The 141620-nt window shown below is 39.8% G+C and overlaps 2 protein-coding genes across 8 annotated transcripts; both read left to right on the plus strand.

Annotated features, from left to right (window-relative positions):
- Window positions 1-5047: 5047 nt before the first annotated feature.
- Window positions 5048-23006, plus strand: LOC136876420 (uncharacterized). 5 transcript variants are annotated; one of them, XM_067150381.2, is made up of 3 exons: window positions 5048-5158; window positions 16295-16842; window positions 22569-23006. In XM_067150381.2, the coding sequence occupies exons 2-3, from the start codon at window positions 16329-16331 to the stop codon at window positions 22994-22996; spliced, it is 942 nt and encodes a 313-aa protein (XP_067006482.2). In that variant the 5' UTR covers window positions 5048-5158; window positions 16295-16328; the 3' UTR covers window positions 22997-23006. The 5 variants fall into 5 exon arrangements, with proteins under 5 accessions (XP_067006482.2, XP_068084522.1, XP_067006483.2 ...); XM_068228421.1 differs by lacking the exon at window positions 5048-5158 and adding an exon at window positions 5667-5838; XM_067150382.2 differs by lacking the exon at window positions 5048-5158 and adding an exon at window positions 5987-6080.
- A 141-nt stretch (window positions 23007-23147) lies between these two features.
- On the plus strand, window positions 23148-121316 carry LOC136876421 (putative 3-methyladenine DNA glycosylase). Of its 3 annotated transcripts, none has more exons than XM_067150387.2 (3): window positions 23148-23208; window positions 84847-85371; window positions 115833-121316. In XM_067150387.2, the coding sequence occupies exons 2-3, from the start codon at window positions 84870-84872 to the stop codon at window positions 116237-116239; spliced, it is 909 nt and encodes a 302-aa protein (XP_067006488.1). In that variant the 5' UTR covers window positions 23148-23208; window positions 84847-84869; the 3' UTR covers window positions 116240-121316. The 3 variants fall into 3 exon arrangements, with proteins under 3 accessions (XP_067006488.1, XP_067006486.1, XP_067006487.1); XM_067150385.2 differs by lacking the exon at window positions 23148-23208 and adding an exon at window positions 67039-67192; XM_067150386.2 differs by lacking the exon at window positions 23148-23208 and adding an exon at window positions 84122-84684.
- The last annotated feature ends 20304 nt before the right edge of the window (window positions 121317-141620 follow it).

Raw genomic sequence — 141620 nt, forward strand, 5'->3', positions numbered from 1 at the left:
CCGGGCTTGAGACCGGCTCTACAACTAGAGGCGGAGTTAACACCCTAAGGAAGGAAGAATGTTGGGAAATAATCTATACGAATATAGCTACTCGATCGACTATATACTACAGATGGATGAATTAGGGGAGGGTAAGCGCTTACTTAATAATACCTATACGACGTAATTCATGCTCTATTTCAAAAATATCTTCTTTGAACTGTGTGTAACCAGCATCATGATAGGCTCTTAGCAGTTGTAAACGTTTTACGAGTACGTTGGGGTCTTTACAGTATCTTATATCTACATAGGGTAACAGAGGCTTGTTGTGAACTTTGAGTCTATATGCAGACAGTTGATGTGTAGGGACTTGTTTTGATGTACCGGTAATACGTGCTTCAGCAGTAGCGTTTCTAGGTACAAACTTAACTTGTTTCGATAGCGATGAAGCGTTGAAATTTCCTTCTTCTTTACCTTGCATCTCTTCTTGAGATGTTTGCACTGCGACAGAACGTGTAGTAGGCTTAGGAAATGAAGTAAAATCATCAAGCTGTAATGGCAATGAAACATTAAGATTTTCTTCTTCTTCTTCTACTTTCCCTTTACTACTGTTTCGATCAACATCATTATCCTTATTATCATAATCATGATCTTGCCTCTCTTTATCTTGAAGTTTGTGCTTAGTAACAGAACTTGCAGCAGGCCTAGACAACAAGGGAGAATTAAAAATCTCTCGCAGAGGTGTACTTTTTAAACATAAATCAGTGTTCGCTGGAAAATGGTTGAGCTCTTTGTATTTTTTTCCCGATGAAGCTACATTACACGCGGCTTCATGACGTTGAGCGTTGTATGCGTTCTTGAACTCTCTTCTACAATGTTTGCATTGAAAAATTGTCCTACATGATATCTCATGACGTCTCCTGTGATAGCTTCGGGAAAATGCTTTTCCACACTCTTTGCAAATATACCTAGAAATAGGTTTCTCCATGACGGACTTTTATCTTCTGCTAACAGATTCTTCTTTGAATCTACTTGACATTTGTTACTCTCTACCTCGATGATGCGAACAGCTTAGCGATTAACAGTAAACTAACACAAAAACGTATAACCAAGGTAGCAACAGTAAGGTTTAAGCCCATCAAGATGGCAAGAGTGAGGTTAGCGACGATCTGTTGTTGGATTTTAAATTCCGCGCTATAACATGCATAAGGTGGCAGCCTTGAGGTTTACCGCCGTAAAGATGGCAGCAGTGAGGTTAGCGACGCTCTATTGTCCTTCAATGTGAGGTTAGGGTCCGTCAAGAAGACAGCTGTCAGAAAAGCACGTGGCTTGGTTTACTAAACAAGAACACGTGGCAGTGACGTCACGGTCACGTAATCAATCCTTAGCTCTACGTCGTTAAGAGCAGCATTAGGATTAGCTATGTTTAAAAATCTTGGGAACAGAGCAGCAGTATGAATAGCCATGTTTCAAAGCGTGTACACATCACCTATCGACTTTACATGCATCGACCATCGTAATAAACTTCTTCCGCTAGATCGTGCAGCTATCTTAGCATAACCTATACGTATGAACTTACAGTACAAAGAATAGCCATGTTTCAAAGCGTGTACACATCACCTACCGATTTTACATGCATCGACCCTCGTACTAAACTTCTTCCGCTAGATCGTGCTGATACCTTAGCATAACCTATACGCATGACATTAAAGTACAAAGAATCTCGCGCTAGTTAGGTTAAGTTGGTACTACTGAGGTTTAGGCCCGTCAAGATGGCAGTACTGAGGTTGGCGATGCGTTGTTGTCTGTCAAAAAGCACGTGGCTGTCAAAAACACGTAGATTTGTTTACCTCGCGCTAGTTAGGTTAAGTTGGTACCACTGAGGTTTAGGCCCGTCAAGATGGCAGCAGTGAGGTTAGCGATGCGTTGTTGTCGATGACAGCTGTCAAAAAGTACGTGGCTTTGTTTACAAATTCAAATTTCCCGCGGGAGGCGGAGGAGGCCTCTGGGAAGGCCCCTCGGGAGGCGGATGCGGCCTCTGGGAGGGCCCCCCGTGAGGCGGAGGCGGAGGGGGCCTCTGGGAGGGCCTCCCGTGAGGCGGAGGCGGAGGGGCCCCTGGGAGCCCTGAGGCGGAGGCGGCGCCCGAACCATCCAATTATACTACTTATTTAAAAACATTCATTTGCATGGAAATCCGGGCTCTAGTGATAAATAAACGTCTGTTTTGGTACTCATCACGGGCGACTTGATGCGTCGCTCTAGCTAGCTCCTTACCGGCCTTGAAAATCGGGTCCACGCACTGTAATCGGAGTAGTTACACAGCTCGACACGTAGCGCTGGCGGCCGACCTATTTGTGGTAGAAATGCATACTTCTTAATGGAAAATATATTGACTTTGGTTGCCGATTTATCATAATTTAGAGCTATGGAGAATGTTACATGGGTTAATACTGTTAAAATGATTAATTTTAAAGGTTACTTTCGTTGATATTTGCCAAAATGATGTCGTGAAATGAAACTGCGGGGAGATGACTTAGTCCAGCTGACGTTCTGATATTGACTCTGATTGCTGATGTATCTTAATTTAGGGAATAAAATAGTATGTTACATTGACTAATATTGTTAAAATGATTAATCCTAAAGGCTACTTTCATTAATATGTGCCAAAACAACGTCGTGAAATGAAACTGCAAAGGATGGAGTAGTCCAACTGACGTTCCTTAATTGTGAGGAATAATAGCAATCATTTTTATTATCATGGCATTTAGATACATAGGAGAACTTGCCACAATGCTTTTGTCTTCTGAGTTAATATTGAGATTAAGAGTCATTGTTCAATTAGAGTTTTAAAATTCTTCAAGCGCTGCTCTCAGGAAGAGGGCTGGACAAAACATAAAAGTCTTACTTTTTCCATATTCGATGTGTGCATAATATAAATATTTTGACTCAAACATGTTTAAATTTTAATTTCAATATATATATAGTTTCAGATTACATTTCATTCCTACCTTTCACTAGAATATTAAATACCGGGCAAGCTGGCCATGCTAAATTCAGACAATAAATTTTACTTGAAATGCAGTAGGGTGGAACAAGTTGACCGCGCGGCGTGCAGCTGTGAACTGTGAGCTTGCATCCGGGAGATAGTGGGTTCAAACCCCACTGTCGGCAGCTCTGGAGATGGTTTACCGTGGCTTTCCATTTTCACATCAGACTGTACCTTAATTAAGGCCACGGCCGATTCCTTTCCACTGCTAGCCCTTTCCTATTCCACCGGCGTCATAAGACCTATCTGTGTCGGTGCGACGTAAAACAAATAGCGAAAGAAGAAGAAGAATATTGAATAAAAATTCAGTGAGAGAAAAGTATTTTGAGTAAATAAGTTGTAAACTGTTCTCTGCTCGATGATGATGATGCTTGTTGTCTAAAGGGGCCTAACTTCTAGGTCATCGGCCCCATTGCTCAGGTAACAACACTTCATACGTTGGCCTTACCGTCATAGCAGTAGTGATTCTTACTTGTCAATGTTTAAATGTTAAAGTTCAGATTATCTTGAATAAAAATGTGTTGTGTTGCTGTCATATGGCAAAGGATTATTCTATGAAAGAAAATTCATGGGTAAAAATACCTGATTAGCGTAATTAGTGGTCACTCCCGGAGGCCCGGGTTTGAGTCCTGGCCCTGCCACGAAATTTCAAAAGTGGTACGAAGGCTGGAACGGGGTCCACTCAGCCTTGGGAGGTCAACTGTGTAGAGGGTGGTATCGATTCCCACCTCAGACATCCTCGAAGTGGTTTTCCATAGTTTCCCACTTCTCCTCCAAGCAAATGCCGGGATGGTAACGAACTTAAGGCCATGGCTGCTTCCTTCCCTCTTCCTTGACTATACCTTCCAATCTTCCAATCCCCAGCACAAGGCCCCTGTTCAGCATAGAAGTTGCGGCCGCCTGGACGAGGTACTGGTCATCCTTCCCAGTTGTATCCCCGACCCGCAGTCTCACGCTCCAGGATACTACCCTTGAGGTGGTAGAGGTGGGATCGCTCACTGAGTCCGAGAGCAAAGTCAACGCTGGAGGGGTAAACAGAGTAAGAAAAAAAGAAAGAAAGAACGAAGATAAATACCCGACATAGAAACGGAAAACTAAGACGAGAGTGTTACCTGCTTTTAGCCACCCCGTAGTTTTGTCCTGGTCTATAGAAAATTCGTGAAATGATAGTGTCCCTTTGCTTTTTTTCCTCTTCGGAATACAAAAAATGCACACAGCAATATATATTCGAATATTTCCTATCACAGTTAAAGAAAGGCAAATCAACAAACCATTTAAAAACGAATTAGCACATAAATTAAAATCCTTGTTCAGGACGAAGTTACAGCGAGAAATCACTTTGTTCTTGTTTCCATTGAATTTCTGCTCGAAGTACGAAAAGGTACACAAGAATGTCTCAAATTCCAAGATTTGTAATCACAATTTAAAAAATATAATCACCACACTACACAATAAAAAATAAACTCACTAGCGCATAACTATCAGATCTCATTATCAAGCCAACAAGCTCCTCATTGCGAACACATTGCCAACATTTACGACAGCAAAACCAAAAAATAAAACTGGAAATGCGGCAATTTGTGATGTACAGCTTCCTGTCAGTGGGTAGTAGGCCAGCGCTCCAACGGCATTATGGTGAAACTTTCCAATTACAGCTTTATGCTGGGCTTCACAAGCGATTGTCAAGGCCGGTATAAGGAGCGCAGCTAGGTATCCAGTCGGCCGTGGTACTCATTGACATGTTTTTCGTTTCTCCCGCATTTGTCACTCTTTCAGCTTGGCAAACCTCCCCCGCATTGGCACTTCTGTAGGTTGACTTTGACTTCACATTCAAAAAACAAAAAAACAAAAAAACAACGCATATTCACGGACAGCTCTACCCTAATAGGTACTGCACCGAGAAGGTAGGAATATGTCGTCGCACTAATTCTTTTTTTTTTTTAGTTTTTTTTTCGTCCCGCTTGCTTCAACACTGCATAATTTTGTTGGCTACATTGTTTATTTACTTTTCGTAATATTGATGTTGTTTTGTTCAACCATAAGCGCTCATATCATTGTACCGTTTGACATAGGAGTGATTCAATGATGTTCTGCCGAATTATTCGTTGATTGTGATGATAGGTCGTGACTAGTGTAAGTCCAGTGCGTCAATAATTACAGTGACAGAATTATCGAGTACCGGTATAGTGAATAGGCTGGTGGCGTGAACGTTACTGATCCACGAAATATCACTGTAATATTTGTCACAATGTGAAAGGTTATCATTGATTTACTCAAATAAAGTCTCAAATCCCAGGTAGATTAAGAAATACCGTCGTTACTAGCAAGAAATATGAATACGTACTTAGGAGATGTAAACAGGAGTCCATCATGTTGCATATCGCTGCTCGCGCCGTCTTTTGTTTGTTTCTTGAGGTCCAGGGCTGGCACCGATGAATGGAAGTGCCATGTCTGTGAATTCTTATTATCTTTGTGCATTTGTCTAGCGCGGACAGTTCAAAAAGCAAAATGGAGGAGAACAACATTAAGAATGTTATCGCTTTTTTTGACGACGAAAATCACCATGTAATAAGGAGATTACAAGACCTAAATCTCGTGCCGAAGCAACCGGAAAATAGCATGATCCCTGGACCAACAGATATATTACTTTATTAAAGGAACAGCACTATTAGACAATTGACAGTTGAAGTGACACGACACCAAAGCATTACCGTGAGCAAAGACATGACACACGAAAGTGTTGTGTTACACATAAACAAAACACGGAAGCCCTGCGACGCAGAAAAAATTGTATATAGCTGTAAGGCAGTAAAGTATGTATTCTGTAAAATTAAATATTTCCATAATTTCTTAATCTACCTGGGATTTTAGACTTTATTTGAGTAAATCAATGATTACCTTTCATATGTGACAAATATTACAGTGATATTTCGTGGATCAGTAGCGTTCACGTCACCAAGTATTTTATTAAATATATTTTGTTGTGTAAAGTACTGTATCATTTGTGACGAACATTGACGTTCCTTTACGAATCCAATTTGAAAGTATTGTCCAAGTAAGCATGCTCCTTTGTGTTAATTTGGAGATAAAATCACCTACCAGTATTGTACCTTCTTTATAAGTTTCAAGGAAAGAGGTTCATCCTATGGAGGGGAAAAAATAACGTTCAAGGTATATACAATGATTATTGTATAGTAAAAACTTCATATTTTGATAAGTAGGCCTATTTCCTTAGTTGTTGCCTTGCTTAGTTGTATGTGTAGACCTACAACCATACATGAAAGCCTAATTTCAGGCTCACTGTTTAAAATAATTATAATAATAATTATAATAATTAAAATAATTATAACAGGCCATATTCATTTCTCAAGTAGCTTCTTGTATTCCTATTGGCCAATGTAAAGTGGCACGTGATCTCCTTCCCGTGAAAGAAGTTAATCATAATGCGTTACCAACCGCAGCACAATAAAAGCGCAAGTGGCCGCGCTCACGAAACTAGAAGCCTAGGGCCGCTTCGCGGCTTCTAACCATCCAGACCAATGGTCTTGTCCACGGCAAGAATCCTAACTATCCAGACCAATGGTCTTGTCCGCGGCAAGAATCCTAACCGTCCAGACCAATCGTCTTTCCTCACGAAACTAGGGGCCTAACGCCGCTTCGCGGCTTCTAACCGTCCAGACCAATGGTCTTGTCCATGGCAAGAATCCTAACTATCCAGACCAATGGTCTTGTCCGCGGCAAGAATCCAAACCGTCCAGACTAATCGTCTTTCCTCACAAAACTAGGGGCCTAACGCCGCTTCGCGGCTTCTAACCGTCCAGACCAATTGTCTTGTCCACGGCAAGAATCCTAACTATCCAGACCAATGGTCTTGTCCACGGCAAGAAGCAAGAATCCTAACTATCCAGACCAATGGTCTTGTCGACGGCAAGAATCCTAACCATCCAGACCAATCGTCTTCCGTCCAGAGGCAAGAATCTAATAATCACCACCACCAGCTAGCGAAGCAAGCATAGTTCCTAAGTACAGAGGTTGGCAGCACGAGCACTGCTAGAAAACATCCTTTCCGAGTCACTTTCACCTTCAGAAATTGATCATCATCATCATCATCATCTTCCTTCCAAGTATTGGGCCATGTGACCCGTTACAGTCTTGCATTTTACTTTTTGCAAGACTTGAAAGCAGTCAAATGTCCTTCCGACGGGTTGCTAGCCTGAAGGAAGTAAGACCATTGGTGGGGCTGCCACCTCTCAGCTAATGGACTAGCTGAAATCACGGCATTTCCTCCATAATGGATGTAACGGTTATACCGCCGTGACTCTGTCAACAGGGCCATGTGGCCCGTTGCGGTCTTGCATTTTCTTTCCATCGCTTCATTGGACGTCCTATAGATCTCTGTCCTCTTGGCTGATAGCGTAGGATCTCCTCTGGTAGTCTTCCAGATTCCATCCTTTGAACATGACGTTTCCAGTTTTCTTGGTAATCATAGATGTAATTGATTACTGATTTCACATTCAGTCCCTTAAGCACATCTTCATTTCTTATACGATCCCATTTCATATAGCCTGCTGTTCTGCGCATGAATGTCATTTCACGTGCTGTAATTCTGGAAATGTCTTGAGTTCTTATTGTCCATGCCTCACTGCCGTAGCAAAGGGTTGGTCTGGCTAAAGTGTTATAAAGACGTAAGCGAGTGTGTTTCTGGACAAGAGATGGCTTCATGATATGATTTATGATTCCTGTTGTTCTGGTAAATTTGTTTATTTTTGCAGAGATATCAATTTCCCCTTGGTAAGATAAATTGTATCCCAGATAATTGAATTCGTTGACTCTTTCCAAAATTTTATTATCTAAACTGATTTTACTCGGGATAGGGTCCTTCCCCTTAAAGGCCATTATTTTGCTCTTTTGTGGTGAAATGATCATGTCGAATTTTGAAGAGACTTTCTGGAGATTAAATACTGACCACTGAAGATCATCTTCTGATGATGCTACCAATGCAACATCATCAGCAAAGAGTATGGCATCTAAATGTGTGAGATATCTGCTGACTGGGATTGATCCATGCCTTTCATGCCTCCATTCCTGTATTATGTTGTTCATATAGATTATGAACAACAAAGGAGAAAGTCCACAACCTTGTCTCACACCTCTGCTGATCGGTTTCCATTCTGTCTGATGATTACCTAACTTTATTGCAATAAGGTTGTCACTGTACATGTTGTATATGTTATCTATTAACTGTTGTGGGACATTATCTTCTGCTAAGATATTAAGAAGTCTGTTCCTGTTAACTAGATCAAAGGCTTTCTTAAAATCAACAAATGCTATGTGAGTTTCCAAGTTAAATTCCCTGCGTTTTTCGACTAAGATTTTCAAGGTAAAGTTAGCATCAGCACGAGCGCCCCTTTCGAAATCCATGTTGTTCATTTCCAATCGCATTTTCATAATACCTGAATAATTTTTCTCTGACAATATTTTAGTAAATTTTGTAACCTGAGTTGAGTATACTTATCCCTCTGTAATTTCCACAATCTTTCACACTGTCCTTCTTATGAAGAGGAATAACTATAGCTTTTTGCCAATTCTCTGGTGATCTGTTGCCATTCCAAATTAAATTGATGAATTTGAGAAATCTTTGCTTGAAGATGTCACTGGAATACTTGAATCATTCTGCATTTATTGAATCTTCTCCAGATGCTTTTCCAAGTTTTTTGAGTATTAGCTCCAGTTCTTCGAGTGTAATGGTATCCGAAGACTTGTTAAGAGATGTTGGCAGAAGAAATGGCTCAATATTTGAACCTCTCCAAAGGTTCCAGAAATAAACGAGCCACTCCGTTAGAGGTATTGCATTAATGCGTATGTCTTCTTTTACATCATTATTTAGTTTCTTGAGTATTTTATAGGTCTGTGGTTGTGGTCTTGTTATATCAGTCTCCAGTTGTGAAACAAAGTTTTCCCAACTCTTTCTGTGCTTTTTCCGCACTTCCCTTTTTGCTATTGCTCTCTTGTGGTGATACTCTATTTTATCTTCTAATTTGCCAGTTGACAAAAAAAATTTATAAGCATTTCTTTTGTCTGAAATAACCTTTTCAATCTCTTCATCCCAGATTCTTAAACCCTTTTTCCTCTGCCATTTTTTCTTAACTCCCAAACTCTCAAAAGCAGACTGCTTTAAAATTTAACACAAATTAGACCACTCCATTTCCACGTTGTCACTAACTGGTGTCATCTGTGTAAGTTCATTAAGTCTGTTCTGGTACAGCCATTTTATACTGGGGTCTCTTAATAGGTTAACCTTGTAAGAAGTTTTAATTTCTTGTGTTGTTTGTGTGTTTCTTTTATACCATCTAGGCCTCAGACGAATAGGTGCTACTAATAGATAGTGATCAGTTTCCAATTCAGGGCCTCGATAGACTCTTGTATCCAAGACTAAATCTGCCAATTTACCATTACAAATTATATAATCTATAATTGATTTCTGATTTCGTGCAGACCACGTATACTTGTGGGTGTCCTTGTGTGGGAACATTGTGTTCATAATCTTTAACTGATTGAAGACAGTGAAATCTATTAATTTCGTTCCATTGTTATTACGGGTTGTTTCTCCATGGATTCCGATGTGATTCTGAATTTTCTCATTACCAACTCTGGCATTGAAGTCTCCCAGTAATAGTAGCATATCTTGTTTGTTAATTTTATTGACTATCTTTTGCAGATCATTATAGAACCCATCACTTTCGTTTGAATTGCCCTCCACTGGAGCGTATACCCCTATAACTGTAAGATAACCCCTGAATAGTTTTAGTCTTAATTGGATAATCCTTTCATTCCAAAAAGTGTAGTTATCAATTGTTGATCTTAATCTTTTGTGTACCATGAGCAGTACACCCGCCTGTGCTCTAGTATCTCTGTCAACCCCACTGTAAAACTGTAAATAATTTACTGTCTCTTTTGATCCCTGAAGCTTTCTTTTTGTTTCTGAAATGGCTGCAATTAAAATGTCTTTTTTTGCGAGAATGTCGTCCAGCTGGTCATCTTTGTGTGAGATACCTTGTACATTCCAGGTAGCACATCTAAAAGTATTTTTCTTCTTCCAATCTTTGTCCATTTCACTGTCCTTTTCAATGCCAGGAGAGGTTATGCATTCCACATAAAGTTAATTTTAGATAATATACAGAACAATAACAAATAGGTTAATATGCCAAGTTCTTCATGATATAGATAAAATACATATAAAGTGTATAAAATATCATAATTTTAAAATATTCACCGTATAAGGAAACTTCAATCTTCAAAGAATATAAAAGACTTGTTTATAATAACTATAGCAACTGTCACTAATCCTTCACAGCACCATAATTTTCATATTTTCCAAAAAAACTACTATAAAATTCAGGACACCAGTAAGTGTATATTACAAAGATGACTTTTAAGTTTCATAACAACAGCATCAAATCTATATCAATTCAGAAAAAATTGATAATGCTTTATAAATACAACCATATGAAATTCACATCACTATAGTGTGTGAAGAATTTTCCAATTGTTTCTCAGCACTTAACTGTACATGTTTCACATAAAAATTTCTGCAAGTCAAATTTGTAGCCGTTGTAACTAGGCCTATCACATATTTTCATAATATGTTGACAACAGTGGCTAGAGCCCACCATCATCTGTTGTTGACCGTTCATGAATAATGACAGTCACTTTAAGAAGTAGTTTACCGAGCAAGTGGCGGTTTGAGCACATCGCTATCAGCTTGCATTCGGGAGGTAATGGGTTCGAACCCCACTGTCAGCAGCCGTGAAGATAGTTTTCTGTAGTTTCCCATTTTCACACCAGGCAAATGCTGGGTCTATACCTTAATTAACACCATGGATGCTTCCTTCCTACTCTTAGCCCTTCTCTATCCTATTGTCACCATAAGACCTATCTGTGCCAGAGTGACATAAAGCAAATAGTAAAAACAATTGGTTTTATTAATTTAATAAATCACCTTTGAAGATTTTGGTGACAATATCAATTATTTATTTAGCATATGGCAAACTGTACAGAAACGTACAAAAGTAATTGTGTAACACATACAAATAAAAACTAATACGATCATCTTCTTGCTGGACCAAAATGTGGCACAGTCAAATGAGAGAGCAAACACACTTGGCACAGCACAGGAGCAGTACAGTTGTGACTGTAGCTTTCCTCATTTTCAATACAATATCGATTGGAACATAGTATTATAAAAAAGACACTATAGGCTAATCACAAGAAAAACTTTCTTTTTCAAAAATCTGTTTGATTTATACTGCACTGGATAATAACTGACGTGGTTTTATTTTCCTATATTTACACTTCCAAAGAAAACTGACACATTAGCATTTTTCTGTTACAAGGTAGCGTACAGTTACTAAAAAAAAGAAGACAAAGAATGAGCGCATAGTATTTTATGTTCCTAGCACTCAATATTTTATCAGATTTAATTGTATAAAAATGTAATTCACCTCCCATGTCATTTCACGTCATCTCTCTGCTGATAGCCAGAAACATATCATTTATTTATCATTTTAACCATTATGGTTTATTTTGGTCCATACTGACTTTTATATAACAATCTTAAAACTGAAAAGTTACTGGTAATGTTATGTGTCTGCCTTATCAGTACTAATAAAAAAGATTTAATCCATATTAATTAATCTGTACATGTTTCGAGAATCATATCGTCATTGCCGGGACAAAACCTCCTATGTGATAATATTTTTGGAGATATACTGACCCGCAACACATACATTATTAAGAGCAAGAATGCTTTGACAATGTTCACACAATATCGCACCTTAGATGACAGAACCTTACCGGCCAAAGTTATAAGCTAAAATATTTCACATAGGAGGTTTTGTCCCGGCAGCGACTATATTCATTCTCGAAACATGTACAGATTAATTAATATGGATTAAATCTTTTTTATTAGTACTGATAAGGCAGACACATAACATTACCAGTAACTTTTCAGTTTTAAGATTGTTATATAAAAGTCAGTATGGACCAAATTTTACCAAATAATCTGCTGACTTGATTCAATTACGACAGTTACATATACTGTCAAATAAGTTATAAGTTAAAAATACAAGAATTGTCAATCTTAAGTAAAATCTTAGAAATTATATATTTTTTTAAATCTATTCTTAAAATATTCTGAATACTCTATATAATGTCTCTAGAAGCCATGTGTGCATCGAAAACTTAAATCTAAAAATTTATATTACTGCTCCTTTTGTACTCCTTGTCTGTTGAAATACCTCCCAAAGTAGTTAACAACGTTTGAGTTGGGTTGTAATTAAGCTCTCCATTACACTATAAAACAAAAAAGAAAATCCAAATCTTATTTGCAAGGTAACATGAAAAGATCTTTGAAGATTAAAATTTAGTTAATAAATAGGCTTACTGTGGATGTCCATGTTTCTACTGTAAGACATTACCTGAAAGACGAGGGTCTGCATGCTCACTGACCATGCAAGAAGCCCTTAATTAATTCGTCTAACAGAAGGAAGAGACCTGCTTTTGCAAAAGAGCATCTCAGCTGCATATTTTATGACTGATCCAAGGTACCATATTATGGAGTGATTAAAGTAAGTTTAATTCAGTATCTTCAGATGGAATTCAATACATTCGTCGCCCTACAGCTGAAAGATTGAATCCACACTACCAGTTTCCTACCATTAAACATAGAGGAGGCCCATTAGTGCATTCAGAGAGTATCATGAATGGTCGTAGCAATAGTGGGCATAACCCTAAGATAGTTGAGACCGCAGAATAGAGATGGATGCTCCGCACAGGGCAATAATCCTTTGTTATTAGTTGAGGAGAGTGCCAGTAGGCCTATGCTCCATGCAGGGTGATGCTCCTTTGTTGTTAGTTGACGAGAGTGCCAATAGGAGCATAGGTGCTACCAACTGTTGACTTTCTTCGCATCACTGCTTTTATGCATGTGGCATAAGGGATTAGATTTTGTTTACAGCTTTTCTTTATTGATTTGTGGACATCCTCACTAGGACCATCCTGCATAATGGGGACTCTCTTTCATGTCAGTCGTTGGCCCACATTGGACAGCTCGTTGATTTTTTTAAATTGATTTGTGCACGTCCTGACTAGTGACAAAAAGAACATTTGTCTAATACATCTGGGGTGTTTAGCAGAAAGCTCCTTGAAGAGCGTGAGGCCCAGCTCTCTTTCGCAACAGCCATTGGCGCATTTGTGGTTAGATCTGATTTTTTTTAAGTATCTGGGTACCGGGCGAGTTGGCCGTGCGGTTAGGGGGGTGCAGCTGTGAGCTTGCATCCGGGAGATAGTGGGTTCAAACCCCACTGTTGACAGCCGTGAAGATGGTTTTCTGAGGTTTCCCATTTCCATACCAGGCATGTGCACCTTAAGTAAGACCACAGCTGATTCCTCCCCACTCTTAGGCCTTTCCTATCACATCATCGCCATATGATCTACCTGTGTCGGTACGACATAAAGCAAGTTGTAAAAAATTAGAATCGGGGAGTGAAGTTGGCTATTTTGTCTGACTGCATTGAATTCTGAGGGCGACACCATGCTTCATAAAATGCATCCAAGGGTTGTGGGTAATGACAGACAATTTTTTTGTATTTGGTTATAAAAGTGAGTTTTTCCTGAGGGCGGGATGGTGGGATTTCAGCATCAGCAATGAACATATTTCTCCTCAACAAGCGTTTTAAGGTAACATATTTTTACTTTTTTTGCTAGGGGCTCTACGTCACACCAACACAGATAGGTCTTATGGCGACGATGGGATAGGAAAGGCCTAGGAGATGGAAGGAGTCAAGTGTTACATGCGGGTCTCTATCCTCCTGTAGGGATTTTTTGGACAATAATGCTTTACCTTATGCTAGATGACGCATGTCACACAAATGGCTTTTTCAGCATGAACATGATTCTAAATATCACTCTAAATGTATGCAAAAGTACCTTCAGCAGAAAAAAATCAACATGTTAAAACAAAGGTATGGACCAACTGACAAGACTTCTTGAACACTTTGCGATGTGGATGGGAGAGTATTGCTTAAGACAACATGTGATGCCTTATTCAGTTTGTGCCTGCATTATGTGCTGATGTGATAAACACAAAGAGCTATACAAGCAAATATTAGATATTGTAGGAAAAACACAGTAGGCCTGCTTATTTGTTTATTATTTCTACAGAACAGTTTAAGGTCTTAACTGTCAAACACTTTTGAACTTTTGATATACAGAGGGTACATTATTATTTAATGTTCAACTTATTATTCGTAGAACTTGTTATTTGTTGGCAATGTAAGCTATATTCTGTGCTGTTTATAGTATAGGCCTACTGTATATTGTATAGAATTCCAGACAATACTCAGAATAAAATCATGTACAAAAATGGTTTTGTCAAAACACTTTTGAGTGCTACTGTATTCATTTCTGTACTTCTGTGGGTGGGTGCAAGACAATACATCCATGGTGTCTCGTGCATGTCATAAGAGGCAACTAAAAGGGATAACCTTACTAGGCCTCTTAGCTTGAGAGAGTGGGTTGATGGCCATGTGTCCCCTAGTAAAGTCTGACATTGCTTCCACTTACTTGTGCTAGGCTCTTCACTCTCAACTTTCCTGCCCAACTTCCCTTGTTTTGTAATATCTGAAGCCATCTCTTTTCAGTTTCGACTCAGTTCATTTATAACTGTTAGGTTCTTCAATCTGCCAAACTAACTTTGAGTAAATACATTTATAAACTACCACGTAGTTTATAGATTGAAGAGCCTAACAGTTATAAATTGACTTCCCTTGTTCAACTTTTGTTCTCTTCTGCCCCCAATAGTATTAGGTTTCCAAGGCCTTGGAAGTCTTCCATTTTCTTGACCCTTCCCTTTCTTTTACCAATACCTTCATTCTTCGAAGGGTTGGAGCTTTTCCTTTTTCACTTCTGATTGGTGTTAAGAGGGGATGGTTCCCTGGTTGTACTTCCCCTTAAAATAGTCTTCACTATCATATCGTGTTGATTTCTGTTGCTTATTAGCATGTACACTACATTGCCATTAATGACTGTACACCCCCTGAAAGGAAAGGAGACTGATCCTGTATATACTCAAACCTAGTGTGAGCCTATATAAGGCTGTGAGCTCTCGATGCAACTGGTAACTAGCCACTGTGGTCAAAACAGACTTACGATGATAGCTCGGTGAGGCTGAAATTGGCATGTGTATCAATGTCTACAGTACGGTAATGATTCAACCATTTGATCTGTAAGATTTCTAGCAAGTTTCAGATACCATGTTTGACAGTGAGTGATATAGTGGTAAAATAGAAATACCAGGTAGTTATAAAACCCCTAGCTCAACCAGGGAAGTCGAACTAGTTAACAAATACGGACCATCAATGGCTTCGACATATGGTGAGGTCAAACCGCCAAGCTTCGTTTGAAACCTTGGCCACAAGCTTTCAGTTGCCATCTGGAAGTGATGCTAGTACTTGTACCATTCATAAGGAGGTGCTGACTCTTGGATTCCACGTGCGAGCTGCGGCACATAAACCAAGGATCACTAAACTGATCGCTCGTTGTTGATTACAGTGGTACAAAACACATCACCTTTGGACTGTAGAACAATAGAAGAGCATCATGTGGAGTGATGAATCATGTCCAATGAATGTTTATGCACCTGATAAATGCTAGGCGAGTGTTACTTAGTCCACTGGTTTTGGTAACTCTAACCATGAAAGCCAATGCCTTTTAGGCAATGTTGGACAATTCAATGCCACCCCACCACCACCATCACCACCACCACCTCTTTAGCAACAATTTGGAACTGACCCTTTTTATTTTCAGGATGACAATGCAATATTTCATTGAGCAAAGGCCATAACCAAGGACAGTACTGGTAGTGGTTTGTCAAAATGTGATTGAATGAAATCAAATGACCAGTCCAAAGCCCTGATCTAAATCCAATTGATCATCCCTGGGATGAGTTTCAATGCCATTTGACAACCAGACCAGACTGCCCCAAAACAGCATAAAACCGCTTACTATGTTGCAGGAGGAATGGAAGAAAATAACAGCAGACATCGCCTGAAACTTATTGGACAATCTTCGTAGAAGGGTAGATGCTGTGGTAGTGGCGAAGGATGGACCTATTTCATACTTAGACCATAGCAACTCCAGCTAAACCAGTACTTACTGGTGTCCAGTCATTTGTGGAAATGTAGTGTAATTTAGTTTAATCTTTGTTTTCAGGTTTGAAGTGTTCTCCGGCATTCTCATTCAAGTCATGAAGAGGAAGAACAAAACAGAAAGTTCAAGCTTGTCACTTGTCAGTGAATATTTCCCAGCCACCAAGGCGACTAAAATACTAGGACATGACAGTGGTGAGAAACAGGAAGATGATGTGGTGTCCGTTGATCCTAACGCTATGTGGGCCTTGACTGCTGGACCCAAACAGGCTCAGCTCATCATGGCAGCAGAGTTGGAAGGCCAGACACTGAACGGAAATAAGGTTCCTTCCGTTGGTTTGAACAGACTGCCATCCTCTTTCTATGATGTTCCGTGTGAAGTACTTGCCAGAGCCTTGCTTGGTAAAGTGCTAGTGCGTCGTTTGGATGACGGAAGATTGATCAAAGGGAGGATTGTGGAGACAGAATGTTACTTGGGAGGGGAAGATAAGGCTTCTCATTCATATAATGGGAAGGTTACTTCACGGAATACACCAATGTTTATGAAGCCTGGAACAATATATGTGTATTTCACCTATGGAATGTACTATTGCTTCAATATATCAAGTAGGGGTAAGTTGATACTTGAAAATATTTACTGTTCATTACAAATGATAGAAATCAAAGAGAAATGTTGTTTAATGGCAGATCCATTAATTCATTTCATTAATCTTCTGGTATTATGAAACAGTGCTGCTTGATCATTCAGCAGTTGGCAGATTGTCCAAATTGGGGCATATAAGAAGGTGGTCTTGATCCATTACTGTGTGTGGCTGTTTGTGTATTGTTCAGCAATAATTATCATTGAGAACACTATGATGGAGGCATGCAGTGAGAAGCTAAGGCCTCTATTAAGTCAAGAATTTGCAACAGTTTCCATTCTGGGTTTGTTTATATTCATCTCTGAATGAATTTAGTGTTTTACCCCCATTTATTACTGGCATAGGTGATAACACCTAAATAGAATTTCTTTTGTGGTTTATCTCTTAAGAGTTCCAAAGTTAGATGGTGTTTGCTTTATTGGAAATGTAATTCCTTTCTTTGCTTGCAGTTCAGCTGTTTCATTTCCATTTTTCTCTTACTGACAGAGAGCCCCAAGAACTCTATGGTCATCCCATGTCTGCTGAGAACTTTTTATCATCTTTTGCTCTTTTAATGTTAGAGATGTTACCTTATTTACTGTACTTGAGAATATCGTTTGAATAGCACATTTGTAACCCCACAAGGAAGTAAGCCTTTCTGGCGACCAATAGCCTGAGAAATACTGAAGCTGTGGGAGTGCCACTGCTATTGCTTAAATTTCCCCATGATTACTAGTTGTATTGTTTCCAACTAAAATTTAGAGACTAGTTCAGTGAAGATGCTTTCTCCTGCCTTTTTATATGCATTTTATAGCGATCCAAGTGATGTATTCTCAGGTCCTTGTCAGGAGAATGTTTATTTATAATAGCTAGTCTTCACTGTTATTGTATAATAGGTGGAGTATAATATTTCTTTTGTCTGGCTCCTTGATGAATGGTCATTGTCGATGACTTTGATCCAGAGGATGCTGGGTTCAATTCCCGGCTGGGTCAGGGATTTTAATAGCATCTGATTAATTCCTTTAGTTTTGGGGACTGAATGTTGTGTTCTTCCCAACACTCTTGTCTTCATACACACATATAACACTACACTACCAACCATCACAGAAACACATAATAGTGAATACATCCACATTGGGTTGGCTTCAAGAAGGGCATACGGCCATAAGACAAAGCCAATTCCACACATGCGACATAGATTGCACCCATGACCCCATCAGGGTGTGGGAAAAGCTGTGGAAAAAGAAGAATAATAATATTCCTTTATTTTAGATAACAAGGAAATATAAGTTTGGTATATCTGATAATCAATAGGTGTGATGTCCAGCTCCTTGGCTGATGGCACTCTAGTGCTCGTCGGTTCATAGGGCCCCAGGTTCGATTCCTGGCCAGGTCGGGGATTTTAACCTTAAATGGTTAATACCATTGGCCCGGAAACTGGGTGTCTGTACCATCCCCAACATTTCTGCAAATCACACACCACATACTACACTTCCCTCCACTACAATAACACGCAGTATCCTATGCATGGCAGAAGCTGCCCACCCTCGTAGGAGGGTCTGCCTTACAAAGACTGCACGCACATGGCATTTAATCAAAATACTGTACATGCACAATGTAGTTGCGGCATTATTATTATAAATATTCCGAATGCAGAAGTGCCAACTGTTACGGATTTCCCCTCACAATTACGGCATTGCGCTCAAGGGGGAAATTATTACGGAAAAGCGACATTATCACAAAAAAATTATTTCTATGGGAAATAAAGGGAAGAAAAAATTAATCGTTTCGAGCATTACTGCTCAACCCTCCACGTTTCAATGCTTTTGAGTTGGCAACGATACTACAAGCGTCACTTCCTTTTGCTTCCCGTGAGCATTGTGAAATTAATTGTGAATGAAGGAGCTCTATTCTGCTCTTCTCCACTATAAAATGTAATGTTTTATTATTGCAGTATTAAGTGGATCTGACAGTATCTCTCCCACAGACAGAGTTTTCAGTGTTAATAGGAAGAAACAGAAGGACTTCAGGGCTACATTAAGCACATCTACACAGGAATCGCTTATTGTTCAGAAGATGAAAATGTCGTCACAGGTGGAAGGATGCTTCAAGAAAACCCACACTGAAAAGCAGCTGCTGGGTGCGAAACAAGCTACAAGCAATGTTTTACGACAGAAGTAACTGGCAATATGCAAATTGTATTATGTAATATGATACACTTTAGAATAGATTGCTGTCGGGGAGGGCAAAGTGGGTGTCATTATCGAGAAGCGAGGAGGATGCTTTGGATATGGCTCGAAAATTTTCTGAGGAGGCGGGGGATTGCTGAATGCGAATGTGAAAGAAGCAATTATTCTGGATTTCAGTTACAAAATTTGCTCTTGCATAATTTACAACAGGATAAAAACACTCTGGAACCACAATTTGAAAAATACCAAGGAGGATTTTGCCCATACAGAAGCTGCCCAGACCAAATTCTCAGCCTAAAACTAATAATAGAATATTACAGTTTATCTCTTTCACAGATTTCAAAAATGCATTTGACAGCATCCTTAGACCCACACTTTTAAAAATCTCCAGATCATACGGTCTTCAACTTAATTCATAAAAAATCATCAAACTAACTTTTTTTTTTTTTTGCTAGTTGCTTTACGTCGCACTGACACAGATAGGTCTTATGGCGACGATGGGACAGGAAAGGCTAGGAGTGGGAAGGAAGCGGCTGTGGCCTTAATTAAGCTACAGCCCCAGCATTTGCCTGGCGTGAAAATGGGAAACCACGGGAAACCATTTTCAGGGCTGCCGACAGTGGGGTTCGAACCTACTATCTCCCGAATACTGGATACTGGCCGCACTTAAGCGACTGCAGCTATCGAGCTCGGTCAAACTAACTTTAACCAACACGAATTCCAAGCTAAAGTTCAGAGGAGAAGTGCTAAAACCTTGTACAATAAAAACTGGCCTCAGACAAGATTAAGGATTATCTCTACTCCTTTTCAATATGGCTCTCGATTACATCATGAAACTTTGGCAAAAGGAAACCCGACCTAAAATCAAAATTGGAGAAAAACCCTCAATAAGAACAAACTGCCCTTGACTTGGAAGAAGTTTGTGTCCAGATAACCAGTCTTTAAAAGTTTGCCATAAAAATACAGTAGGATTATAATATTTTTGAGAAAACTGAGATCATGCCTATGAAACCCCCGAGTGTTTTATAAATAATTTTAAAAAGAACATAGTTACAGTAATGAGAAAGAAACATGGATAACTAGAACTAAGAAAGTGAAGAAAAGCCCTGCCTGTAGTAAGATGACTAAAATGGGCCCCAGGGGTTCTGAACTTTGAAGCATGGGTTGGCGACCACGGGGCCATTAGCTGAGTCCTGGTATTGCTTCCACTTAGTTGTGCAAGGCTCCTCACTTTCAACTATCCAATCCTGTCCGACCTTACTTGGTCAGCTCTTGTTCTTTTCTGACCCCGACGCTATTAGGTTTGCGAGGGCTAGGGAGTCTTTAATTTTCACGCCCTTGCCTTTCTTTGGCCGATGCCTTCATCGAAGTGTCGGATCCCTTCCATATTTTCTCTCTGATTAGTGTTAAATAGAGGATGGTTGCCTAGTTGTACTTCCTCTTAAAACAATAATCACCACCACATCTAACCTGGTCAATGCATAATAAGAAATATCTGTCAATAGCCACTAAAATCCAACACTATAAAAGTGTAACTCTTCCAGAAGCCACTTACGCTTGTAAAACCCTGTTCCAAATGAAAAACAAACAAAGAACTTATTGGCCCCTCAAAACTGAAAGAAGAATTATCAGAACTTATAAATAAAAAGTATCAGGTCAAAGGAGTCTGGAGAATCCTTCTAATGAAATTGTCTATCGAGAGATTGACCCAAACACCAGCACAATGAAGAAAAGAGTCTCTTCTTTCTTTCACATCTTGCTACGGCCAGGAAACCAGGTTTTGCAACAACTAGTAATGAGAAATCTTGGAAAGAATTTAGGAGGACAATGGATCCACGAAATTTAGCAAAATCTCAAAGCAGTTGGACTTGATATAGTAGATGCAGAGAAAATAAATAAAATGAACGCCCTTCTCACAAATTTTGAGCAGAAATGATGCATAGAAGGGTTGTAGCAATTTCAGACAAATTGAGAAAATCAGAACAAATGCAAAAGTACTGTGCAGATTACAAGAACCTAACTGTACACCCTTGAAAGAGAAAGTGAACTTCGAACTACTCATGTGGTCCAATGCGGCTAATAAAGTTATTTTGTTATTGCATTTAGGCAAATTTCACTATTCTTGTCAGGCAGAGAGTTTTCTGCAACTTGCATACTGCTCACCAGTCTGCATTTTCCTCTTTCGAGTGGACTGTTTTAAGTTCACCTATATTTTGGATACTCTTTTTACCCTTTTGACATCTTGTGGATCTGTGGTATAAAATAGAAAGCAATAATGTTACCATTCTTACCTCTAGTACCACACATGCCTGTCTGCTATAGAAATTTTAACCTTCACTATACTGTACACTCTTATACTCTTACACTCTTTGGTATTATCAAACAATTCCTCTGGCACAACAGCCAGCTTGTTAGCCATGTTATTTTGTCTGTGAGTTAGCAAGTGTGACACATCTCCAGTCAGACAAATGGGCATTTGTGCTGTAGACTGATTGTGATATGATATGGCAAATCAGAGAATAAATACAAAATCCTTGCTCCTTGAACTTCTCTGTTATTTAGTATCTGTACTTCCTCGTAGAAACTTCCTTTTTCTTCTCTGAATCTGTCTTGAGACAGATGGATCTGTACTTCCTCGTAGAAACTTTCCTTTTCTTCTCTGAATCTGTCTTGAGACAGGTGCATCTTGTTTCAGTTGTCCATAGCTTCTCCCTTGTTTGACATCTGTTAACATTCCAAACCTTCTTCTTCCTCTTTCACTTCGATCTATTTTCCCTCCATCACCTTCTGATGAAGACAATTTCTACGTAATATGTGACCCAACCAGGATATTTTCCTCTTCCTTATCGTTTTCATCAGGTGTCTCTTCTCTCCTACTCTTCCTAGCACTTTATTGGTCCACTTCACTTTTTCCATTCCTCTCCACGATTATATTTCAAACTTTTCTAAATTGTTTGTTTCTTTCTTCACGTCCATTTTTTAGCTCCATATGACACCACACTCCACACAAAACACTTTCCGAACCTCTTTCTTAAGTCAGTAGGGATTGCCTTAGATACTAAAAGCCCTCTCATCGTTCTGAAAGCTTATTTTCCCATAGATATTCTGCTTCTTACTTCTTCTGTACAGCTTCCAATCCATGTTAACAAACTTCCCAAATATCTGAATGACTTTACTTGTTCAAATTTCCTTTCCTCTAGTGTTATATTAACAGCAATTTCCTCCTTTCCTATTCTCATCACCTTAGTCTTCCCAACGTTGATCTTCATTCCAAACTCTTTGCCAACTCTCTCAGTATTTTCCAACATGACTTACAGATCTTTTCCTGATTCCACTAATCATCATTCATAAAAGGCTATTGAAATTTAATGTAATTTTTTTTTGTATCATGATTAAAATATTTTGTATAGATGTTTTCATATTTTGTAGGCCTTGCCACTTGGAGAGTGACAAGTAACCTTTAATTCATAAGAATCGGTAATGAATTGCATTTTTTATTGTTCATGATTAATGCAGTATGAACTCCTAGGTGATGGAGCTGCAGTATTAGTGCGGGCATTGGAACCTCTGGAGGGAATAGACTACATGTATGAGCAGAGAACAACTATGAAGAAGACGAATTTAAATACACCAGCTTCTGACCAGAGCAGCAAGCCAAAGTGGAAATTACATGAGCTTTGTAATGGTCCTTCAAAACTATGCCGTTGTCTAAATATCAGTACAAACCTCTGTAACAAGCGAGATCTAAGTGTATGGGATGGTCTTTGGATTGAGTCTGACAATATTGGTGAAAGTGTGAGTCCTCATCTGATCATCACAAGCACAAGGATTGGAATTGATTCTGCAGGTTTAGAATGGGCATCTAAACCATTACGTTTTTATCTCTTCGGGTACAAGTCAGTGAGTCGGTTGGATAAAAAAGCAGAACAGCTACTACATGATTCTTGCATGCAATAAAGAGGAAATTTGGACTTGTGTTGCATGTCATAAAATATAGTAGTATCCTTGACTGTAATGGTAATCTAAAGCATAAATATTTGTCTTACCTGTGTGTAATGGTTCTACTGCAGTTTCCTAACAACAATTTTCCTGGAGTATGTTCCTCATTATTTTGCCAAAAGATGCTGAGGAGAAACTGGTTAAGCCTGAATTTAGAAGTGGTTTTTAAGGTAAGACTTGAGCATGTGTGTGAATTTATTGATACAGAGAAAAGTCTCATGTTTTTCTTGGTGCTCGTAGGAGTTTATTGGCAAGAACTACTTGAGAATTAATGCAATATATATCAAAATATATAGGTCCTAATACAATGTAATGATTTAACCCCTCCACAGCAGGAACTATCATATTATAAATCTAGACTACCAGGGAAAACGTGTATAAGTCAGAAAATTACTTGTACTCTTCTCCCTTAGACATATATATTTATATGTTTACTTGTACTGTTAGGACCAAATGAAATACTGTACATATAGTTCATTTCTGACTTATACTACTTAGACCAAAGATTGAAATTGCTTCCAGGACATACACTATGGATTTATCTTATTTTGAACATTTTCTGACTTATACTCATTTTCCTGGCAGCCGAGATTCCCTATGAAGTAAATCCAAGGAGAAGGTGTAGCATGTATAAGAGACTATCAAATGTAGATGTGCAAAAAATGCTAGGTTGATCTACACTGAGGTTGTTTTTAAAATTCCATGAGTCATATGATAAAATTTTCTCGTCACTGATAAAGTTGTAACTTTTTTCTTTTTTTACAACTGGTTTTACGTTGCACCAACAGAGTTAGCTCTTATGGTGACGATGGGATAGGAAAGGGTTAGGAGTTGGAAGGAAGCGGCCATGGCCTTATTTTAAGGTACAGCCCCAGCATTTGCCTGGTGTGAAAATGGGAAATCACAGAAAACCAGGACTGCCGACAGTTGGGTTTGAACCCTCTCTCTCCCGAATTCAAGATCAAAGCTGCGCACCCCTAATCGCATGGCCAATGTGCTGGGGGGTAACTGTTTGGATACTAAATGAATACAAAATGCAGTAAATACAATATAATCATTATATTCCACCGAGGAACTCCCAATGTTACATCGATGCAACATTATGTATCATGAAAATTACAGAGGGCAGTGATATATACTTGGGGACAAAACTTGATGACCTTGCCTCACACCACTACTCTCTGGCGGCAGCCCAGTATTTATTAGCGGCTTATAGGATTTAGTACGTCTACTGTAGCCGGAGTTGCCAAATCGTCAACCTCATTAGCACCAAAGGAGCCTGAACAAAAATAAAACATTTTTATGGACTTCATTATTTGTCATTTTGATGTAACCTGAGTTATTTATTAAATTACAGTATTTTTATGTTACTACTAGCAAATGTACCCATGCTTTGCTATGGTATTCTACACTGTATACAGATATTGAAGTAAATTTCTGTACATGCAGTGAATAAGATTTTTTCAAATTCCATGGCTCTTAGCGTTATGAAGAAACAGCAGGGGGGGGGGCTGTTCCCATACGTTGTTTCCAATGTAAAGTGCGAGTTGTGGAGTTGTGATGATAATGGCAGGCTCACTTGCCTACTGCCATTCACAATTGAGTATGTAAGTTTTCATTATAATGGGAGGCCGCATTACCTACTGCACGGTCACAATCGATTTGGGGAGTTTTCGTTACAATGGCAGGCATCCTTTCCTACTTCCAGCTAGATTACAGTTGAGAAGTTTTTATTATAATAGCAGGCACCTTCCCTACTGCCAGTCAAAATTGAGTTATTGACAGGCCCCTTTTCTTAACGACAGTCACACCAAGTTGGTGAGTTTCCATTATAATAGCAAGGCCACTATGCCTAATGCCAGTCACATTTTAGATGGGTAAATTTGTTTATAATGGCGGGCACACTTGCCTACTCCCAAACACAATCGGTTAGGGGAGTTTTGAACAAAATTGCATGCTCCCTTGACTTCTGCCAGTCAAGTCGAGAAGGGAATTATTAATTACAACGGTAGTCCCTCCTTACTAATGCTAGTTACAAAAGAGTTGGAGAAGGATCCTATTCCTACTGCCAGCCAAAGTCGATTTGGAGAGTAATGATTACAATAGCAGATGTCCCCCTGCTGAGCGTCACTTTCAATGTAAAATATTAATTATAATGGCAAACACGTTGTAATTACACTCAAAGTGTTGAAGGTACAGTCAAGTGAACAGTAAGGGATAAATATCTTGTATAATTTTTAAATATCCAGTCAAGTGTAATTCAAATTTAATGCCTAGTTTCTTTCAGTTGTAATGTCATAATTTTATATTCTCATCTGTTTTATCGCAGCAAGTCTTACTATTTTTAGACATAATTTAAAGAATATATTTTGTTCAACATCAAATTAATTTATCGTTTTATTTCAGTGGTAGAATTAGTTAACCTCAAATTTAATGGGGAAATAAAACAACAATCTCCTTTTCGTAGAATCTATATTTTATGCTGTCTAAGTAAGCTTATTACCCTACACCCTAGAGATATTCAAGACTCTCATTCTATTATTGCTGCATTGAGTTGTAGCTAGCACCCATCAAATATTGTATGTGTAAGTAATCAGGTAAGAACTAAGTGTGAGTACGTTTGAATATTTTATTTCATGAATATGTTAATACTAGCTGTAGTACTCGACGTAGCCCGGATCGTTTTTGAATGTTTGCCTGAGATTTGTACTACTCTTTAGTTATGTGTGAAGTGATTTTTTTAAATAGAATTCCTTTATGAGACGTCGATTTTATGATATATAATGGGTAGTTTTAGAGTTATTTACATGCATTTGATTTCAAGTTTTAGATTATTTAATTCGCGAGTAAAATTGTGTCGTTGTGGAAGCTCAAATTGACTAGGAAGTATTTGATCCTTTCAAAAAAATAATAAGTGACAACTATATGTATTTACCCGTCACATTATAGATATGATGTACACAATTTCAGATGTCCTTGAGACTCGCAAATGAACCTTGCGACCCCAAAATCGGTGGAAGTGATAGAATCTCGGTCATTTTAGACTATTTACTTTTAAGTCCCTCTCACTGGAGGCTGAACATGGACTTAAACGGCATCCAGAGCGTCAATTCATCTCAGCAACATATAAGCAATGAATTCGACATTCATCATCATCATCATCATCATCAGTGTTCTGTCATATGGCAGGTCTTCACATTGTAGCTCTCCACGCAATCCTGTCTATTGCCACCCTCTTTGTTTCCTCATACTTGTATTCTATCCTGATATTGTCCAGCATCTGACATCATCTCCGTCCTCTTTGTCTTATTCCATTTACCGTTCCTTCTATAGCATTAATATCGCTTATATTCCATTATATTTACTTGCCATTCACTACCATTCCACAACACCAGCGGAGGTTGGGATGTTTCATCTACATAGTTTCTTTTTTCCGATGGTAAGTCATACGAGGACAGTTTAAAAAGTTCTCGGAATCACCGCTAGATGGTAGTGCTAGAGCAACGAGGTTCCCGCGGAATAATCACACATCCTTTGTGTGTGAACACATGGCGCGTCAGTGCTCTAGCTGCAGGAGTGTGGTAATGACGACTCTTTGTTGTTGTTCCCGCGTAGTGATTTGTGACAATGGAAAAAACTGAGATTCGAGCATTGATTAAATACTTTGTAAAGAAAGGTATGAAAGCAAAGGAAATTCATGCCGACTTTCAGAACACACTGGGGGACTCTGCTCCTTCATTTTCAACTGTTGCTAAGTGGACCAGCGAGTTTAAATTTGGTCGGGAGAGCTTGGATGATGATCCGCGTAGTGGACGGCCAAAAAGTGTTACGACCCCAGAATTTATCGCAAAAGTGCATAAAATGGTCATGGAGGATCGTCAACTGAAAGAGCGGGAGATTGCTGAAGCTGTAGGGATGTCTTCTAAAGGGGTATATTATATTTTAACCGAAGAATTGGGTATGAAAAAATTATCCGCAAGATGTGTGCCGCGGCTCTTGACATTGGACAATAAACGCACCAGAGTGGAAATGTTCGAACAAAGGCTGGCCCGTTTTCAGTGCAACCAACAAGATTTTTTGCGCCGGTTTGTGACTACAGATGAAACTTGGGTCCACTACTATACCCCAGAGACAAAACAGCAGTCAAAGCAGTGGAAACATGCTGATTCACCACCACCAAAGAAAGCAAAGGCAGTGCGTTCGGCCGGAAAGGTCATGGCCTCAGTTTTCTGGGATGCAAAAGGCATTCTGCTAATAGATTATCTTCCTACTGGCCAAACAATTACGGGGCAATACTATGCAAACCTCCTAGACCAACTACAGGAAAAGATACGCGAAACAAGGCCTGGTTTGGCAAGGAAAAAGGTTATCTTTCATCAAGACAACGCTCCGCTGCACACAAGTGTTATTGCCATGGCAAAACTTCATGAACCCGGGTACGAATTGTTGCCACATCCACCTGATTTGGCACCATCAGACTTTCGTCTATTCCCCAAGCTGAAAATTTTCCTGGGTGGACGGAGATTTTCTACAAGGAAATAACTGACAGCCGAATTGGAGAGGTGTTTTGCAGGCCTGGAGGAATCTCATTTTCGAGATGTGATCAAGGCTTTGGAACATCGCTGGACCAAATGCATTAGTCTACAGGGAGACTATGTTGAAAAATAAAAGCAGTTCCACCGAGGTAAGATACTTGATTCTAGTACATTCCGAGAACTTTTCAAAGCACCTACGTATATGTGTACCAAGTTCCGTTGAGAGCTATTCTGGAACATATCACATACACATCCATAATCTTTGTTATTTTTACATTAATTTTCAGCCCTTCCCAAAATCCAGATTGATTGCGGTTGGAATATGACTTAATCATCCACAGTGTCATAACAGTAAGTTATGTGTATACCAATTTTGTACGAGGGCTGTGCTGGGAGAAACACACATACATTCGTAATTTGGGTCATTTTGGACATTTTCTTTTCCACCCCTTTTCATCTCCATGCAGATGGGGGCTGAACATGGACTTCAACGACATCCTAATTGTCATTATTCACCTCAGCGATGCCAAAAACTATGGACTGTACATCAATATTTATCGTTGTCTATTATATTTTTATATTTCCCCGCCCTTTCTGTAATTCACGCCTACTCCTAGGGTTGCTAGGGGTATCTTATCCCCATAGTATTTTTTTACCAAGCGATTTGGCCGTGCGGTTCGGGGCGCGTGGCTGTGAGCTTGCAACTGGGAGATGGTGGGTTCGAGCTCCACTGTCGGCAGCCCTGAAAATGATTTTCCGTGGTTTCCCATTTTCACACCAGGCAAATGCTGGGACTGTACCTTAATAAAGACCACGGCCCATTCCTTCACACACGTAGGCCTTTCCTATACCATCGTCGCCAAAAGACTTATCTGTGTCGGTGTGACGTAAAGCAAGTTGTAACAAAAATATTCCAGATAGTGACATGAGTACCAAGTATGGTTGAGAGTTTGCTATAACATACACACCTACGTCCTTAAACTCGGTCATACTAGGCGAACTGGCCGTGCGGTTAGGGGCGCACAGCTGTGAGCTTCAATCCGGGAGATAGCGGGTTCGAACCCCACTGTCGGCAGCCCTGAAGATGGCTTTCCGTGGTTTCCCCATTTTCACACCAGGGAAATGCTGGGGCTGTACCTTAATTAAGGTCACGGCCGTTTCTTTCCCATTCCTAGGCCTTTTCTCTCCCATCGTCGCCATAAGACCTACCTGTGACGGTGCAACATAAAGCGAATAACAAAAAAAAAAAAAAATGCAGAATGTCACAGTTCATCTCAGTGTCCCCAAAAACTACAGATTCGACACAAATATATATATATATAAACCAAACCAAACCCCATGGCACTGCAGCCCTTGAAGGGCCTTGGCCTACCAAGCGACCGCTGCTCAGCCCGAAGGCCTGCAGATTACGAGGTGTCGTGTGGTCAGCAGGACGAATCCTCTCGACCGTTATTCTTGGCTTTCTAGACCGGGACCGCTATCTCACCGTCAGATAACTCCTCAATTCTAGTCACGTAGGCTGAGTGGACCTCGAACCAGCCCTCAGGTCCAGGTAAAAATCCCTGACCTGGCCGGGAATCGAACCCGGGGCCTCCGGGTGAGAGGCAGGCACGCTACCCCTACACCACGGGGCCGGCATATATATATATTTCACCCCCTCTCTTAGTGGCTCTAGGAGTGTCTTACTGCAAACAGTACTTCTTCCAGATAGTAACTCATACCAGTTTTGGTTGATACGTACGCTGGAACGTACATACGTCCATTATCTCGGTTATTTTGGACAAATCTTCTTTTTTAACTTTCTGAACCCCTATGCCAAAGGGGCTTAACTTGGACTGTAAAAAAATTCTGAGTGTCACTATTAATCACAGCGACCCCGAAAAATGTGGGATTCGACACAATGTCCGATTTTTATCTCACCCCTCTAGGGTGCTAGAGGTTTCTTAACCCCACGTGCTAGTCTCCTGGTAGTAAGTCATATGTGTACCAAGTTTGGTAGAAATCACTCCAGTAGTCCTGAAAAGTATGGTTCGAGACTAATATCGGTAGTTTTAGTTATATTTATATTTCACCCCATTCCCTGGGGTTTCTAGGGGTGTATTGCCCCAACAGCATTTTTCACAGATAGTAAGTAATATTTGTACCAAATTTACTTGACAGCTACGCTGGAAAATGCACACATACATCCATAATCTCGGTCATTTTGGTAAATTTATTTTTTCACCATTTCTCACCCCTATACCAAAGGGGTATAAACTTGGACTTTAAAATCTGAAGTGTCACTATTCATCCCAGTGACCTATTAAACTTTGGATTTGACACACTTTTCGATTACTTTTGTATCTCACTCGCCACTCTCACCCCACCACACAGAGGGATGAACTTGGGCTTATAAAACACCCGGAGTGTCACTCTTCATCTCAGCGACCCTGCAAACTATGGATTCGACACTATTTTTGATTATTTTTGTATTACACTACCCCTTAATCCCACATCCCGAAGGGCGCTGAACTTGGACATTAAAAAATCCAGAGTGTCACTATTAATCTCGGCGACCCCGAAAACTATGGATTCGACATTATTTTCAATTATTTTTGTATCTCATCCCCCATTGCGCCCCAACACTAAGGGATAAAAAAATCCGGAGTGTCACTGTTCATCTCAGCGATGCCGAAAACTATGGATTCGACACTATTTTCGATTAGTTCTATATTTCACTCACCCCTACCACTAAGGGGACTGAACTTGCACTTAAAAAAATTCTGGAGTGTCACTATTCATCTCAGTGACCCTGAGATCTATGGATTCGACACTGTGTGTTCGATTACTTTTATATCTAACTCCCTCAAATAAGGCTTAACTTTTACTTTAAAAAATCTGGAGTGTTGCTATTCATCTCAGTGACCCCATTTTTATATCCCCCCACCCCGATACCTACCCATGTACAATGACATTTTTATATAGGGTAGATGGATTACATAGACTCGCCTTTGCTAGTTGGTAACCCCCAGTTGCTATTCGTTAGGAGAGGGTGATAACTCCTGTCGTTCTACTGTTGATATTCTATATTTTTCCCAGTTTCTTAAATATTGTACACATCTAATACACAGCTACATTCTTCAAACTGGGCAGACCAATCAAAGTTGGTCCTATGACTTGAAAGTACATCTCGATCACGGAATGTTGGATTGCAATTTCCAAATAACAGGCATAAGAATGAATCTCTTATCAAGAAAGGTCCTTTATAAAACATGGCAGCGTGTTCCCATCATCCTCTATACAGCATTTATAATCGGATTACACGATTCATTCATTCATTATTTATTTATTTCAATTCCAATGAGCCTGCAGGCTCATTCATAGGAATTGTACAGGACATTACATACTGGCGGGCACTTATATACACAAACTATATTTTGATATGTAAGATTATTAGTAAACAGTTGAGCACATAAACACATTCAATATATTGTGCCCTACTGCACTTTAAAGTTCCGTCCAGGCGAAAGCCGGTCTCGAACCCAGAGTACAGTAGTGAAAGAACTCTCACAGACGTGAGCTGGTGCACATAGTCTTACCTGAACACAGTCCTCTTCATTCAGCCGGTAAGCGCTCTTCTCAGGAATAACATGGGTATAACGGGGCAACATAAAGATAAAAACACTAGGACATGTGCCTACTCAGGTAGGAATTCGCTACATCAAATAAAATAAAATATCGGACAGAAAACATCGCTGCATTCAAAGTTTAACAAATAGGGATTTATTACACAAAATTGAATTATTTACAAATGAAAGAGCTTTTCAATATGATAGGGTAAAATGATGCTGAGCCGATGACAACCAGTTCACTGCCTTCACGAAACAGCTGTACTGCAACAAGCATGTTACAATAGTGTAAGTAACGAAGTATAGAAAGATGGATATCTGCTTAACTACTCATAAACAGTGATTCCCATAAAATTTACAATGCCTCGCGCCGTCGAACTCCGGTGCAAACAAAAATCACCACAAAATTTACAATGACCTGACTCGGTCACGAATCCTAGTCCCATGACGTGTAAGGCGTCAAAGATACCTATGCAAACAATATAAAAGGACACAATCAACATATACATGGGTGTCAGTATAAAACGGGTCAGTGTTAAAATTTTACGTAAAACAAATAGGACATAAAAAAAAAGATCTCTCCCTGCTTTCAAAACATGAAGGTCGTTTCTTCCCCCCTGGCACACTTGACAAACTGCAGACGACAATAACCAACTCACAAGCCTGTGACGTCAAGCTCAACGACCTCCACCCTCACCACTTCACTTGCGGCAGCCCCTAATTTATGAGCTCAAATGGGCGACAGGCTAAATTCTCGCCTTTCAAAAGAACACCTCACGTAATCAGCTGCTAAAGCCCTCTTTTAAATATACCTGGGCTATCTGCCCTCGTCTCAATATCTCCAGCAATCTCGCTAATCTTACTTATGCCTTTCATGGGCTAAATCCTGGTGCTACAAAAACACTAATCATTAAGCGATCGTCACATGGCCATACTAGGCATTTCCAAAATATATTCAATAAACTCTCAATTGTTGGGCTCTCTCATGTCAACTGCAAATCTTACTTCTGCCTCTCATGGGCTCAAATCTCTTAAATATTCGGACTCGCTCGCTCTATCAGTGAATCTAGGTGAATTACTGGTCACGTCTTGGTCACAACTATACACATCTACGTCTGCAGAAACAAATGCCTAAATGCGATCTAATAAAAGTACCTATCGGTTAGACTAACCTCCTATGAGCAAATGAGTTCGATCAGACCCTTACAAATACACGTACGTTATAATGACACAATTAAAATGAAATATGAACACGCTAACACGACTCTACAAATAACATCTACCTTAAAGTACGGGGTTCGAGTTTGAGGCCTAGCTCCAAATTACAAGGAAAATTTTCCTACCACAACAAATCTGTGGACTGACGGCCCCCAAATTCCTATCTAAATTTAAATGACATGCTTGAAACAGAATTGGAAAGCTCTGACCTTATTTATCGGGACATAACGGATTTTTGCATGTTGTAGATTTGCTGTTTTTATGACCTTCTGTTGGAGAATTTTTTGTTTGTGTTGTATATATATTTTGTATCATAGTGCTGTGCTGACGGTTACCCTATGTTTGAATGACATGATATTAGATTGAGGTAGCCAATTTAGGCTTTGAAAGTTCGAGAGTTTAGCAGTAGGAACATTTTGATAAATTAGAAAGTGTAGGAAATTTATAGTATTTGAAATTTAATCGAGGACATACGGAGCGGTTTTTCCCGCCGGACTTTATGACAAGTGAGTTGAATGTCGGTAGACATAGGAGAGGTGCTGAGGCAACTCAGCGAGCAGATGAAAGAACAATTTGTGGCGCTTAAAGAGGAACTTAGGGAGGATATAGGTGAACGTTTGAACGAACAAGTGATTAGGAATAGTGAGCTATTGGTTCAGAACGGTGAGCGTTTGAACGACCAAGTCAGTGCACAATTTAAAGAGCAGGAAATTAGGAACTCGGAGCAAGTGACGGGACTTAAAGAACACTTAACCGAGCAACTTACGGAAAAATTCGCGGAGTCCGAAGAAAGGGTGACCGAACAATTAGTATTCACCGAAACACGGGTAGCTAACCAAATAACTGAGCTAAAGGAACACACTAGCATTCGTTTGGAGCAATTGGCCTCTGAAAATGAAGCGACTAGGGAAACCATAGCAGAATTAGATACCAAAATAGAGAATGTACGGCTGTGCTGTGTCACCACGACCGAGAAGTTGAGTCAGCGGATGGAAGAAAAAGATAAGGAGACCCAGTCCGAACTAGGAACATTTAGAGAAAACCTGGGGGCATTAGTAGTCCGTATGGACTATACTCAAGAAGAACTAGTCAAAATAGAAGAAAAACTAGAGGCTAGGACTCAAGAAGTGGTAGACAAATATGAAAGGACGACCGAGAAAAATAAGGCTAAAATTGCTGGACTCGAATTGGATTTACAACAAACTAGGAAGGAAATCAGCGCGGAGGTCCAGGGTTTGAAAAAGTGCCGTGAGCAGGAACAACGGACAACTGAGAAACGTATACTAGGGTTAGAACATGAAATGGAGAATATGCGTGATAAGTTGGATCAATTAAAAATTGAGGAAGACAACGGAGTAAAGAAGCGGAAGCTGAGTAGGACTCATAGCCCGATGGAACGCCAGTATGGAGATGACAGCCTGAATGAAAGTCAGGAAGAGGGACATGAGATACTAGGAGAATCATTTAGGGCTAAGCCAAGGATAGGAAATTCAACCCTATTCAGCCAGGACAGTGTTTTCCCGGGTTACCATTGGATGAGGGCACCCGAGGAGAAACCGAAGAAATTTGAGGGGAATGGATAGGTCACGCCCCGTTCATTCCTTAAAGAGTTAGAGACCTACATGGACGAAGGCCAGATACCACCTGAGCGCAGACTACGCACGGCAGAAAAGTATCTTGGAGGGATTGCTGGAGTCTGGTTAAAGGCGTTTGGGCAGTCATTTAAGAATTATGATGAGTTTAAACGGGCATTCCTGAATAAATTCTGGAATCAGGGGCATCAGTTGGCGCTGAGAATGGAGCTCTACGCACGAAGATATGCGAATAGTACTCCCACTAGACTAAGCGAGTTCTTCATTTCCCAATATTTACGTTTGCAAGAGCTAGATCATCAGCCCGAAAAGATGGAAATCGTCACAACCATTATCAGACAGCTGCCTGTAGAGGTGCAGAGGGCTCTTGTCGCGGCAAATGTTACGACGGCGGTGGCCGCGGAAGAAATGCTTAGGCTCTGGGACCAGACGTCTGCACTGCATCAGCCACGTATACGGGCCATAGAGACTGTCCATAATGTGAACGTACAGGCAGAACAGCAGATAGGAGAAAGAAGCCACCGGCACTCAAACGCCTACCCGGAGGGAACGAGATGAAGAAAATCCTAAACCCAGAGGAGATACGAACTGGCGACCTCGAAGATGGAGCAGGTGGCAGGAGGAACCGGACCGATGGAGAGGGCAAGAACGCCGAAGAAATTCATTCGAACAGCGGCGGAATGACGGGCCGTACTGGAGACGAGACGGTGAACGTTACAACCCCAGAAGTAACAGCCAGCGGTGGAATGGGAACCGAGCGAGATATGACAGGCCTAGGGAGAGTTCACTGCGCCCGAGAAATGGTGAGAGACAAGAAGGCGCCTACCACTCGAGAGGAAGAGAATCAGGGGATATGTCAACACGCGACACATGGCAGGAAGCAATCCGAACTCACAGTGCTGCCAACTCTCCTGGAGCTGCGAGCTTGGCATACCAAGAATTTCATAATGGAACCAGGCAGAAGGGTCTCAACCCAAATGCACCCAGCTTTGCCGAGATCGAGAGGGAGAATAAAAAAAACGAGAAATTTAGTGCCAGGAGATAGAATATTTCGCGAGGATGCTGGTTGGATGACTATAGCTATTCATAATTGGGTTATCACTCCTAATGATCTACTAGAGGATCCTAATAAAAGTAACTTGCCCCGACCGAAAGAATTACCTGTAATTTATACGAGAATTCACGATTTAAACGTACGCTGTCTGGCGGACACTGGAGTCACAGTCAGTGTCGTATCACAGGCCTTAGTTTCGGAAATTCAAAGCAGAGTTCGTATCCCGTCCATACCAATTTCAAAGGTCAAAATTAAGGGTATTATACCTGACAAAGTATCGTCCTGTAAGGAGCAGGTACTACTTGACATCCAGATTGGAGATTTACTGGTGTCCCATCCATGTATTGTGCTTCCTAAAATGGAATACAATCTTATATTAGGAGCCGATTTCTTAAGAGAATACGAAGCTGTTATTGACATGGGTACAAACTCTATCCAGTTGAAATTAAATGGTAACCAGGAACGAGTAGAGTTAAACAAGAACCAGGATTACCAACCCGGTGAACGTATTTGGACAATGGACATGCAGACGGAAGAACTTGAGTCAGAAAGGTGGCTACAGGATCACGAAGAAATTATCCCGGAGTTCGAAATTATGGTATCCGAATTGGAAGAACAGCGGGAGAAAGAAAATTTTTTGGAACTATTGCCGAGTAAAATCGAAGAAGCAAAGATTAGTCCGGAAGACAAGTGGGCGAGTTGGTGTTAGTTAAGACACCCACTGTCTCGAACCTTACGGAGAGATACTACCATAAGTTCGCTGAGCTATACACTGGACCGTATAGAATAATTCATAGTTATGAGAATAACTCATACAAGGTACAAAGCTTGGACGCTACTGTGACTAAGGTCTTTAACTCATCAAATCTTAAGCCCTTTTTCCAACCAGGCCAATATCAATTAGACAATCAGGAGGAAGAAGAAGAAGAAGAAGGAGGCGAAGAAGAGGAAGAAGAACGCGAGGAGGAAGACACCGAAGATATTGCCAGAGAGGAGGTTGTCATTCCGGAAGAAGATGAACATGACGTCGAAGAAGAACAACCAGAAGGACCCGATGGTGAAGAAGAAGAAGAAGTAAATATGATATCTCCAGGAAACCAGAAACAGCTATCTGAGCGGCGCGAAGAAACGGAGTGTCAAGACTGCGAGAGTAACCACCGGAGATTTCTAGCTCTGCTTGATGCATATTACCAAGTTAGGAAGGATAGGGAGGCTATCATGGCTGTAACTGAAGATAGTCCCGTGCCATGAAGTTGTGAATATTGACAGCATATATGATTGCAATGAGAAGATGATCTCAGCATTTAGGAAAATAAAATTCTTAGCAAAATTTTATTTTGTCGTTCACGGGGGGCTATGAACCATCCTGTTCATTGGGGCAATTGGATTAATTTTAGTATTGGATATTGGAATCACACAAGGCCACCCACGAAGCCAGGGTATTACAGTAAAGGTCATAAAGAAGTCCAGAAGAAGCGTTCTTGTGTGAAGTGTGTGCGAGCGTCATGATGAGAAATCTCCAGAAACCCATTAAAAGGAGTTATGTCCCAAGCCAAGCCTCTTGATGAAGATTGGGGACGCTTCCCAGATCCCGGCAAAACGTATATGAGGAGGGAAGAAGGAATTAAATTAATATCTTTGGTTACGGAGGAGTTGCATTGGATTTGAGACAAGAATTGCAACCTGTATAATTTCTGCTTTATGTTGATATGCATTAGGGCTGCATTCATTAATGCATTCGTTAATTTGAGCTCATGATATACTTAGTGCGGGAAAAAAAATTTCGCGGGCGCGCGCGGATTGCACGCGACCAAGCGGCTTGATGACGCTATCCGGGATTATAAAATAAGGCCGCCTGGCATATCAGAGTCATTCGTGGACAAGAAGACTGCTTGAACGAGTCGTCATACTGCGTGTCGGTACTGAGAACAACGCTTTGTCTTCGAGCAGCACAGACGAAGAGTACAGCTAGATCTGCGAGGAATTACCCCAGCATCAAGTCAGAACGAGTGTTTGACATCATCATTGCAAAGAAGCCACAACCAGGAGCTGAAGCCAACACGACAACGGGCATCGATCCAGGAACATTGGGAGCACCTGATCAGCACGACATCGAAGGGGACACCTACCAACTACAGAGGGAGCTGTACGAAGACGCCACACAAGCAAGAATGTCTCCAAGTGGTCAACAGTATCTGCTGCCAGCTCCGCAGTCTATCATGATGTGGTAGATCCAGTGGTCCACAGGGATGGCCGCTCCGTTATGTCCCGATAAATAAGGTCAGAGCTTTCCAATTCTGTTTCAAGCATGTCATTTAAATTTAGATAGGAATATGGGGGTTGTCAGTCCGCAGATTTGTTGTGGTAGGAAAATTTTCCTTGTAATTTAGAGGTAGGCCTCAAACTCGAACCCCGTACTTTAAGGTAGATGTTATGTGTAGAGTCCTTGTTAGCGTGTTCATATTTCATTTTGATTGTGTCATTATAACGTACGTGTATTTGTAAGGGTCTGATCGAACTCATTTGGTCATAGGAGGTTAGTCTAACCGATAGGTACTTTTATTAGATTGCATTTAGGCATTTGTTTCTGCAGACGTAGATGTGTATAGTTGTGACCAAGACGTGACCAGTAATTCACCCAGATTCACTGATAGAGCGAGCGAGTCCGAATATTTAAGAGATTTGAGCCCATGAGAGGCAGAAGTAAGATTTGCAGTTGACATGAGAGAGCCCAACAATTGAAAGTTTATTGAATATAGTTTGGAAATGCCTAGTATGGCCACGTGACGATCGCTTAATGATTAGTGTTTTTGTAGCACCAGGATTTAGCCCATGAAAGGCATAAGTAAGATTAGCGAGATTACTGGAGATATTGAGACGAGGGCAGATAGCCCAGGTATATTTAAAAGAGGGCTTTATTAGCTGATTACGTGAGGTGTTCTTTTGAAAGGCGAGAATTTAGCCTGTCGCCCATTTGAGCTCATAAATTAGGGGCTGCCGCAAGTGAAGTGGTGAGGGTGGAGGTCGTTGAGCTTGACGTCACAGGCTTGTGAGTTGGTTATTGTCGTCTGCAGTTTGTCAAGTGTGCCAGGGGGGAAGAAACGACCTTCATGTTTTGAAAGCAGGGAGAGATCTTTTTTTTTATGTCCTATTTGTTTTACGTAAAATTTTAACACTGACCCGTTTTATACTGACACCCATGTATATGTTGATTGTGTCCTTTTATATTGTTTGCATAGGTATCTTTGACGCCTTACACGTCATGGGACTAGGGTTCGTGACCGAGTCAGGTCATTGTAAATTTTGTGGTGATTTTTGTTTGCACCGGGGTTCGACGGCGCGAGGCATTGTAAATTTTATGGGAATCACTGTTTACGAGTAGTTAAGCAGATATCCATCTTTCTATACTTCGTTACTTACACTATTGTAACATGCTTGTTGCAGTACAGCTGTTTCGTGAAGGCAGTGAACTGGTTGTCATCGGCTCAGCATCATTTTACCCTATCATATTGAAAAGCTCTTTCATTTGTAAATAATTCAATTTTGTGTAATAAATCCCTATTTGTTAAACTTTTAATGCAGCGATGTTTTCTGTACGATATTTTATTTTATTTGATTTAGCGAATTCTTACCTGAGTAGGCACATGTCCTAGTGTTTTATCTTTATGTTGCCCCGTTATACCCATGTTATACCTGAGAAGAGCGCTTACCGGCTGAATGAAGAGGACTGTGTTCAGGTAAGACTATGTGCACCAGCTCACGTCTGTGAGAGTTCTTTCACTACTGTACTCTGTGTTCGAGACCGGCTTTCGCCTGGACGGAACTTTAAAGTGCAGTAGGGCACAATATAAAATATGTAGGCCTACATCATCAGTATGAGGATTACAGAGAATCATTTCTGACTGTGTTTACATTTACATAACATGAAAGTTGCAGAGGTATAAGAATAGATTACAGAGTCTTTTAATTTGCATAACATAAGAGTTGCAGCAGTACAAGAATAGATTTCAGATTATTTACAATTACATAACATAAAAGTTGCAGACGTACAAGAATTGATTACAGAGTATTTGCAGTACATACTGTATACATAACACAGAGTTGCAGTGGTACAAGACCAGATTACAGAGTATTTACATTTACATAACATAAAAGTTGCAGAGTTACAAGAATAGTTCCAGACAGTTTGCAAGATTCTTTGGGAGAATGACTTAAATGACAACTGATATTTTGATTTAAACAGCACTGTACCTTTCCCAAAAATAATGCTTGACTCTTTGTTTGAATTTTGCCAAGGTTGGTGCTGTTTTTACCTCCACAGGGATGTTATTAAACAATTGGATTGCAGAGAACTTCAAGCTGTTATACTGTATTTATAAGAACGAACATTGTATAAGGCAAAGTCATTTGCGTGCCTAGTACTATATGGATGGTTGTCAGAATTCAGAGTATATGTAGTGTTGTGGTGTATAAATATGTTTTATTTTATACATGAGTACAGATGTATTGAATTGTGTACCTACTCATGCTTAGGGGTGGTATTTTAGCACTTAGGTATAGATATTTTATTGGCGTTAAGTAGGGAAGATTAAGTATATTTGTAACAGCTCTATTTTGTACTACCATTAGCTCATTCAAGTCAGATTTCTTACAGCGCATCCAAATTACATTTAAATATGCTATAGCGTAAGACCTCCTCTGCGAACCATGTGACCTTGCCGCGGTGGGGAGGATTGCGTGTCCCAGTGATGCAGATAGCCGAGCCGCAGGTGCAACCATATCGGATGGGTATCTGTTGAGAGACCAGACTAACGAATGGTTCATCGAAAGGGGGGTAGCAGCCTTTCGTTAGTTGCAAGGGCGGCAGTCTAGATGATTGACTGATACGGCCTTGTAATAATACTCAACATGGCTTAGCTGTGTTGATACTGCTACACGGCTGAAAGCAACGGGAAACTACAGCCGTAACTACCTCCCGAGGACATGCAGCTCCCTCTGTATGAATGATGTACTGATGATGGCTTCCTCCCGGGTAAAATATTCCGGAGGTAAACTAGTCCCCCATTCGGATCTCCGGGTGGGGACTACACGAGAGGGGGCGATCATCAGGAAGATGGATACTGACATTCTGCGAGTCGGAGCGTGGAATGTTAGAAGTTTGAATCGTTGTGGTAGGTTAGAGAATCTGAAAAGCGAGATGGATAGGCTAAAGTTAGATGCAGTTGGTATAAGTGAAGTACGTTGGCAGGAAGAACAAGATTTTTGGTCGGGCGACTACCGAATTATCAACACAAAATCTAACAGGGGAAATGCAGGAGTTGCTTTAATAATGAATAAGAAAATAGGGCAGCGGGTAAGCTACTATGACCAGCATAGTGAAAGAATTATTGTCGTCAAGATAGACACCAAACCAATGCCCACCACAGTCGTGCAGGTCTATATGCCTACTAGTTCAGCGGATGATGAAGAAATCGAAAGAATATATGAGGAGATAGAAGATTTAATACAATATGTAAAAGGTGACGAGAATCTAATTGTGATGGGAGACTGGAATGCTGTGGTAGGCCAAGGAAGAGAAGGTAGTACAGTAGGAGAATTTGGATTGGGACAAAGGAACGAAAGAGGAAGTCGGTTGGTTGAATTCTGCACTGACCATAATTTAGTCCTTGCCAATACTTGGTTCAAACACCACAAACGACGGCTGTATACGTGGACGAGACCTGGAGACACTGGAAGGTATCAAATAGACTTCATTATGATTAGGCAGAGATTCAGAAACCAGGTGTTGGACTGCAAAACCTTCCCAGGAGCAGACGTGGACTCTGACCACAACTTGTTGGTCATGAAATGCCATCTGAAGTTGAAGAAATTGAAGAAAGGAAAGACTGCAAAAAGATGGGATCTAGACAAGTTGAAAGAAAAGAGTGTGAGGGATTGTTTCAAGGAACATGTTGCAAAAGGACTAAATGAAAATGCTGAAGGAAAGACTATAGAGGAAGAGTGGAGACTCATGAAAAATGAAGTCAGCAGGGCTGCTGAAGAAATGTTAGGAGGGAAGAAAAGATCATATAAGAATCAGTGGATAACTCAGGAGATACTAGACCTGATTGATGAACGACGAAAATACAAGAATGCTAGAAACGAAGAGGACAGAAAAGAATACAGGCGATTAAAGAATCAAATGGATAGAAAGTGCAAGGTAGCTAAGGAAGAATGGCTGAAGGAGAAGTGCAAGGATGTCGAAGGCTGTATGGTCCTGGGAAAGGTAGATGTTGCATACAGGAAAATCAAGGAAAACTTTGGAGAAAGGAAATCTAGGTGTATGAAAATTAAGAGCTCAGATGGAAAGCCACTTCTAGGGAAAGAAGAAAAAGCAGAAAGATGGCAGGAGCATATCCAACAGTTGTATAGAGGTAAAGATGTAGATAATTTGGTTCTAGAACATGAAGAGGCTGTTGATGCTGAAGAAATGGGAGACCCAGTTTTGAGGTCAGAGTTTGACAGAGCTGTGAGTGACCTAAATAGGAACAAGGCACCTGGAATTGATGACATTCCCTCTGAATTACTGGCTGCCTTAGGAGAAACCAGCATAGCAAGGTTATTTCATTTAGTGTGCAAGATGTGTGAGACAGGAGAAGTCCCATCCGATTTTCGGCAGAATGTTGTTATACCTATTTCTAAGAAAGCCGGTGCTGACAGGTGTGAAAACTACCGCACCATTAGTTTAGTATCTCATGCCTGCAAAATTTTAACACGTATTATTTACAGAAGGATGGAAAAACAAGTTGAAGCTGAGTTGGGAGAAGATCAATTTGGCTTCAGAAGAAATGTAGGAACACGTGAAGCAATCCTGACTTTACGTCTGATCTTAGAGGATCGAATCAAGAAGGACAAGCCCACGTACATGGCATTCGTAGATCTAGAAAAGGCATTCGATAATGTTGATTGGACCAAGCTATTTATGATTCTGAAGATGATAAGGATCAGATACCGAGAACGAAGAATTATCTACAATCTGTATAAAAATCAGTCTGCAGTGATAAGAATCGAGGGCTTTGAAAAAGAAGCAGCAATCCAGAAAGGAGTGAGGCAAGGCTGCAGTTTGTCCCCTCTCCTTTTCACTGTTTACATAGAACAGGCAGTAAAGGAAATCAAGGAGAAATCTGGAAAGGGAATCACAGTCCAAGGAGAGGAAATCAAAACCTTGAGATTTGCCGATGATATTGTTATTTTATCTGAGACTGCAGAAGATCTCGAGAAGTTCCTGAATGGTATGGATGAAGTCTTGGGTAAGGAGTACAAGATGAAAATAAATAAGTCCAAAACAAAAGTAATGGAGTGCAGTCGAACGAAGGCAGGTGATGCAGGAAATATTAAATTAGGAAATGAAGTCTTAACGGAAGTAAATGAATATTGTTAATTGAGTAGTAAAATAACTAACGATGGCAGAAGTAAGGAGGACATAAAATGCAGACTAGCACAAGCAAGGAAGAGCTTTCTTAAGAAAATAAATTTGCTCACTTCAAACATTGATATTGGAATTAGAAAGATGTTTTTGAAGACTTTCGTGTGGAGCGTGGCATTGTGTGGAAGGGAAACATGGTCGATAACTAGCTCAGAAAGAACGAGAATAGAAGCTTTTGAAATGTGGTGTTACAGAAGAATGCTGAAGGTGAGATGGATAGATCGAATCACGAATGAAGAGATACTGAATCGAATTGGTGAGAGGAGATCGATTTGGCTAAATTTGACGAGAAGAAGAGATAGAATGATAGGACACATCTTAAGACACCCAGGACTTGTTCAGTTGGTTTTTGAAGGAAGTGTAAGTGGTAAGAACGGTAGGGGTAGACCAAGGTATGAATATGACAAGCAGATTAGAGCAGATGTAGGATGCAATAGTTATGTAGAAATGAAAAGTTTAGCACAGGATAGGGTGGAATGGAGAGCTGCATCAAACCAGTCTATGGACTGATGACTCAAGCAACAACAATAGCGTAAGATGCTGTCGCCTAGAGACAATCTGTCCAGCAAGTCGATTCAATCTTGGTCAATCTTGGTGCGGCTTTGCAATGACATAAAATTACCCATCATATATCGTTCAAACCCCTTCATAATCCCTTTCAGATGTAATAAGAACAAACTTAAAATTTCAGTGAAATCGGTCCAGTAGTTTTTCAGTCTACTAATCTCAAATATACCAACATCCAATTTTATATACATAGATTTGAATATTTCACCCCATTTCCGATCCTGCCCGTATCTGTGTCTTATCGTACAGTTTTCGTTCCCAAACAGTAAGTCATAATATGTTTACCATACCGATTGGGAATGAACTTTGACTTAAATGGCATTCAGAGTGTCACAGCTCATCTCAGCCACCCCAAAGACTATGAATTCGTCACTAATATCGACATTTTCGGATTTTTAAGTTTCACCCCTTCCTTTAGGGGTTTCTTGCCCCTACAGAAATTGTTCCAGATAGTAACTTATATGAGTATCCAATTTGGTTGAGAGCTATGCTGGAACGTACACACATTCACCCGTAATCTCTGTAATTTGCGACATTTTCTCACCTCACCCCCTGTGCCATGGGGACAGAACTTCGAATGTAATTATATATTATATAGAAAATAAAAGCAGAAATAAGTTTTAAGAAACACATCATAATCTTCACATACTGTTGGGTAGGCAACCCGCTGATCACACTTGTCTTGCGGTTTGCTTATCTTCCCCTATTTTCTTTTTCACCCCTTCTCATCCCCAGTGCCGAACCAGCAATCAAATTTCGTTCAAACGACTTCATAACCCCCCTCAGATGTAATAAGAACAAACTGTGAACATTTCGGCGAAATCGGTCCAGTAGTTTTTGAGCCTATTAACGTCAAATATACCAACATCCAATTTTATAGATATAGATTTTATATGTGAGTGGAGAAGTTACAGCTGCTCAGAAATGAAAAAGAAAGGGGCTTCTGTATTGGTTAAGTCCGCAGTAAAAAGGAAATGCACTTTTTACCTTTCCGTAATTTCTGTCTGTGTCTGCCGGTCTGTATGTATGTACACGCATCACGAGAAAACGGCTGAAGATAATTTAATGAAAATCGGCATGTAAAGTCGAGAAATGAGCCACTACAATCTAGGCTATAAGTCATTTTATTCACGCTGAACGAATTGGTTGAGTAGGGGAAGGCCTAAAATTTGTCAATTATTTATGTTAATAGTGGTCCTATCGATAAATTATGCATATCTAAAGTTATAGAGAATTGAATTTCCGATCATTAATGTCTTGTACCTTTTTACAGTACCGGCTATGACAACAGAGATATTCATGAATTTATATTTTTATTGCTAAGTCCATATCAACGCCGACCCACGAGATAATGGGTAAACAGAATTTAGTGAAAATCGGTATATAGGGTCAGAGAATAAGAAACTACAGTCTGAGCTACAAACAGTTTTATTCTCCCTGGATGAAATGGTAGTTTAGGAGAAGGAACCTAAAATTTAATTTTTAAATAACTATGTTATTGGTCCTGTCGAAAAGTACCTACTCTATAAGAAAAGTAATAGAGAATTCAATTCAGGATCATTTATGTTCTATTCAGTTTTACCGTACCAATTATGGTAAGAGAGGTATTTCGGAGTCGGAAAAAACTAAATGTGAGGGCCTACAATATCGAAAGCTCATAGAATTGATCAACAATAACATGAAGTTGACTTGTTTGTTGCGATGTTCTTTGTCTATTATGCTGCCACTGATCTCCGATAGATGGAATTAGTGCTGCGTACCGAGTACAACAGCCTGTCTAAATATTTCCTCTTAAAACTAAAATCACCACCACCTAGATATTTGCGGGAAATAGCAGGGGATTTAGATAACTTTCTTCTCTAGCATACCATTCCTCTGGTCCATACATTTTCTGATACTGCTGGTACGTAACACACTGGTTCATTAGCATTCCAGCTATTCGATCTCTACTCCGACGCGCTGATTGAATTCATCAGTGTGCACAATTAAAGGAATAATGGCAGAGGCTCACTTACGACCTGGTCTAGAATTAAAATTTCGGCCTATTCCAAAATATAGCAACACAATTCACTAAATAACTCATAATTCAACTCTGAAATGAGCCGTTTCTAAGAAAACCTTCCTTTTCACTTTTATTAAATTCTACATTTTATTCCAAATTAGCAGCCAAGAGGGGTTTTCTCCTCTGGCTTGGAGGAAGAACTTGTAGAAGGGCATAGATTTTACCCTGGTATTCTCCATCCGTGCCCTTCAGGAGCGTTTACGGCTCACGGCTGTCTGCGGCCTGGACATTCCAGCTCTGGAACTTTGGACTGTTAGATCGGCAGCGTAGTACTGTTCGTTAAAAGTGAGAAAATGTGTGGTTTTTCATTTCATAGAGTATTTCATATTATATTATTGCTTTTAATCGCGACATTCCCACTGGCATCATTGTAATTACCTACGTTGATTTCAGTTGGGAAAACCACTAAGTCACTCTTTATGAGGATGTAAAAAGGCAGATGGGGAGTGAGAGTCTGCCATTATAATGAACATTCTCCAACTTGATTTTGACTGATGTCAGGCAAGAGGGCCTACCATTGCAATGAAAATTCCCTAACCTAGTCTTCACATAAAAAATACGTTTGGTGCCTTCCCCGTCACGTTTCTAGGGTAACGTTAAGAGCTATGCAATTTAATACAATCTTACTCACAACATGTACGTACACTACCTAACCTAGAATCTGTATACAATGTAGAATTCCGTAACGAAGCAGGGGTTCATCAGCTAATATTCACTAAACTGACAATAACCTCAACAAATAGAGAACAGAACTGCACAACTGGCCACTGATTAACTTACAAAAAGTAAACTAACAACGAAAATATTTTTCAGGAAACGAACAATTCAATTATTACATAAACCAGCAAAAAGTAACACAGCTAAAACTACTGTTGTGAATAGTATCACAAAAGGGACTGAGATTAAGCCAACCCACGTGGCAATAGCATCCTTAAATTTGGGATCTCTATTATCGTTGCCATAGCAATAGATCATTTTCAAGCAGCGTTAGTCAACTTTATCTCGTCAGTGGCGCTAAACGTCAGACTTCAACTCTCGTAGGCCCAACCATAATTAGGATGCGTCCGAACGTAGTTTAAAATTATTATAGTGTATTGTATCTGAACATAGTTTAACATTATTGTAGTGTATTATAGTATCTTATTAGAAATTAGTGTGCTTATTCCATTAATGTGAAATATTTGTGTAGTATAGTATCTGTAATAACTATCTTACTACAATTAATTAGGGTGGACTTAACTGCAGTTTAGAATTGTGCAATTCTTCTGTATTACTTTCGGTTTTCAGTAATTAACAGCAAATTTCATTCTGTTAGGGTGTTGTAGAAAATAATTCGTACAACTTAGTCGTATTGTAGTGTAGTAGTAGCCTATATTGTAATCGGAACGCCCGTATTTTAACTTCAGCGAAGAGCATGAGTTGACGCCAGGGCGTGTACGGTCCATGCTAGGAACTACAGAGAGAAGGGTATTTGAGTAAGTTCTTTTCAAATTAAACTCCTTGTTTATTCAGGTTATACAAAAATATATCTCCTTTTACAGACGTGAAGGATGGATTTTAGAAAGTCCAAGCAGTGGTTGGAAGAGACGCTGTCCCTCGATGTAGGCGGAGGCGATGTCCCACGTTGTCGGACTCCTTCCCCCTCACCATGGATCTCCTCTCAGCACCATGGCATCACGTTATCCCACGGTGGATGATGGATCTTGAAGTACCAGTTTGGTTCGGGATCGAAGACGGATCTTGAAGTACCAGTTTGGTTCGGGATCGAACCCGAGAGTCTGACGCCTGATGATTATTTGCGTGTAACGTGGAATAATTAAGAATTTAATTCCACTGAGATCCCATGAAGGAAGTAAAGAAGTGTATAGGTAACGCACAGAATATCGATGAGATCTGTTACGACACTTCTCTACCGCACTGCACTGAATTATTATTACGCAACGCAGCTCGTAGTATCTGCAAGTTCCACAGTTCTCCATGAAAGGAAGAGATTAACAAAGTTCAACGTAAATAATATGATAGTCATTCGATGTACTTGTTGACGTAACTCAAATTAATAGGGTATCGCACTTTGTAATAAAAAAGAGGATACAGTTCTAAAATGAAACCACGGTCGTTTGATCCACCTGTCGACGTAACTCAAATAGAGCACCACAGTTTGTGATGAAAAAGAGGATTAACACAGTTCACAAAATCTTGAACATATTCCGACACTAAGGCACAGTTTTTGTGAAATACATTCTGTCACTAAGGCACATTCTTACGAAAATAAATTAAAGCACAGTTTTTGCGAAATAAATCATATTACTATTATGTCACAGTTTATACAAGTCAATAATAAATCACAATTATTCGCCTGAAGAAAGAATGTTAATTACTTGAGCATTTCCAGTTCAACACACAAGTCTACTAACAACTCGAGATAGTCTATCACTTCAATTCTCACATAAAATTAGAGTCCAAAATTTTCACCTCCGACACTTAAAATTTTAAAAATGGATACTCGTATTTTTTACCATGACTATCGTCGGCATTCTGCCGAACAGAGCAACGACCTCGAATCGATATCTCCACAGCTGGCTCGCACACCGTGGCAGCTGGGAATACACGCAGATACTGCCTTATGCTAGCTCAACGAGACCCTTTTATATCCGTAGACTGGGCAGTGTGGTTTCAAATTCGACAATCTTCTTCCTTCAAATACTCGGCTATCCCACCGCCGATTATGATTAAATTTGGTATATTGTCCTTTGTTATTAGGGGCTACATGATGATGTGATTTTGATATCACGTTCGGTTCTAGAGATAATGAGATGGAAGGAATGGAATGTTCGATGGCTAGCTCATCTGTCATTGGCTCACTGTCCTGCAGCGATTGACTTGCGTGTCTAGCTGCTATATCCGTCACCCGCGCGCACAGCGGTCCTTTCAAACCGCTCTCTTACAGGTGTTGTTACGAGTTGCGCCCGAAATACTTTGATAGTGAATGTCGCGGCTACATTCCCGTTTCTTTTCCCCCTGCTCACAAAAAAGAACATTGGTACAAGACTTCTTTGACTAGGTTCTTTCAGAGAGATTTTTGAGGTTTGCGGCATTAAATATTCCCTCGACGTCGCCAATCAGTCTTTCCACCTGGTAGGCACCGTTATCTAGTGCAGTAGAAATCCTATATGGTCCTTTAAATATGGGGCAGAATTTTGCATAAATTCTCTGCTCAGGATGGTATACTGCAGGTTTTCTGATCAATACAAGGTTGCCTGAAATTGCGGTATCTTTGTTTCCTCTCATGGATTTGCGCAGCATGTTGCAGTTTTCTGAGTGCATTGGCGATACAGTTTTGCTGACTAACTGATGCATCCTGAGGAATAGGCAAAATCCGGTCCCACAGACTATCAGGAGCGAGGTCTTTGTGTACCCTGATAGGGATGTACTGGATAGACTAGTGAACGGGAGTACGCAGCATAATACAGCTTGCAAAATCTCGCGATTTTACGCATAATGCGTTCAGCTGGGTTGGCTTCTGGATGTTCAATAGAGTTCATTATGTGCCTAATTCCGAAGTCTTCTTGCGCTGCTTGAAACTACGGAAGTAAACTGTGTTCCATGGTCAGTTAACAGGAACTTTGGCTTGCCAATCTCAGAAATGATATTTCGACGAATTCTCCTAAGGATGTTCTGTGCGTTCGCCTTCTGGATGGGTAGCAACATTGTGTACTTGGTGAACACATCGACAGTGATGACGATGTGTAGGTTGCCACGTGATGCCTTGGGCAGGGGCCCATACAGGTTCATTGCGAAAATCTCCCCTGAATCAGAGATCTTGGAAATTCCCTAAATAGCCTGTTATTGGGCTTGGCCCTCCGGCTAATGTCGCAAGTCTTGATAACGTTGCGTACGTCACGTCTCTGGTACTCCCATGTAAATCGTTTCCTGATCATGTTCATGACATAGTCCGTTCCAGCATGTCCGGAGATCGAGTGACAGTGCCACACAACAGCTGTCCAGATCCTGGGTGGAGCATAAATTCTATGTTTGGTTCTGCTTTGATCCAAATACTTATGAAGTAAACCATCATGATAACAATTTTTTTGAGTTGTCCGCGATATACTGGGATACTCGTCATCTAAAGGAATGGAGCCTTTGAAGTAGCGAATGAGTTCATGAGGTAAATATTTGATCGGGCGTAAGAAATCTTCGTCTTGCTCAGTCATGACTTCTATTGGATTGATTGTGATTTCATCTCCAGGATTGCGACTTAGTGCGTCGGAAGGAAGAGTTTTCCTTCCTTGCCTGTGAACAACGGTGATATTAAATTGCTGTATGCCGGGCTGAGTGGCTCAGACGGTTGAGGCGCTGGCTTTCTGATTCCAATGATTCGATCCTGGCTCAGTCCGGTGGTATTTGAAGGTGCTCAAATACGTCAGCCTCGTGTCAGTAGATTTACTGGCACATAAGAGAAACCCTGTGGGACAAAATTCTGGCACCTCGGCGTCACGGAAAACCGTAAATATTACTACAAATTTGCTGTATAAACAGCAACACCAAACTCCACGGCACTTAACACCATCGAAAGGGCTTTGGCCTGCCCAGCGACCGCTGTTCAGCCCGAAGACCTGCAGATTACGAAGGGCCGTGTGGTTAGCACGACGCATCCTCTCGGTCGTTATTCTGGACTTTCGAGACTGAGGCCGCCATCTCACCTTCAGATAGCTCCTCAATTCTAATCACGTAGGTTGAGTGGACCTCGAACCAGCCCTCAGGTCGAGAGAAAAATCCCTGACGTGGCCGGGAATCGAACCCGGGCTCTCCGGGCGAGAGGTAGGCACGCTACGCCTACACTACGGTGCCGGCTGTATAAAGAGCGCTCATCAGGTTATCCTTTCACTACTGATGTCGGATTTCGGGATGAAAGTAAGCGCCTAGTGATCCGTGTAAATGGTCACGGGATACCCAGATACAATCTTCTTCCAATAGAGAAGAGAATGGACGATAACAAGCGCTTGTAGTTCCGTAGTTGTGTAAGATTTTTCATGATACCTCAGCTTACGGGTCATGAAAGATAGAAAGATGCGAATGTCTGGTTCTTCGGGATTTGTTTGAAACAAAGCTGCACCGATCCCTATGCGGCTAGCGTCACATTCAATACAAAATGGTAGTTCAAAGTTGGGATAGGCTAGCTGAACATTGTCTTTTAACGTCTGCTTCGTAGCTATAAATGCCTTCTCGCAGTCTTCAGACCATTTCCATCTATTATTCTTTCTCAACAACTGCTGCAGAGGTGCCACCCTCTCTGTGAAATTAGGGCAGTCCTGAGGAAAGAACTGGCAAAGTCCTAAGAATTGCCTGATGTGTTTCATCTTAGTGGGTTTCGGGAACTCCAAAATACATTGAATTTTTGACGGATTAGTCTTAATTCCTTCCCCACTGATAAGATGGCCTACAAACAAAACTTCAGTCTTAAAAAATGGCTTTTCCTTGCATTAATTTTGAAGTGTTTAGCACGCAGTTCCTCAAGTACTTTGTTGTCATCTTCTATATGTTGTTCCATGGACTCAAACGTGACGTGAATGTCATCTACGTGAATCGTGGTGGTTGCTTTGACTTCATCAGAGAGTTTTTCTAAGGCTCTAACGAGAATTGCACCAGAGTGCTTAATTCCAAAGGGAATACGTAGGTGACACTGTCGAAAAAGAATCCTGTAAACTTTTGATTGGCTTTATCCAACAAGATGTGGAAATAGGATGAAGCCATATCCATCACAAAAAATGTCATGTTGTGAAATTTACTTACATCTCGGAGCAAAGGAGGATGATCGTACTCTAGAATGAGTCTCTCATTTAAGGCCCTCTTATCAGGGCATATGCGTAAGCTACCGTTAGGTTTCCTTAAGATGGCCAAGTGATTGATCTAATGTGTGAGGCATTTCGAAATAATACCATCGCTCTCCATTTGTTTTATTAAAACTCGAACCTCTACTACGTAATTTTCAGGTATCGGGTAAGGCCGTTTGTTCTAGGGTGAAGTGGTTAAATGGTGTTCAAAATCCTTAATGACACCAGATCTATCATCAAAACAACTGGGAATCTTATGAAGATCCCGTGGGTTGCCTCCACCGCTTCTTTACCAAATTCTGCGCTTTCAGCTACACTGGAATATATCGTGAAGTTGTAGTGACCCTCATTAAATTCATTATCGATGATGGACGCTTCCTTTCCCGCAATAAGTTCCACTTCCTAGGGTTTTCCCTCTTCGTGGTTACTTTCTTCACAGGTGGAGCCTCGCTCATCTTGCCGTCGACTATCTCAACTGGGGTATCGAATTTCTGATACTTTACATTTATTTATTTATTTATTTATTTATTTATTTATTTCTATGAGTATATACAGAGTTTTTCTCCACTTGTTAGACCCTATGCTATATGTAATGAGCAAATCAAAACGAGGTAAAAATACGAATACTAACGCAAACTATTTCAACCATGTAAAGAGGAACTGCTACAATTTGGCACTCAGAACAAACGAAATGATACTACTAAACTAATCATAACTAATTATCTATATAAATGTAATCATAACGACCGTGTGTCTGTACATTGACTATTTTGGCGAAATATCCGTACTGTTATACATTTCAGGTGTAATAATGACCACCTTATGAAGATCCCGTGGGTTGCCTCTGCCGCTTCTTTACCAAATTCGGCGCTTTCAGCTACACTGGAATATATCGTGAAGTTGTAGTGACCCTCATTAAATTCATTATCGATGATGGGCGCTTCCTTTTCCACAATGGGTTCCACTTCCTCGGGTTCTCCCTCTTCGTGAATATTTTTTTCACAGGTGGAGCCTCGCCCATCTTGCCTTCGGCTATCTCAATTGGGGTATCGAATTCCCGATACTTTACATTTATTTATTTATTTATTTATTTATATGAGTATATACAGAGTTTTTCTCCATTTGTTAGACCCTGTGTTATATGTAGTGAGCAAATCAAAACCAGGTAAAAATACGAATACTAACGCAAACTATTTCAACCATAAAAAGAGGAACTGCTACAATTTGGCACTCAGAACAAACTAAATGATACTACTAAACTAATCATAACTAATTTTCTATATAAATGTAATCATAACGACAGTGTGTCTGTACATTGACTATTTTGGCGAAATATCCGTACTGTTATACATTTCAGGTGTAATAATGACCACCTTATGAAGATCTCGTGGGTTGCCTCTGCCGCTTTTTTACCAAATTCTGCGCTTTCAGCTACACTGAAATATATCGTGAAGTTGTAGTGACCCTCATTAAATTCATTATCGATGATGGGCGCTTCCTTTTCCACAATGGGTTCCACTTCCTCGGGTTCTCCCTCTTCGTGAATATTTTTTTCACAGGTGGAGCCTCGCCCATCTTGCCTTCGGCTATCTCAATTGGGGTATCGAATTCCCGATACTTTACATTTATTTATTTATTTATTTATATGAGTATATACAGAGTTTTTCTCCATTTGTTAGACCCTGTGCTATATGTAGTGAGCAAATCAAAACCAGGTAAAAATACGAATACTAACGCAAACTATTTCAACCATAAAAAGAGGAACTGCTACAATTTGGCACTCAGAACAAACTAAATGATACTACTAAACTAATCATAACTAATTTTCTATATAAATGTAATCATAACGACAGTGTGTCTGTACATTGACTATTTTGGCGAAATATCCGTACTGTTATACATTTCAGGTGTAATAATGACCACCTTATGAAGATCTCGTGGGTTGCCTCTGCCGCTTTTTTACCAAATTCTGCGCTTTCAGCTACACTGAAATATATCGTGAAGTTGTAGTGACCCTCATTCAATTCATTATCGATGAAGGACGCTTCCTTTTCCACATTGGGTTCCACTTCCTCGGGTTCTCCCTCTTCGTGAATACTTCCTTCACAGGTGGAGCCTCGCCCATCTTGCCTTCGGCTATCTCAACTGGGGTATCGAATCCCTGATACTTCTCATCTATTTATTTATTTAATGTATTTATTTATGTATTTCTATGAGTATATACAGAGTTTTCCTCCACTTGTTAGACTCTGTGCTATATGTAATAGCAAATCAAAACCAGGTAAAAGATATGAATACTAACTCAAACTATTTCAACAATGTAAAGAGGAACTGCTACAATTTGGCCCTCAGAACAAACTAAATGATACTACTAAATTAATCATAACTAATTTTCTATATAAATAAAATCATAACGACCGTGTGTCTGTACATTGACTATTTTGGCGAAATATCCGTACTGTTATCCATTGCAGGTATAATAATGACAATCTGCATCTATTTTAGCTTTGGAATCTGATAGTTTGTTTGACTGTTTGTCTATTTTTCTATAACTTGAAAACTACTGGATATATTTCCACCAAACTTCGTATTCAGAATCCATCTATCCTTGGGTATGCTTTAGGGTAAATATTGTTTCTAAATCCCTGAACTGACTGAGGGTTTATACGAAACCGAAACCGTGATTTTGCACTTCCTCAAAATATACTCAACCAAACTTAATGGAAAGCTACCTGCCTTAATGGAAATTGATTTCTAAGCCTTTTTCCTCATGTACACCATTTCGATACCAGGATTAATAAGGGAAATATCATTAACGGACCGTTTTTCGGTACAAGACCCATCGGACTTAACGCAAGAGCGGATGCGTGTAAAGCGTATTTCTTAAAACGTGAAAACTACTGAAGACATTTGAACCAAACTTTAAATTTAGCACTCACCTGTCCAAGGGTAGGTTTTAAGGTCAATACCATTTCAAATTCCCGAAATGGACTGCGGTTTTATACGGAACCGAAATGGTGATTTTACTCTCCCACAATGTACACAGTACAACACCAACCTGATTGGAAATCTACCAAACTTCATGGAAATCCATTTCTAATTTTTTTCTCATGTGCATTTTTTCGACAGGAGGATTAATGAGGGAGATATCATGAAAGGTCGGTTTCTCAGGCTAAGTCCAACGGACATAGCCCAAAAGGTGTTGTACGTGGAGCAGATTCCTTATCTATATAAATCAAATCGTAACGACCGCGTGTCTTTGCATTGACTATTTTGGCGAATTTGATCCTGTGACATTTATCTTGCGATGGCCAAGGGATCTACCTTTACAGGGTAGATATGTCTGTATATTTCGATTGTTCGCAAATTTTGTGCTTTTTGCACGTATGTTACATTGTCTGATACAATTATAGGAAAGACTAGCTGATGTACCCGTGCTTCGCTACGGGATTCTCAGGAAGACTGGCTTGGTGGTTTTCCTAACTGAATTCAACATGGGTCATTACAAAAACGTCAGTAGGAATGTAGCGATTGAAAGCAATGTTATCATATAAAATACTCGATCAAATGAAAAACTGCACACTTTCTCACTTTCAACGAACAGTACTACGGTGCCGATCTAAGAGTCCAAAGTTCCAGAGCTGGAATAACCAGGTCGCAGACTGCCATGAACACTCCTCTGTCATTATTCCGTTAAATATGCACACTACTCATTCCAACCAGTGCCTCAGAGTAGGGATTGAATAGCTCGAATGCTATGATGAACCAGTGTATTACGTACCAGTAATATCAGAAAATGTATGAACCAGAGGAATGGCATGCTAAAGAAGAAAGTTATCTAACTTCCCAGCTACTTCCCGCCAATATACAGGCAGGCCGTTACACTCGGTACGACCAGGCGAGTTGGCCGAGTGGATAGAGGCGCGCAGCTGTGAACTTGCATCCGGGAGTTAGTGGATTCGAACCCCACTGCCGGTATCCCTGAAGATGGTGTTCCGTGGTTTCCCATTTCACACCAGTCACACCAGACTGTACTTTAATTAAAGCCTAGGCCGCTTCCTTCACACCCCTATTCCTTTCCTATCCCATCGTCGCCATAAGACATACCTGTGTCGGTGCGACGTAAATCAAATTTAAAAAACCTCGGTACGCTGCAGTAATCCTATCTATCGGGGTTGAGTGGAAACAGAAGACAAAAAGCACATCACAACAAACAATGGTCAATGTAATGTTATTGTTGATAAAGTTTATGAGCTTTCTATATTGGGGGCCTTCACATTACTTTTCTTTCGACTCTGTGATATTAGGGCGTCTAACAAAATTATTTATATCGTAGACTGTAGTTACTTATTCTCAGACTTTACATACCTATTTTCACTAAATTCTGTTTACCCATTTCCTAGTGACTCGGCGCTGATATAACTTAGTAACAAAAATATAAATTCATTAAATATCTCTGTGATTATATGCGGTACGGTAACAATGTATAAGACACAAGTGATCGGAAATTTAATAACTACTACTAAATTACGACATAACTAAAATTATGTTAGTTATGTAGTATTTATCGATACCTTCCTACCAGGTATCCCTTGAGAAACTTATTTGAGAAATAAATAAATAACTTATTTGAGAATTACATTTCAGGCCTTCCCCTAAACTACCATTTCACTCAGCGTGAATAAAATAATTTATAGCCTAGATTGTAGTGGTTCATCGCCCGACTTTACAGACAGATTTTCACTAAATTCTCTTCAGCCGTTTTCTCGTGATGCGTGTACGTACACACAGACGGACAGACAGACAGATATTACGGAAAAGTAAAAATACATTTCATTGTTACTGTGGACATGACAGATACAGAAATACCATTCTTTTCAAATTCTGGGCAATGTACAGACAAAACTCTTATTTTATATATAGATTACATTTCAGGCCTTCCCCTAAACTACCATTTCAATCAGAGTGAATAAAATTATTGATGGCCTAGATTATAGCGACTTATTCCCCGACTTTGCATACCAATTTTCGTGAAGATACGACCACTAATATAATAAATATTTGAGAATTAAATTTTAGGCTTTCCCCTAAACTATAAGTTTTCTCAGCGTGAATACAATTATTTATGGCCTAGATTATATCAACTTATTACCCCAACCTTGCATACCGATTTTCATTAAGACACGGCCACTAATAACATGAATACTTGAGAATTAAATTTCAGGCCTTCCCCTAAACTACCATTTCACTCGGCGTGAATAAAATAATTTATAGCCTAGATTGTAGCGGTTCATCACCCGACTTTACATTCCGATTTTCATTAAATTCTCTTCAGCCGTTTTCTCGTGATGCGTGTACATACATACATACATACAGACAGACAGACAGACACAAATTACGGAAAAGAAAAAAATGCATTTCCTTGTTACTGTGGACATGACCGATACAGAAATACCATCATTTTCAAATTCTGAGCAATGTACAGACAAAACTCTTATTTTATATATATAGATAGATTCATGGAATTTGGCACACACATTGACACGACCAAAGGCTATATGTGAACCAAATTTCATGATTCTACCTTCCACATAAATATGTGAAAAATAATGTAAAATATTAAAAATGTACCCAAATTTCACCCCATTCAAATATCGTAACCCAATCGAACTCATAAATATGGAAGATACGAGAAAATGTTTTAAGACCAAACACGTAGAGCGATAAAGGGGATGACAGAGGGTGCAAACCGTTTTTTGATATGATCTATCGTTTAGGAGCAGTAAATCTCGAAATGAAGGTTTGCACTTAAAGATATGCCCATGCTTATCTGTCATCTATATAAATATAATCGTAACGACCGTGTGTCTGTACATTGACTATTAACTAAGGACCAAGGGGGATGTTTTCATTCCCCTTCCCGAAGGGAAGGGGCGGGCCACCTAGAAGGTAACGCCTTCTCTCTGGCCAGGAGATTCGGCGGGTTTGGGGGATTGCTGGAGTTGAAAAAGAGGGACGGAGCTTTGTAATTGTTGAAGGAGTTGGGAGGGGGTCTCGACCTCTCAGCTAAGTATTTATTGATCTTCCAGTGTATATACAGTATTTTACAATATTTTACAATTTACATTTGATTTATACTTTGGGTTATACAAAGGTGTTTGTTCTTGTTCTTCTTCTTCTTCCCTGTCTGATTGTATGTTGTGTTCAGAAGGATATCCTTAACCCCCGGTTTTTTATTTTATTTTTTATTTTATTGGGGGGTTATAAGGATATTTACAATGTGTTCTTAACTTGTTCATTCTGTACAAGGATTTTATAATATTTGACTATTTACAATTATTTACAATTATTTACATGTTCTGAATACATTATCTATACAGAATTATTGAGGTTTTTACAATTATCTACACAGAATTATTTGCAGTATTATGTTGTTTACATTATTACAACTGGTTATTGTGGTTTTTACTGTATATGCTTCTTTACATTATGTACAACTGATTATTGTTGTTCTGCTGTTGTATATTGTTGTTGTACAATCTTCACATATTTGTTGTGTTATACCTCTCATCCTTACGAGCAATGGGGCCTCGTGTTGTTGACATACCCTGCTTCTGTAACAGAATTGATACAAGTTAGTCACATTGCTTGGATATAGTTGATTAGGGGGGGGGGAGCTCGGTGGGGACTCATGGGTTGCTTGATGGCTATAGGTGTGTGGGGGTTCGGGTTTTGGGGAGTTATGGTGATTTGTCTGCTGGATTAGACATCATAGCCTGTTCCTCTATGCATCGCCCCCATCGGGTGGGGGGAGGGATCGGTGGAGGTGATATGGAGTTTGGACGAAGTGGGGGTTGGGGGGAGGGTCTCCGCGGAGTAGTAGTTTGAGGGATGGGTTATCCCGTTCGAGGGCTCGGCGGTAGGATCTGTGGAATTGGGTGAGGACGTAGGTGTCAAGTGGTGGGAAGGGGAATATTTCAAGTAGGTCGGCCGTGGGGTATCGGAAGGGGAGTCGGAGTGCATGGCGGACAGTACGGCGTTCTATGGAAAGTAGGGGTTGGTACAGGTTCGGGTGGGATTTGGCAACGGCTGCCCAGGTGATGAGGCCATAAGTGATTTGGGGTCGGACAAAGGATTTATAGGTAAGCAGGAGCAGTGAGGGTTTAAGGCCCCACCGGGTCCCGGCCAGGCGGCGCACTAACCGAGCTCGGGTGGCGGCCTTGGATTTTAGGTATTGGAAGTGGGGGCGGAACGTGAGATGTTGGTCAAAGAGGATGCCGAGGTATTTGAGGGTGGGTTGGGTTTGGATGGGCGATCTCCGGATCTGGAGTTGGAGGTTGTCCGGGTTACGGGATATACTGGTTTTTCCCCGTCTTCGTCGGAATAGGATGGATTGGGTCTTTTCAGGGTTGAGTTTTAGGTGCCACCGGTCGCACCATGTGAGGAAGGAGTTGAGGTAAGGTTGGACTGCGCGGTTTATAGCTTGGACTGAGTGTAGGGGGGCTAAGATGGCGGTGTCATCTGCGAACTGTAGGAGTTGGATGGGGGGGGGGGAGGTTGGGGGATGTCAGCCACAAATAGGATAAATAGTAGTGGGGAGAGGGGTGAGCCTTGCGGGACGCCTAGTGTGAGGGGAAACGTGGATGATAGTTGGTTCCTGATGGAGATTTGGGTTGAGCGGTTTGTGAGGTAGGAGGAGATGAATCGGACATAGGAGGTGGGGATGGCGAAGTATCTGAGTTTGAAAAGGAGGGCGGGGTGCCAGACGGAGTCGAATGCGAGCTGGAAGTCGAAAGTGATTAATAGGGTGGGGCGTGCTCGGTTGAAGTTGTTGGCAGTTGTTTGGACAAGTCTGAGGAGTTGGTCTTCGGTAGATAGTTTTGGGCGGAATCCGAATTGGGATGTGGGTAGGAGGTGGTGGGATTGTAAATGAGGGTGGAGGCGGCGGACTAGGATTTTGTCTAGGGTTTTTGCTAAAACTGTGATAAGGATGATGGGGCGGTAGGAGCCTAGTTCGGAGGGTGGTTTGCCTGGTTTGGGAAAAAGGAGCATTGTGGTGTGTTTCCAGGGTGTGGGGTAGAACCCAGTGCGGAGGATATAGGTGTATAGGTCAGCCAGTAGGGATAGTAGGTTATGGGGTGCGTGACGGATATGAAGGTACCGGGTTTTGTCTGGTCCTGGAGCGGTGTTCCGGGATTTGGAGAGGACTGATTGAATTTCTGACGGGGAGATAGGTACGTCAAGGGCGTGGTTCGAGAGGGTATGGTTGTTGGAAGGTGTGACATTGACTATTATGGCGGAAATTCCGTACAGTTATCCGTTTCAGGTGTAATAATGACCATCTGTATATTTCTTACCTTTGGTGTCTGTCAGTTTGATTGTATGAGTTCTTATACGGTAACTTGAAAACTACTGAATATATTTCTACCAAACTTGATATTTAGAATCTACCTGTCCTTGAGTAGGTTTTAGGGCCAATATGATTTCTGAATACCTAAATTTATTGGGGGTTGATCGGATACCGAAACCATAATTTTGCACTCCCTCAAAATATGCACATCCGAAATTAATGGAAATCTACAATCCTTAAAGTAAACCATTTCTAAAACTTTTTTCTCATGAGCATTTTTTCGACAGGAGGATAAATAAGTGAGATATCATGAACGGTCGGTTTTGCAGGTTAAGTCCAGCGGACACAGCCCAAAAGGTGTAGTACGTAGAGCAGATTCCTTATCTATCTATATAAATAAAATCGTAAAGACCGTGTGTGTCTGAACATTGACTATTTTGGTGAAATTTTCGTACAGCTACCCGTTTGAGGGGTAATAATAGCCATCTGCATATTGTATGGTGTAGTTTCCTGAAAGTCCTAATTTTTACCCCCCCCCCTCCTCACCCAAAATCCAGATTGCGGCATAATCTGGCAGACGAGTAAGAAAATTTGAATTTGGCAAAATTATACGTTTTATCCTTTAACGGACGGAAAACTTCCAAGATCTTTAAAATTTTCATTTTTTATCCCAGAAGAATATCGAAATTGGAGGCAATTTTAATGATGGTGCAGAACTTCGTTTCGAGGTATTTCCTGGGATAAACGGGAAGTCCTGTCACATAACGGATGGCACAATCTCCGTTTAATTTGGAGTGATCTTCAACCAGGGTCTTATAGGGGCGGCTTTACAGGTGAAGTATTTATTTTTACCAGAATGAATGTTTACAATTTATTTTTCTTATGACATTTGTTGGTTTTACGGAAATAAAATGTTTTTGTATGCGTTTGGAGCACCATAAGCTCGCATCACTTGATGAGAACCAGGGAAACTCACGAAAGCGCCGGCTGTCGGCCACAGTACGGCGCGTGAGATTGAGTGAAGACGAGAGATTCCGCAGCTAGCACTACTTACCCCGCACCGCTTCGCCATGACAACCATGACGTCAGCCGCGTACTTTCCTCATAGCGGAATGTGCAAGTGAAGTTGCCGGGAGATCGGAATATTTCGTCTTCTCTGCGTCATCTTGTGTGAAGTACGAGTACTTACGCATCGTGGTTCATTCGTAGTGTTGTGGTGTTTTATTTAAACATGTATCCTGTTTATGACATAGTGTTTATTTTATTAGAAACACCTTTTCACGTTAGAGAAACGATGATCAGAATGAAGTTCTACGTTTAGGTCGCCCTACTGAATCACTACAAATTTGTGCTACAAAGGAAGTGAAGCATTCCGGCAAATCTTACAATGTTAGTTTCAAACGATTGTGGTTTAAGGGATTTCCATGATTGTGCTCCTCTCCAGCTCTACAGAAGTTGCTTTCTTGGCCCTGCTTGCTTTTTAGCAATAAAAATTACGTTTGTAATAAATAAGGATTTTCAGCTCTTTTGAACATAACACGTTATCGGAATAAAGAAGGATTTTCAGCTCTTTTGAACATATCACGTTCTTTACATAAGCACTCAGCCTCCGCAGAACATATAAAATGCCAGCTAGATTTGAAGACTTTGGAAATAAACCAAAATAAGATCTCGTTGCCTTGAAGGAAAATGCTAGACTGTACATTGTACAGTTCAATGAAAATGTACGTTTAAATAGGCTTTTCCTTCAGTTGGTAGTTGATGCAGTGCTCTATTTAAGTAAGCAAGAACTAGCTTTAACTGGTCATGATGAAACATTAAATTCAATAAATCGTGGTCATTTTAAGGAATTGTTGACGCTGCTAGTGTCATGGAGCCCTGCAGAAATACAAAACCAGGCAAATGCCGGGGCTGTACCTTAATTAAAGCCACGGCCGCTTCCTATCACATCCTAGGCCTTTACTATCCCATCGTCGCCATAAGACCTATCTGTATCGGTGCGACGTAAAGCAAATAGCAAAAAAAAAAAATATATACAAAACCAGTATTCTAAGATAGAAAGTGGCGAATTAAAGAGCATTCAAAATGAGTTAATCATGTGCATTTCAGAATACATCGGTGATTTTGTATGAACAGAATTGACGAGTGCTGATTTTTTTCTGTTCAGGTGGACGATATGACAGATATCACACAGCTGTCTCAGTATTCTGTAATTGTGAGGTTTCTTAATGCTGACGAGGCTATAGTGGAACGTCTCTTAGGTTTCCATTATGCAAGTGCTGACAGATCCTCAGATGCTTTGTTTGCTTTATTGGACAAAATATTGGGACCACTCGATTACGAGCACAAATTAGTAGGACAGTGTTACGATGGTGCTAGCGTGATGTCTGGCAATTTAAATGGACTGCAGAGAAAGATGAAAGAGAAAGCTCCTCTTGCAGTATTTGTATACTGTTTGGCGCACCGATTAAATTTGGTCTTACAACAGAGTTGTAAAACAATACGAAAGTGTCGTATATTTTTTTCATCAATTTCTGTATACCATCCTTTTTCCATCACTCGGCAAAGAGAACTTACTCCATTTCTGCTGTATCGGGGCCAACATTCCAACCGTGACTCCTGTACGCTGGAGCTCGAACTCAAAATAATTGAGTGTAATTGTGGATGACTGGGAAAAGCTGAATGAAGTTTTCGAAAATATAGTTACCAGTGAAAAGTCTGATTCCCAAGAAAGCCGGTGCTGACAGGTGTGAAAACTACCGCACCATTAGTTTAGTATCTCATGCCTGCAAAATTTTAACACGTATTATTTACAGAAGAATGGAAAAACAAGTTGAAGCTGAGTTGGGAGAAGATCAATTTGGCTTCAGAAGAAATGTAGGAACACGTGAAGCAATCCTGACTTTACGTCTGATCTTAGAGGATCGAATCAAGAAGGACAAGCCCACGTACATGGCATTCGTAGATCTAGAAAAGGCATTCGATAATGTTGATTGGACCAAGCTATTTATGATTCTGAAGATGATAGGGATCAGATACCGAGAACGAAGAATTATCTACAATCTGCATAAAAATCAGTCTGCAGTGATAAGAATCGAGGGCTTTGAAAAAGAAGCAGCAATCCAGAAAGGAGTGGGGCAAGGCTGCAGTTTGTCCCCCTCCTTTTCAATGTTTACATAGAACAGGCAGTAAAGGAAATCAAAGAGAAATTTGGAAAGGGAATCACGGTCCAGGGAGAGGAGATCAAAACCTTGAGATTTGCCGATGATATTGTTATTTTATCTGATACTGCAGAAGATCTCGAGAAGTTGCTGAATGGTATGGATGAAGTCATGTGTAAGGAATACAAGATGAAAATAAGTAAGTCCTAAACAAAAGTAATGGAGTGCAGTCGAACGAAGGCAGGTGATGTAGGAAATATTAGATTAGGAAATGAAGTCTTAAAGAAAGTAGATAAATATTGTTACTTGGGTAGTAAAATAACTAACGATGGCAGAAGTAAGGAGGACATAAAATGCAGACTAGCACAAGCAAGGAAGAGCTTTCTTAAGAAAATAAATTTGCTCACTTCAAACATTGATATCGGAATTAGAAAGATGTTTTTGAAGACTTTCGTGTGGAGCGTGGCATTGTATGGAAGTGAAACATGGACGATAACTAGCTCAGAAAGAATGAGAATAGAAGCTTTTGAAATGTGGTGTTACAGAAGAATGCTGAAGGTGAGATGGATAGATCGAATCACGAATGAAGAGACTGAATCGAATTGGTGAGAGGAGATCGATTTGGCTAAATTTGACGAGAAGAAGAGATAGAATGATAGGACACATCTTAAGACACCCAGGACTTGTTCAGTTGGTTTTTGAAGGAAGTGTAAGTGGTAAGAACGGTAGGGGTAGACCAAGGTATGAATATGACAAGCAGATTAGAGCAGATGTAGGATGCAATAGTTACGTAGAAATGAAAAGGTTAGCACAGGATAGGGTGGCATGAAGGGCTGCATCAAACCAGTCTATGGATTGATGACTCAAATAACACAACATTCTAAATTTCATGTCCATACGTTCTCTGAATCAGCCACCTTGTTACCTGTTTAGTGTACAAATAAAGCTTGCACACGAATTCACCCTGGTGAATACGGCACCTTTCCACTCCACACGTAAGGCCTTACTTCCCTTTAAAATTGCCGAACAATTTAAGTACCATATTGTGCCATTTCACTGTTCTCAACAAGATACAACCGAAACAAAAATGGAGTCTCAGTTACCAGAATCACGATATTAAAACGTCAGACACTACTACAAGCCGAAGTAGTTATGTTTTCGTCAAGCGCTAGGTGAAAGAATAAACATAGAGAGCGGTGATAAAAGAATGACGTATGAAGATTGTTAAGAGTTGTTATTAGAAGAAAATTTTAACATTCATTCAATTTGCTTATGAGAAGAAGGACGTCACGGTCGATCGCAAGAGGAAGAAAATATCATTACACCAGAATTCTATTCCTAAGACAGAAAGAAGTCTTCGTACACTGCTATTCTCTGTTGTATTAGAGCGAAATTAAATCGCTTTTTAAAATATCAAAAGATTCCACAGTGATACATCACATCACACACCTAAGATGACGTATTAGCCGATGCCACCAATTCAGAGCGGCTAAAGAACTGTAACATTGACAAGAAGATAGGGAAAAGGAAATATATCAAGACGCACAATCTCCATAATTTGAGTGGAATAATCACCTTTACATACTCCAAACTGTTAGAATATTTCTGAGATCAATTCTTCCAAAAGCAATCTTTATTTATCACAGGCAAATATTAGAAAATAACAGCCATAAGATGACGACACTGCCTAAATTGATGTCTCATTCTGTTCCATTAGATCAAGCTACTACCATGATGCACTAAGAAAATGAAGGCGAGACTGCCCAGATGAAAGCAGCGCAGGATGACGTCGCCGACCCATGAAGACCAGTAACCAGATGAGATGGTCCCAAATGTTCCCAAACACCTAAGGGAAATGCAAGGAACTGTGCCCACATGTCCATCCACCCGGACATGAGACGACTACGGGAAATGCAAAGCAAAGATAAGTTTTCTTTAAGTCAAATATACAAGTAAGAATTTATTCATTCTTTTTGTTAAAGTGCTATTCTTGTTAGTGTCAGTGTGATAAATATATACGAGAAGACGGTTACCAAAGTTAGGTTAAAGGATGTTGGGTATTCATCAAATCTAAACGTCAAATCTATACGTAAGGTATAGTCAACCAGTGATAATAAAGCATCCCTTCGTAATGCTGTCAATGTAATATGAGAGGAGGTTAATTTTTAATCTATTGGTGAATTTCATACGACGTTGAGATAAATGTTAGGCATATCTGAGAACTTATGACACCGAGTATCAGTAGAAATGAGATCGTATGTAGGAAATGCTTACCGTACTATATAGAAGGATGTGGTAATATCTTTTGGAATTATGAAAGGATTGAAACTATGACAGAGTAGTTAAGTTCACGGTCCATGATGACAGTGAGAAATACGTCGAGTTGGAATGAGATAATGCATATACTGTGAAGTGATGTGATATTTATATGAGATGTGAAATGATGGTTCTTTAATATGAATAATGATATGAGGTTATGGTAATTAATGTTGGTGATAGTTATTGTTCTTCGTGAGTATGGTCATAGTTGTGTTGTTAAGGAGAATAATATTCCAAATAACGTACTTTTGAGGTAGATAATGAATATAACATGTCTTCAGTTGACCATTTATACATAGGCCTAAGCCATGAGTAGAATAGGATACGATCTCAATGCCGTCCGTATGTTGATGTTTCTATTAAAGATCACCGAATGATTCGTAATGAGAAGAATGATATTAAATTCGCCTACTTACGTGCATTTCTTCTAATTGCAAGATTTTTCTCATATGTTAGGGAAGCTTTGAAGTTTATTCCAATGCATTACCCGATATCACTAGTAACTTATCTGTACAAATAAGAGTTGTTAGTTGAAAGTGAAGTCTTCTCACAAGGTAGACCACCCAATTACGGTACCGTATATTTTGATGGAATGACGGTCAGATACACCTAATAGCACAGTGTTATGGCACAGATATGTACTTGAATTAATTAATGATCTCGAATTAAGAGAATAATTTGCATAATTTTTTAGATGTGATGTTTGATCATAATATTTTAAGAGTATACATTGATTAAAGGGAGTTGTCGATGCTTATGCAAGAAGATACGCCAAGAAATATGAACATGTTTTGAAAATACGATATCTGTCAAGTGTTTCAAATATTCTGAAGATATTTTCCCAGGTTAATTTGGCTCTATCTGGACACAAATAGTTAGAATCAAGAAAAGCTAACGTATTTCCATGAATTAACGTAAATGAGACGAAAGAAAATAGAATATTTAGATCAAATTTTTCAAGAATTTATTTAGGGAAAAATGTGATTCCAATTCTTAGTTGATTCATTGCCAAATATGAAACTGCGTCCTACATTTTCAATAAAAACTCTCAATCCTCGACAGTGTACATAGTATGTTATGATGTACTTTTTCATTCATTTTTATTAGATGCATCTGATATCTTTATTTAACTTAGATTCTTTCCTTTTCAATTAGATTTTCAGACTAATGTCTTTCAATTAAGATATTTTAAGGTCGTGTTTGTTTTATTTTTAAGCATCCTAACTGGATATTTTATTTCTACTTTAACTTAATATTCCCAAAAATGAACTTCAAGACATATGCATAGTTCAACACTCATTACCTATTATCTCAAATAGAGAATATACTAATCTTTTACTCTGATGGAATTTAATTTATAATAAATGAAGCATGATAAAAGTCAATCTTTCTTTTAATGACTTTTAGAGTAATTGCCTAGTTGTATTTGCTAATGTCTTGGTAATTTCACAATCTACAAGTGGATACTAGCTAGGAATACGAGTAGGAGACGTCCTTCTGCGTAAGTTAGATATTTCCACGAGTATAGATCGGTGTTCTTTTTCTCATTCGGAACCCATAGCCCGTAATCCATGAACGGCGACAGTTAAAACTATATTTGAGCTAGTCTGGATCTTGTGCGTCCTTACCTGGACGCGGGAACGGCGCAATATCGTACAAGCTCCCACATTCCTGGAAGATATTTGACAATATAGTATCACTCCGTCACATATAATACTACAACAGATCCACTAACAGATATGATTCAAATCGAAAACATGGAAGGGACTGTAAACATTATCACGTGCTAACCATGCATTCGAAGCTGAAGTGCCCGCAACATGGCGATGCGCGAAAGTGTTCAATATTCCGCATAGCATCAGCGCGCTCTGTGAGTCTAGATAAGTAATATTAAATTATTTGAGAAAAACACGGGGAGACTAGCAAAACAGAATGGGGGGTTCGGTGAAGGGTCTCAAAAATTGGTGGTCCCCGGTAAAAACGGGTAAGATGCTAATGCTACGACCAATTGATTTTAGAAGAATATTAATCTCGTCAATCCCATTGAAACTCAAGAATCAGATGAGTGCAGACATTTATTATTATTGTTAATACGGTACTCATTTTTATTTATCTTTATGTGATGTCGGATCTTTAGGGAATTTTTAGTAGTATTTCGCGGATCTTGAAAACATTAGTTGGTGGCCATGGTTGGCTGTTGGTGGTGTTGGTTGCACCGTATGGAGGGAAGGTTGACTCTCGAAACACGTGCAGGTGCAACTCTTATCAGCACGAATCACCATTGAAAATTTGTGAAACCGTGCTCTTTGTGTGAAATTTCGCTGGGTGATAACTTCAAACCTATATCAAAGTAGCCGTTATTTAGTAGTACATGTTCTGGGTAAATTTCGAAGTAAGTTTCTCTCGTATGTTGAAGATAGGTGGTACTGGTATGCTCTATTTCCACTGTAATTCATCAGATATACCTTTTTCATGATTTTATACACATCAGTAAATAATATTTTATGGGTTGTAATGATATGCTCGAAATTTGTAATCGACACCTTTCAGACTGCTCCAGGGTGCGAAATCAGAAAAAAATGGGGGGGGGGAGGAGGATCATAGGGTTTGTTTCAGGTAGTACCTGGCGGGGGAGGGGGTATATAATTTCCTTGTAAGTAAATTACCCCCTCCCCCTGAAAAATGTAAATTTAATTTTTTTTGTTTGAAGTCTGTTGTTATATTAAGAATGATGGTCAAAGGAAAATTATTCCCAGGTTTCAGATGGACTTGCCAGAGTGAAACATGAAAAATAGGCTGCATGTGCGGAATTGCCACTGCTGTGTTGTTTTATTGCTCAAGGTCTGTTGTTTTTTTCATGAAAATATGCACAGTAAAAAACACTGATTTCAGTAATATATGTGTTACATTTTCCTCATTTTATAATAAAAGAATCTTCTCTGGGCAATTTTAGTTTGGCGGCGGGGTGGGGGTGGGGCATTGAGTTAAAATCATCGGTGGGGGTAAACCGCCCCCCGCCCCCCCTCGCGATTTCGCACCCTTAACTGCTCCACTTCAAAGTCATTTTGAAGAGGGCTTCCCGACCCATGATTATATGAAGTGAATACATAAAGATATGTTTATTCAGTTTCATAATGATAATTTGTGCCCTTAAATGTGACACTAGGCCAGCCGTAATGTAGATTTGGGGCGACCTATTGTATTTTACAAAGCGGCTAGATCGCTGACCTGTCTCACCATATAACCTAATTTTGCCATTCAAGTACCATCAGTCCATCCATGGGGTGTCATATGTCTTCAGAAGTAGTGTGTTGGTGCTGAAGTTTTACCTACAGAAATTTAAATTTGTCGTGGAGTTTATCAGGGTTGTATTTTGTCCGTCCTATTTAACATCCACTCCGAGACATTAATACCAAATGCACTGCAAATATTTTTGACAGAATACAGCAGAGTTAATGGTGAGCATATCCACAAGTAATATAATGTGGTCGACAATTATCTACTTTCTGACAAGTAAATTTGCAAACATTGCTCAGCATAGTTAATCTCCCTTGCAACAACAGTGGTTTGAAAATTGAGTCTGATATACTAAGAGCACTTTGGATTGGAAGTCTGTGCATCTTTATCTGGCAAAGATACATGTTCCCTCATCTGCTGCAAAACTTAATGGGACAAGAAGAAAGGTCATTTCAATTCACTCAATAGTCTATTGACCATATGTGGTGAAATTCTTGGACTGTGGGTGCCAGTATAAAGTGCTTTCATGAATAGTAAGAGTTAACCTCTTTTAGGTGTGGATATTAATTTATTACTGTTGATCGATCTGCCAATGTCGTAGGCAAAGATAGGCTTATTGGGTTAGACATCATATACCGGTAGATGTGTGCGTATTAATAGGCCTATATTGCCTCATGATTAGTGTGTTACAGTTGGATTCTTAGGAGTTTGTGTATTGGTTATGGATCCAATATAGTTGTGGCTCCAGTGAGCTCACATTCTTGCCAACATCTGCATTATACTCTGCTACTGAATAACATGAAAGTTAATGAAAGATAGGTTAAAGCTACAAAACAATGACCTGGACAAAAGTAGGCCTATTGGTCTGGATAGGTTAGGTCTGGCTAGTGAGAAGACTACTGGACTGGATTGGTTAGGTGCAACTAGTAACAAGACCCTATGGCTGCAGCCAAGCAAAGGGGGTCGGGGGCGTGAGCTCCCAGGTTAGGACCACAAAGCAGCCCCTAGAGTCCTGCTAAAATATGATAAAAGGAGACAATTTAAAACTGCACCATTTCCTTATTTTTAACAACAGGGGCAGCCTTGCAGGGACACTGCATGAGCTTTATCAGAATAGGCAACTTGTTTTCTTGACAGCTGATCGAAACCGGCCAATAGCAACATAGAAATGGCCGTAAATATCAGGTGTATGCAGTCTCCATTTTAATTCTTCTATGTTAGAAAAAATACTTCTAGGAGTGGATCGCTGACAACTATTAAGGCAGGATCTCTCTTCTCTGCTATTTCAGGCATTGTAAAAACATTATTTTCTTATTATTCCAAAATCTGAAACAGCTATCAAAATACCACCTCAAGAGTAACTGATTATAGGTCTGCTTACAGTATATATGCCAAATGAAGCAAAGCATAATGGGTTAGACTTTGTTGAGCTGCATTTACATAGCCATATTTAAATTATTTTACTGTTGGTTGTGGCAGGTGATAATTGGTGACAGTGAAGCACTCTTATGTTGCCTTTGTAGCACCCATACTCAAACCTTATATTTTACACTGTAAGTAGGACAATATTTGATCATTAAATTACCGAGTAAGTGGGTCACGTAGCTATTAGCATGCATTCAGGAGATAGTGGGTTTGAACCCGCTCTGTCAGCAGCCCTGAAAGAATGTTTTCTATATTTCCCACTTTCACACCAGGCAAATGCCGAGGCTGTACCTTAATTAAGGCCATGGTTGCTTCCTTCTCATTCCTAGCCCTCTCCTATTTCATCATTGCCAGAAGACCTATTCTGTTCCTGCATAACTCTGTAGGGATTGTAGAGCAACTGTAGTGGAATCATCATCTCTGTACCTCACATGAAGGATTGGAATTGATATTTTAGAGGCCAATTTTGAGAGAAATTATTGTAGTAAATTAATGAATAAATAGAGCCTCATCCTATGCAATGTATAAATGTGTAAAAATAATTAAGTATTGAAACTTGTATCACCTCAAATTATCCCACCTCAGAGTCCGACTCGTTGGCTGAACGGTCAGCGTCCTGGCCTTCGGTTCAGAGGGTCCCGGGTTCGTTTCCCGGCCAGGTCGGGGATTTTAACCTTAATTGGTTAATTCCAATGGCACGGGGGCTGGGTGTATGTGTTGTCTTCATTGTCATTTCTTTCCTCATAACGCGCAGGTCGCTTATGGCAGTCAAATAGAAAGACCTGCACCTGGCGAGCCGAACCCGTCCTGGGATATCCTGGCACTAAAAGCCATACGACATTTCATCCCACCTCAGATACCTGATATTTTGCCCGGTTGAGTCGACCAGTTCTTACAAATTTATTTCTCCGTCACCATGGGAATTCAGAACATGAAACAGTTTACAAGTTAAAAGCTATTATAAACTATTTTCATTCTTAATGTAGTTAAGTTTCTCTGTGAAAGTGTCAAAAATTTGCAAGGAGGCAGTTGACTCTGGTTTGATCGTAAAATTTAATCTGTTGGGCAATGAAAGGACGCTCGGTAAGAACAAATTATTTGCCTCTATACTTAGGCCTGTAAGTTTCCTAAAAGAAAATAAATTTTTCTTATGTTCAAACCTTGAACAGACATAAATCAAATGTAATTTTAAAAATAAATACAGACTGATGTTATTAAATTACAATGTACAAAAACAAAACAGACTAGTTCACCTATCATCACTTTTGATCAAAAGACCTATTAACTGTATAGAGCGACTACAGTCTTGACTCAGCTAAGCTCGCTTGGACTGTTGGTGCTTTCAGGTCAACATTGGCAAAGTAAGAGAAATGGCAAGCACAGGAAGAACGGTAGTGTTTAGCTTATGATGAGCTACAGGGCAGGACTCTGGCTCGAATGCAGTACCTTAAACCAGTTATAAATTTATGGCAGAGCCAGGAATGAAACCCATGCCATCCAGGCAGAACGCTAATATTTTATCTCCTAGACAAGACAACAAACTCAATTATTTTGAATGTAGGATACGATACTTCCTGCCTTAGAGAAGTTGGGTTGAGTACAAATATAATGGTGACATCTTCACTGGAGACTGCTTTGTCATTCAGCGTTCACTGTGCATGCTTCTGTGAATTAACTAAGTGCCTCCAGAATCCTCTTGTTTGCTACTAGCCCTGTGGCCTACTTTAGTCCTACATCTTTTATTTAATGATTAAAAACCAAGTGTAACTATCAGCACCTTGTTTTCCTTCTGTTTCTCTTACCCTCCACAAGTGAATCCATTATTTTCCTAGGTAACCTGTCCTCCTCCATTTCCTTCACTTGACCCGACTACCGAAGCTGGTTTATGCATATGGCTTCATCCAACAAGTCCTCGTGGGAATCCTTCTGCCATTGTTCCCATCTGTTTGTTCCAGCAATCATTCTCACTACTTTCATATCTATTACTTCCAATACATGAATAATATATCCTGAGCCCACCCAGCTTATAATACAAACACACTATCCCTCATAAAATGGTTGGCGAGGTCCACTGACTGCTCGTCGTCTCCTAGAATGAGGGACCTGGTGCTCAGAAGTTATAGATTACGACAAAGATCAGTCAGGTCCCTGCACTCCGTAAGGATGTGTAGCATAGTCAGATGATAGATGCAAGTATACACCGAGGGGTCTTCTCCCTTCAGTAAGTAAGAGTGCATGGCTATACAGCAAAGTTCATCTCAAAACAGGCTGATGTAATGTTAAATTTGTCCAAGAGCTGACTTCTTTCTTACTAATTGCAAATATAAGGTCACTGCATTGCTGCACCTTGATTCAGTTTCACTTACGATACTACCATCCATGTAAACAGACTCTGGGATGGGTTTAAAGCAATTGTTGAGGAATGTGAAAATAGGTTTGTACCTTTAAAGGTGGTAAGGAATGGTAAAGATCCACTATATTATAACAGAGAAGTAAAGAGACTAAGAAGGAGGTGCAGTTTGGAAAGACATAGAGTTAGAAATGGCTGTGGAAGTAAGGAGAAATTGAAGGAACTTACTAGGAAATTGAATCTAGCAAAGAAGTCAGCTAAGGTAACATGAAGGCAAGCATAATTGGTGGCCTTATAAATTTTAGTGAAAAATGGAAGAGTATGTATAGGTATTTTAAGGCAGAAACAGGTTCCAAGAAGAACATTCCAGGAATCATTAATGAACAAGGGGAGTGTGTATGCGAGGATCTTCAAAAGGCAGAAGTATTCAGTCAGCAATATATAAAGATTGTTGGTTACAAGGATAATGTCCAGATAGAGGAGGTGACTAATACTAAAGAAGTATTAAAATTTACCTATGACAGCAATGACATTTACAGTAAGATACGAAAGTTGAAAACTAGAAAAGCAGCTGGAAATGATAAGGTTTCGGGGGATATACTAAAGACAATGAGTTGGTATATAGTACCAAATCTGAAGTACTTGTATGATTATTGTTTCCATGAAGGAACTTTACCAAATGAATGGAGAGTTGCTATAGTAGCCCCTGTATATAAAGGAAAGGGTGATAGACATAAAGCTGAAAATTACAGGCCAGTCAGTTTGACATGCATTGTATGTAAGCTTTGGGAAAGCATTCTTTCTGATTATATCAGACATGTTTGCAAAATTAATAACTGGTTTGATAGAAGGCAGTTTGGGTTTAGGAAAGGTTATTCCACTGAAGCCCAACTTGTAGGTTTCTAGCAAGATATGTTTGATTCAGGAGGTCAAATGGACTGTATCGCGATTGACCTGTCTAAAGGTGGGTACTCACTAGGAGGCTGCAACATGCAACGCAACGGTTGCTGCAACCATATTTTTCTAATGAGTACGCCTTGAGCTTCGTTGCTGCAACCGTTCGCAGTGAGGTGCGCTGTGATCCATCTGGTTGTCAGTATTCCGGCGAACACAAAGCGGCGCGCAGTGTGTTCGTTGACGTGTTCCAGGCACATTTCGTAGTCAGGACGCGCAGAGGTCATGGAGTGGACTGAGGAATCCTGTTTGAATTTAATAGAATTATATCGCAATTCTACATTATCATGCGACCCTTCAGTGAAGTGCCAAATAATTTCAATATCAATGACGTCTCATAAAAAAATGTTTAATGGAGTGAAATAAAGTTAAATGAACCTTACCTCTATGTGATCTTTTAATTCGCTGATGATTGTTTGACACACTTGTGGTACAAATTTACTTATGACTACCGGGCGAGTTGGCCATGCGGTTAGGGACGTGCAGCTGTGTACTTGCATCCGGGAAATAGTGGGTTCGAACCCCACTGTTGGCAGCCCTGAAGATTGTTTTTCCGTGGTTTCCCCATTTTCACACCAGGCACATGCTGGGGCTGTACCTCAATTAAGGCCACGGCCGTGTTCTTCCCAGTCTTAGCTCTTTCCAATCCCATCGTCGCCATAAGACCTATCTGTGTGGGTGTGACGTAAAGCAAATAGCAAAAAAATTAATACTTATGACTTGCTTGGATATTCTGAAGAGATACTGCAAGCTGATGAAGCTGTCACCGGTGGCTAAAAATCTCAAAGTAAGTGCCAAATTATCTTGAACAGATATAGCTTTTCTAAATTTTGTGTCCCTTGTTTATCTTCTGTTCAACCAAATTTAATAAATACTTGAAATTGGTCGGTGATATACGAGTGAAATTCTTAAAATATCCACTTATTTCTTGCAATTTCAAATCCAGAAGCAAACTGGAATTAGCTTTACCTTTGTAAAAGTCACCTTGCCACCAACGACGGGGATGTTTGTAGTCATCGATTAGGTAATGCAGCAGAATATACACAGCACTATACTATACAGCAGTATACTGGATGATATGGTTCCATGTGTCACAACGAACGCTGCGGAACTACTGGTGATCGCGTTGAGGTTTGACGAACATAAACATTATACAAGGTTGCAGCAACAGTTGCTTCGCATGTTGCAGCCTACTAGTGAGTACCTGCCTTAAGGCATTTGATAGGGTAGATCATGGGAGACTACTGGCAAAAATTAGTGCAATTGGACTTGACAAAAGAGTGACTGAATGGGTGGCTCTGTTTCTAAAAAATAGAACTCAGAGAATTAGAGTAGGTGAAGCTTTATCTGTCCCTGTAATAATTAAGAGGGGAATTCCTCAAGGTAGTATTATTGGACCTTTATGTTTTCTTATGTAAATCAGTGATATGTGTAAAGAAGTGAAATCAGAGATAAGGCTTTTTGCAGATGATGTTATTCTGTACAGAGTAATACATAAGTTACAAGATTGTGAGCAACTGCAAAAGGACCTCGATAATGTTGTGAGATGGACAGTAGGCAATGGTATGATTATAAACGGGGATAAAAGTCAGGTTGTGAGTTTCACAAATAGGAAAAGTCCTCTCAGTTTTAATTATTGCGTTGATGGGGGTAAAAGTTCCCTTTTGGAGATCATTGAAATGAAAATGAAATGTCGTATGGCTTTTAGTGCCGGGATATCCCAGGACGGGTTCGGCTCGCCAGGTGCAGGTCTTTCTATTTGACACCCGTAGGTGACCTGCGCGTCGTGATGAGGATGAAATGATGATGAAGACGACACATACACCCAGTCCCCGTGCCATTGGAATTAACCAATTAAGGTTAAAATCCCCGACCCGGCCGGGAATCGAACCCGGGACCCTCTGAACCGAAGGCCAGTACGCTGACCGTTCAGCCAACGAGTCGGACATTGGAGATCATTGTAAATACAGTACTTAAGGAAAGATCTTCGTTGGAGTAATCACATAAATATGATTGTAAATAAAGGGTACAGATCTCTGCAGATCTATGAGAGTATTTAGGGGTTGTAGTAAGGATGTAAAGGAGAGAGCATATTTGTTGTATGTCCGGCGCTCCCTTCTCGCTCCGCCAGCCAGCTGCACGCGCGCCTGTGTATCATTCTGCTAGCTTCGACGCGCAGCTCTCAGTGCGCGTGCCTGACCATCGAGTGTACTATAAATAGGAGCTCCCGGCCTGCTCACTTGCCCACTTGCCCCGGTGTCCAGCTCCAGAATACACCCTACGTCGAGCACGGAGGCTACTCCTCTTGAAAATGTGCTTCGACCAGGTGGACTGAATTTCTGGCAGTACGAGGTTTCACCTCTGGTCACCGCTCCCTTACCTGTTTCCGCTGCCTATGTTCCGTAATTCTTTTACAAGCCATTTTCATTCCCTAACTTATGCAAGCTCCCTTAGTTTCGCTAGGTGGAATTTCTTCAATCAATTGAACTTGCTTTTTAGGAATTCAGGCACTTCAACAAACAAGGACTCTCATGAACATTTATGTAGTGTGCCAGATAGTTCTCGACTATCAACGTGTCAATTCACAAAGACTATCTTTTCAAGATAGAAGTGTATATAAAGACTGCAAACCTGTACATATTGTATAAAGACAGACTTTTCTCAAGATTCAATATTCCCTTTTGCTTCAAAATAAATCTCAGTTATTTGTGTAAATATCATAAAGTGAAGCAATAAAAGTTGTGTTCTGTAAACTTCAACCTTGGTTACAACACAACTCTATGGCGACGAGGTAAAAAGCACCCACTACAATTCTTCGACCCCAGTTGCCAACTCTATGGCGACGAGGTAAAAAAGCAACAAACTACAATTCATCGGTCCCAGTTGCCAACTCTATAGCGACGAGGTACACACGAAACCAACACTACAATTCAACGGGCCCAGTTGTCAACTCTACGGCGACGTGCTAAACAACAACGACACTCCAACCAGTTCTGACACACAGCTTACCTTACTCTTGCTTGCACGCATCTCGCAATGGCTACTGCGGAACAACTCGCTACGATCTTCCAAGCCTTACAGCAGCAACAACAACAGTTTATGCAACAACAACAGGCAGCATTAATTCAGGCTATTCAAGCTATTTCTGTCTCTACACAGCCATCAGCTATTCCTCCGTTCTCTGCTTTTGATCCGGCTAAGGAAGAATGGTCAGTTTATTTAGCCCGCTTGCAACAGCATTTCATCTGCCATTCTGTCACAGATGATCAACGCCGCCGCGCACTATTTCTTAGTTCGGTTGGCAATGCTACGTGTGAATTACTACGTAAATTAAGTCCAGAAGAACACTTATCTGAGGTACCCTTCACACAGCTCTTGGCCCGTCTCACAGAACACTATGCCAAAGCTCCTCACATAGTGGCTGCTCGCTATAAATTTTTTCAGAGCAGAAAGCAACCCCATCAGACACATACTGAATGGATAACTGAATTGCGTGGTCTAGCTAAACCCTGCCAGTTCATCTGCTCCAAGGACGGTTGTGGTTCATCCTACACTGATTCTCTCATTCGGGACATGCTAATTTTACATACTCCTGAAGACAAAATACGTTTTGACGCTGTCAAGCACAGTAACCCTTCTTTAGAAGACGTCCAGCGTATTGCTACGGTTTATGAGCTTACTACCAAGACTGCCGCAGCCATAGCTTCTCCACACGAAGTTGCACAAGTCTCGCCTCAGGCCCGCAAGTCCTCTGCTACAGTGAACCGTACGGATAAGGCGCTCTCCACCAAGCATTCTCGCCAGGTTCCCTCTCGTAATGCTACACGGAAGCCCAATTCTAAAAGCACCTCGAAACTCCTGCCTTCCTGCCGAGGTTGTTTCAAGCATCATGAACGTCGTGACTGTCGTTTTTTCAAAGCTACTTGTCAACGATGTCATAAACTTGGACACATTCAGACTGTCTGTCAAAGTTCGCCCCGCCCTGCTAAGACTACTGCAGCGCGCCGGAAGCATATACAGCCCCGCCAAGACATGGAAGTTGATCAGATCAATCTTATTCTTCCCACAAAGGATTCTCACAAAATCATCATTCCTCTCTCATTCTCTGATCGATCTGTCGATTTTCAATTAGACACTGGATCACCTGTCTCTATTATTAACCTGACTACCTACCACAACTTAGGTTCACCTGCATGCTCTCCAGCTGACATCCAGCTCGTGACATTTAACAAGAAGAAAATTGACATCAAAGGTCAAATTAAGCTTCAGGCTAGTTATAAAGGAATTCAGAAGGCCATTCCTCTTCTCGTAGTTAACAACTACACTGCATCAAACATTATGGGCATGGATCTATTTAACTTATTTGGTTTCCAGATACATGACAACATTAACGTCGTATCTACATTGCATCCTACTTCTGACGTTACCGCTCTCCTAGCGCAGTTTCCTGAAGTCTTCGACTCTCAGCTCGGAACAGCAAAAGACTATACAGCTCACATACAGCTGAAATCCGGAGCTAAGCCTCGCTTCCTCAAATCACGTCCAGTACCCCTAGCACTTCAAGACCAGGTCACGAAAGAATTAGAAAGATGGATACAAACTGGAATAGTAGTACCAGTTACTTCTAGTCAATGGGCTACTCCACTCGTGGTAATCAAGAAACCTGATGGTAATGTTCGACTTTGTGGCGATTTTCGATCTACAGTCAACGCACAACTTGAAACCGATATCTTTCCTATTCCACGTCCAGAAGACTTATTCCGTCGTCTCTCTGGTGGACAATTCTTCTCTCGAGTTGATCTTAAAGAAGCATATCTCCAGCTACTTTTAGACGAAGAATCTAAGAAATTTCTCACACTCAACACTCCTCTCGGACTGCTCCAGCTCCAGCGGCTCCCATTCGGTGTTTCATCCTCAGCGGCTATTTTTCAGCGCTATTTGGCTCAACTCACCGCCTCAATTCCCGGTTGTGCTAACTACCTTGATGATATTATTGTTACTGGAAAAGATCATCAGGAACATCTAACCAATCTCCGCCTTCTTCTCCAGAAATTGAAAGACAATGGCCTACGAGCGAATCTCGCTAAATGTACCTTCTTTCAGCCTCAAGTTCACTACCTCGGACATATACTTGATAAGAATGGAATCCGTCCTAGTATACAGAATGTCTCCGCGATAGTAAACATGCCAGCACCTCAGAACCTCAAGCAGCTTCAGTCCTTCATAGGCAACGCGAACTATTATAATAAGTTCATTCCACGCTTCGCTACAGTGGCAGCTCCATTAAACGCTCTACGTAAAAAAGGTGTTAAGTTTCAGTGGACTCCGCAATGCCAACAGGCCTGGAAAACAATCAACAACGCCTTAATTCAAGCTATACAACTCACTCATTTTCAGCCCGACAAGATCATCACGCTAGCTACTGACGCTTCAGACTACGGTGTCGGTGCCGTTCTCTCCCAGAAGGATCGTCATGGACAAGAACGCCCCATCGCCTTCGCTTCGAAAACACTTAATGACCATCAACGTCGATACTCACAGATAGAGAAAGAAGCTTTAGCCATCATCTTTGGTATTCGCCGTTTCAATGAATATCTTTATGGCAACCATTTCCTGATCATTACCGATCATAAGCCTATCGTACACTTATTCCATCCTGGTAATAAGATCCCAGAGAATTCCCTCAGAAAGCTTCAAAGATGGTCCATGTTCCTTTCTGATTATTCCTATCAGATTGTATATCGAGCCACATCCCAGCATTGTAATGCTGATGCCCTCTCCCGCTTACCCGTTGGTCCTGATACTGCCTTCGATTCTCAAGAATCTGAATGTCTTCAGTTGGACATAGAACTTGAAGATACTGTATCCAGTTTTCCTATTGATGCTACCTGCATAGCTAAAGCTACGGATAAGGACAGTACACTTGCTACTGTACGTACTTACATCCGCAACGGTTGGCCTCTTCAGAGCACACTTCCTGCCCACCTGGCACCTTATCATCGTATGCAGCATCGTCTCACGACTCGTGCCGGAGTTGTACTACTAGAAGCAGGCACCATCTTCCGAGTGGTTATCCCACTTAGCCTCCAGAAACAAGTTCTCGAATTATTACACCAAAGCCATTGGGGTATCTCCAGAACAAAGCAACTCGCCCGTCAACACTGCTACTGGCCCGGTATTGATGCCGCCATCGAAAAGCTAATACGTCATTGTGAGCAATGTCAAACGAATCAGAACGCCCCGTCTTCTGATCTTGCTTCATGGCCTCCTGCTACTACTCCATGGGAACGAGTTCACATCGATTTCGCAGGTCCTTTCCTCAATTCCATGTGGTTAATAGTCATCGATTCACTGTCAAACTTTCCATATGTAGTGGATATGCATTCGACTACTACAACCGAAGCTACCATTCGTGCTCTCCAGAAAATCTTTACTACAGAAGGTTTACCGCAAGTACTCATTTCGGACAACGGACCTCAATTTACAGCTACTGCTTTTCAGAACTTTTGTACACATAATGGCATTTGTCATATCCTAGCACCACCTTTTCACCCTCAATCTAATGGTGAAGCTGAACGCTTCGTACAAACATTTAAAAGAGGTATGAAGAAAGCTGTCTCTTCAGGCTTAACCAAAGACCAAGCCTTGCTCCAACTCTTAAACAACTACAGAACTCTACCAGGCGCTGATAATATCACTCCTGCACAGAAGCTCCATGGACGACCTCACAGAACTTTACTTTCTCTGTTACAGCCTCTTCCGGCCCAGCATAAGACCTCACCAACGAAGTTCTCCCTCAACGACAAGGTCTACACCAGGACATTCAAATCCAACCCACTCTGGATACCTGGAGTCATCTGCAGATCTTTGGGTCATCGTCTCTACGAGATACAGACTACGGAGAAACGTATCTGCCGCCATCAAGATCAGATACGTCTACGCTACCGCCCCTGTCCAGCTATTGATGCTATTGCTAAACCAGATAAATCTATTGCTGAACGCGCTTTAGATCATTTAATAACAATGGGTTCCTTTCAGGACGAGACAGCGCCACTCCGCCCAGTTCCAGCTCCGGACAATACAACAGAGATATCAGCAGCTCCGCCCCAGCATCGCAGTCGCCGCCAGCGCCGCCGCCGTTTCACGCCGTACCGGCGCATTTAGGAGGGGAGGGTGTTGTATGTCCGGCGCTCCCTTCTCGCTCCGCCAGCCAGCTGCACGCGCGCCTGTGTATCATTCTGCTAGCTTCGACGCGCAGCTCTCAGTGCGCGTGCCTGACCATCGAGTGTACTATAAATAGGAGCTCCCGGCCTGCTCACTTGCCCACTTGCCCCGGTGTCCAGCTCCAGAATACACCCTACGTCGAGCACGGAGGCTACTCCTCTTGAAAATGTGCTTCGACCAGGTGGACTGAATTTCTGGCAGTACGAGGTTTCACCTCTGGTCACCGCTCCCTTACCTGTTTCCGCTGCCTATGTTCCGTAATTCTTTTACAAGCCATTTTCATTCCCTAACTTATGCAAGCTCCCTTAGTTTCGCTAGGTGGAATTTCTTCAATCAATTGAACTTGCTTTTTAGGAATTCAGGCACTTCAACAAACAAGGACTCTCATGAACATTTATGTAGTGTGCCAGATAGTTCTCGACTATCAACGTGTCAATTCACAAAGACTATCTTTTCAAGATAGAAGTGTATATAAAGACTGCAAACCTGTACATATTGTATAAAGACAGACTTTTCTCAAGATTCAATATTCCCTTTTGCTTCAAAATAAATCTCAGTTATTTGTGTAAATATCATAAAGTGAAGCAATAAAAGTTGTGTTCTGTAAACTTCAACCTTGGTTACAACAATATTTGCCTCTGGTGAGACCCCAACTAGAGTATGGTTCCAGTGTATGGGACCCTCACCAGGATTACTTGATTTAGGAACTGGAAAAAATCCAAAGAAAAGCAGCTCGATTTGTTCTGGGCGATTTCCAACAATAGAGTAGCATTACAAAAATGTTGCAAAGTTTGGGTTGGGAAGACTTGGGAGAAAGGAGACAAGTTGCTCGACTAAGTGGTATGTAAATTCTTAGTTCTCATGAAGGGAATTAGATATTTTTTCCACCAATAGAGCATGTCAAAAAAAACAATCAGATGTAAGGCTTTTCAGGCGTTTGCTCTATTAACCAGCGTATTGTCTTAGGTCTGACACTAGACTCATCAGTGGGATGTGTCAGACCCTACCCACTGGCGCTGGGGTGTATGCAGGTGAACTTATCAGAAGCCCATTATAAGAGGCACAGTCTGATAACTGCATATGGGAGATAAATCCCTACAAGGGGGGCAATAATTGCATTGTCTGATAACTGCATACGGGAGATAAATCTCTACAAGGCGGGCAATAATTCCATTGTGGAGATTTATCTCCCATATGCAGTTATCAGACTGTGCCTATTAAATTGGGCTTCTGATAAGTTCACCTGTGTACACCCCAGCATCAGTGGGTTGGGTCTAACACACCCCACTCTGATGAGTCTAGTGTCAGACCTAAGACGAAATGCTTGTTAATAGAGCAAACGCCTGAAAAGCCTTACATCTGATTGTTTTTTTAAGTGGTATGTTCCAAGCTGTCAGTGGAGAGATGGCGTGGGAGGACATCAGTAGACGAATAAGTTTGAGTGGTGTCTTTAAAAGTAGGAAAGATCACAATATGAAGATAAAGTTGGAATTCAAGAGGACAAACTGGGGCAAATATTCATTTATAGGAAGGGGAGTTAGGGATTAAAATAACTTACCAAGGGAGATGTTCAATAAATTTCCAATTTATTTGCAGTCTTTTAAGAAAAGGCTAGGAAAACAACAGACAGGGAATCTGCCACCTGGGCGACCCCTAAATGCAGATCAGGGTCGGTCAGTCGGTTCTGGGAGAATACTCAGCCTAAATATTTATGATCCACTTGTTCCATTTTTGTATTCCCAACCTGACATTCAATCCTCTTAGGTTTCTTTCCTACTTATATCACTTCAGATTCACTGTATCTCTTTTCAAGCTTCAGTATACAGTGTAAGGTTGCAGGCTTTCAGCACGATCTGCCATTAACAGCAAGCTGTCAGCATAGGCCTAACTGCCTACTACATTTCCATCTAACTGGATCTCTCTATGCCAATGTATACCTCTCAGTAAAGACTAGGAAGCGATCGTTAGGGATTCTATCACGAGAGCGACATCCCTAAATGCAGATCCAAGGTGATTGATTGATGATGATCCATGTACCCCTTTAACTACTTTGAACCAAGAACTCGTACCCATAATCCCTCAGAAGTGCTAAAATATTTTCCGTTGTTACTCTGTCATATGCCTTCTCTAGATATGTGAAACATAATCATTACTGTCTATTGCTGAGCATATGCCTGCATGGTTTAGGTCACGTAGCTATCACCTTTCATCGAGAGAGAGTGGTTTCGAAGTCCACTGTCAGCAGCCCTGAAGATGGTTTTTTGTGATTTCGTATTTTCACACCAGGCAAATGCTGGGAGCTGTCCCGTAATTAACGCCACAGTCGCTTCCTTCCCACTCCCAGCCCTTTCCTATCCCATCGTTGCCATAAGACGTTTCTGTGTTGGTGTGACATAAAGCAAATTGTATAACATTTCTGTCTATTCCTCTCATAACATTGTTCAATCACTTCACGCACACTGAAAACCTAGTCCTGACAGTCCACCCCTCTGTGGTATGAAATCACACTGGTTTTTGTCCAACTTCCCCTCCGCCATTGATCGTACCCTCCTTCCCAAAATACCAGTGAACACCTCACCTGCTACACTGATCAGTACAATACCTCAATAGCTGTTGCAATTCTTCTTTATCCCTTGCTTATAGGTAAGTGCAATTACTGCTTTTGAAAAATTAGAATGTACTTTACTCACTTTCTATGTTATTCCTATTACTCTGTGCTGCCATTTCATTCCTGAATTGAATAAAGAAAGATATTCCTTGTGTGGACCTTATCAGTAGTATTTATTTCATTTCATTTATTGTATGGCTTTTGGTGCCAGGAGTGTCCAAAAACATGTTAGGCTTGCCTGGTGCAGGTCTTTCTATTTGACGTCCATGGGCGACTTCCACATCTGGATGTGGGATGATTTAGATAATGAGGTAGGGAGAGGGTGAAACCCAGTGTCGGCACATAGCCTACTCCTGTCGAATAACACCAAGGAGTCTGCTCAAAGCTTTACGTCCCCATCCGATTGGACGAATCACCATCAACAGCGTCATATGCCCTCACTCCATATAAACATTGTGGAGAGGTTTGGAATTAAATCCAGGCTTTAGGCACACATTCTGGGGATTAGATATTGTGTACCATCACCTCTCCTACTCTGCCGGCCAACATTCTGATGGCAATTTTTTTTCGACCAACGGGACTCGAACCGGCTGACGACGGTATCAGACCATATGCACTTGACGTCTTAATGGTCATGGCCACCTGGCAGGCTATTTATGTATTAGATATGAGTGACAAGGATTACTATCACATATATTTATACTGTATACAGGGTGGTTGGAAATAACATGAATCGGGTATATAAGTGTTAGAGGGTTTGTCATGCAGGTAAATAATTTGAAAAAATTAATTTGATATTTCATGCTGTTGTCATTTTATCAGCTGCTCAATTTAGCCAATCAGATTGCTGTGCAGGCAAATTCAGGTGGGTTTTGCGTGGCGATGTTACAAAGACCGCATGCCGCTTAAGACTGGCTTGAGAGCCATTGTGAGAAATTAGCATCAATCACAAACTCACTACGGGTTTCTTTTTATGTCACTGTAGCGTACTTGCTATAGCGCGATCCTATCAGTTTGTAGATTTGCATTCAAATCCCTCCGTTGGTAAAGCTTTTCATGGATTAGTGCTCTGAAGCCAGTCTTAATCCACGTGCATGTCACAAAACCCATTTGAATTCGTCCACGAGATGATCTGATTGGCTAACTTCAATAGCTGATAAAATGACAATGGCACAAGATATCAAATTATTTTAAAAAATTAATCAGTACTATCAACCCTCTAACGCTCACATGCCCGGTTCACGTTGATTCCGAACCGTATATATACCACATCAAAGTATGACTGAAATAAGTCCCAAACCTCTCTACAGCGCTTATGAGGAGCGAGGGCATATGACACTGTTGATGGTATTATTTAGTGCACTGAAATCAGGTTTCACCCTCTCCCTGCATCATCATCATCATCGTCATCATTTCTACCCAACACAACATGCAGTCATAAGTTGGACACAGAAACACATACACTCGTGTAATGATCTTTGCCTCTGAGGCAAGGAATAACTAACTGAATCCCTGAAGTCCTTGCTGGCACTTTTATACCTTTCAGTAAGTGATCGATGTATACTGTGAACAACAAAGGTTAAAGATTTCAGCCTTGGCCAGCGATGATGTAGACAAATAATTAAAGATCACAAAGTGGCCAGTGAACTCATATCAAAATGCCAGGGCATGAAATACATATACAACACAGAGTACGAGTGAAATATCTGCACTTAAACTGTTGTTAATAAGTTGACATAGCCCACACTGGAGGAAGCAATAAATTGTAATAACATGACATAAGTAAGCCTAAAAATGAAGAGCTTTTAATAGTGTTTTCTGTTTCTTTATAGCACAGCGTTGAATATAACTACCGTATATAAATAATATAACTAGAAATAATTTAACTATATTTATGCATGGTTAAGCATAACTGAGTATGACAAGTATTTATATAGTTGGGAGAATTCTAGATTTGGTTCCACCTTTTGGCATACTTAAAAAATATTTTTTTAAATTTTCAGCTACAGTTTAATACTGTTGTGATTATTTTTTTAGCAAGGCCTTCTTATCAATTAAAAAATAGGTGTACCAAGACAGATTCCACATAAGTATACGTTGAGAGTAAGATATATAATAATTACGGAATACAAAGTTTATAGTTAACAGTAATGCAGCATACATAGTGTCACTAAAAGAGGAAAATCTTGAGATAAGTATTTACACCTTGAATTTTAAACACTAAAACCATCAATTTTTGTGTTTCCAGGTGTGTTTGATTATTTCATAACCATGAAGAGGAGAAAGGCAGGTCAAAGTGGTGCTACCAGAAAATCAAAAAGAGTTATGAAAGAAAACGCTGTTCTAAAAAACGAGGAAGAGGAACAGATAGTTGTTAAATCCAAGGCAAACTCCTCTCATAAAAAGAAAGAAGCAAAGAAAACCAGTGAAGAGCAGCTCTTACTAGAATTAGAACAAGACTATTTAACTGTAAATAGAAATCTGAAGCCTTCTGTTGGTCTGCACAGACTGCAGGAGGATTTCTTTGATGTTCCTTGTGAGCAGCTTGCTAAATCTTTGCTTGGTAAAGTGCTAGTTCGTCGCCAGAATGATGGTACTCTTATACGTGGAAGGATTGTGGAGACTGAGTGTTATCCAGGGGGAGAAGATAAAGGCTCGTGTTCTTATCAGGGGAAGATAACGGAGAGAACAAAAGCTGTCTTCATGAAGCCTGGAGTTATGTTTGTTTACTTAACATACGGGATGTACCACTGCTTCAACATATCTAGCCAAGGTTAGTACATGAAAATTAAATCCTTTTGAATTTAAGATCTCATAGTTTTCTGTTAGGGCCTACCTCAAGTGCAGCCACTGTATGATAGCATACAGATGAAAATTTAACTATCCAACTTGGTAACTTCAGTCGTTTAAGTGCGACCAGTATCCAGTATTTGGGAGATAGTGGGTTTGAACCCCACTGTCGGCAGCCCTGAATATGGTTTTCCGTGGTTTCCCATTTTCACAAAAGGCAAAAAGTAAACAACTAAGCAAGAATAAAACTTTTAAAATCTATTGTTAAACAATGGGTCAAATAACATATTATTAATAATAATATTGGGCTGATGACCTTCGATGTTAGGCCCCTTAAAACAACTAGCAGCAGCATAATAATAATATCACATAATTAATTATATATAATATAATGTACCCATTTTGAGTATTTTGCTGGGGCTGTATAGGGTTGCCATATGCCACGGATTTCACAGACAGTCAACGATTTTAGGGTAAATGAAACCGTCCGGGCCAAAAAGGCAATTGTCCGCGATATTTTCTGGATTTTAAGTCAACTTCCGGTAAGTTAAAAAATTGCTGTCAAAGAAGCATCAATATCTCTTTGCCTTCACATTATATAAAATCCAAAGAGAACAGAACAGCTTTCGAGATATCAAAACAGTGGGCAGTCAGTCATCTCTGATAGTATTACAGTACATCCTCTTTGATTTGCGAGATTGAGAGTTGCCGATACAGTGGGCGGTCAGTGGTCTCTGGCAATGAAGAGTATTATCCTCTTTGATTAGCATGTTGAATGTTCGCATGGTTTGTTGTGCTTGCGATTTAGTTGTGTTATATTGTATTAAATAGTTGTTATTATTTGCCTGGTGGTTTGATAATGTCGGCTAGATGAAAGGTTAAGTTCAAGGAGGAATATGCTGAACAGTTTCCAAGTATAAAGCGAGGAAGAACTGAATATGAAGCTTTCTACAAAATTTGCGGGTGAGTAACATTACATTTATACAAAGACCCATTGAAATAGTTTTTAAATTGTTAATTGTGCAGGTGCTACATCGTTGTTTTCCTAGAAAAATTATTCTATTATACGTTTTTCCTCTTCACAGTTCCTACATTTCAATCAGTAATGGAGGTAGACGTGATATTCAAGACCACGTGCAATCGAAAAAGCATAAGACGGCAGTGGGTAATAAAGTAGCTGCAGCAGAAGCTACATTTGCATTTCACTGTGTCAAGCACCATCATTCATACAACTCCAGTTCTTGCACTTCAAAAATTATATCTCAGGTTTTTAGTGACTCGAAAGTTGCAGTAAACTTTTCCAGCGCCAAAACTAAAACAGAAGCCATCGTTAATAATGTGATATCACCGTTCATTAAAGCCAGAACAAGGAACAGTCTATCGAAGGCCAATTATGTTGGTATTAGCACTGATGCTAGCAACCACAAGTATTTGAAAATATTTCCTGTTCTTATGCAGTATTTTGATTATGACAAAGGTGTCCAAAGTAGATTGTTAAATTTAAATAAATGTGACAGTGAGAATTCTAGTACAATAACAGAGTGTGTATACAGTGCCATTTTAGAACATGGGCTTAGTGATAAAATATCTGCTTTTGGTGGAGATAACACAAATACTAACTTCGGGGGTGTTGCGAGAAAAGGAGAAAACAATGTGTGCAAGAAACTTCAGAATAAACTGAATAGGGAAATTTTAGGAGTAGGTTGTCCAGCTCATATTTTGCATAATGCAATTCAGACTGGTACAGATGTCCTCACTCATGATATTGAGAGCATTATCATAAAGGTTTTAAATTAGTTCTCCACATACACTGTTCGTGTAGCATCGCTAAAAGAATGTTCAGAATTTGTTGATGTGACACATAAGGACCTACTTTGATGTGTAAGAACCAGGTGGCTCACCATGTTTCCTGCTCTAGAGAGGTTCATCCACATGTTTAAGGCACTTAAGTCTTACTTTCTTTCACTTGATACGTCTCCTTCCCTTCTCAAGAAATTCTTTTCTGATTCTGATGGTGAAATGTATCTGCTCTTCTTGAATGCACAAATGAATCCTTCCCAGAGGGCAGTTAGCAGTATTGAGAGGCAAGACATATCAGTGAATGAGGTAAGCTTGGAGGTAGAAAATATACTGCAAATTTTGGGAAAGAGAAAATAGTGTGTTTTCGTTACGTCTAAAGTTAAAGAATTAATGTCTGACCTTACACAATATCAGCAGTCTACATTTCTAGGGGAAGTCTCTCTTTTCTATCAAACATTGATTACTTGATAAAAAGCTCTTGTCTGATATTAAACATTTTGACTGGATTTTGCTAAAGACTGTACCTTCATGGGAAAATGTTGAAAAGACATTCAAGTGGTTGCATGGAAACACAAGCTGTAAATTGAATGAGTCCCTTCTCTTTGACTAAGTACTGAAATTACAAGTGTGTTTTGGGTAGGTCAAAGATGAAAGTTTTGAGAATTTGATGTCACATAAGAAATGGGTGTTCTTCATTCATATTTCTTCATATTTCTAGTAAGCAGTATTCAGAGTTGCTGAAAATTGTGGAATTTTATTTCTCCGTTCCCAGTTATAATGGCAATGTACAGTAGAGTGAGTCTTTTTCCCTCATGATTTCTCAATGGACAGAAGAAAGGAATAGGTTAACAGTAAAATCAGTCAATGCAATGGTGCAAATACAGTACAATATGAAAAATGTAAGTTGCAGTGAATTTCATAAACTGATTGAGAACCAGATGAAGTTCATCTGTTCAAGGTTCTGAAAACTACGATTGGTATAAGAGAAGCTTAAATGATGACAATGGAACTTCGTGTACTGAATAATTTGATGCATACTGTATTCTCATTTTTGGTAATAACTGCTTTCTTAATGAAGTAGTCCTTCCTCAACTCTGGATCATTAATTAAATGCACATTTCCCTTAGCTTAGGGGCATGAGGACTCCTTATTCCTCATATTTCCATTTCCTTTCATCAATAACGCTGATCGAAAGTTTTGCCCTGGTTTTGGATTTCGAGATTATGGCAACCCTAGGGCTGTACCCTAATGAAGGCACAGGCACTTCCTTCCCACTCCTAGCCCTATACTATCCCATCGTTGAGAAGATTTATCTATGCCCGGTGCAACGTAAAACAACTTGTAAAAAAGCTTTGTGTTATATTGAAAATAATAATATTGAAAGATCAGGATAAAACTCAAATATATGTTTATATCTTGTATAGGACAGTAATAGCCTTTCTTATTTAAAACTTCTCTCTCTCTATCTCGAGTTCTCATTGTTTTGATTGATTGGTAACAACTTTCCCTTTCTTTCTTGAGCCAGTTATTTCACTTCCTCTTTGTAAGAGTTTCAGCTGGTTGCCTTCTTGATTATGAGGAATGCGAAAACAGGTTTGTACCATTAAGGGTGGTAAGGAATGGTAAAGACCCACCTTATTATAATAGAGAAATAAAGAGACTAAGAAGGAGGTGCAGACTGGAAAGAAATAGTTAGAAATGGCTGTGGAAGTAAGGAGAAATTGAAGGAACTTATAGAGAAATAAAGAGACTAAGAAGGAGGTGCAGACTGGAAAGAAATAAGAGTTAGAAATGGCTGTGGAAGTAAGGAGAAATTGAAGGAACTTACTAGAAAATTGAATCTAGCAAAGAAGGCAGCTAAGGATAACATGATGGCAAGCATAATTGGCAGTCATACGAATTTTAGTGAAAAATGGAAGGGTATGTATAGGTATTTTAAGGCAGAAACAGGTTCCAAGAAGGACATTCCAGGAATAATTAATGAACAAGGGGAGTGTGTATGTGAGGATCTTCAAAAGGCAGAAGTATTCAGTCAGCAGTATGTAAAGATTGTTGGTTACAAGGATAATGTCGAGATAGAGGAGGAGACTAAGGCTAAAGAAGTAATAAAATTTACATATGATAACAATGACATTTACAATAAGATACAAAAGTTGAAAACTAGAAAAGCAGCTGGAATTGATCAGATTTCTGGGGATATACTAAAGACAATGGGTTGGGATATAGTACCATATCTGAAGTACTTATTTGATTATTGTTTGGTCGGAGGAGCTATACCAGATGAATGGAGAGTTGCTATAGTAGCCCCTGTGTATAAAGGGAAGGGTGATAGACATAAAGCTGAAAATTACAGCCCAGTAAGTTTGACATGCATTGTATGTAAGCTTTGGGAAGGCATTCTTTCTGATTATATTAGACATGTTTGTGAAATTAATAACTGGTTCGATAGAAGGCAATTCGGTTTTAGGAAAGGTTATTCCACTGAAGCTCAACTTGTAGGATTGCAGCAAGATATAGCAGATATCTTGGATTCTGGAGGTCAAATGGACTGTATCGCGATTGACCTGTCTAAAGCATTTGATAAGGTGGATCATGGGAGACTACTGGCAAAAATGAGTGCAATTGGACTAGACAAAAGAGTGACTGAATGGGTTGCTATATTTCTAGAAAATAGATCTCAGAGAATAAGGGTAGGTAAAGCTTCATCTGACCCTGTAATAATTAAGAGGGGAATTCCTCAAGGCAGTATTATCGGACCTTTGTTTTCTTATATATATAAATGATATGAGTAAAGGAGTGGAATCGGAGGTAAGGCTTTTTGCGGATGATGTTATTCTCTATAGAGTGATAAATAAGTTACAAGATTGTGAGCAACTGCAACGTGACCTCGAAAATGTTGTGAGATGGACAGCAGGCAATGGTATGTTGATAAACGGGGTTAAAAGTCAGTTAGTGAGTTTCACAAATAGGAAAAGTCCTCTCAGTTTTAATTACTGCGTCGATGGGGTGAAAGTTCCTTTTGGGGATCACTGTAAGTATCTAGGTGTTAATATAAGGAAAGATCTTCATTGGGGTAATCACATAAATGGGATTGTAAATAAAGGGTACAGATCTCTGCACATGGTTATGAGGGTGTTTACGGGTTGTAGTAAGGATGTAAAGGAGAGGGCATATAAGTCTCTGGTAAGACCCCAACTAGAGTATGGTTCCAGTGTATGGGACCCTCACCAGGATTACCTGATTCAAGAACTGGAAAAAATCCAAAGAAAAGCAGCTCGATTTGTTTTGGGTGATTTCCGACAAAAGAGTAGCGTTACAAAAATGTTGCAATGTTTGGGTTGGGAAGAATTGAGAAAAAGAAGAAGAGCTGCTCGACTAAGTGGTACGTTCCGAGCTGTCAGCGGAGAGATGGCGTGGAATGACATTAGTAGACGAATAGGTTTGAATGGCGTTTATAAAAGTAGGAAAGATCACAATATGAAGATAGTTGGAATTCAAGAGGACAAACTGGGGCAAATATTCATTTATAGGAAGGGGAGTTAGGGATTGGAATAACTTACCAAGGGAGATGTTCAATAAATTTCCAATTTCTTTGAAATCATTTAGGAAAAGGCTAGGAAAGCAACAGATAGGGAATCTGCCACCTGGGCGACTGCCCTAAATGCAGATCAGTATTGATTGATGATGATGATGATGATGATATATCAAAGAATGTCAGTCTTGGATGACCACTTCCTCTTCTCCCTTCTGTCCATCCTTCCAATACTGTTAGCAACAGGTTATCTCATCTCAGTAGGTGTCCAACAAGCAAACCTATTTCTTCTTTTTTATTTTTATTGAAAGGATGATCTCTCTCTTACACCCAATGCTCTTAACAAGCTTGTTGTTTGTAATTATATCCTTCCAGTCTGTTTTTAATAGTCATGTGTAGAACCAGTCTCTCCCACAAGTCAACCCTTCGTTCATGTCATAGGAGGTAGGTAATGGCATGAACAGTAGCATGGTGAAGTATCAAGACAATAATAAAGCTTACCTCTTTCATTTTACTGCAGTGGAATCCTCCTGTCTTCTTTATGGGCAAATTCCTCAATAACTGCACCATAGAAGCTGCTTTGATTTTGAAGTCACCACTCAAACTTATTCGTCTATTAATGTCATTCCATGCCATCTCCACTGACAGCTCGGAACTTACCACTTAATACCAGTATAATGGGTCTGTTATTGTTGCTAGCGTTTTGCCCCAGTGTGCTAATTTGGGCTCATCAGTTGGTAAATAGCACACCTACCAAGACGCATGGCTAGTGCCTACTGTGGAGGCCACTGCATAGGCTATTTGAAGCTACCGGCAGTGCCAGTGCACTATGAGAGACTTTATCTCTTTTGCAAAAGTTGAAGCTTGCCAGGCTATCAAATGATATGGATATAGATTCCCTTAGGGAACGTGAATTATTTGTTCCGAGTGAGTAAATTTATAATACCAATATAATGCGTCTTGGGAGGTATGCTATTTACCAACACTCGAGCCCAAATTAGCACACTGGGGTGAAAAGCTGGCAACAGGAATGAGTTAGCCTGAAAATTCATAATGTCCAATAACAGACCCATTATATTGGTATAATAAATTTACTCATTCAGGACAAATAATTCAGGTTCCCTAAGGGAATCTACAGTATATTCATATCATCTGATAGTCTGGCAAGCTTCAACTTTTGCAAAAGAGACTAAGTCTCTCATCGTGCATTGGCACTGCCGGTATCTTCAAATAGCCTACACAGTGGCCTCCACGGTATGCACTAGCCATGCGTCTTTGTAGTTGTGCTATTTACCAACTGACGAGCCCAAATTAGCTCATTGGGGCAAAACGCTGGCAACAGAAATGAGTTAGCCTGAAAATTTATTATGTCCAATAACAGACTCATTATATTGGTATTATAAATTTACTAATTTGGGACAAATAATTCCGGTTCCCTAAAGGAATCTATATCCATAACATACCACTTAGTCGAGCAGCTCATCTCCTTTCTCCAAAGTTTTCCCAGCCCAAACTTTGCAACATTCTTGTAACGCTTCTGAGCCATGCTAAAATGGCATGTTCATAAAAATGATGTTTCCCATATTGCAAAGGGCTTGTATCGGCCTCACCTCGATTGAGTTAAGTGTTTCCATGATTGTACCAGAGAGGGCAGCTCCCTCGGTCATGAGCACGGAAGATCATTCTTTCGGTGAGACTGTTGTTTTATCTCTTTGGAGCGAATCTTTGCATTGTTATGTGTGTGGAATATAAACATGGATCCCACGCAGATTGGAGTGGCGTTTTTATGCCATAAATGGGTTTTTAATAGATTTACACTTGATCCATACTACCATCCTTCTTGTTATTTTGATTATTGATATTACAGGTATGGTTATTCTTGTATTAATATTATTTCTACGGTTCTGTTTTGCCATTCGCCTCTTTTAATGATGGCCGATTGATATGCATCCTTCTGCTCTCCAGCGAGAATGGGCTGTGTGTCTGTTGTTGACGTGATTGTGATGTGTTCATAGCTGGGTCTCTGATGGATTTTATTTACGTGCACTACATTGTAAAGTATTTTACCATCGAATGAATGTACGCCCTGCGTGTCGACGTGAAGATCCATTTGTGCCGTACGAAGTGCGTAAGCTGATGGGTTTATGCATGACCACTGGGTCCCTATTATCCTACTACTAATTGTCTGCACTGTGCACGCTATCTCTGACATGTGAGACCTTTGTTTGTGACCATGAGAGTCATACTATATGAGTTGGTGTTCAACTTATTAACTGGAGCAACTGCTCATATTGTTTGCCTATGCTGGCAATGTCTAAATGTTTGGGTGTGTGTTGGTGAGTGGAAGGAGAGGAAGGATGACGTATCGGTCAGCTCAGTTTATATTTTTGACTTTGTTTCTGAGCCTCATGCTTATTGCCGGTACAGTGATATTTATTTTGCCTTGGTCTCCGTCATGGCCGTTTGCTTGCCCACGAGGCCGCCATGTTTGTTTTCTTATATTCAGGCTATGCACATGCCTGTGTTTCTCTTTGGGTTTGAATATTGTTTCTTTGGTCCAGAGATGTTTCTCACTATGCTATGTTGTGATCTTTCACATTTTATTTTACCTTCTCTGGTTTCTTTTTCTTCTCCTTGCTGTGTGCGAACTTTGATCTGTGGTAATTGTTGAGACAATGTGGAAGTTAAATAGTCGCGTATGTAAAGAATTTTATTAATCTCGCGGAAAGAAGGACCGAGTTGATCCGTGTGGATTGTATTCACATTACCACACGTATCGGTCAGCTCAATTTATATTTTTGACTTTGTTTCTGAGCCTCATGCTTGTTGCCGGTACAGTGATATTTATTTTGCCTTGGTCTCCGTCATGGCCGTTTGCTTGCCCATGAGGCCGCCATGTTTATTTTTTTATATTCAGGCTATGCGCATGCCTGTGTTTCTCTTTGGGTTTGAATATTGTTTCTTTTGTCCAGAGATGTTTCTCACTATGCTATGTTGTGATCTTTCACATTTTATTTTACCTTCTCTGGGTTTTTTCCTTCTCCATGCTGTGCTGGAACTTTGATCTGTGGTAATTGTTGAGACAATGTGGAAGTTAAATAGACGCGTATGTAAAGAATTTTATTAATCTCGTGGAAGGAACGACCGAGTTGATCCGTGTGGATTGTATTCACATTACCACATTATGTAGCGAGATTGCAATTGGGACAGTGAGCCCGTCGTATGAATAATTTAAGCTTGGTGTTTGAAAAGCTGTGCTCAGGCATTAATGTTAGGACTCCAATTGGATGAATTCTGCACATGTACGTATCCTTTCTTTTAATTGCTGGCTTAATTTCTTGTTTCTGTTTTTGAATTTTATTATATCAATAAACCCTCATTTAAATTTAGTTTGAATTTTATTGCTAGTAGCCCTAGTATTGTTCCTGTTCTGCATTGAAATGAGGGTCGTTTCCAGTTCAGGGCTGTGTCTTTGGCCTTTCCTGGTCACGGTCCACGTCTCGAATCTCCTGACGTGTGTGTTTTATGGTGACGTAGATTGTCAGTAAGGGAGGGGGTGTGGCTCACTACTCTTTTGTCAGAAATCACCCAGAACAAATCGAGCTGCTTTTCTGTGGATTTTTCCAGTTCTTGAATCAAGTAATCCTGGCGAGGGTCCCATACACTGGAACCACACCTAAGTTGGGGTCTTACCAGAGACTTATATGCCCTCTCCTTTACATCCTTACTACAACCCCTAAATACCCTCATAACCATGTACAGAGATCTGTAGACTTTATTTACAATCCAGTGTTCTCCCTAGGACCTTTGTAATGGGCGCACCGCCCTGCCATTTTCAGAGACTGCCCGGCTAACATGACCTAGATATGTGCTACCTACATGATATTATTATATATTTGTGTCATTGGATGTTCCAAATTAAAATGTAATTACTGTAAATCTGTTTATTTAATGATAAATATTCATTATTGTCTGCATAATTGCATCATTTATATCAGAGATTAAATGTTTAACTTGACTATCACGTTGTGTTGTGCGTGAGCGGTGTCTGCATTAGTGAGGAATCCCATGCGAGCACTCGATTCTGCAAGATGTCACAAACCCGCATGGCACTCCACAGCAACCGAGTGGTGAGCCCCGGTGTTACATGATTGTGAACGAGCAGTAGAACACTTAGAAGTTCAAATTACTTTGTTGTGTATTTTTCATGAAAAACACTAAAATAGTTCAATTTTGCAATTTTTTTTACCTGTGTGATATTATTGTTAATGCCCTGAGGGAAATAAATTGAAATTTTGTCACATTAATTTTTGACTTAGTATTCTCTGCCCGGCTACTCATTCCTGCCACCCGGCTGACGAAAATTTCTGGGGAAAACACAGCAATCCCATTTATGTGATTACCTCAGTGAAGATCTTTCCTTATATTAACACCTAGGTACTTACAATGATTCCCATAAGGAACTTTCACCCCCATCAACGCAGTAATTAAAACTGAGAGGACTTTTCCTATTTATGAAACTCACAACCTGACTTTTAACCCGTTAATCATCATACCATCGCTTACTGTCCATCTCACATTATCGAGGTCATTTTGCAGTTGCTCACAATCTTATAACTTATTACTCTATACAGAATAACATCATCCGCAAAATGCCTTATCTCTAGTTCCAGTTCTTTACTCATACCGTTTATACATATAAGAATATATAAAGGTCCAATAATACTACTTGAGGAATTCCCCTCTTAATTATTACAGCGTCAGATAAAGCTTCGCCTACTCTAATTCTCTGAGTTCTGTTTTCTAGAAATATATCCACCCATTCAGTCACTCTTTTGTTTAGTCCATTTGGACTAATTTTTGCCAGTAGTCTCCCATGAGCCACCCTATCAAATGCCTAAGACAGGTCAATCGCGATCCTGTCCATTTGACCTCCTGAATCCAACATATCTGCCATATCTTGCTGGAATCCTACAAGTTGAGATTCAGTGGAATAACCTTTCCTAAACCCGAACTGCCTTCTATCAAACCAGTTATTAATTTTGCAAATATGTCTCATATAATCAGAATGAATGCTTTCCCTAAGCTTACATGCAATGCATGTCAAACTGACAGGCCTATAATTTTCATCTTATGTCTATTACCCTTTCCTTTATACACAGGGGTTACTATAGCAACTCTCCATTCATTTGGTATAGCTGCTTCATGCAAACAATAATCAAACAAGTACTTCAGATATGGTAGTATATCCCAACCCATTGTCTTCAGTATATCCCCAGAAATGTTATCAATTCCAGCTGATTTTCTAGTTTTCAAGTTTTGTATCTTATTGTAAATGTCGTTTTATATATATATATATATATGTATGTAGGTATGTATGCAAATGACATATCTCCTCCTAAACCACTGGTGCAATATCAACCAAACTTGGTACACATATAACTTACTATCTTGAGACGAGCACTGTGGGGGTAAGCCATCCCTAGCACCCTTAGGGATGGGGGTTCAGGGGGAGTTACATATAAAATTAATCGAAAATAGTGTCAATTACACAGTTTTCAGTGCCGATGGGATTAATAGTGACAGTTTGAGTTTTTAAAGTCGAAGGTCAGCTCCCCTTTGGGGAGGGGGTGTGCGGGGGGGAGTGATATATAAAAATACTTGAAAATAGTGCTAAATCCATAGTTTACGGGGTCGTTGAGATGATCAGTGACACTCAAGATTTTCTTATCTCTTAGGGCCCTTTCACACGATCCACTGCTTGCCACGCCACTCCACTCCACTCCACCAGAGGTGTGGTAAAAGGCCGGTAGCGTTCACACGAGACACTTCGTGTGGCGCAACCTCCGTCCACTCTCGTCAACAGCAGGCTGCTGTCGACCGGCCTGAAGTGTCTTCCACACTGGGCGACCGGAAGCTCACTCGTCACTGAATCAGATTAGCTCGTTCAGACAGTCAACATATGAGCTACAAGTTCGAAGATTTCGTTTCAAAATGTCGGTTCCATTCATAGATACTGAAAAGTTAATAATAGAAATACAAAATCGGCCTTGTCAGTGGGATTAACGAACGACAGACTCTTCAAATAAAATAAAAGGCTTCAAATGTGGAATGAAGTTTCCCATGAAGGGATTCCACTTTCTGCCGAACTGGACAACTCCAAAGAGAGAGAAGTTGATATCTACAGTAATAGGCTGTATGTGTTATATGTTAACAATTTTCGATATTCCAATTACATGGGTCATTGAAAAATAATTAATCAAGGCTTTTTAGCAGTCTTCATTTCAAAAGAACTGCTTCCAATTAAATTACATAATAACATTTTCTTATTCGGACCGAACACGATAGCCTCAGTCGCTTATGTGCCGCCATTATCCAGTATTCGGGAGATAGTGGGTTCGAACCCAACTGTCGGCAGCCCTGAAGATGGTTTCCGTGGTTTCCCATTTTCAAACCAGGCAAATGCTGGGACTGTACCTTAATTAAGGCCACGGCCCCTTCCTTCCCACTCCTAACCCTTTCCTGTCCCATCGTGGCCATAAGACCTATCTGTGTCGGTGCGACGTACAGCAACTTGTAAAAAAAAAATCTTATTCGTGAGAACTACCAGTTTTATTTACAGAAGGTAGGTGTAGGTAGCAAGGCCATACTGGTAGCTCACTAAATCAGTCGTTCAAACGGTCAGCATTGTGTGCGTCACAAGTTTGAAGTTTTTGTTTCAAAATATCGGCGGAATACATTTTCTCATGTTCGTGCCCTGACGCTGTAAACTTGCTTCAAGGATTGACAACAATTCAAACAAATTCCCACTCATACGAAAGTAATTAAGGAACATTTTTAGATCATTGGTACGTTCATCTAGAAGAACGATGAGTTCCTCGTTCTAGGCGATGGACCCAATGAACCTTAGTACTGTTCTTTCACCTCAACCTTCTTTTCGGAAGAATAAAAATCCCAAGGATAATGTGCGCGTCCATGGACCAGATTCAAACCGAGACGGAAATATGAGGTGGGGACGAGAAGTTGCCGGTAAGTTGACGGAAGTGGACGGCAAGTGTCTGAGAAGTGGAGTGGAGTGGAGTGGCGTGGCGTGGAAAGCAAGTGGACCGTGTGAAAGGAGCCTTAGCAGTTAGGTAGGAGGGAGGTGATATATACAGATAATTGAAAATAATATCAAATGTATAGTTTTTAGGTTCGCTGAGATGAATAGTTACACTCTGGATTTTTTAAAAGTCCAACTTCCACCCCCTTTGGTGTGGGGAGCGAGTGGGGAGTGATACATAAAAACTAATCGAATAATAGTGTTGAATCCATACGTTTTGGGGTTGCTGAGATGAATAGTGACACTCCAAATGTTTTTAAAGTACAAATTTGGCCCCCTTTGGGGTTGGGGGCGTACAAATATTACCTGCTATCTGGAAAAAATACTGTGGGCGAAAGACGCCCCTAGAACCCCCGGGGAAGGTGGTGAAATGTAATGTATATTAATAAATGGAAGTTGGTTTGGAGCAAGCTATACGTATACTGTACTGAATGTATTGGGTAGATCAAATATAAACGGGAATTATTTTTTAAAATTTATTGCATCTACCAAAAGAAAATCACATATATGGAACACTTTTCTACATAGTGACCTGTGTTCGATGCACATTTTCTCTATCGGATTGGTAAATTTTTGATACCGTCCTGATAGAAAGAAGAGGGGCGTGTGCAGAGCCAGTTGTGCACAAACTCTTCTACACTTGCATCATCATTGAACCGCTGTCCTCCTAGGTCTTTTTTGAGTGGTCCAAACATATGCTAGTTGCAGGGCGGTAAATCTGTACTGGAATCCACCTTCTCAATACATACAAAACTGTTGCACATAAATTATATTATAACATTTTTATTTTTATGAAGGTACCGGTTTCGACATGTTTTCAATGTCATCATCAGCCTTTCGTAAAACCAAGCAAGAGAATATATTCACATATAGCAACAATACACACATACTAGGTAAAATTCGTATAATGACACATTTAAAGTAGTTCATATCAAATATCTGAGGATTGCTACGCGTTGGCGGCGTAATAGTCTTGTATTGTTTTGCTACATGAGTTGAGGCACTTTTTGTAAAGATGACATAGCTTACCAGGGAAAATCAAAGGCCCATCATTACATGGGACTTAAAATCAAGGTCGCAAAATTGGGCAAGGATATAGATTTTCTTAAGCAATGTATAATACACAATTTAACACTAAATTTCCTTAAAACTAACATTTAAAAAAAAACATCGGAATAGTCCCCAACATTGGAAGACTCAAATCAAAGTCAACAAAATCTGGCTAAAATGAAATTAAGCTCTTGTACAAGAAGAAATCATTTTTAAACAACCGACTTTACGAGACTCACCTTGAAGCAGCTTGCTTGCTTAACGGCGCTCAATGGAACTTGTTTCAGGCCCAAGTTAATAACAGATTATTTGAGGTCTTATCTAAAAAACAACTTACTCCTGAGAGGAAACTTAATACACTCAAAAATAACTCAGCATATAATCACGACATTGCAAGAGTAACCAAAAAATCCTTGATCCCTACAACTTCATTGATCAGCTTCATCCCCCGGTAGTTAACTTATAAAAAACACAACTAAATGATGAAGAAAACGCAATCCTTGCAAAAGGCCCTAAACACAACTGGCCCAATTTTAATAAAGTTAACATAGCTTCCAACTTAGTCATAGAATCAGAAGTTACCATTAATAAAATGCCTTTAGATTTACAAGAGGAAGTAAGACTAGACGTAAAAAGGAAATTGAGTAAAATATATACCTCCGAAAATAAAATGACAACCCCTAATAATAATAATAATAATAATAATAATAATTCTTTCGTTGAACAGGAAGAGGTCCTTGAGTTTAAAAAAAAAATCAAGGATTATAACCTCATCACTAAAGCGGACAAAGGGAATACGACTGTCATTATGGACAAAGACGAGTACATAAATAAAACAAAAGACTTCTTTAACAATAGTTCCTTTTCTATAGTGAAGAAAGATCCTACCCAGCAAATCCAATGTCGTTTAAAAACAAATTCTAAAAAACTCCTTGTTTCTCTTCACTGATCAGGAAAAAGCAAAACTTTACTACATGAATCCGGGTCTGCCCACTGCAAAAGCATTCCCTAAGATCCACAAGGCCGGTGCCCCCATCTGCCCTATTATTAACTATAGGCCTAGCCCGCTTTATAAACTTTCTCACTTCATTCAGAAATTCTTAAAGAACAACTACAGGTTTTTGTCAAATCTGTAAAAAAAACACTATAGTGCTGATCAAGAAATTAGATAATTTTGAAATACAACCCCATTATTCCGTCCACTCGTTCGACATTACTAATATGTATCCAAGTATTAACACCAAAAAATTAATTCCCATCTTTGAAAGAAATCTGAATACACACAGTTCCCTAAGCAAACTTGAGATCCAAGATTTCATGAAGGTCCTCAAATTAGTAATCAATAATAACTTCTTTATTTTTGACAGCATCATATATCAACAGGATGGACTGGCAATGGGGTCACCAGCTTCGGGGATCTTAGCGGAAATATATCTAGATTTCTTAGAACATACAATAATTGACAACGATGATACTTTTTCTAATATTCTATTTTGGTATAGATACATCGATTATACTTTGGTTATACTAGACGATAGGACTACTAGTGCTACCTCTACTCTTGACAACCTCAACAATATAGATCCAGATATTAAATTCACCCTTGAGTCAGAATCCAACAAACAAATTAACTTTCTAGACCTCATGATAAGCAGGCTCCCATCCTCCCTAACATACAGTATATATAGAAAACCCATACAAACTGCTACAACCATAAGACATGATTCCACACATCCTTGCACACAAAAATGTGCTACTTATAACAGCATGGTCGACTGCGCATTTAAAATACCAATGTCAAAAACAAACTTAAAGAAAGAATTAGACACCATCCATTCCATTCTAAATTCAGTGGATATAAAGACTGTTTCATAGAAAGAATAATAAATAAATTCAAGCATCGACTAAATACGTTAGAAAAAAAACCCCAACCCTATTACATATTTATTTATTTATAAATGTCTTTCTGTACGTGGCGGGGCTCAGGCTATGAAGCCTGACCATATAATTATGCACCTGCATAAACATAATGTACTGAACATTATAATTACTTAAAATTAAAAATAAGTTAATTATAATTTAAAGTTAATGTGAATTGTAAAGCATCATAAAAATCATTTTAACATTTTAAAATTAATTTATAATATTTACTATTATTAGAGCTATATCTAGAAAAATATAAACTATAAAGTTTCTAACCTTACATTGACATTTTATTCATTTAACTTAATAATCTAAAATTTAAGGGTGCTTCTAAGAGTAAATTAATCTGAGTGTAGGTAAAATTTCCAGCACATTCTTCTGAATAGCTTTAGGTTGCTTATGTCTCTAATTTCAGCCTTTACAGTGTCACCAACATCTTTAAGAAACATAATATCAAGATATCCTTTTGTACCAACAATAGGAATGTTGAAATAATACACAACTATAACACAATAAATAAAAATAACACCTCCTTGAGGTCAGGGGTATACCATTTTAATTGCAATAACTGCAATTCCTCGTACATAGGACAGACCAGATGAAACTTCAAAATCATGTCAATGCTATTAAATACAATAGGTTTTCAGCAGTGGGCCAACATATGCATGATGCGAAACATACTTTTACCACCATAGACCAAGACTTGGAGATTCCCAGGACCTTAGGAAAAGGCCCTCTCCTAGATGTCACCGAAAATTGCTTCATACACCTCGATCAGTTTTTCAACCCCAATTTAAACTTAAATGAAATTTTTGAGAAGCCCAAGGTCCTTTACGACTTTCTTATTACGGTTCTTAAAGATGTTAAGTTTACGAGAAAGCGTTCGATCTTCCACGCATTACATAACACCCTACCTTGCTATACGTCCCCACCGCATAGCACTCCAGACCCGCCCCCAACACCTCCCCTGTAGGTGGTTCCTCTCCAAGCCCCTCCCTTCCTTTCCCCCCCTCTCCCAACTACCTCTACCCGCAAACCTGCTCCAGTTGTCAACTCCTCTCCATAGAGTAAGCTTCCTGGCACGCTGCGGCAAAGTGAGTCTCGCACTTTAATTCTCTATACCTTTGCTTCATTTGACTTGCCCTTTATAGAACACCATTAAAATCAGCTCTCTGTTTTGTCTAGGTTTCACGTTCCGCTTGAACTGAGGAACCTCGGTCCTACATATCATCCTAGGACCTACATGTACTTTAAAAACCACCTTTCGACGCGCATAGTACAACTTTAAGATAAGAAGATTATGCCACGAACAGTGCTCAGATTATTCCTCAGTGCTGCATTTCTCTATGAATTAGATCCTTACCAAGATTTTAATGTGTTCATAAAGTTTTATCATACCAAAGCACAACTTTACAAAAAGTGCCTCAACTCATGTACCAAAACAGTACAAGACTATTACGCCGCCAACGTGTAGCAATCCTCAGATATTTTATATGAACTATTTTAAATGTGTCATTATACGAATTTTACCTAGTATGTGTGTATTGTTGCTATATGTGAATTTATTCTCTTGCTTGGTTTTACGAAAGGCTGATGATGACATTGAAAACATGTTGAAACTGGTAACTTCATAATAATAAAAATGGTGTAATATAATTTATGTACAACAGTTTTGTGTGTATTGAAAAGGTGGATTCCATTATATTAAATTACTTTTGTGATTCTCAGTTCAATACGAAACGGCCATGAAGTTTTTAACTTTAGATATCTGTACTGTACTGAGAGTATTCCAGAGGTGTCCAGTAAATTTCCCCCAGTTTTTCTACATTAAAGCGGCAGTATGCGGCCTTGCATTATCATGGTGAACAATGATTTTCGGATTGGTTGCTGGTGTTGCTTGTTGCAATACGCAGCTTTTGCTTCATCCAAACGGTGACAGTAATAGGTTGCATTGATTGTCCTTTGTTCGTGAAGAAAATTCACCAGTAAAACGCCTGCAGACTCCCAGAAAACGGTTGCAAGCACCTTTCCAGCAGATGGGCATATTTTGGCCTTGACCGGACCTGCTTTGTCTCTTCGCCGCCACTCCATGCTTGTTTGCTTTGACTCTGAGGTGTAATGATGCACCCAAGTTTCATCACAAGTCACAGTGCGATGCAAGAAATCCTCTCCTTCTTCCTTGTAGTGGCGCAGGAGTCTCTGACAAACTTCCTGGCGTAAAGATTTTTGTTCCTGGTTGAGGAGACGAGGAACCCACCTGGCAGACAGTTTTCTGAAATGGAGTTGCAGACAATTTTCTGAAATGGAGTTCATCGCGGATGATGGTTTGAACACTTCCGTAACTTAAAAAGAATTTGCAAAATTTTTATTCGCTGATTTTCACCAGTATTGTCACGAATAGCAACAATGTAGTCTGCAGTGATGCTTGTCCGCTGTCTCCTTTCGTGAGGTTCATTTTCCACAGCTTCTCTTCCTTCCACAAATTTTTTACTCCGCTCATACAGTATACTTGAGTCTGCAAAAGTGTTTCTTCACCAAACGTGCGCAGAGCCATCTCAAAATTTTGGAGGGTTTGATGCCCTCTTGTGCAAGAAATTTTATAATGATGCATTGCGCAACAGACATGTGCACCTCTTGCTCACTCATGGCGTACTGAAGCAGCCCAGCTCTCAACCGTCATTCACGCGAGCAAACCCCTTCTCTAGACACCCACACCAACATCCTGGCATATCCCCGCCTCAGAATTATTACTAACAGCAGCGGTACATTCAAATTCCCGTTTATATTTGATCCGCCTTGTACATTATATAAATTAAGGTATAAAAATGAAAATAGATGTGAATTAATGAGGCACTTCCAGGCATCTTAGAAACTTAAAAATCGGTACCAGAGTAGTTGATGACTTCAGAATCCCTAGAAAATTTGTCAAAATTCCCTGAGGCGGCCACATTGGGAGTTTCAAGTTTGGGGCACAGCGTAAGAGTACAGTTGGATAAATATATCCAAAATGATAACCTATAGGTTTCATGGGCTTAAAAGTTTCCTGAAAGACCTAATTGAACTTGTGAGTTCAAGAACGTCCCAACTCCAAGACAACACTTTTTTCAGGAGAGAGAAAAATCTTAAATACTTGAACATGGTTACAGGAATAACATAAAATATGTATTCAAATGATGAAGTAGGGACTTCTCAACATATCTGTTATAGAAGATTGTACTGTTCACTTATTGTTTTGCTGAAAATATTATAAATATTGACTGGAGTTCTTGAAATATATAGGGTAAAAAAAAAATGTAAAAATAAACCAACTTGTTCTTACTTATTTCAAATTATTGTTTACAATAATTGAAGTTATGTCAGTCCTAATCACTATTAGGTGTGTCTGTATTTTCTTTTAAGTTATGGACGAAGGTAACTGTATCTGGTGCTAAGTAAACACAGAGTTTCATTAAGTCATTTAGCTTTTCTGACTTAATAGGTATTAGCTCATCATAACACTTAACAGATTGAGAAGGGAGTTCTGGGTTAACATTGTTATTGAGCAAAGGAGACATGTATGTTGGTGCAATGGAAGACATGCCTTTACTGACACTTATTTCATACTTGTGCAACTGTTGGAATGTGAATGTTTTGTACTCTCTCACCTTAAATTTCTCATTATTTTTGGTTACAGATGTTTTAAAGAATCTTTGTAAGTGATCTGTGAAATTTAGTATCATGTCCCCTTTCATGCTGACAACCTCAAACTTTGTTTCAACAAGTTGCACCCAACCTTCATACATCTCCATCCTTTCTACCTTTCGTTTCATTTTTCAATAATGGCAAATTTCCAGTCACACGGAAGGAAGCTGTGACCGCTTTTTGGTATCTTGTATACAATATTGGTGAATTTACCTGTGAATGCCAGTGTGAACAAGAATCTGATCATTGTGTAATTTTTGTTTGACCCCTGCATCCACCTGAAAAAAAAAAAAAAACAAAAAAAAACTACTTTAGTATTTTTACATCTTTGTTCTAGTAATTTTGGAAATGGTGAAACAAGCATGACAAAACTTCATCAAGACCCTTGCATGCCTCTGTTTCAAGCCACATATACATCACAGCTTTTTTGTTTTACAACTGTATATGCAGAAATTATGTAAGCACAACTGCTGAGAATAGAATTTTCCACCTACTTCCAAACTGAGAAATGGAATATTCTGTTGAATGTCAAAATTCTATATTGGCATGAGCCTGTGATTCTTGCTCAGCTTTTTCAAGTTCTTTGTAAAAGTATTTGCCTTACATTTATGGACTCTTAAATCTGTAGCCAGCTTCTCCCTTATGGTAGAATTTTTCTCATGGTCAACTTTGCATTTCAGAACCGTAATTAAAGTGAGTACGAAAGTAATCAAGATAAAATGCGTAAGTAACCTCACGCTTAAGTTTATGTTCATTACCCCCAGATTTCAGATAAAGAAAGGCATCTGGATAATGTTCTTTGGTGAAAAGGGTATACATTTTTAGAACAATTAGATCACTTGTCAAAAACCTGCATTTACAATGGTTTCTTTTGTAGTGAGAAAAAGTATAAGGAAATCGTTTAATATGTCTATCAATCTTCTGGATGATTTCTTCTGCCTTCTGTCGAAGGCGTGTGTTGTGAGTACCCCGACATATGCTTGACCTGACACTCACGCTTTCTTTTTTATATTTATATCGCAGTTACTTTAGTTTCTTCTTTTTTTTTTACCTCGAATTTTAGATAATCTTCATTACCATTCATTTCAGCACCACCAGTGGACTCCATTTTGTCACATATGTAAACAATGTTCCACCATTGTCCGGTCCCAAGTCCGGAATGGGAAAGGAGGAGGGTTAGCTGGCTTGGCAACCAGCTGTAGAAACAGCTAATGCCGAGTGTCGAGCGGCGGTAAATAACTCGACCCCCATAGGGGTCAACGGCTTCGGGCGGATGAGCCCCTTTGGATGGGGTGATGGTCCCCTCAGTATAGGAAATGACACTGGAACCCATCATCTGTGTCTTTGGCCCAAGAGCAATACGGACGGAGGAACCTTCTTTTTGTGGTTCTCATCGGTCGCGGAGGCGGATGAGGTCATGCCAGACGGACTGGCTGTGAAGGCGCAACTCAATGGTATTTCGAGTCTGCGGCAGTCCGTTGCAGTCGTGGTACTAGAACCTGCATGTCACACTTCATTTATGCCGCAGGGTATAGTTCCGAGATCATAGTGTGTGGGTCACTTCCTTGCAAACTGCGATCCACCTTAAACAAAATCCCGCTTGTGGCACTTTTTTCTGCTGTCACTCCCTTCAACTCAAGTCCAACGGCGATGGGATAAGGATGGTGGAGGCAGGTTTTTGATTGAAATTGGAAGCCTCTAGTTCGGACCTGCACGTTGGCAGCAGCTGTGTGATGGTCGTCTTTCTGAGACCCTGTGACTACTCAGGAATTCGGTCCTGCATCTGTGTTTGGGCAGGCCTATTTAGGATCACCACTGCCCACCCTGAATGGAGAAGGCCCTAGAAAGTGTGGGCTAAACATCAGTAGTCATACTCTCAGCCGGCTGGGTTGAAAAACGAAGATTACAAAAACTTCGATTATAGGAACCTGGAATCTTCGAACCCTACTTGATTTGAAAGATAATAACTGACTTGAGAGAAGAACAGCGCTTGTCACCCATGAGCTTGGACGAATGAACATTGATATTGCTGTCGTAAATGAAACCAGACTGTCCAGCGAAGGTAACACACAGCTCAGGCTACACAATCTTCTGGAAGAGAAAAGATGAGGGAGAACACCGCATTCATGGAGTGGGATTCGCTGAGAAGACCCCATTGGTGAATGAATTTCAGCTAACTCCAACCGTAGTCAGTGAAAGAATTATGACTCTCCGAATCCAACTCTCTGGAGCCAAATCTATGACACTCATCTCTCCATATGCTCCCACCTTGGATGCTGATGTAGAAGCTAATGACCAATTCTACAACTTGCTGAGCACTACCATAACCAAAGTACCACCAAGAGACAAACTCTTACTACTTGGCGATTTCATTGCCAGAGTTGGTAAAGATTAACACACAATAAAGGAGAGTATAAATGATCCACCTTATATCAATACAAATTATGTTATTAATACAAGATTACAACATTTTTATTAGGGACCGGTTTCGATGTCTTTGGACATCATCATCAGCCACAATAGATTAAATGAACAAAGATATATATCTTACAATACAAAATATAAACCATTACTAATAAAATAACATAAAATGGGAGAAATATACAATATGATGGTGTTTAAGAATCATTTTTACAAAATTTACATGTTAGATACTTGATGGCCAAACAATAAAATAGGAGTGAAAAAATATTAACAAATGGTTTAAAAAGACTTTGCCACTGTGTAATGCCTAAAAGATTTGAGCATGGCATAAATAAACAACAGAATTAATGTTAAATGTTGACATCTAAAAGCTGTCGTAAATCGTTGTTCCTCTATAGATAATATGTAACTTGGTAGTGGCCTGTATCATCAGTTTTCATAAGGTAAACATTAAGTTATAAGGTAGTTAAGCAAGTGGATCGTGTTTACAGTATTGACAGAAGTATTTATTATGAAAACCAGAAAGTTCTCGATCCAATGCGGGACCTGAAGTGTAAGAAATACCATTTTTGAATTAAAATAAGTTGATGGAAAAGAGGGCATTATATTAAAAGATTTTTAGGTACAGGACTCACCTTGATGGAAAACGGAGAGGAACTGAAGGCTGGAGCTTACATGGAGCATAGCACAGTGTTAAGGGAGGGAGGGGGAGAGGGGTGATGGAAGGGGCAGAGTCAGGTGGACGTGGTAGGGAAGGATAGTGCGATAATTTGTTACGTAAAATCTGATAGAACCAACTGTTTTCGGGGAGCTTAACAATGTTGAATACTGAAATGAGGACATCAAATAAAATTCTAGGCTTTTCGGAAATGTCATTGAGATTCAGATTTGGATTGAAATATTGATCCAAGTGTACATAGCAGATCTCCATGGTGTCTAACAAGGGGCCTTTGCTCAACGTATCTAAAATTGTTACGTCGTAATCTATACCATTAAATTTATGTTTATAATCATGAATGTGCTGACTTACTGTGGGAAACCTGTTGTATTTGACAGCATTAAGGAGTTCTGCATATCTTATCTTAAAGTTCCTACCTGTTTGTCCAATATAAGAGCAGCGGCAATCGTTGCACTTAAACCTGTAAACACCTGACTTCGTGAAAGGGTTGGATTTGTTAATTAAGTTGGAATTGTGAAAAACATGCATGTTGCTGTTGTTGGTGCAGAAGGCAATGTTAACGTTATGCTTCTTGAATATGTTGGTAACACCGTAAACATTACGGTTAAAGGTGGAAGTCTAAAATAATTTAGGTTTGGGTTTATCTTTTATTGTTTGAGCGGTGCCTGAATTAGTTAATAATATGCTCAATAAAATTCTTATTATAACCGTTAAACCTAGCTATCGCACGTATGATGTTGAGTTCTTTATTCAAGTCTGCTTTCGACATTGGGACCTTGAACGCGCGATCAACTAGGCTATTATATGTAGCACACTTGTGAGAGTAGGGATGTATTGAATCCTGTTTTATTGTTGATGCTCTGTGGGTGGGCTTCCCGTATAATGTCTTTCTGGGCTAGTTACAAACTATTTAAAAATATATATATATATAAAACTTATTTGCTACTTTTGAATAAGACTAGATCAAGTATACTTGCCCAGGACCAGTATTACGAAAAATAACACAGTGTTGGAATGTATTTCCTTATTAGTTTGTATATAATCATTTGTATTGTTCTACACTCTCTTTCATCATTTTTCAACAATATTTTAAAACTTTCATTCCTATTCAACATTGACCATGGCCCAAGGCCATCAATATTGTAATTTTCACGTGTACCTAAATAAAGTTACTCATATAGTGACGGCTTTTTTAAGTGAAGTTTTTTAATGTATTCAGTTTTGTAGTAGATTTTAGATCAATTTTAACCAGGTACCTGATATGGTTTGGAAGTTTTTTAATGTATTCAATTTTGTAGTAGATTTTAGATCATTTTTAACCAGATACCTGATATGGTTTGAGGTAATGATACGGGTGATGATGCCCAATAGGAAAGGGCGAAGCGTACCAATTCTTATTTTAATGAGGATTTAATTCTAACATCTTGGGAATCTTGGCAGAAATTTACCTAGGCAATCTAGAATTTACCAAAAGTTTGAATAACACTAATTTCAATAATATATGCTTTTGGGCTAGGTAAGTTGATGATATTTTTGTCATCTTAAACATTGATTTTGCCAACATGACTTTCACTTCATCAAGTGTTAAAGATTATTTTGAGGAAAAATTGCACCCTTACAATACTTAAAATTATTTTATTCCTTTTCAGAATAGCGTCATGTTTCGTCTGTCTGTAGGAGACATCTTCAGCTAAAGGGCAAAAATAGTAAAGAAACGTATGAATTTCTAAAAACTCGAGACTATTTCTCAAATGACATGTCTACTGTTCTTGAGTTAAAAACGAAGAACTCACGTTAAGATGGCGGCGTGTCCAGGAGTGACGCTGAGTGTTATGCGCAGTATTATTATATTTTTGGTGATAAAGAGTGCAGTGCAATACTCCAAAAGTGCTACAATCGCTTCAGATAACCCTCCTGGATACCTGGAAAACATAATTCTATTGGAAAAACTATTGGTGAGTGAAAAATGTACTCTTAACGGTTTGACGTGGTGCAGTGCTGAAAGTCTGGGGATGGCAGCTATAGGTCGGCCCCGGCGAAGGGACGGGAGCGGTGTTGTCAGACTGCCTGTAGATAATCAGCCACTGCTGTGCTTGGCACTTGCCCTAAGTGGGGACATCGAACTAAACCCGGGTCCACAACAGTGCACAATTTGCGGAAATAGTGGTAGGAGGAACCAATTATTTGTCCACTGTAATAATTGCTCGCTAAAAGGCCATAGAACCTGCGCATAAGTCTCAGTGTCTGAATTCAGAAAAATACAGAATGGTTCCCGTACATGGTTATGCTGGAAGAGTGAAATGCCGCTGTTATCAGACTCGTTCTTTACAGTTACCAGTGATATGCCCAGTGACTTAGAATTATTTATTAAATGTACATATGTAAATAAAAATATATCACTTTTTGCCTTCAATGCGCGCAGTATTATGCGACCTGGACGGTTACAAAATATCCACGCATCGCTTGAAAGCCTTGACCCAACCATCGTATGTGTCAATGAGACGTGGTTGTCCAGCAAAATTAGTGACTCAGAAGTGTTCCCTGACTCGCTGATATTGTTCTGTAAGGACCGATCCCACCGCTCTGCAGGGGGAGTTCTAATTGCAGTCAAGCCAGAATGTAATCCAACTCGAGTTCATCACCTGGAGACAGCAGTCGAAGCACTGTGGGTGGAAGTGACGTGCAACAAACGCAAATTCCTTATTGGATCAATTTATCGCGCCCCTAAGTCGTCGCCGGAAATGAACGATGAACTAATCCTCTCTCTCGAGTGTGTGCAACATGTACAACAAAATTACGATGCCATTTATATTGTCGGTGATTTCAACTTAGAAATTATGTGGTCCAGAAATGCTGCACCTGTTCCAAATAACCCCCTCGTCAATAAATTCCTTTCCGCTTTCTATGATTTATTCCTTCATCAATTAATGTTCGAAGCTATGCGTATTACGCAAACAACATGCTCAACCCTTGATCTTTTCCTAAGTAATATACCACAGTCCGTCCAATCTCTTATTACTATTCCTGGATTCTGTGACCATCAGGCAATTCTCGCAACACTGACCCATATAAAACCATCCCCCAAACTCCATACCAGAACAGTTTATAATTTTTCCCGAACAAACTGGAACGATCTATCCACTTTACTATCCTACCGCCTCCCTATTCTCACCTCAGATTTCACCGGCAGTACTGACATAAACAAGATATGGAACAACTGGAAGAAAATTTTCTTTCATTGCGTAGAAGAAACCACACCAACAGTAAATATAACCAGCAGACGGAAATCTCCATGGATTACCAAGGAGATAGTGCGAGAAATTCGAAGAAGGGACCGCCTGTACCAGAATTGGTAAAGAAATCCAACCGATTATGAGTGGGAGAAATACAGGCTGGCTAGGAACAAGGTTAAACAATCTATCAGAGATTCCTACGATTCTTACATCCACAGTCTCAACACCAACTCCAAGGAACTCTGGGCTCTTCTCAGAAGTAAAGGTTGCAACAGAGCTCCATCTCTATTTAAACATAACGGTATGGCAGTCTCCATACCACAAGAAATTGCAGACACCTTCAACAGGAAATTTAAAAGTAACTTCACCGTACCTACCGAGGAAGAGAACATACTATATTCAAGGACAACATCTACCCCTCTCTTCCCTCTAACCAACCTGTATTTCTCAACGAATGAAGTAAAGGAGAGCCTTCTGAAAACAAGACCTCATGCCGCGACCGGGCCGGACCGAGTGCCAGCAAGAATTCTCAAGAATTGTGCAGTCGCCTTGGCGCCCTCGCTTTGCGCTCTCTTCAACCATTCCATTAATACCGGGTCTGTACCATTGGAGTGGAAAGAAGCCAATGTAGTGCCAGTTTTCAAAGAGGGAGATAAGGAAAACGTAGATGATTACCGCCAAGTTTCTATAACATCAGGGGTCTGTAAATGTATGGAACGTCTAGTTGCTAAATATATGTTGGATTTTCTCAAGGAGAGAAACCTGCTGAACTCAAACCAGCACGGCTTCATTCCGGGAAAATCCTGCACAACACTTCTAACAAAAGTCATTGATGACTTTCTCTTTGGAGCAGACTGATGTCTCACAAATAGACTGTGTGACTCTGGACTGGAGCAAAGCTTTTGACCAGGTGTCACATCAAAGACTTCTGTTAAAACTTAGCAACTACGGCATTCAGGGTAAACTGCTGTCATGGTTGAGGTCATTTTTGGTGGGTCGAACGCAATGTGTTGTGTACGGAGGAGCCAAATCAGACCAAACCACAATTACTTCTGGAGTAATTCAGGACAGTGTGATAGGGCCCCTCCTGTACACGATTTATGCTCTCGACTTACCGGATTGTGTAAATTCGACCATGGCGCAGTATGTCGATGACAGTCATTTACAGAGCCATGAAAAACAGTGATGATATTATAAAATTCCAATCGGATCTGGATAGTATAGCTCTGTGGTGTGAGGTAAATAAAATGTATATAAATATTAAGAAGTGTAAATATATAAGACTAAGCAGAGCTAAACAACCACTCCAGAACCAACCTACTCTATGTGGAATCCAACTGACGACTTCTAACTCCATCAGACTGATCGGTATTCACATTACGGACAATCTGAAATGGAATAAACACGTGGAGGAAGTGAGGTGTAAGGCATACCGGGCGCTAGGTTTCGTCCGTAGATGTCTCTCGGGAGGAAGAAGTAAAGCCCTACGAACGGCTTATATTTCCCTTGTGCAGCCCATACTATTATATGGCCTTCCTTCCTGGCATCCAACTACAACGGAAAATATGAGGAAACTAGAAGGTATCCAGCGACGAGCAGAACGTTTAATTAACAAACACATCCCCTTAAACACAGCCAGGTCATTGCCACCAGTGAACTCGTTATGTACACAAATAGATGTAGCCTTCCTTAGGAAATCCCTGACAGATAACACACACCTCTCCCCTTTCCACCGCCTGCAGCTCAATTACCGCTCTGTTAAAAGAGGCCAAGGAGTTACTCTTGTCCCTCCCTTCGCTAGAACAACCTCATATTTAAATGGGTTTTACTCAAGGGCTGCTCGTACCTGGAACCTTATACCATCTGAGGTAAAGCTACTTCCTCTTCCTCGCTTCCTCCGCGAAGTAAAGAAAATGTATATGTAAATAGAAACCTATATGCAATGTATACAACTTGTATAAATTAGAATTGCAAGAAGGATGGTTGCAAGTACAGGTGTATGTGGGTGAATGTGTATGCGTGCGCGTGAGGGAGTGGTTGTGATTGTGAATGAGTGTGTATACAGGGGTCTGAGTGAGAGTATAAATGGCTGGGTGTTCTTACTCTAATATTTTCAGGATAAATCAAGATAATTATTATTCTAAGGGTACAGTGTTTGTAGTGTAAATATGTAAATTTAAAATTGTCTACACAAGTTTGTATGTAAATATTCAGTAGAGTTTATGTACACATGTGGGGATGGAGGCACTTCCGTGTATGTGGGGCTCGCCCTTTCTCCATCTACCACCCCTAAATTGTACATGTACAATTTAAGGAAAATAAATAATAATAATAATAATAATAATAAAGATGTACACTTCAAGTGACCTGCATACATTAAAATCAAAAACCATTTTTAAAATTATTTTAAGAGACATATTGTTGGATCTTCAGAGAAGACCACAAAGTTAAAATGAGACTGCAAGGTATAAAATTGGTTACATTGTCTTTTAGGTCAGGCATCGTCAGTCGAGAGTGAAATTCCTTTGGAGCCAGTTTGCTCCCCGCTCTCGAGGAATGAGAGCAACTTAGCGAGCAAGTAGGGGAAGTGCATGCCGTAGTACGTACTACAGGCCATTGGCGCAAAGGTATAGCATATCTTTCTGGACAGGTTGCGACACAATACGCATGAACTCATGAGAGGTGACAGTAGTGTGTTTCCGTCTTTACCTTCACACCACATGACGTTCAAACCTAGTCTGTTAATGTTGCATTTACTATGGAAGAGAGTTCAGCACATTATAGGCCATTGATGCCAACAAGTTCTTGGGAAGAAGAGTATTTAATAGTTCAAGAAAATAACACAGCAAAATGTTTAATATGTAATAAAATATTGAATCACATTAAAAACATTAGAATATAAAGAAGTTTTAATGTCACTATATGACTATTTTGAGAGTAGGTTTCACGACATTCAGGCATTAGAAAAGGATCTGCAAGTGTTCGCTATGCCCTTCTCAGTGGATGTGCAAACTGTTAGACGAGAACTGCAGCTAGAACTGATTGACTTACAGTGTGATACTCAAATGAAAGATAGGTTTGCAAACACAAACAGTTTGAATGAAATTTTTGTTCGTTTTCCATGGGAGAGATTTCGTAGATTGTACATATTTAATGCTCATATTGCAAGTATATTCGGATCAACTTATTTTTGTGGACAGATGTTTTCATTAATGAAGATTTGTAAATCTAGACACAGAAGTAGGCTCACCGATGAAAACTTGAAATGTGTCTTGTAACTTGCCAGTATGCAAACGATAGTACTAAACATAATACAATACTATCTAAACGAGCCCAAAGGTCCCGTGAAGGAGGAGTACACCAGTGATATGTTTCAGTTCGCTTGTTTATTACAAAGATTGAAATGTTAATGAGAGTGCAAAGAATATGTTTTTTTTTTTTTTTTTTTGTTATTTGCTTTACGTCGCACCGACACGGATAGGTCTTATGGCGACGATGAGGGAGGAAGGGGCTAGGAGTGGGAAGGAAGCGGCCGTGGCCTTAATTAAGGTACAGCCCCAGCATTTGCCTGGTGTGAAAATGGGAAACCACGGAAAACCATCTTCAGGGCTGCCGACAGTGGGGTTCGAACCCACGATCTCCCGAATACTGGATACTGGCCGCACTTAAGCGACTGCAGCTATCGAGCTCGGTGCAAAGAATATGTACAAATCACATACATTGTATTTTCTTTCAGTAAATGTACGTGTCCCAAAGCTTCAGAGTATTTATTCAGGAAATATTGCACACTCCTGTATATTTCCTCTGGCAATGAATAATTTTCTTGTGCTGTTATACTCTTTAATCTGTGTCCTGTTCGTCTCACATGATCCATGCTCCAAATGATGATGATGATGATGATGATGATTATTATTATTATTATTGCTGTTCTACATATGGTAATATTTCCGAGCGGCAAGTACAGTATGGCCACGGTATGCAACCCGTCTCTCCGTGCTCTCTTGTCACGTGACAAACAACCGGTCCAGAGCAGAGCAAGTAACACCGGCTCCCTAGAGCAACTATGTGATGATGTCTGTTTTAGGTCATACCTTAACAATGCAGTTGCCCGTTCCGTCCTTTGAGGTAGGATGTCTGGTTCCATTTTAAATCCATGGCAGATGATCATCGCTGGTTGTACTGTTTCTCCCTTGTAGAGATCCTCACAGTATTCCTTCCATCTATTTAATGGTTAACAACTATATTGCGAAACTGTGTGCAAATTCCAGGAGACAGGTAAAGTTGTTTTGAAACCAAGAGCGCATTCCAGCAAGGAAGTTGTCTATCACCACTTCTCTTTGTTGTCATTATTATGGATGATGTTATAAAAGCAATGATAATGATGGATCAGACAACAAATGCTTTTGTCACATGACAAGAGAGCACGGAGAGGCGGGTTGCATACCGTGGCCATACTGTACTTGCCGCTCGGAAATATTACCATATGAAGAACAGCAATAATAATAATAATAATAATAATAATAATAATAATAATAATAATAATCATCATCATCATCATCATCATCATTTGGACCATGGATCATGTGAGACGAACAGGACACAGATTAAAGAGTATAACAGCACAAGAAAATGGGGTGAGACAGAAGCAGAAGTACAAGCTAAATTAGATATTTGGCAAAAAAAAAAAAAAAAAAATTGAAAGAATGGGTTTGGCTATCAGCTGAACTAAAATGGTTAGTGGTGAGTCGAAATCCTGAAGCAGTCCACCTGAGAGTGCAAAATGAATTAGTAGATATTATTAATAACTTAACATTGTTTTAATGGGCAGCAAAAGGTACAGCAGCTGTGGAGATGGACAGGACAAACTGGAGGAGACTCGTAAACACCTATATCCGGCTTGCTGGAGTGCAGAACTGATGATGATGTCTTTTCTGAGATAGAACCAAGAAGTTAATTTCCAAAAAGATGAAGTGAAACATTTTAGTATGGTTCCATAATTCTAATCATATTTGTGTTACAGGACCTGGGGCAGCAGTTTTATTACGAGCTGTGGAGCCACTGGATGGAATAGAACACATGCAGCAGGAACGAGCAGCGATGAAGAAAGGAACCAAGAAACCTGAACTGAAAGAGCATGAACTGTGTAATGGACCTGCAAAGCTATGCATATGTTTCAATATCACTAAGAAGGACTGCAACATGAGAGACCTCTGTGTGTGGGACGACATGTGGGTGGAGGCTGATGACCTGAGTAGCAAACTTGAACCTTGTCACATTATCACCAGCACTAGGATTGGCATAGATTATGTTGGTCCCAAATGGGCTTCTTTGCCTTTACGCTTCTACCTGTTTGGGTACAAATCTGTGAGTCGGGTGGATAAAGCAAAAGAAAAAGCTCTTGAAGGAGTGTGCAGAATCCTATCCTGAGTTTTCACTTATCACTTAAATGTAAGCTATGTACTTCTGTCAGATTATGGTTGAAGCAGATGGTATAGGGAAGTGAAGGAACAAAATGTTTATCTTGCTCTCTTCTCTGTTCCTGTACTCTCCAATGTCAGAAGAGTGCCTAAAATGAGGATGTTACATTGTCATTGGTTATAGAACTGAAATGGAAAAAAAGTAGTTAGTGGGACGTAAAACAAATAACATTAATTATTATTATTATTGAAATGGAAAATTTGAACATCATAGATAAAGAGAGATACAATGATCAAGCTTGACTGAGAGTTAATTTCCTCTGTGGATCAGTGGTTTAGTGTCAGTGTCTGGATCCTAAGATCGTGGGTTTAAACCAGGGGGAGATAGTAAGTTTTCACCTTGTGTTGTACAATGTTGGCATGTAAAAGATCGCTGGTGACACAATTTAGTTATTTATCTGACAAAATTACTTAAAACTCAGCCATAGATCGCCTAAACGAGATCCGGGTTATGATACCATCTGGAAGAGTAAAATGGAATATTGAAATTAACGTTCAAGCAGCCTAAATAGCATCAAATTGTAATGCCTGTACACAGTAGCTGAGGTGTTGTTATTATTATTATTATTATTATTATTATTATTATTATTATTATTATTATTATTATTATTATTATTATTGAGATGTGTATAACCCCCGTCATCAAGTAGATTTTGGGATGACTGTTCATAGTTACTCTAGCATGCTACATTCTTGTGTCTAATTTGCACTCTTTATTATTCTGTGTCGGCTGCCTCTCTGTGAGGTTATCAGCTCAGAGGCTGGTTGGATCCTCAAATAATGAGGAAAGCAGTGTTAAACTACCTCGTGCCTCATCTTGCCTAGTATTCCTAATTTTCGTGCCGCCATAGTTTTTTGTGATTTTTCTGTAACTGCATAACCTTAGGTGGTGGTATTTGAGAACTCTTACTGTATTATAATAAGGGTGAGGTTTTATAATTATTTACAGTATGTACTTCTGTGTGATATCAAAGATGGATTTAAGTATGAGAATCTTTGTTAACTTATAATTATTTCAGTAGTAGTTTCAGAGACACCAGTTGAAGTCAATAGATTGTTATCCTCTTCGGGGAAGGTCTGATAATAATCTTGTCATTTTGTTCATAAAAATAACAAAAATCATTGCCCCTGGAGGGTATTTGAATGTTGTTTGAATCATCAATAATAACAGTATGGCCTCAGCTCTCTTGTGCAGGCATTTTGATTTGATGCCTCTTAGGCTGCCTGCATGCAATTTTGATGTTGCTGTTTACTCTACCAAATGGCAGAGAAACCAAAACACCGTTGGGTGACCTATGTATGAAACACAAAATGTGTTACCATAGATCTTTTACATGCCAATGTTGTATAACATGGTTTGCCAGATGGACTATTTTCCACCCTTCAGAAATCTGACTACTTCTGCTGGATTTGGACCTACTGTCTTGGAATCTGCAAGCTGACACTGTACCGCTGATCCATGGAGGCAACTCCGAGTCATTAGACTATGGACTAGTTTGATGCATCTCTGTATATCACCGTATGCTGTGCTAACCTCTTCATCTCTTCATCTCTCTACCTCTATGCTAATCTGCTTTCCCCACGCTTTCCTCAAAAGCCAACTGAACAAGTCATACGTGTCTCAGCATGTGTACTTGGTCTTGTGTCTGTTCATATTTCTCCTAATCATTCTCCTCTCATCGACTTGATCCAATATTTCTTCATTCAAGATCCAGTCTGCCTATTTTACCTTTACGATCATCATATTTCAAAGGCTTCTACTTGCTTTATCTCTACTCAAATTGCTGTCAATATGTAACATTAATACAGTGCCATGCCCCACACAAACTTGTTCATAAACATTTTTCTGCCGGGCTGAGTGGCTCAGACGGTTAAGGCGCTGGCCTTCTAACCCCAACTTGGCAGGTTCGATCCTGGCTCTGTCTGGTGGTATTTGAAGGGGTTCAAATACGACAGCCTCGTGTCGGTAGATTTACTGGCACATAAAAGAACTGCGGGACTAAATTCCGGCACCTTGGCATCTCCGAAGACCATAAAAGTAGTTAGTGGGAGTAAAGCAAATAACATTATTATTATTATTATTATTATTAAACATTTTTCTAATATAGATGTCTCTGTGATTGGCCATTTTCTTTTTCTTAAGAAGAACCTTCCTCGCTTGGACTAATTTGCATTTTATGTCCTCCTTACTTCTGCCATCATTAGTTATGATTACCTAATGATATTTCCTGCATCATTTTACTTCATTTTATTTAGTTTTAACTTCTTTAAGACTATGTCAGTATCATTGAGTCATTTTTGTAGTTCTTGCAGATTCAGATAATACATTATTATCTTCAAATCCTAGAGTTTTGATTTCCTTTCCTTGGTGATTTGTTTTCCAAATTTCTTTTTTGATAGCCTTCACTGCGTGCTCGTATCATTTACCAAATGAAGTTCAAAAGGAAGCAACCTGGTTACTAGTCTTGATGACACCTTTGGCTGAAGTGAATATTTTACTAAAAGTTTGTCACAATATTGTCCTGTGCTAGTCACTAGTCATGAAATATGACTAAACCTCTATGAATTCAAGGTAAGGAGGTACCTTTCACATGGCATAGGAACCTTGTGGATATGACTTCATTCCTCAAAGCACACTGCATTTTTACTAATATCTGAGCTACCAAGCCGATATTCAGTCAGACTCCACCACCTGATTGACCTCTCTTGGAGCATTCATTTTCCAAACTAGTTGTTAACAGGATCTTAATTTTCATTTTTGATAATCTTTTTAAGCTCTTCATTTTATTTTATAAATGACAAGACTAATTTTAGTTTTGAGAACATAACAGTTTTAAAAATTACCAAAAGTAATATGGTTCCATAACTATCAGTGATTCTCTACATTTAGCCTAGATGCTGAGTTCAAAGAAACATTCACATTAATTTTCAAATTTTCCTGGGGCTGATGATCTCATAATTTAGTTCCTTACAACAGCAATCACCACCATCTGCTTCTGCTACATGTGCTATATTTCTAGCAGAGCAAGCAACATTGGCAGGCACTAACTACTGGTTATGTTGTGAAATACTAAAATTCTGTTGTTATTAATTGACCATGGATCATTGATTTGATGTATATATCAAAATTTCTTGTTCGGTTGTTGACATAACCTGTTTGTTCAAATTGTAATGTTTGACTGGTATGACTGTTTATATAAATGTGTACCTGTCAAGCATTTTCTTTACTATTTTCCTCCCTCAGAACAGAGAGTAGGCAACTAGCATACGATGGGTTACAAATTCAATTTTCACGCTCTGTCTTTGACTGCTCTTTTATCGTAATGCAACATAATCTAAATTATGTTAGGATGTTGTGTAAATTCTCATATATAGTAGATACCAAATTATTGATATTTTAAAAATATTTATTTTAATGGTCAGCAAATGGCAACTTTTAACATGCTATTTGAAGAAAAGAGTTCATAAAATTTGTGAGAAGGAACATAAGTACAAAAAAAATATGAATGCAGAAATACTGTGTATTGAAGGCATTTGCTGCTAATATGTAAGATCATTCCTTTTTTTAATAAAATGTCCTTAAGCAAGTTATGAAGAATTTTAATTGATGAAGCATCATCCTTATTTAGGTCATCTATTTAATGAGAGCTTGGCGCCTGTGGAAAGACTTCCCTAACCCACACACTCACAATACCTTCGTTGAAGTCCGCCGCCACGCGAGGTTTATGGTCAGAAGAGACTACAAAACACACGTAGACACTGTCACTGAAAACGTCTGCAGCAATCCCAAGCGCTACTGGAGTCTCATCAACACATGGAGAAGGACTGAGCGGATTCCTGTCAGCGTGAACCACAACGATGCAACAGCAGACGGCGCCGATCGCAATGAGCTATTCAACAGGTATTTTTTCTCCAACTTCTCCCCTCCCTTACGCAACCAACCGCTCCCACCCGTAGGTACAGTTTCAAACAGAACCCTATCAAGCATAACTACCACACCAAGTGAAGTTCATAACCTTCTTCTAACTCTTTGTACCAACAAAGTTACCGGTCCCAACACTGATTTTATGTAACTATAGGTCCTCGTTTCCTAAAAAATACTGCCAGCACCTTTTGCGTCCCTCTCTCTAAATTATTTAATAGATGTTTAGCCACGGGCTATTTTCCTATTACCTGGAAACAGGCAAATATTGTTCCACTTCTCAAATCAGGCAACAAATTTAATGTTCCATCTTACCGACCAATTTCTATTCTCCCCACTCTATTCTTTATATTTGAAAAAATTGTACACCAGCATCTCCTCGCATTCACTTTGCCCTATATCTCAACCAAGCAGCATGGTTTTCTACCAGGTGGCTCTTGTCTAACAAACCTGGCCACTCTGCATAGCTTTGCATCACATGCCATTGCAGCTAAATCACAGCTGGATATCTGCTACGTAGACATTTGAAAAGCTTTTGATTCTGTAGACCAGACTCTGTTGCTCCATAAACTCTCCAAACAATTTAATATACATGGCAGAGAGTGGTAATATCAGGCACTTCATTCGTGGTTACCGTCATCTCCGGTGTCGCACAAGGCAGTACTCTTGGTGCCTTGCTGCTTTCTTTGTTTATGGACAATCTGCCATCCGAACTCAACGAAACAGCGAATACCCTACTTTTTGCTGACGACTGCAAGATATTTAGGGAGATCAGGAATCCAGCAGATGCAGCTCTGTACAGTCCTCGCTTAACGCCTTCTCGAACTGGTGCCGTACTTGGAAACTTATCCCCAATCCACAAAAATGCAGCCACATGACCATACGTAAATCTCCTCTACCGACATCATATTACCTCAAATAAGAATTAAGTAAAAACTTTTCCACCTGATCGATACTTTTATTATTTAACCTTAGGCTAAATTATGTCATTAAAAACTGCAGTACGTGTTTCAATTGCTTGGCAATCATCATCAGCTGCTTATCTTATAGCTTAGGTGAAAGAACATAAAACATTTGATAATTAAAATTTGTTGGTAAAGGACACTTAATGGTGAGGGAGGGCGGGGGGGATGGGGATGTTAAAATTAGATATACAAATTAAAAAACTATTTCTAAACTAAAACTTCCTAAACTTCCTTCTATGGCACTACATTCGTTCTTCATTAGTTTCAGCTGTGTTTCACTCAATGCACAGTTCACTTGTCTTGATTATGTGTTGTCCTTCATTTTTCTAGATCATTCTTATTGTCCGCTAGAAGAATTTATGCTAACTATGGTCGAATTTGTTCAGTATTTCCAATATCAGATTACCTACTCGACAAGCCCATCACTGTAGTTACATAACAGCGTGACTTAAGTGTAATATTCGATACAAAATTACAATTTAAGACCCACATAGAAACATATACAGCCAAGGCTATGAAATTACTAGGCATTCTCTACCGCTTCACAGAAATTTCTGACCCCATTGCTCTTCGTCACTTCTTCCTCATGATCATTCAACCTCTCTTAAACTACTGCTCACCGAGCTCGATAGCTGCAGTCACTTAAGTACGGCCAGTATCCAGTATTCGGGAGATAGTAGGTTCGAACCCCACTATCGGCAGCCCTGAAAATGGTTTTCCGTGGTTTCCCATTTTCACACCAGGCAAATGCTGCGGCTGTACCTTAATTAAGGCCACGGCCGCTTCCTTTCCACTCCTAGCCCTTTCCTGTCCTATCGTCGCCATAAGACTTATCTGTGTCGGCGCGATGTAAAGCAACTAGCAAAAAAAAAAATTACTGCTCTCCGATTTGGATAACAGCCTCCCCCTCTAATACTAACCAGTTAGACAGAGCAGTGTCCTTTTTGCCACTATTGTAAGGAACAGAAACCCCAATGTAAATATGTCACAGCTGCACATCAGGCGACAGGTAGCCGACCTGAGTTTCCTCCACAGGATTTTAAATGGGCATTACCGCTCGGAACATCTTGTCTCACTCTTCTCTCTTCATGTTCCTTCCCGCTCCACCAGAACCAAAGACCTGCTCTACATTCCCCACAATCAGCACTCGATACTTCAACGATCTTTCCTAATCCGCCTCCCAACATCCTTAACAATATTAATAGGAGACAAGAGCTTGATATATCATCAAATAAAAGCATATTCGAGAGGGGTGTAAATAGTCTCTTAAAGATAGGTTGATGTGAAGGGATCATACAGTCATCTTGACCCACGACGACTTGGCTATGAACATGGACATTCTCATGGTTTTCGATTTAGACAGTTGTTATTAGTAGGCTGTGTACCTGATCTTGTTATATTTCGTTATGTTTGTTATATTTATGAAAGTTTAATTAGTCTGAAATTTATTTATTTATTTATTTATTTATTTATTTATCATGCCTTTATAGGTGGCGAAGTTAGGGCTCTTGGCCCTCTCTTACACTTAACCACTGTACACATCATTGAGAGCAGAGTTTGAGTACATATTATATAATAAATGATAACCTACACAAAAATACCTTACACTTTTCTAACTCACATTCATACGATCATTCATTCTTTCCAGTCATACAAGTTAGTCAGCTGCATTCAGCAGGTAGTCTCGGCAAGCAGTCTTAAATTTAAGTAATGAAGTGGAATTTCTGACACTGACAGGCAGGGAATTCCAAAGTCTAGAACCCGCCACAACAAAGGAGTTGTTGTACATGGAGGAGCGGTGAACACGAATAGAAAGGGAGGAACCAGAGCGGGTATTACTGCAGTGAAAGGAGGACAAATACTTAAGCTGGGATGAAATGTATAGTGGTCTGTCTTCAGAGAGCAGTCTGTATATCTGTATCAGTATGTGATACATCCGTCGTTTGTCAGGTTTTAGCCATGAAATAGTGTGATAGTATGGGGAGACGTGTATCATAACTCAGACTGTATATAAATCTAAGGCAACAATTAAGCGCTCGCTGAAGTTTCGAAGTCTGCTCTTTTGTTGCATCTACCAGAATGACGTCACAGTAGTCGAGGACGGGAAGCACTAGCGTTTGTATGAGTTTGACTCTCACAATACAAGGTAAAATATCGCTGTTTCTTTTAACCGAATGAAGTATCGAAAATATTTTTTTACACACATTCTTAATATATTCAGACCAATTTAAAGTTTCGTTCATTGTCACTCCTAGATTTCTCACAGTTTGGCTGAATGGGATAACTCTCCCATTCAGTATAACTGAAGGAATAGTTTCGTATCTTAGTGTGGCCAACAATTTTTGAGAGCCAATAATGATTGCTTGCGTCTTGGAGGGATTAAGGAGGAGGGAATTTTTCAAGGAGTAAGCGTTAAGTCGCTGAAGGTCAGCATTGATGCCTGCTATGGCATGCGGCAAATCAGAGGTCTTACAGTGACAGTAAATTTGTAAGTCGTCCGCAAAAAGATGGTAGCTACAATTCTTTAAATTAGAGGAAATGTCGTTTATATACAAAATAAAGAGCAATGGGCCTAAAACACTACCCTGCGGCGTGCCTTCCTTCCTGGTTCGCCAGTGAGAGGTTTGATCAAGGGTTATAATTCGTTGCGCGCGATTTTTGAGGTACGATGAAAAGAAATTAATAGTTCGTTGATCGAAGTAGTAAGATTGCATCTTGTTTAATAGAGTCTGGATGTTTATAGTGTCAAATGCGCTACTGAAATCGAGGAGAGTAAGTATTGTCACTAGTCTTTGGTCCATTGCGTGCCGTATGTCATCAGTCACTTTGAGCAGGGCAGTTGCTGTGCTGTGTCCCTTCTTGAAGCCAGATTGCAATGGGTCTAGGAGAGAATGGTTGTTTAAGTATTCCAACACCTGCTCGTGAACCAGACGCTCGAGTGCTTTGGAAATCGCTGGTAAGATAGAAATTAGTCTGTAGTCGGATGGTAGGGAGGGGTCAGGTTTCTTAGGCACAGGGATAACATTAGCTAGTTTCCATAGTGAAGGAAAGGTTCCGTTTTTAAGGCAGTAGTTGAAAATGTGGGTAATAATTGGTAAAACAGCACCAATAATGTTGTGTAAGAAAGTTATAGGGATATCATCCACTCCTCTGGCTTTTGATTTGATAGAATTTAATACTTTTTTAACTTTATTAGCAGTAACAGGGTGGAATGTGAAATGTTGTTTGTCAGGTAAAGGGTTCATAACGGGGTTGGGTACCGAGTTTGGGGAATTTAGTACATTAGGTGGTGTTCTTTCTTCAGTAAAAAATTCGTTTAACTTATCGAGTGGTATGTCTGGCACATGGGGTTGTTGTCGAGGTTTCCCTATGCCTAAGGAACGAAGCGCGTTCCAAGCACTGCCAGAATTCATGTTTGCAGTCATGTTTTTCAAATATGTAAATTTACAGTTTCTAACGAACTGTTTAACTCTATTTCTAAGGACCCGATAATTTTCGAAGTCACTTTGGTCCCGAGTTTGTTTAAAGCGTCGGTAAAGTGCATCGCGGTGGGCCATCATGTTTTTTATTTCACTATTTAGCCAGGGACAAGATGGGCGTGTAACTTTTATCTGTCGCTTAGGGGCGTGTTTATCGTACAGAGTGATTACAAGGGAGTTGAACTTGTCTACTTTCGCGTCTATATCGTCCAATAGGAGTATGTCATTCCAGGGTAGATTGTAAGCGTCATGTCTTAACTCGTCCATATCCATGTCTTTTGTGTTTCTGGAAATAACATACTTAGGTTTATATTCTGGCATTCGGAGGGAGTAGGATAGGTAGATAAGGTCATGAGTGGAGATGGCTGGGACTGGAATCTGGCCGTGAGTTATGACTTTGTTTGGGTTATTTGTCACAATGTGGTCAATAAGCGTGTGTGTTTCGTAGTTTTCTGTGTAAGTATGATTAGTGGGCTCTAAACGGAGGATGGTCATATCACAGGAAGAAAACATGTCAATAAATTGTTTAGTTTCGTGCGTTTTAGTAAGCAGGTTAATGTTGAAGTCACCTACGGCAATAATATGCTCGTAGCTAGGCAGTAGGTCAAGTAAGCGAAATTCGAATTCAGTCATATTTGTTATTTTGGGCGGCTTGTATACAACAGCTATAAGGAGTTTCTGTTGGTTAATAATGACTTCAACAAACATGAATTCTGACCCTAGCTGTGCATTGTTAGATGATACACATATCACCCGGCTTTTTAAATCGTTTCTGCAGTACAAATTTGCTCATTGTAGCTGTATCTTGTGCTTCATGAATAAATAAATAAATAAATAAATTTTATGGTTTTTTTCAATTTTGCTCACTGTGACTATAAAATAATGATTATTATAAGACATAATTTTGAACATAACAGAACTTCTGTTTATAAAATGCATACAGTTTGTTTATTTATATACAGAGGTTAGCAGAATGCATTTCGGAAATTACCAGCACAACATAGGATACACTGTAATGTAGTATGGTGTACAGACTGTAGCCACAGACCATATAGCAGCATAGACCACCAAACAGCCCATTCAGTGACCTTGAACAGTGCCTGGACTGTCATTGCAGCTCTCCCTCATGGTGAAGTAATTTTAATGGGCGACTTTAACTTGTCTATAAAGTGGTCTTCTCCAACTACCGGACTGTCAGCTAACAACTGTGACACATACTTTATAGACAGTTTTATTAATGGCCTCGGACTGAAACAGTTTAATATGTACCCAACCCATGGACCCAACACCTGGACTTCATACTCTCCTCATTAGAACTTAAAACAATAACCCCAGGCAGAAACCTTTTCCTGTGTGACCACCAGTCCCTCGATGCTACATTCCTCCTTCCCCACCCCTCCTTAAAGCCTCACAGCAGGACATCCTACCGCCCTACCTACATCTGGCGCCGTGCCGACTGGCCTGCAATGTGTCGTGCCCTGGAATGCCTTCCCTGGAGTCTGCTCGAAATAGCTGATATCGAATCGGCTCTTGACCTGCTGTACGACTGGCTGCAAGCTGCAATTAAAGACTTCGTACCTGCACAACGGGATACTACTAGCAAACATCAACACTGGATATCACAAGAGACCAGACTGATACTATTTAATAAGAAGAGAGCTTGGCGCCTGTGGAAAGACTTCCCTAACCCACACACTCACAATACCTTCGTTAAAATCCGCCGCCACGCGAGGTTTATGGTCAGAAGAGACTACAAAACACATGTAGACACTGTCACTGAAAACGTCCGCAGCAATCCCAAGCACTACTGGAGTCTCATCAACACACGGACAAGGACGGAGCAGATTCCTGTCAGCGTGAACCACAACGATGCAACAGCAGATGGCGCCGATCGCAATGAACTGTTCAACAGGTATGTCTTCTCCAACTTCTCCCCTCCCTTACAAAACCAACCGCTCCCTCCCGTTGGTACAGCTTCAAACAGAACCCTATCAAGCATAACTACCACACCAAGTGAAGTTCATAACCTTCTTCAATCTCTTCGTACCAACAAAGCTACCGGTGCCGACACTATAGGTCCTCTTTTCCTAAAAAATTACTGCCAGCACTCTTTGCGTCCCTCTCTCTAAATTATTTAACAGATGTTTTGCCGCGGGCTATTTTCCTATTACCTGGAAACAGGCAAATATTGTTCCACTTCTGAAATCAGGCAACAAATTTAATGTTTCATCTTACCGACCAATAAGAAAAGGAAAAACTAGATAAATTTTCTGTGCAAAATAAAAATGAAAGGAAAGAACCCACCTCATTTGATCCCCTCCCCTCCTGGTCAGTCCTATCTTTCCTGACAACTGCAGAAGCTACTTCCTCCTCCCTTTTCTCCATCCCATGACCCTGTTCAGAGATCATATTTGAAATACACTTAGAGAAACTGAAATAAACGTTTTTTAAGAGCATTTCCTATAGTCTGTAGAAGGGAATTCAAATAAAAGATTTGTAAACAAAATATTCAGATTTTGTGTCAAATTTTTCAGTGTCCTACTAGACTTCATCCCAAATAGTTGGTGTGTATTGTTGTTCATAAATAGTAATTCATTATTTTAAACAGTTTATGCTGATCTTCATCATTTCAAATTATCCTTATGAGTAATTACTTTAAATGTTACCTAGGGCTGATAAACTCAGATGTTTGGCTCCTTAAAACAGCAATCATCATCATCATCATCAAAACCCTTATCTGAGTCAGTTACGTCCGTTGACTCAGAGATATGGAAATAAAGCCTGGAAAAGAGAATCTCTAGCTTAGGGGTTTCCAATTAGTAAGGGCTCGAGGGCCTTAAGAATAACTGAAATTAATAATGTAGTCCAGGGCTGTCCAACGTTCGTTTCTACGCGAGCACATTCACATGATAACTAAGGGTATGCGGGCGCCAGGTACGATTCCACTAATTCGACTACTGTTATCGGTACTACAACGACTATATAATAATTAATAATAATAATAATAATAATAATAAAAAATCTAAAATTAAAAATTATATGAAAATATATTTACTCACATAATTAATGTGAAATCTGGCACTGCGTGCTCACTGCAAGTTGAGGAAAGTCTGGTGTGTAACTGGAACAGGCTGCTCTTAACATGTCATCCAGGTGTGAGTCTGTCAGGCAGGATCGGTATTTGATTTTTATTATGTTCATAGTCGAAATCGCGACTTCACAAAGATAAGTTGAACCAAAACACGATTGCATCTTCAGAGCAACACTGCGGGTAATGGGATATTTTTTACCGTCCACCAGGGTCCAGAAATTGCCACATGTTGCGTAGGAGGATTTCAAAGAAATGTCTGACTGAAGGCTTAAAATTTCCATTTCTAATTCTTCATTATAATTTTCCAATATTTCACACACCCTCCCTCCAAGCTCACAAACATCAACAGAAGCGAAGGGATTATTGACAAACATGATCACTGGTTCAAGCATTGTAAACTGGCTAAATCTGCTACCAAATTCGGACCCAAGAGTATCAAGATGTTTAGCAAGAGATGAAAAATCACGCTTGCCGCCATTTACTGTATCTGCCATAGATTTCAAATTTGGAAAATGTGAAAGGGAATTTATATTTAAATGGACAATCCATACTTTAAGTTTCTTTCCAAATGCATTGACAATACTTGTCATACCTGAAATATTATGATCTTTCCCTTGCAATTCAAGATTTAACTCATTTAATTTTGAGTTGATCATCTGCTAAGAATGATAATTCGATTAGCCAAGATATATCATCAAGTTCATGATAATATTTCCCAGGAAATGATTTCATAAAGTCCCGTATCTCATCCAACAGGCAGCAAAACCGTTCGAGTGTTTTCTCCCTACTAAGCCACCTTACGTCTGCATGAAGGATGACGTCACCATACTCCGAATCTAACATACTTAAAAATATTTCTGAACAATCAATGACGAGTAGATGGCGATCTTATATAATTCACGACATGAGTTACAATTTTCATGACATGATCGAACTTTAAAACCTTTATGCATAAAGCTTCTTGGTGAATAATACAATGATAAGAAAGAAATTTTGGAAATGATTCATCCTTAGTGCAAAGGGAAAGAAATCCATTATTTCTACCAGTCATAGACGGTGCCCCATCTGTTGTTATAGCGACAAGCTTTGACAGTGGTAAGTTACTCTCTTTGGTGAATTTAACGAAAGCATTAAATATGTCTTCTCCCCCCATACGTCCATGAAGTGGCAATAGCTTGACAAATTCTTCCTTTACTGTAAAATACACACAACTCAGCAGTGTCAGACATATCAGCACTTTCATCAAACTGGAGTGAAAAATGTTCACACGACTTCAAATCTTGATGTAATTGAGTATCCATAATATTAAAAATCTGTTCAACCCGCCTAGCAACAGTTTGGTGAGACAACTGAAGTCTATTGATTGAAGATATCAATTCAGATTTATCTTTGTGAGATTCGAAGAGAGATTCAGCAGCATTTAGCATAGCTTCTTTCACTACTTCCCCATCACTGAAAGCTTTTTTTCCTTTTAGCTAGGACGTAACAAACGTTGTAAGAAGCTATTGTCACGTTACGCGTTTGCTGAATTGACTTAAACGCACATTGTTGCAATGCTAATTTAGATTTTATGTCTTTCACTTTGTGTCTTCTTGGTTCAGAATTAACAGGAAATTCACTGTCAAATTTTTTGTGATTAGTCAAGAAATGTTGCTGTACATTACTTCTTTTAGGAACAGACACGCTAACGTTACACAATAAACACACAGACTTTCCTTTGTTTTCAGTAAAGCAATACTGGTCCTCCCATTCACTGTTAAAGTTATAATTTCTTTACCTTTTAGCCATGTTAAGTAGTGTTATATTTAATGAAATATAACTGATTATAAACTGAATAATTTAAAGTTTGAATAGTAATGAAAAAAAAGCACACGAAACATGTTGAATTTACAACTTATCACAGCACAAGGCACTCAAAACGTATTCCATAAGCCATGCATAAGCTCACAAGAAATACTGAATGTTCGCCTGAAAGCTAGGAACTGGGAACATTCAAATTGCAATATTTTCATAAATCATTTGTTCTATGTTTACGGCACAGCTTTGTTCGGATTAGAGTTACTTTGTGGGCAAATAGGGTGTCCCATTGTCGTCCCGGTGAAACTCTGTCATGGTAGGTAGTTTATGGCATTGGAATCAAGTGAATCATAAGGAAGCGGTTCTGTTTGGCAGAATAAATATGCGGCTATATTTGGCTCCATGAGTAGAGAGGGCCTTATACCTGGCGCTATCCCCCCCACGGTGAGAGGTTTGTGGAGGATTTCCCTTTGTCGCAACTACTTGCATGTCGAATAGCTCTCTTTCTGAACCTTTCTTCTATCTCTTCACTTAGGCCTAGATCACATTTATGGCTTACTCAGAGCTCTTTGTATATTTTGAGGTACGGATAGAACAAATATCCTGACTTTGAGGAAGGTATTTTTAAGAGAAAAGTAAGAATATTTATTGAAATGCAAAAGTATTGTTTTCAAATACTAAGTAACATTTAATTTGGAAATTAATTGCGAAGGGCGCCATAAAAGGGTACCTCGGGCGCCATGGCGCCGCGTTGGACTGGGCTGATGTAGTCAAAACAAAACTTAACAACGAATTTAGTGGGAGTAGTGTGGTCGATCAGCCCCATCTACCAATAAAGGAATATCTACCTCCAGCTCTGTTGTTGCTAATCTCAAAAGATGCAGCAAGGAAGAATCTGAAAGTCGACTTCTGCATTGATTTTTAATGAATTTCATAGATGAAAAAAAAACAAAAAAACTTTCACATATGTACATGCTCCCAAACATTGCAGTCATTTTTAGTCCAAATTGTCTTAACTTTGGGTATTTTTCGCTGGGTAGCAGTTTTAATAAATGTGATCCCTTTTCTTGTCTTGTCTGTAGGAACGTATCGGCTTATAGATCGCACAGCTCAAGTTGTAGTTGTGGTTCTTGTTCCTCGATTGCAGCACCAAGAGGATTCACGTAAAGTTATGTACTGCTTTTCAGAATTTCAGTTTCCTTGAATCGTGTGTTGAATTCTTCAATGATCTCTTGAATGTGTGAACGGAAATCTGAAAAATGTATGATTTCTTGGTCCTTCTCCGCCGCTAATTGTAGACAGCAGGAGAAATGAGTCAATTCATTTTTAAAGAACGTTTTAAAATTTTCAATTTGTTTCGAAATCCATTAACAGTTCCTACCATACTTGACACCTCATGGTTTCTTCCTTGAATATTCAGGTTGAAGGTGTTAAGGTGATTTGTCATGTCTGTTAGGAAAGCTAACTGCTTTAAAAGCTCCGGGCTTTGACTTTTCTCTTCTTGTTCTGAGGTATCTGACGAGACAAACTTATTAAGAAATTCGGGGATTTCCTTGCGAATTGCGAAGAAACGTTGAAGGCACTTCCCTGCACTCAGCCACTTTACATGGCTGTACAGCAGCAAGTCTCCATATTCTGCATCATTTTCCAGCAGAAACTGTATAATCTTCTATCGTCGCCATAAGACCTCTCCGTGTCGGTGCGACGTAAAGTAATTTGTAAAAAAAAAAAAAAAAAGAAACACCATAGGTCTGCATTACCTGTGAGTAGTACCACAATGTGAGGAACACCATGAGTCTATGTTACTTGGGATTAGTACCGCTACATGAGAAATACCATATTTCTACTTTACTAGCGATAAGTACCATTATGAGGGGCCGTTGACCTGGATTTTGAAGCATCATCGATTCAGGATTGTGCCTTGGAAACAGCCCCTTGATCAGTATATACCATCATTTAAAGTTAGTTTCTGTGAAGGTGAGGCATTCCAGATCAAATCCATTGATTGTTTTAAGTTCAAAATCATTGTTCAGTGTTGTCTTTTTGAATTCTAGTTATTGCATTCATTGTGGAATTATTTTTGACTTTCAGTATTGTGAGTTGGATCTGCTGATTATTTTTAATTCATATTCATTCTTCATCATCAAGTTTTGAATTCTGGTCAGTTGTTGAATTTTGGAATTTTAAATTGTCATTGCATTTCATCTCATTTCGTACCATTAGGGGCCAAAGATATAGATGTTAGGCGCCTTTAAACAACAAGCACCATCATCATCATCATCATCATCATCTTACTCGTATGGTTTCTTTCATTGTGCAGTTCCTAGGGGCAAAATCCAGCTTGTATGATGGATGATGCTCCCAGGATGGCAGTAGTCTGCCGACTGCCATGTGGCCCCCATATGGCTACGGTTCTGAAACTTGGTGCTGCTTCCCAACACATGGCTGCTAATCTTACAAGCAGCCACTCTTTTCTTCCAGAGATAATACACAGTCCACCTTGGCCAACGATTCTCTGTTTCCATGTCTGAGCATTGCCCAGGTGATATACCAGCATGTGTACAAGAGTTGACCAATGGAGGTTAAGACAGGGAAAATGAAATTGAAGATCCTGTTATAAGTGGAAGCAATGCCAGACTCAGCTAGAGGCCCCATGGTCGCCAACTAATCTTCTCAAGGTGAAATTCTCTGGGAGAGAGCTAAAGGTTTAACATCGCAACAACTCTGATAAGTTTTCAGTTATGATATGACTTGAAAAGTATCAGCCATGGCCTTATTTAAGTTTCAGCTCTTGCATTTACTTAGTGTGAAAATGGGAAACCAAGGAAAAGCATCTTCAGAACTGCTGATGATGGGGTTTGAACCTGCCATCCCCTGAATGGAAGCATATAGCTATGAAGCATATATCATGCATCTAACTCGCATGGTTTGAGAAGAGGTGGTGGTCATTATTGCTTGAAGGTGAAGTACAACTACAACCATCTTGTGGATTGAGATTATTAAAGTTTTGTTTCCATCACCCACAGATGCAGGTCATAGTATACAAAGGTAAATTAAAGCCTTAACTACCACCAAAAGTGGCATTTCTGAATGTTAAGGAATAGTACTGACTACTAACATACTAGATCAAAACTAGTAAGTGCAAAATTATAACTATTATAACTGCTGCAGTTGCGTACAGATAGGAAACGGTAATTCTGATTGGTTCCAAACCACTAAAGGAGTCCAACAAGGCAGTACCCTTTCACCATTACTTTTTATCACTGTCATGGATGAAGTCATGAAAGAAATTAAGCAGAAGAACAATATGGACATCAATGCATTTGCATTTGCAGATGATGTAGTAATTTGGGGAAATACAGAGAAGGAAGTCCAAGAGAGGCTGAACACCTGGAATGAACATTTGAAAGCACACGGATTAACAATAAATAAATCGAAAACTGTTACTATGTCTGTCAACAGGCAGAAGAAGAAAGGAAAAATAATGCTGGAAGGTACACAACTGGAAACAGTAGACCAATATAAATATCTTGGGTGCATCATTTCAAGTGATTACAGAATATAGCATGAGATTAACAACAGCATTCAAAAATCAGCTCAGTTTTACCATCAAGTTCGGAACCTCCTCTGGAACGAACAAGTTCCCTTAAGATCAAAGCAGATTCTATTCCAATCATACTTCACCCCCATAATAACATATGGCCTAGAAACCTGCACAACAACCCAACAAGTGGACAGCAAACTACAAGCCGCAGAAATGAAGTTCCTACGAACTATGGTACAGAAGACAAAAAGGGACAGGGTAAGGAATGAAAGAATAAGGGAGCAAGCTGGTGTGTACCCATCCCTGAATGAAAAAGTGACAAGGGCCCGTTTGAAATGGTTTGGCCATGTCAAACGAATGGACGATGGAAGGACAGCAAAACAATGGCTACACACAGTCGTGGCCGGAAAACGACCGGTAGGAAGACCTAGGAAGAGGTGGCTGGACCAAGTGAAAGAGGACATAGGAACAAGAGGAATCAGCTGTAGTGATGGGACATTCGATTCATTTTACTGAATCGATTCATTTGATTCCGTTCACGTTACTGAATCGATACAGTGATCCGATTCACGGTACATTAGATTCACCGCTCCTACTGCATCTGCGTAGTATGTACTGGTAAGACGGCAGCAACAGCATTGAGTGCTCACTGCTCGCTGCTGCCATCTGGTCTTCATACTATGAACTCCTTTCTTGTGCGTCGTCTAGCTTTGAGGTTCAGGTTGCTCTTCATATTGAGTGTTGATGTTACAAGGCCTTTCCCCCACAGTGACAACTTAATTAAATAAAAAAACATCTGTACACACAATAATCAATGATCTGCATTTAGAGCCGTCACCCAGGTGGGAGATTCCCTATCAATTGCTTGCCTAGTCGTTTCTTATATGATTTCAAGGAACTTGCAAATTTTATTGTATTCACGGTAAGTACAAAACAAGTAAGATAAAAAAAAAAGAAATGCAGGAAAAAATAGGTAGTTGTGCAGTACTATATTGTAATATTACAGTAAAAAACTCACGCAGTTGTTGTTAATAATAATAATAATAATAATAATAATAATAATAATAATTGTCATAGCTCAAATTGTAAACACTAACTTATGGTTTTCTACAGTTCTCTGAAAGTTACAGCTGTATTATATATACAGAATTAGATGTAAAATTACCTGTGGTCATAATAAGTAGCCTACATATTAAATATAAACAAGTTAAACAAATAAAATGCATTAAAAAGTTGTCTGTTCTGTACATCAATATACCGTATGCTTATGAAGTTACAGTACGAAAATGACACAATAATAATATACACAACTCAAATATTATACGCTACACTAACTTGTAGTTGTTCATTCACATTTCTCAGAACTTCAGGCATCATTTCAGATTGACATTTAAAAACATAATCTTGGACACTTTTTCACTGGTTAGACGACTGCGTCTCTCCGTTATGATCTGTCCCTCTTTAGAGAACACACGCTCACATGGAACAGAAGTGGCCATTATGCATAATCTCCGTTTCATAATCTGGAAGAGTCTAGGGAAGAGAGGTTTGTGTTCCTGCCACCATTTAAGTGGATCCTCCAGTCTTGGAAGTAATGGCATCTGCAAATATTTATCAACCTCGATAGTGCTTGCCGCTTTTCTGTCATCCTTCTGAAGTACTGTTTCGACAATTGTATCAAATGTTTTCCAGACAGAAGTTGAGCAGCTAGAAGTGGAAGCCTCGCTTGGTGGTTTCGTAACTTGAATCTGGTGCTCCGTATTTCCTAGAAGTTCTATTGTGGAGCTTTCATAAATTATAGCATCTTTGGTTTCTTTGTAGATATCGCCCTGTGATTGAAATCCATACTGCTTGAATCGTGGATCAAGGAATGTTGCTTCCCACAAAAGTTTCAAACTAGCGTATTTACCATGCAATTTCGATTTTACTTCAGAGGTAAGCATTGTAACCATGGCTGTCAACTTTTCACTTTTAAACTGCTTCTTTTGAAATGCATTGCAGTGTTCCAACAAACCAAATATTAACAAGCCTATTTTCGATAAGGTGACATTTTTTTCACTGCTTATCTCCTTGGTGACTTCTTCAAAGCACTGTAATATCTCACAGGATTTTTCTATTACATACCAATCCTCCTCTGTGGTTTTCTCAAGTAAATCAGGTTTCACTATGGCTAGTGTGCTTTGAAGGGGTTCTTTTATTTTTAGAAATCTGCTAAGCATATCAAATGTGGAATTCCACCTTGTGGGACAATCTTGCTTCAGTTTTAAAATGGGCTGCTCCATTTGCCTTTGCATGACGTTGAGTCTATCCGTAGCCTGTGAGCTTCGATGAAAAAATTCAACGATTGCTTTCACTTTGTTCCGTGTTTCCACAATTGTTTCAAGGCTTGATTGTACAATTAAATTAAGGGAATGTGCAAAGCATGGTACATGCCCCCACTGACACATACGCACGGCCTTGACCATATTGCTTGCATTATCGGTCACACATGCAGCAATTTTTTCGCTTATACCCCATTCTGTCACGATTCTCTTGAGTTCAGATGCTATGTTCTCTGAAGAATGATTCCCACAAAATTTACTGCACGACAGTAAGAAAGACTGCAGAATGCAGTGTTCATCTATAAAATGTACTGTGATGGCGAGATAGTTTTCATTCTTTACGGATGTCCATCCATCTGTGGTTATACAAATACATGAGGCTTCCTCTGAGAGAGTGGACCGGATTTTATCACCTGTTTCATCATACATGGCATTTAGCATGGAATGAGAAAGGGTTTTTCTGCTAGGAAGTTCATAATTTGGAATTATCATATTGAATAATTCTCTGAATTCTCTTCCCTCAACTAAGCTGAATGGAAGGTATTCTTTAACTATTACTTTTAATATTTGCACATCAATTTCTTTACGTTTGTGTGAATTGACAGGTTTTGTTGCATACCTGGTAATTTTGGTCTGTGTTGGTTCAGTGTAGAGGTTGAAGCCACAACACGCTCTTGTTGAGTTGGAGCAACTGAACTGGCAGCTGACGTAGAAGCCACAATACACTCGGTTCCAGGAAGTCGTTCAGGATCATCTCCAGCTCCATTTAGTGGCTTTAAACGACTTTCATTTGGATTTATAGCAGGATGTTTGAGCCGCAAATGTCTGTTCATATTAGTAGTAGACGAGCCTTTAATCGAAAGTATTGACGAACAAACATTGCACTTTACTTTATCGTTCCCTGATCGTACGAAATAATCCCACACCGGACTTCTTAAATTTGCCATGATACACTTACGACACTCACAGGCGGAAAGATACTTCACTCTCACTGACATTCATGAACTGTCTTAGTACTGAATGCGAGTAAACAGTATCAATTTCGAAGCACGGGGAATCCCTTCAGAAGTTTCCACCAATAGCAATCTGTAGAAGTTCAAACCAATAGCAGCTCCGGCACTGGTCACGTGTGGGACTTGAACACGCTCGATGGATGCAGGCCTGAAGCAGGGTTGCCAGACTGAGCGAAAAGTCGTGTATCGGCCTACCTATTCAGGAATACAGTTGGGGACTAATGACAAAGTTTTGACACCTTCATTAGAAAAAAAAATGCTAGTCGCTCTAATACATCGAAGGTTTCCGGCGACGTAGGATGGGAAAAGTCTTGGATTAGGAAGGTAGCAGCCATGGCCTTAATTAAGGTACAGTCCCAGCATTTCCTGGTATGAAAATGGAGAAACTACGGAAAACCATCTTAACGGCTGCCGACGCTGGGATTCGAACCCACCATCCCCCGAATGCAAGCGCATAGCTACGCGATACTAACCGCACGTCCAACTCGCTAAGTCATTTTTGAAAATATGTACTGTACTTTTCTATCAGCAGAGGATTTTTTTTAAATCGTCTACCCGAAATGTACAGTAGCCCACTGGTTTTCTGATTCAACATACTGTTGGTTAAGTTATTGCGTCAGTCGGCTCACTTACTGTCCACATATTATTGAAGGCTTGTGCAACGATGTGACATACGAACTGAGACAATACTGAGCCGTTCTTCCCAATATAAAACAGGTACTTTTGAGTAGTCATGAGCATGACTCATAGTCATAGGCGCGTGGCTGTGAGCTTGCATCCGGGAGATAGTAGGTTCGAATCCCACTATCGGCAGCCCTGAAGATGGTTTTCCGTGGTTTCCCATTTTCATACCAGGCAAATGCTGGGGCTGTACCTTAATTAAGGCCACGGCCGCTTCCTTCCAACAACTCCTAGGCCCTTCCTATCCCATCGTCGCCATAAGACCTATCTGTGTCGGTGCGACGTAAAGCCCCTAGCATAGTCATAGGGCAGGCTAGAGTCGAGTTTAATTAATTGTCAAATGTCAACTAAGTTATAATACTAAGATTCATTAAACTAATAAATAGTATAACCTAATAGCCTACCTACTTACTAGCTACTTTAGAATTATGTTTTGACTACCTTTTTAACACTGAAAATAAATCCATCTAGTATTTAAACCTCCCTGTAAGAAGACGACAGTGAATGCAAGTGGGTATTATTTTCAAATGAGCTGAGCTTGGGAGTCCATTTAGCGTACGATTCTTTCTGTGTACCATGGCTCTGTATGTATTGCTTCAGAGGAAGCCCGGCTCTCCGCCAGTGTCCACTGCCCAGTGAGCCGATAAGGAGCCGTGTGTATCTTGTGTCTCACTGAGCCGCGCTCGTTCATGATTCTTTCGGTGTGCCATGATTCACTGTATGTCTCGATGCAGCGGAAGCTCGGCTCTCCGCCACCCGTCAGTGTCCAGTGAGCCGATAAGGAGCCGTGTGTATCTCGTGTCTCACTGAGCCGCGCTCGTTCACGATTCTTTCGATGTGCCATGATTCAATGTCTCGCTGCAGCGGAAGCTCGGCTCCCCGTCAACGTCCAGTAAGTGCGCCACTGCACAGTCCGCTGGGAGTAAGCTGAATCGTGTGCCGTGAGCTCGCCGTTCCTGTGAATCGATTCACTCGGACACTTGAATGAATCGATACACTGCTTCGAATCATTCATTCAGTAGCCAACACTAATCAGCTGGGATGTCGTCTTGAGAGAAGAGTGGTACATGGACAGACAGAAGTGGAGAGTGCTCGTAAACCACACCCGGGCAACTGGAGTGGAAAACTGATGATGGTGATGATAACTAAAATAATTATATATATATTGTTATTTTTAATATCATTTGTCAGTATTCATGGAAATTGAACATCTTGTGAGCAAATAAAATATAAAAATAATAGCAATTTGTACCTTCAAATTAATATCATATTAAAAGTAGAATTGCATCTAACAGTTACACCATCTGTGTGATTGTTTGGGAAATGTTATGCCTTAATATTCAATGCTCTGAAAGTCTCTTTGTGATCACAATATATTGTTTTCAAACCAACCAGCCTAGTATTTATTCGAAGTCAAGGCATTACACCAAAACTTATGACTAATTAGCTTATGCCAGACAATGAGTACCGCCAGGCTGACTAGCTTAGACAATAGAGCTGGCAGGATTGATCCAGGCTCATTCCGGTGGTATTAGAAGGTGCTCAAATACATCAGCCACATGTTGGTAGATTTATTGGTATGCAAAAGAACTTCTCCAGGACAAAATTCTGGTACCTGAGTGTCTCTGAGAACTGTAAATGTAAAGTATACAAGCACTTTATGCATTTTTAATCATGGAATTACCAGCTTGTAGTGGTGTCTCAATGGTGCAATAGCTTCCAACATCTTGGAAAGGTGGAGCAATCCAACTGATGAGACTGCTGGCACACGAAGGCAAAATGCAGGTAATTTCATGACTGAAGATGCCTAAAGAGCTTGAATACTTAAATACTTACAATCAATTAAATTAAGTTATGATTCCCTTCTGAGAAATTAATTTTTGATGTAAAAAACATAAAAGTAGTTAGTGGGATGTAAAATCAATAAACGTTATATAACATTATTAATGAATGGATATCAAAATTTGAATTATATCAGTTGACAAAATCATGTTTGAAACTATCATAACTGAAATAAGTAATGGAGATACAGTAATTCAGAAAACAGAAGAAGTATATGAAAACCAGTTTATTCTTGATAGAAATGAGAAATATTGGTTTATTCTTGCAAGAAAGACATTGGACTAGTCATATTGTTTCAAATAAATAATAATTTGAAGCATTATATATTCACTGGCCAGAAAAAACAAAACTCTGCATATATCAGACAAAATTTAATGTTAGTCCATTTGAAACCTGATAAAAAGAAAATATTTTGGCATTACAACAATATAGCAATGTATTATAAGTTAATTAGCCCATTTGAGAAGTTTAGTGTTGTACTTGTTGAAGATTATTGATCATAAAAATCACAACTGTCCATCAACACGAATTTGGAAATGTCGAAACTTGGAGCTCTGCACCGTTTCGTATGCAGTCTATTTGTCCACAGGTTTTCAACACATTTCCATTGCCTCAGTAACGGGTATTACCACATCTGCAGTTACAACTGTGATTCGATCAGGCATGCTCAGGATGCAATCTCAAATGTTATCTTGTGGTAAGAGCTCCCATTCTGCCTGGAGCGCAGTCTGAAGTTGAACCTGTGTGTCAGGGGAACGACTTCTAGCACGTCTCCGAATCATATCCCAGACATGCTCTATCGGGTTTAGGTCGGGACTACGGGCAGGCTACACCATGCACACAATTCCGACTTCATCCAGGTACTCATGTACATAAACGGCAACGTGTGGGCAAGCACTGTCGTGCGTCACGATAAAGTATTCACCAGTGATAGGTGCAAAAGGCACCACGTGATCCACTAAAATCTCCTTGATGTATCAGTGGTATTTCAGACTTCCATTCCTAATGAACACAAGTTCTGTGCGTGCATCAGTTGTAGTCCCAGCCCAGACTATCACAGAGCCTCCACTGAATGGTATCCTTGCAGAGAAAGTACAGAGTGAATAACATTCCCTGGACCTTCTCCATACTCCCCTTCCATCCGGTAGCCTCAAAGAGAATCTGGATTAATCTGTAAACAGCACTGAGCTCCACAGTCCAGTTTCGATGGGTGCTGGCAAATTGCATCCGAGAGGCATGGTGCTCATGTGTAAGCAGAGGTCCTGCGACAGGCTTCTTGGACTTTAAATCCGCTTCATACAACCTCCTCCTTACTATTCTTTCGCTGATATTCGTGCCCTATACTTGCTGCAAACGATTTCTGGCCTCCACAGCTGTTGTGTCGATCACAAAGAACTTGCGTTATGAGAAAGCGATCATCGTGTTCAGTAGTGCTTCTTCTATGACCAGAACCAGGCCTCATGGTGTAGATATTGTCCTCTCTGTCCCTTTTAACAGTTCTGTACACATTAGAACAAGATGTGCCTATAACGTCTGCTATATAGCGTATACTATCCTCCACTAATATATGGCTCTTGCTGTGTTTTCAGGTGAAAGAGCCATTATGACCTGAATTAGAAGCAGAACTAACTGTTGTAGACAAGCCGTAATGGCCACAAAAATATGCAGTTCACAGCAATAAATCTTAAGACAGCTGTTTGTGGTACTCTTGTTCTACGGCAGGAAACAGCAATGTTGGTGTTGTGAATATCATGATGAATAATCTTTATCAATTATTGCACTAAAGCTTCTTAAATGGGCTAATTAACTTATGTTACATTGCCATATTGTTATAATGTCATAATATTTGATTTTTACCAGGTTTCAAATGGACTAACATTAAATTATGTCTGAATATATAGTGTTTCACTCTTTTTGCCGGTGAGTGTATTTCAGATAACACCAGTAATAGGGAAGAATTTTCCTTCATTGGCAAAATTTTTCCAAAAATGCAATTGTTTGTTTCTTGTGGGAAATTTTTAGAGAAGTGGCTCACACACATATATACAGTATATATTTCTAAATAGTCTCTGTACAAAGAGATCAAAATTATTATAAATTTGTATATCTCTCCACTATACCTAACATATGAAACAACAGTGGTCTAACCCTCCTCAATGTCGAAATTGAGTTAACTGCGCCATCTGTTATTATTAGCTTTGAACTACATAGTAGAATCGATATATACTGAATAAAGTCGTTTTTCTTTTGTTGGCAGCTATGTTATTTTTTGCTCTCAAAAGAAAGCAATGAATATTTAGTGCAACTGTGGTCTAAGCCACTTCTGCCTATCAGAATTGGTATATGAGGTCACGTGCACAAACAAACAAAATGGCTGACGGTGTTAGTGTTGTCTGTGATGTAAGTGATAGTTCTGACAAAAATTCAATAGAAAAGGACGGTACAAGAAGTCGAAAGAGGACAAGAAACAAAGAAATGTGGGCTAGAAATATGAGGAAGAAAAAAGCAACACTGGAGAACAATATGTCGGTCGTACGGGAAAGGCAGTTGCCAAGAGACAACAAGGTCCACCATGCAACTGTGTAAATAAGTGCTATGAAAGGTTTTGGAGACTAGGAGATTTCGCTCTAAAAAATGCATTTATAAGTGGTAGTGTAAAAGTGAGTAATGTAAACA

This window comes from Anabrus simplex, chromosome 6 (genome assembly GCF_040414725.1).
Source record: "Anabrus simplex isolate iqAnaSimp1 chromosome 6, ASM4041472v1, whole genome shotgun sequence".
Classification (NCBI taxonomy): Eukaryota; Metazoa; Arthropoda; class Insecta; order Orthoptera; family Tettigoniidae; genus Anabrus; species Anabrus simplex.

What these genes read in the sequence shown, in the direction of transcription:
- LOC136876420 (XM_067150379.2), top strand. Translation starts at nt 13,943, where the DNA reads ATGTCACACAAATGGCTTTTTCAGCATGAACATGATTCTAAATATCAC. An exon ending in ATCAACATGTTAAAACAAAG is followed by an intron (nt 14,047 to 16,294) that starts GTATGGACCAAC and finishes CTTTGTTTTCAG; the next exon opens with GTTTGAAGTGTTCTCCGGCA. An exon ending in CTTCAATATATCAAGTAGGG is followed by an intron (nt 16,843 to 22,568) that starts GTAAGTTGATAC and finishes ATGAACTCCTAG; the next exon opens with GTGATGGAGCTGCAGTATTA.
- LOC136876421 (XM_067150387.2), top strand. Translation starts at nt 84,870, where the DNA reads ATGAAGAGGAGAAAGGCAGGTCAAAGTGGTGCTACCAGAAAATCAAAA. An exon ending in CTTCAACATATCTAGCCAAG is followed by an intron (nt 85,372 to 115,832) that starts GTTAGTACATGA and finishes TTTGTGTTACAG; the next exon opens with GACCTGGGGCAGCAGTTTTA.